General features: G+C 40.9%; 1 protein-coding gene across 1 annotated transcript; it reads right to left on the minus strand.

The window, feature by feature from the left end:
• Positions 1–51,598: 51,598 nt before the first annotated feature.
• Positions 51,599–120,672, minus strand: adamts18 (ADAM metallopeptidase with thrombospondin type 1 motif, 18). Its single transcript, XM_084541935.1, has 24 exons — positions 120,258–120,672; positions 119,841–119,922; positions 112,100–112,413; positions 89,349–89,622; positions 88,313–88,527; positions 87,486–87,569; positions 87,221–87,380; positions 86,565–86,670; positions 83,042–83,179; positions 82,799–82,952; positions 80,800–80,895; positions 79,996–80,144; positions 74,958–75,130; positions 73,518–73,648; positions 73,072–73,195; positions 72,566–72,810; positions 64,863–64,983; positions 64,107–64,233; positions 60,278–60,482; positions 57,231–57,425; positions 55,244–55,314; positions 54,898–55,063; positions 53,549–53,741; positions 51,599–52,693 (listed from the first exon to the last, which is right to left on the minus strand). Exons 1-24 carry the CDS (start codon positions 120,357–120,359, stop codon positions 52,578–52,580), a joined length of 3,741 nt encoding a protein of 1,246 aa, XP_084398061.1. The 5' UTR covers positions 120,360–120,672; the 3' UTR covers positions 51,599–52,577.
• Between the last annotated feature and the right edge of the window lie 5,353 nt (positions 120,673–126,025).

The following is a 126,025-nucleotide window of genomic DNA, read 5'->3' on the forward strand; positions in this document are numbered from 1 at the left end:
GAAACTGCTTTCACCATCAACACCTCGGTGTGTTTTGCCATTTTACACTTCACAGGACATGCAGCCAAAGGCCGGCCAGCCTTTTAATGGTTAATCAATAGAACCAAGAGAGCCCGGACTATGTGTCTTGATCTGGGGATTGAACCAAAATAATAAGCCAGCATCTATCTGCTGAGGCTGGCATGGAAAAGTCGATACTTTTATACGTTGGGTTCCAGATTGATGGCAGCTGACTATCAGTTAGGTGGTGGGCTTTTTTGGAAAAAACAAAGGAGAAAAGGAGACGTTAAGACGGATTTATAAAGAGTTCAGTGTCAACATCTGGAGTGTGATATGTTTCAGACAGATCATATCGTCACCCTGTTAAAATAATCGCCTAACTCATTTTTTCAAGTTTTTCAGGAAACACAAAAAACTTCACCAGAAGTCTCACACATTTGCCATAGGCCATCATCTTAAAGGGGTAAAATCACATGAACTGATCAACTGAGGATGTTGGCGATTTTACCATAGGTGGCCGGCGTCATGAGGAGATGATTTCGGCAAAAAAAAAACAATTTTGACAAAAAATGACTTAGGTGATTATTTTAACAGTGTGACGATATCACGCCAAAAAAAACAAAAAAAACAAAGTTGCCCTTTGAGAAGAGTTTCCTCTTGTTTTTGTATCTATAATACTGCAGATTTTATAGTTGTGCATGTGAGTGTGAATGGTTGTCTGTCTCTCTGTGTTAGCCCTGGGATAGACTGGAGACCTGTCCAGGGTGTACCCTGCCTCAAACCCGATGACAGCTGAAATAGGCTCCAGCGCCTTCTCACAAGCGGTTACAGAAGATGATGAAGATGATAATTACACAAAACAAAAAAAACTCAAAGTGATGCACCTTGTAATTTGCTCTATTCCAGAGTCAGGAAACACCACAGAGGCTCCATTAAGTGCAACAGATACTGGGCGCATCTTTGTTCGACCAGCTATCGCCATGCTACAGTGTGAGGCTGCTGCGTGAGGCTGCTGTCTCTTCTGATCTTTCCCAAGAGAAGGCCTTATCTCCTTGGGTTGATGTATATCTGGACACTTGCCATCTCATTGTCTATCAGAGTCATTCATCAACAATATGGATGACATGCTCTCTTGCAAAGGGCCTCTAAAGACATGTTCAAAGGCCAAGATTGTTGTTAAAGGCTTTTAATGCCCACTTATTCTTGAAAATGAGAAAAAGACTGAGGATTAGACTCACACCTTAGGAATTGTATATTGTTAATATGCCATTGTCTTTCATTTTCTTTCTTTGCAGCCTATGAGGGTAGCAGGAGATTTGAGCTGTGTTGCACACATTTTCAACATATGATGCAGCTGGATGAACAAAGGACAAAGCTAAAATAATCAATGCAAAGTAACATGAGAAAGTGGCTCTTGCATATCACTCAAAAACACAACTGAAGCACATGTGCATCCACATAAATACAACGTCCATATATGTGGATGCACACACAAAAGAATGCAGCCAATGTGATACATACTGTACCAGTCCAGACGCACAGTTTTTTTGTTTTTTTTTACCAAAGCCATTGTTTCACATGCAGCTCAAGTTGTCCAATCAATAAGACCATGCACAACTCTTTGAAGCACATTATTAGGACTGCAAGATGCTGCTATCAGTTTTTGTATCCCTCAACTGATAGCGCTCTTCCTTCAAAGTCCAAACAAAGAGTCTTTGAGCCTTGGCTCTCTCTCTGGAGCAAAGAAACCAAGGCGGTACACTGCCATCTTGTGAGAGAAAGAAAGGGAGTCTAACAGGCAGTAGTGGCTGACTATTGCAAATAGCTGGCAGGGAAAGGTTGAACATTTTAGTCCTTTAGCATTTTCTCTGTCACTGTTAAGTTGCTCAAATGTACCCTCATTTATTGTCAATGTGAAACCACCTGAGCATGCAGTCAAGACAGGCCCTCTCACGCACAAAATGGAAAATCACACACACATCCAAAAGGTTCATTCACTTACGCACATAGACATGCTCACAGGTGAGTCCGAAATTCATTATCTGTGCACTATTTACCAGAATAGTGGGTTTAAGTCTGGATAAAAGGGCCCACTCTCAGCTCTTTTGATGTGCATTAGCATGCTAATAGCTTGCTCCCTTTGTTACCCTTCTCATCTGCGAAAATGTCAAGGCTAATCTGTGTGATTCCTAATGACAGCAGTGGGGTGATAAACATTGTGTGCAGTGTTTTTCCTGAAATCTGTCGGTCTGGCAGTGGAGTTGGAGTGCTTTGGAGGATAAGTGCTTATCAGATTTCCGACTGGCCCAAACGCTGGAAAAAGAGAGTAGCACTATGCCCTTTTGCAGATTTCTTTTTCTCCCTTAGTTTGTCTTTATTTTCTCCTCTTATTTCCCATGTACTGTACACACTCTAGACCTCCCCAGTACTTTATCTGATCACTTCAATCATTTTCACTATTTTCTCCCCAATATTTACTTCTCCGTACTCACTGTTATCTCGGTGGTGTAGTTTATTTCTGTCTGCTTTGAATGAGCAGTCACATCAACTCTAATAGTTGCAATCATTTCTAAACCAACTGAAATGACCAATCAAACGAAGAATTCAAAAGTTTTTTTTTGTCACATACCAGACAGTACTTGTAGTAGTGTGAAGCTGCAGTGAAGACACAACACAGCCCAAATGATAGAATGAACGGATCTTTTGAAATAATTGCTGTGTGCGTTGATACATGTCTTCGATTCCAATGAGTGGTTCTGACTATTTGTAATTACACAATATACGCTATGTAGGCATTCCAAATCCCAAATCCCTGAAATATGAGCTTTTGAAAAACAGAATCCAGACTGCATACATCAGAAGACACTGACTTTTATTTTTGCATTTTAGTCAAGTTACGGGATACGAAGTCTGACCAGACATTCATGCATTAACACAATAAGTAAGAGTGACAGTCATCTTTCAAAAATATCATATAAATGAGAAACTTGTCTGTGTCTGTAAGACAATATGTTTATTCTGGTTTCCACATATATATTCCATTATGCTATTGTATACTATAATTAGCTGTTTCCATGACAAATGCTTAAAACCGTGAAAGTAATGACGGTGGATGGATGAAATATGACATTATAATGACTGACGCATCTATATTTCCATCCCCATTTAAGCTGAAATAAAAACTCTCAAAAGACTAAATAGGTTCATTTCTATGCCAGGTTTCCAAAATAAGGTCTGACCTGACCATACCAGTATTACCTAGCAAAGGTCTGAAAGGTTAGGTTGATCTGCTACATAGTTGCATATCTTTGTTTTGTCGAGTATAAACATAACTTCTGTTTGAATATTACATGTTTTCAGGTGGAAATTTAAATAGCCAAGGGCTTAAGGAGTTAAAGGTAATGGAGGTCATTTTCTTGTTAACAGTCAATAATGGCTCCACAACTGTGAACTGTGTGGGTCATATGAACTACCTGGACACGGATGCTTGAGAGAATTTTTACAGTGAGTCTCATTGTTCATTACCAGGCCTTTGAGAGATTTTAAAAATTCGAGCAAAATTGTATTTTAATGCCCTATCTAAACTGTAAATTAGAGTTAATATTAGCAAAATAAAATGAAATATTAAACAGTAATGACACTGAATTCACTGTAAAAATTTTCATCTGCAACCCTACATTATTTTATGCAACAGAAGTTATCAGAACTAATTTTACAAGCAATTTAATCATAATTGTCCTAGGTGGACTTAAATCAAGCATACTCTGGAACTTCAAAAAGCGGGCAAGTTGTGTTTTAATAATAGGAAAAATCTCTCCTGGTAACGTGGCATCCAGGGTGGAAAGGATTAGCTGGAGACCTTTCTGTCCATTTGAACTTTCCTGGTGATGACCTGAATGGATGAATGAATTATACAGATGTAATTAAAACTATTAATTTGCAGGATGATGGAATCTTTGCTCCCCGCACAAAACCAGTCTAGGCAACATATAGACACACGGCCAGTGATTCCATGTTTTTTTAATCAGTTTAATATACTTTCACATACAGCAGTTCAGACTTTATGTTTATGTCACTTTGCAATCTTAAAAATAGCAATCTGATCAATGCTACAATCTCTGCACAGAGACATTCTAAACGTTACCTGGGGCTACAGGTAGCACATATGAGATGCAATCTAATAGTTTTTCCTTTTCTACTGTCAGCACCACGAACAGAATAATATGTAAATGGAAACAACTAAATTGTTGGTTTGGACTATGATGGAAAGCATAGCAGAGACTCAGCAATGTACAGACAGTTTGTCCCGCTCCATATGAGATGTTGCCTGTGACACCACATTTCAGGCATTTGTTGAAAACAGATTGTTACATAAGAAACATGACAAAACCAAAGTCAGTGAACGTCAACTGGCAGCTAGTGGGTCACATCTTGTCCTCCAGAGTTTTCCATCTGGCCAACAGAATATCACTGAATTCAAGAATATGTTCCTGTATTTATTTATTTATTATTTAAATCAAATGAAACAAACACTCTCTGAAAATCAGAGATGAGGATAAACTTGTTGCTCTCATTTAACATTTCTTTTATTGTTTCACATGCTCACTTTATCTAAAGTCGTTTTTCACAAATCTCCTTGCTTGGGCTTTTTTTCCACATAAAATAGCGCACAGTTGCGGTGTCTCAATAACAACCATCAACCATCAACAAGAGCATGGTAAGAGCAAGCGTGGCACATCAGCAAGTAGATACAAATGACAAATAAAAGTGACAGGCCTTAGTTATTAGAAATGAACTCTTTACATCAAATTAAAGTAGCCTGTGAACAAATAAATACAAATAAAGTAAAACCAAGAAAATCACAACACTGAAATACTCACTTTAGGCTAATGGGAGAACTTACATTTCCACTCCGACGCTATTTTTTTAACAGGGATAGGCAGCTGTCAGGCTTAAAGTATCGCAATCGCAAACGTCTAGTGGCTTGCTGCAGTACAGGTAATACAAGTTAACAAAGTAGACAAAGGCTACTTAGGATACAATATTTATTTTATTTTATTTTATGAGAGCATCTGGCCCTCACAGTGTTTGCCGAGGTAAATTCTGGCCCTTGACAAAATGTAGTTGATGACACCTGGTGAATATCATTTAAATATTTGTTGTAATTTCTGCTTACATTTTGAAATAATACAACTATACTGCCTCGAAATTTTGAAATAAAACTTTAATGAAAGGAGGATTGCTTCCTTGATGTTCTGACTTTATGGGCGAGTGTGTGCTATAGTGTGTGCTTGTTATTGGTATTTGTTGAAGTTGCATCCTGGGCCTTTATAGTCTGAGTGCATAAGTGCCATGCAAATTAATGCTCATAGCTGGAGGTGGAGTGGGACAACAGATGTGCATGTCCACGTGGGAGGTGAGACGATATGCAGTCTCTCTACACCCTGGAGGAATGTCTGGTGGTGTGAGGTGGTGTCAGGGTGGTGTGGGGAGGAGGGACATTATTCTGAAAACGGTCACTACGTCATGATTTCTTTCATCATGCATGGACAGACGTGCAACTGAGGAGGTGGGGGATAGAAATGAAGATAGTAGTGAGATGTGAAAACACATGACGAAGCACACATGGCTGCACATGTACATAAACAAGTTTCAGAGAGTGCTGCTGTTTGAGAGAGTGAACATGAGACAGGTAATTTGTTTGAGTCAATAAATGCGAGTTTTATCAGAAAAATGACTTTGTTCATCTCTTTTTCTCCCAGTGTAAACATTTCTTAATGCGTTTAATTCTGGCTTTAAGTTCTTCTCTACGTGTTCTGTGTCACAAGACACAAGATGTTTTAAAATGGAACTTTCTGAATACCATTACGGAATCCTTTGCCCTTACTGTGATTCAGCTAGGTTCAGAACAGTCACCACTGGCACAGATTCCTGAAGTTTGATCAACTCAGTTCTTGCACAATGCAATTAGTGCAAATTAAACAAGTGAGTTTAAGTGTTAGAATTACGATGTGGTTAGCATCATGTCTAATGTGTGACGGTGGTGGCCATGCAAATGGAAGGAGAAAGGTCAAACACACTGCAAAGGTCTGACATGTATGTCAGTGAACAGTTTGTTTTTTTATCTGTGTGCACTAAGAAGGACCACAGATTTTGGAATAGCATGGAAAGTACAATATTCTCAAAGTATCAAAAATCAAAAACCTCACTTTACTTTGTGGATAAGCCTAGTCTTCCATGCTCGAGTGCAGCAATTAATATGTGGAACATCACAGAAAAGATTTTGTTTCATCTTACCCACCCATTTAACACAAAGTTCTTTTTGAGATTTGGCATGTAGTCCTACAGACATTATCTGTTAGTTTCTGTTATTTGTTTAAATGGCTACTGAATTATTAAAGAGACTTCATTTCCTAAAAGGTATTATAGTTATAGGTTGGGGTTGGGGGGGGGGGGGGGGGGGGGGGGGTTGTGGAGTAGTGGCTAGAGGTGCAGCCTGGGACCGGGGGGCATCTAACCCCCAAATTGCTTCCCGGGCGCGGTCCTGAGAGGCTGCAGCCCACTGCTCCGACTGTTCTGTGTGTGGAGTATGCATGTCCTCCCTGTGTCTGCATGGGTTCTCTCTGGGTACTCCGGCTTCCTCCTACCATCCAAAGACATGCTTGTTAGGTTAATTGGTGATTCTAAATTGGCCATAGGTGTGAGTGTGAACGGTAGTCTGTCTCTCTGTGCTGGCCCTGCGATAGACTAGAGACCTGTCCAGGGTGTTATAGGGTGACACGGGAATCAATTGTCGCTCCCATCGCATCCTGAGCCCATAAAAATACTCCCGTCATATCCCGACCACGTGACTGCCCGCTCCTGCAAAATCCCGAAAGACTCCCAAATCCCGTCCCGCTCCCTATGTTGTGTAGTCGCTGAAGCTGATTGATTGACTTGTGAACAGGGCAGCTGCTTTGTCTTGCTCTGATAGGCTACCAATCAACAACAAACGTATTGTTGGTTGTAATTGGTTCTCTTTTATAAAACAAAATGCCTCACAATCTTGGGCGCACTCACCGCATTGCAGCGTTTAATTTAATCTCCGGCTCTGTTCCGCTTCCGCCCGCTCCCGTTGTTTATTTGCTCTATCCCGTCCCTATCACGTTACCAACAGTGAAATTGACTCCTGTATCGCGGGACTCCCGCGGAAGTCCCGAAAAAATTGTCACCCTCTACAGGGTGTACTCCACCTCTCGCCCAATGACAGCTGGGATAAGCTGAAACCCCCTTGCGACCCTCCAGAGGACAAATGGTTTCAGAAAATGAATGAATGAATGAATATCAGTCATGTTTATTGCCATGGAGCAATGATTGTTGATGGTATGTCATTGCCTTTGGTAAAGGATATCTGAATTCAATAGCCATTCTAGTTAATTATAGATTCTGCCTCAGTTGTGTGATAGCGTTCCTTACACCTTGTTCTCTATTTCAAAATCCAGTCAGGGAGTTCTTTTCCTCCTGGAGATAGACTGCTCTATGACTGCAGCTCATATGAGAGGACTACACTGCTCCGGGCCATGTGCACTAATACTGCGTGCTGAAGCAGCAGATGTCAGCCAAGAAAGGAGACACTTAAGCTGTCATGGCCTATCAAAACTGAACAGCCAGCAATGATGTATGATGATCGGCTGGTACTCATAATAACATACCCTGTGACATGACTGGGATTAAATCTTTTAAAGCCAAATGGGATTTCTTGTCAATAATCAATATATTTACTATATTCCTGACTTTCACTTGGACAAATATGAAAAACTGACAATGAAACTGGCTATTTCCACAAGTGGATTCCAAAGTATTACACATAACTGCACACCCACTTTGCGAGAGCTGTTTTGCATATGCATTCGCATTCAGATACGATGATGATGAAAGTATAATATGAATTAGTTAGTTTAGGAGTTTTCTTTGATGATCATTGGAATGGTTAATTGAGAAAAATTGGTTTTATGGTACAGTGATGTGTATGCACATAAGGATAAAAAGTCAGCATACAACTATAATGGAGATACAACAGAAGAAAGTATTGCTTTGATGTTCTTCTCAGTCTGTAACAAATAAGGTTAAAAAAGAAAAAAGTAACCCACCAAGTCAGATTACTACCAAGTAAACTGAATAAAAAATAAATAAATAAATATAAAAAAAAACATGTGATGAAGCTAAATTAAGTTGGGAGGGATTTTTTGTTCAGACCAAAGCTTGCAGTCAAGGAGTCAATACTGAATTCTGCACCAAAGTGCTTGAAGCAAACATGCAAATAGCTCAACAAGAATTATTGTTGTATAGACATTATAGAATAAAATATTTCATCTTTAACTTTAATGCAATTGGAATGGGATGCACACACTGACAGGTTCTTGCTCTGGGCTAATAAGTTAAATCATGAGGTCACTCATAAATGTTACTGTTATATTGTATGTGGAAGTGAGTAGCTCAATAAATGTCCTATTCTTCAATTCAATTCATTCATTCATTTTCTATACCAGGTTATTCCTGTTAAGGGTCGCAGGGGGTCTGCTGGAGCCTATCCCAGCTGTCATCGGGCGAGAGGCAGGGGTACATCGCAGGGCTAACACAGAGACAGACAACCATTCACACTCACACCAACGGCCAATTTAGAATCACCAGTTAACCTAATGAGCATGTCTTTGGATGGTGGGAGGAAGCCGGAGTACCCGGAGAGAACCCACGCAGACACAGAGAGAACATGCAAACTCCACACAGAAAGGCATGGATTCGAACCGGTGACCTTCTCGCTGTGAGGTATCAGTGCTTACCACCTCGCCACTGTGCCGCCCCAATTCAATTCAATTCAAATCAATTCAATTTTATTTATATAGCGTCAATAACAATACAAATCGTCTCAAGACGCTTTACAAAACCCTGCCTGAAACCCCCAGAGCAAGCCTGAAGGCGACGGTGGCAAGGAAAAACTCCTTTTTAACAGGAAGAAACCTTGAGCAGAACCCAGCTCATATGGAGGAACCCATCTGCCTAAGGCCAGCCGGGTACAGACAGAAAAGAGAGAAGAGAACAGCAAGATAAACATACATCTGTCATAGATACATGTATCTGACTAAAGTGTACATGTGGAATCTTATGATACAAACTGATGATGTTACATGACAGTTTGAAAATGTAAGAGGAATCACAGGCAGGTTGGAGAATTGTTCTTTCAGGTAGGAGTGGATAACTGCAGGATTCCATGAAGACTGGGCAGGCTGATGAGACCACGACAACAGATGAAGTATGGAGCTCCACAGGAAAAACACAACTCCAGGCCAGAGATACCCGGGGGGGGGGGGGGGAATGGCACAGAATTGCATGACTAGTAGTAGATAGGAAATTAGAGGGCAAGAGCTCTGTGCCAGAGAAAAGAAAGTGGAGGATGCGAGAGAGGAGACAGAAGAAAGAAGGAGGACTTGTGTTTGGTGCATCGTCCCCCAGCAGCCTAGGCCTATAGCAGCATAACTAAGGGATGGTTTAAGCCTGACCTTAAAAATAGAGAGGGTGTCTGCCTCCCGAATCCAAACTGGAAGCTGGTTCCACAGGAGAGGAGCCTGATAGCTGAAAGCTCTACCTCCCATTCTACTTTTTGAAATTCTAGGAACCACAAGTAGGCCTGCACTTTCAGACCGAAGTGATCTGTTGGGATGATATGGTACAATGAGGTCTTTAAGATATGATGGAGCTAGGCCTTTGAGGGCCTTATATGTAAGGAGGAGGATTTTAAATTCTATTCTAGACTTTAAAGGGAGCCAATGAAGAGAAGCTAAAACTGGAGTAATATGATCTCTCTTGCTAATTCCTGTCAGTGCTCTTGCTGCGGCATTTTGAATCAATTGGAGGCTTTTTAAAGAGCTATTTGGACAGCCAGACAGTAATGAATTACAGTAATCCAGTCTGGACGACACAGATGCATGAACTAGTTTTTCAGCATCACTCTGAGACAGGATGTTTCTAATTTTGACGATATTACGCAGGTGAAAGAAGGCAGTCCTGGTCACTTGCTTTATGTGACATTTAAAGGACATATCCTCGTCAAATATAACACCAAGGTTTTTCACAGTAGTACTGGAGGCCAAGGTAATGCCATCCAAAGAAACCACGTGATTAGATAATGAATCTCTGAGATGCTTAGGACCAAATACAATGACTTCTGTTTTGTCTGAGTTTAAGAGTAGGAAATTACAGGTCATCCAAGCCTTTATGTCTTTAAGGCATGCTTGGAGTTTAACCAGCTGATTAGTTTCATCTGGTTTCATGGATAAATATAGCTGGGTGTCATCTAATAGCAATGGAAGTCTATGCCATGTTTTCTAATAATCTTGCCTATTGGCAACATGTATAACGTGAAGAGTATTGGTCCTACCACAGAACCCTGAGGAACTCCGTAACTTACTTTTGTATAAGTAGAAGAATCATTGTTGACATGAACAAACTGGAATCTTTCAGACAGATAGGATTCAAACCAGTCTAATGCAGTTCCTTTAATCTTGATCTCACTTTCAAGTCTCTGTCGTAAAATATTATGATCAATAGTGTCAAATGCAGCACTAAGCTCTAGCAGAACAAGTATAGAGACAAGTCCACTGTCTGAAGCCATGAGGAGATCATTGGTAACTTTAACCAGAGCTGTTTCTGTACTGTGTTGAACTCTAAAACCTGACTGAAACTCTTCAAACAGAGCATTCCTGTTTAAGTGGTCACACAACTGATTAGCAACAACTTTTTCTAGAATTTTGGAAATAAAAGGAAGGTTGGAAATTGATCTATAGTTGGCTAAAACATCTGGATCTAGATAGGCTTTCTTGAGTAAGGGCTTAATTACAGCAATCTTAAAAGACTGAGGCACATATCCTGTTAATAAAGATAAATGTATCTGGTTCAATATGGAGGTGTTAATTAATGGAAAAACTTCTTTGAGCAATTTAGTTGGGATTCGATCTAGAAGACAAGTTGATGGTTTAGATGCTGTAATTGTTGAAGAGAGCTCAAGAAGATCTACTGGGGAGAAGGATTCCAGATATTGATTAGGTCTTACAGAAATGTCTAATGTCACTGTACTTACATCTTTGACAGCTGGAGGAAGGATGCCTTGAATGTTTTCTCTAATGCCGACAATTTTATTAGTAAAGAAGCTCATGAAGTCATTACTACTGAGGGCTAAAGGAATAGATGGCTCAACAGAGCTGTGGCTCTTTGTCAGCCTGGCTACAGTGCTGAAAAGAAATCTGGGGTTGTTCTTGTTTTCTTCTATTAATGATGAATAATATGCTGTTGTAATACTACTGAGAGCTTTGTTAAACTTGTTTGTTAAAGTTGTTAAACTATCTTTCCAGGCTATGCGAGCTTCTTCAGAATTAGTGGAATGCCAGATTCTGTCTAGCTTTCGGACTGCCTGTTTTGAACAGCGCAACTGTGAATTATACCAGGGAGCTAGCCTCCTCCTATTCTTCACATTACTTTTATTGAAAATTTGGCTATTTTGGCAGCACAGTGGCGTAGTTGTTAGCGTTGATGTCTCACAGCAAGAAGGTTCCAGATTCGAATCCATGGGCCAACTGGGCCTTTCTGTGTGGAGTTTGCATGTTCTCCCTGTCTCTGTGTGGGTTCTCTCCGGGTACTCCGGCTTCCTCCCACCATCCAAAGACATGCTCATTAGATGGCCGTAGGTGTGCATGTGAGTGTGAATGGTTGTCTGTCTCTCTGTGTTAGCCCTGCGATAGACTGGCGACCTGTCCAGGGTGTACTCCACCTCTCTCTCGATGACAGCTGGGATAAGCTTTTGGAACTGATGCAAGCTCACAATATCGGTTTGACTCAGTGAATCAATACACCACTAAAAAGTGCAAACCATATTATTGCTTTCATTCTTAATTGTAACAGACTGAATTTATTGCAAACGAACAAGAGGTGACCAGGCAAAATGTACTGGTAATATGTCATCCCATGATCACAATTAAACCCCTCACCCCACCCACAAGACTATAAGGTTCACTTTCATCTCTATACACGTCCAGGTTGGTGTGGTAGCAGACCCATTAAATCCCATTTAGTGCAGAAAGTATTTTTCTGCCTACATCAAAGAGGAAACTACCTTTATCTTTGACCTAGTTTTTTGCAAACAGCAACCCTCCAATTTGAGCCAGGCTTTATTTATATACTAAGGCAAGCTTTTGACCTGCAACAACGAGTTTGTTGCTCTAGAAAACTATTTTCTATTTCGTCATTTCTATTCTTCATCTGAAATCATTATGTTTGACATCTGTGTACATAGAAATCATGCAGTTTTCAGCTGCTAGAAAACGATTATATCCATCTGAAACAGGGACTTCAACTTTGTTATCCTTTAACATAAAACAAATCTCAAAGTCTTTTGGAATAAGCACTCTTTTGAGCCGCACTACATTTTTACAAGCACATGAGTGTTGTTAACACTTGACTTTTGGTGGGTTGCTCTTTTGGAAGAAAACGCTATGCTGTCAGAAGTATTATGATGTACATGTACAACAAGCTTTTCTGGAGGCAATCATGAATTACTTGAAGCAATACAGAAAACCAAGCACAGACAGGACTCAGTGATGTATTTTGCTGCTTGTGCCAGAGAGATACCATACAATCAGACCTCCAAATTAAGAATTCCTATAAGTACGTAAGCATCTGTGCTCACTCTGTGCTGCCTTTCACTCCAGGAGTTTTTAGCTCAGTTCATGAATAGAAAGCAGCTCATTTTGATGTGGCTCTTTCTTCTAAATGGCTCTCAAATCCAGCTCTTTACTTTTCCCCCCAGTGAATAAGAATCTATTTCTCTCCCTGTCTCTCTCTTTATCTATTTTTGTGTCTTCATCCCCCTCTCTCACACCCTGCTCTTAAAGTTGAAATGGAGTGTGTGTTTTTCACAGAGGAAGGGAGGTTATAACACACACACATGCACAGAGTAATGTGACAGGCTGTGTCATATAGTGGACAAGTGGTAGATGGGAGCTCGCCAACACACGATAAAGCCTGTCAATCTCTCACGCAACATTACTAGCCATCTGCCACCTTACATGTGGCCTGCTAACACACACACGCACACACCTGCAAACAAGAACACACACACAAAAGCAGTCTTAACCCCACATCACCTCAACGTGTTTTTCTTACCCTACAGGCCTCCCTGCACAAGACTTAAAGGTTTAAGAATGTTGTCTCCCAAACACGCACAGCTGACACTTTTCTTACAACATGTTCTTTTTTAGTCTACTTCACTTAAATTATCTTTCAAACCATGCATCACGCAATAAACAGGCACTGTGGAAACTAAAGTCTCCAATCTGTGAGGCCACTGGCATGAAACCCATGTTTGTGACTGAGCTTCACTCAAAGGTTGCTGAAAAAGAGTAGGCTTCCTCAGTCAGTCTTTATCATAATTAAAGGTTAAAAATTGCGAGCTCTCTTTCCCCTTCATTCTCTTCACCCTTTCTTTGCTCTTGCACTTTTATACCTTCCTCCTTCTGTGTTCAAAGACAGAAGCACACCCATTAACATTTAACTATATGCAGTTAATGATGCCGTCCTCCTGTAAGTTTAATCCTCTGCTTGTTTCATGGGTGGATCATGTTGCGACTGATCAGCAAGGCAATAGACAGAGAGGAGAGAACACACACACACTAAAACACACTGTTTTGACAAGGGTCTTATTAAACAGGCTCATGAAATTATATCTGAACCCTCCCAGTCCCGCTTTCATTTCCATCAGGTGTAAACAGCTCCTATTCAGTGAATCCTCACAAATGAGTAGGGTGGGAAGTGAGAGTGCAGTTTATGCCTACACTTAGTTTTAATTCATTAAGTTTGGGAATGCACTGTGAATGTCGTTCACTGCACTATAATTGTCCATGTAATTGGGACAAATAAAGTAGACCTGAATTGTGAACTGCACACATGCCAGAAGAGCAGAAATGGGGCTTCCTGTGGACAAATTAACATTCAGAGAAGAAAACAGATAAGAGGGGGGCAAAAACAGAGAAAAGGGAAAGGGAGGCGCTTATAAGTGTGTGTTTGTGACCAGGGTACATCTGGCATCTGATTATAGAAGAATTAACAAAAGACTGACTGACACCTGTCTGTAAAGAAGCCTACTGACCTCAGGCACTCCCCCCTTCAAGGGACCTGCCATGGAGCAGGAAGAACTTTACCGACCAGAGACCAACTTACCAATCAATATACAGATTCACAGCCCCCTCTTAACCAGAATGATACTGTAGAAACAGTCCTAAGGCTGCTGCTACGAAAGGAAAGTTAGCAGGCTCACCAGAAACACCACCTACTGCCTCTGTCTGACTATAACAATACTATGTCAAAGTCATACTGAGAATCTAACAGTAACGACAAAGAGCAGTCTTCTGCAGAAACTCCACTACATTTGAAGATTTTGGCCATAAAACATGGCATCTGACGAAAACCCTCAAGTGTGGGAATGCCAGACTCTATCACTAAAAATGAGAATTTACTGAAAAAGTATTGCTGAAATAAAAGCTATGGACTCAGAAAAAACTGCAATTATAAAAGTAATTATTTAAGTATATTTCAAGAATTTTCATGACTGGAGCCATGGAAGTTTATCTTATCTATTTATTATATGTATTTATATTGAGGTTATAACCACAATGGTTCAATCAAAAAATTCCTTTGGTGTCTTTGTATTTACTCTGGTGGTCCTGTGCCTTAAATAAGCAGGCATTTTGTGAAGCAATTCCGAAAACTTTCTCCTTACTTCCAAATTCTCAGTAAATTTGGGGACTGAGAAGTTATTTCTGTCTGAGCTTCAGGGTCTTTAACAGCAGTTGATATCTGCCGTCTTGTCAGCCTTTTGTCAAACCATTGTTTCCTTTGTTGCTACCAGTAATCCACATCAAAAAAGAAAGCCCTCCAAACATCCTGTCATTGCTCTGCTTGTCATACATGCCTTCAGAATCCGTTTTGTTCCTCAGTGTCGCTCATTTGTACCATCCGTTGCGTTGCAGAATTGGACACTTCAATCCATTAGGCTGTTTTCAAATCTAAAGTCTTCTGTTAGCTTTCGTCAAAGTGGTGCCATAAATTGAATATATTTGTCTGGCTCAAACAGAAGAGTGAAAAAATTGTCAACAAAATCTTTGAGAAAAGAGATCCCATAAAAATACCAATCAGTGCTCCTTATTGATTCTTCAAAGAGGAGAGGGCAGTGTTTGATGGGGCTGAAGACAGTGATTGTTGACAGAAAAGAGATTTGATGGGATAAGTGTGACTTGGGCCGCATTCGTTTGTTGTAACAAAGCAGGCACATAATTCAGATAGAAAGATAGATGCTCGGCAATGTGTTTGCTTTATCTGATATGTGTGTGTGTGCATTTCAACTTGATACTGACTGTGCATGCCTGCTGATTCTTGGTTTGACTGTCTGCTCTTAGCAGTCACTGTCAATGACGGAGTTCAACAGCAGTGTCTCTCTCTCCTGCAGATTCAGGGTGTCTGTTCTCCATTTCTCCCTATAATCTTTCCCTTCATTCTCATTCACTCCCTCATCTCTTCCCCAGCCTATGTTTCCCTCCAGAGGGTTTGTGACAGCTGTAAAACCTTGTATCAAGGTGTTGACCCACAATGCGGTGCCCTGTCCTCCCCCTTCTCCTCCTCTTTATCCCTCCCTCCCTGATTTTTCCCTTCGACATTTTGTTGAAGTGTCATCCCCTCCCCTCCCTCTCTTACCCCTGAGCTCCACTGGCCCGCTCTACCACTGCGACGTAGCTATCTGCAGCCGACGCTGTGGAGCTGATAACAGTCTCTTTTATCTGTCGCTTAGCAGCACAAAGGGACCTGGGCATTGATCAAATGCTAGCAGACTGATGGCTGCTCAACAGGCAGCTTTTTACATCGGTGACACTGCCTAGGGGACAGGGGGAGGATTCAACACTGACTGAAAATACAAGGCCTCAACTGACACCCTAATTCTATGCTAAGAGTAAACAGACAATTAGCTGTCTCTGCAATATGAGCACAGAATGAAATACACTGGCTGACCAAGCTGATGGAAACAACTGATGCACCAATGCCAGGAGGAGGAGGGAAATTGTACTAAAGCAGGAGCATGACTTTAAGTCAACTACAAAAGCACAATACCAGCACACACATTTTTATAGCTATTAAACTATCACTTGCTTTACTTCACCCTATAAACTAGGTCTGGGCGATAAAACGATAACGATATCTATCGCGATAGACACGTTATCAATATCAATAGAAAATACGTTCGATAGAATGTTCGATAATTTCACTTGAACTCCGTTAGAGAAAAATAGGAAGAAAACCCCGAGCCAGAACTGCAAGTCATTCTGGGGGATGTAGGCAGAGGAAGGGCTTTAGCCCCTCGACCTATCACGGCCCAGCTAAGCCAGGTCGGTGGCATCAACAACAACAACAACAAAAAAAAAAGAACGGTGTGGAGTGAAAGTATGAGTGTGACAGCGCGAGAGGAAATTGTTGATAAAAAAGGAAAGGTCACGTCACCAGTTTGGCAATATTTTGGTTATTTTAAGTCAGACAAGAGTCAGACCGATGTTGTCTGCAAACTTGGTGGCGAGTGAGCATATTAATTGGCTCTCGTCTCTCTCGATTAGTAGTGTAAGGCCGGGCATACACTGTAAGATATTTTAAATCCTTTGATTCAGCTCCATCTCAAACTGCACGACTAGATCGCTGAGTTCAAAAGTTCACAGCCTACGAATCATGTTCTCACACTATACGGCCTGATGCTCTGATGTGACTTGACTGCTAACACTGTACGTCCGTATACCACACGTCGGACTTTTGTATCCGGAACTGCAACGGCAAAAAGAAGTAGAAGAAGAAGAGGAACCCGGAAGTGGGAGACGCACATTGAAGTTGTTTTGACGTAACTTCAGGGATCGCACATGCTCTGTGCGAGATGTTGAGGCAAATCGGCTCAACTGAACAACAAAACATCAAAGCGATAAGAAATAACGGCCCACATAGCAGAGACATTTGGCCCAGATCTGGCTTGAAGTCGGCACAGGTGGCGTCCACTCGGCACTGGCATACGGCATGTGAACTGGACATGGCCCAGATGCGGCAAAGGCGGCACTGTCTTGACTCCAGCAGACAGATGTGGGCCACTTGTGGAGTGTAGTATTCGGCCCACATATCAAATTAGACCTCTGGGCCACATAATGTGAGGCCGGACTCTAGTTTTCGATATTTTTAAGTGAGTTGTTGTTTAACATCACAGATTTGATAAAAATAAATAAATAAAATATTCTTATCGGACTATAAGCCGCTACTTTTGTCACTTGCTTTGGACCCTGCGGCTTATACAACGGATATATGGATTTTTACAGCTAACGGTCACCAGGGGCGCACTATCATGGAAGCGCAAGAGCGAGACAGACAGTTCGCGCCAGGTAACGAGAGCAAAACAAACCAAGTGAGTCCAAATGCAGTACGAGAGCTGCTTTTAAGTTAAAGGCGATCGATCTGGCTGACTTTTCTGGTATAGTAGGCTGGTTATTTTGATACAGTAAACGGCCGTGTTACTGCACCTTTACTGCTGTGTTGGCTGTTTTCGAAAAAGATGCTGGTTATTTTGTTGAGCAGCCGGGTTACTGCACTTTTGCTGCCGTGTTACAGGCAAGCACTTTTAAAAACGAATTAAATTTAGCCATTTAACGTTATTGCCTCGTCAAGCGTTGTAAGCTTTGTTTTTTGTTATACTGCACTACTACGGTACTATGACTGCAGGAAGTGCGCTAGGAGCGCACCGTTGTATTATTTGTGCACTGCACGAATGCTGTTTGTAATGTCAAAGATGTGAAAGTTTGATCATTGATTGATTGAAAGATTTATTGTGTTTCTCAAATGTAAATAAATGGGATGGCGGCACAGTGGAAAGGTGGTTAGCACTGATGCCTCACAGCAAGAAGGTCACCGGTTCGAATCCATGGGTCGGCTGGCCTTTCTGTGTGGAGTTTGCATGTTCTCCCTGTGTCTGCGTGGGTTCTCTCCGGGTACTCCGGCTTCCTCCCACCATCCAAAGACATGCTACTTAGGTTAATTGGTGATTCTAAATTGGCCGTAGGTGTGCGCGTGAGTGTGAATGGTTGTCTGTCTCTGTGTTAGCCCTGCGATGGACTGGCGACCTGTCCAGGGTGTACCCCTGCCTCTCGCCCGATGACAGCTGGGATAGGCTCCAGCAGACCCCCGTGACCCTTAACAGGACTAAATGGGTATAGAAGATGAATGAATGAATGAAATAAATGGGACGCTTTGCGTTTCCAAACAGTCATTTCTGTCCCGACAATCCCCTCCGTGGTAGAAGAAACCCTTACGGTAGTTAAACATTAAAACACCAGCGGCTTATAGTCGGGTGCAGCTTATATATGGAACAATCTGTATTTTCCCCAAAATTTAGCTGGCTATTCAGGTGCGCCTTATAGTCCGGAAATTACGGTATCATCCTTAAAAATAGCGTTCTTGTCGAAACAGGACGGATATCACAATATCCAGTTGATCTGAAATTTTAAAGTTAAATCTTGCAACAGCGGACTTTCAACGGTCAGCCAGCTATCCACGTTTTCAAATTCATCAGCCACTCAACGTAGGCCACGTAAGTAACGGTCCAGGTGACTGACGCGAACGACGTCACTGTGGCCAGTACTGATTGCTGCCCATGCACTCCGGTGAGACGGACAACAAAGACGTGGTCAAAATGACAGACAACGAAAAAGTCTAACGCAACCTCTGATCAAGAGTTACATGGCAGCAGTGCCATACGACAAAACGTCAAAGCGATATAAAGAAATAACGGATGCAGTGGCGTATCATTTAGCGAAGGAAATGCCCCTGCTCAGCACAGTTGAGAAGTCTGGGTAGAATAGGTTAAAAAACGAATCAATAATTGATATTGATATGAAATACTTATATCGTGATACATTTTTCAGCCTATCGCCCAGCCCTGTAGGGTTCCTGATACTGTTTATAGTATACTATAAACAGTAGCATAATGACAGTGGTGCAGATACTTGTCATCCACAGCCCATATAGCAAGGGCAGCACAGTTGCAGAGAGCCTGTCTGGCTCATTTGCTTTACAGAATCACTCAAAGTGCCTAAGTCTGCAGCCCTCTGTACCCTACATTTTTAAAGAATAGGATGACACAGGGCCTTCCAAGGTTACTCACAGTTGCTGGCTGGGGCTCAGATTAGACTTAATGGGCTAAAGTATCTAGGCTATAACATACCTGGGCCAGTTGTCAGAGCACAATTACTGCTGGTAGCTCACTTGCAAACTAGTTAAAAATAGATTTCTGGGTAGGAGACCTCTGGCCCCTGAGAGGGGTTATTGCACCAGTGGGATAATGGAACATGACTGAAGATGAAATGAAGCTTTTCTGTTTGTTCTGTGGTAGTCAGAAAAGACATGTATTTATTATAACATTGTGTCTGTAGAAACTCAATGTCCTCACTGTTTCGTGTGTTTGGACTTGAAGCTTTAATAAACTCTCAGTTGCTACTGCACGAGCTGAGTGAATGCAAGAAGTTACCTGTGACGATATCACTAACACAGACTGTAAACACAACATGACTTCCTCAGTCTCTTAAAGGGATACTAAATAATTCCAACAACACTACATCCCTCCTTTTCTTTCAAATGAAATGTCCTTCCTTGGTTTTAGCTTTTTAGTTTGCTTTTTAGTTTGTGTTTCAGAAGTTTGAAGTGTGATCTGTGCCTTGTGATTTTGTGTTCATGTCTCTGTGCAGTGACCATTGTTCCTTTCACTGTGATGACTTTGTATGGGTTAGGGTTGAATGGTGTTACAAGTTTTCCTGTTTTCCTCTGTTGTATTAGGACAACATCACCCTCCTTGAGTTCAGAGTGTGATGCATTCCTCCTTTTGTCTGCATAATGTTTCATCCTGTCTTTTTTTAATCTGTCTGTTAGACGGAGAGCTTCATCATCGGGAGGATGAGAGATGGATGGTAGTTTTATTGCTATGGGTGAGATGAGGGGTTACACGGTAGTTCCTGAGGAACTTGTACAGCTCCTGTTTCCACGGCTTGCCTTCCAGCGCAGCTGTGTGTATTGCTTTGGTCAGAGTCCTGTTGAATCTTTCAACTTCAGTGTTGGCCTGTGCCCAGTAGGGGGTGATCTTTCTGTGGTGGAAACCGAGGTACCCTGCAAAATCTGAAAAGTCGTTGCTTGAAAATGGAGGGCCGTTATCGCTTTTCACCACTTCTGGTATGCCCACAGTTGAAAAGATTTTGTCCATGATAGGGATGAGTTTGCATGCTGATGTGGATTGAATAATCTCGACAAAGGGAAATCTTGAGTATTCATCCAGGATGACCAACAGGTAGTCACCTGAAGGGAAGGGTCCACAGAAGTCCACTGAAACAGTTTTCCAAGGTCCATGTGGGAGTTCTGACATTTGTAGTGGCTGATGCGCAGTTTTGGGTGTGGACGATTGACAAGGAAGGCAGCGGGATATCAATTCTTCGGCTTGTTTGTCTATTCCCGGAAACCAGACTTTCTCTCGGAACAGCTGCTTAGTTTTGACGATGCCTTGATGCCCTTCATGAGCAAGTGCAAGTGCTCTGGGTTGCAGGGTCTGAGGCATAACAAGTCTGTTGCCCCTGAGAACGAGGCTGCCTCCTTCCAGAGTTGTAAGCTCTTCTCTGATGTTGTAAAATGTTCTCAGGATTGACAGATCAAATTGTGTGACATTGTCATGCAGGCTGTTCCAGTTACCTGAGTGAATCACTTTGACAAGATGTTGTAGCAGTGGATCTCCTAAAGTCTCTCTCTTTACTTCTTCAAGAGTCATTGCTTTGGGTACTGCATGTGCTGCAATGAAGGAGACATGCATTTCTGTGTCAACATCATCTGTGATGCTGGGTGTGTGAAGTGTTTGTGGATGGCGAGACATGTAGTCTGCTGGGTTAAATTTTCAAGCTTTGTGGACCACTTTGAACTTGTAAGGTTGCAGTCTGAGGGCCCACCTTTCTATCCCTGCAGGAGGCTTGGACTTTGGGTTGTTGAAGATGAGCTCTAGCGGTTTGTGGTCCGTGATCATGGTGAATTCAGCTCCATATAGATACAGATGAAAGTGCTCGCAACTCCAAACGATAGCCAGCGCCTCTCGTTCCGTTTGGGAGTATCGCTGTTCTACTGGGGTCAGAGCCCTGCTTGCATAAGCTACAATGTATGTCTTGTTTTCCACTTTATCAGTCTGTGCCAGGATGGCACCAAGACCAACTGGACTCGCGTCCATGATGACATTTGTCTTTCTCTCAGGGTGAAAGTAGCTCATGACTGGATTACTGACCAGCCTGTCTTTCAGTTGGTTGAGGGCCTCTGTGTGTTCCGCTTTCCATGACCACTCTGTATCTTTCTTTGTGAGCTCGCATAGTGGCTGGGTAATTGAGGAAGAAGTCCGGGATGAAACGAGCACTGTAGTTGGCCATCCCCAGTAGGCTGCGGACTTCACTTGGATTCTGTGGGAGTGACATGTGTGTGATGGCTTGTATTTTCTTAGGGTCAGCTGAGATACCGTCCTTGGAGAAGACGTAGCCATAGAACTCCAGAGATGTTTTGTGGAACTCACATTTGTCCCTGTTGATTGTGAGATTGTTGTCGTGAAGTCGTTTGAAAACCTCTTCCAGGGAACGGTCATGCTCTGCAGGGGTGGTACCAAAATGATGATGTCATCACTGAAGTTCCTGACTCCCTGCATTCCGTGGAGCACATTTTGGATTGCGTGTTGGAAAACCTCTGCTGCGGAAGAAATTCCAAAGATGAGTCGTGTGTATCGTCTCAGTCCAATATGTGTTGAGAATGTAGTGATGTATCTGGATTCAGGTGCTAGTTCTAGTTGGTGATATCCTGCGTTGAGGTCCAGTTTTGAGAACATGGTCGCACCGTTGAGATCATGCACGATGTCATCCACAGTAGGTGATATGTGTCTCTCTCTTTGCACAGCTGTATTAGGCAGGTGCATGTCTATGCAGAGGCGTATTTTCTCTGGGTTTTTTGGTTTTGGTGATGCCACAATGGGTGACACCCATGGTGTTGGACCCTCTACTTTTTCAATAATGCCTTGGTCCTCCAAGCATTGTAGCTCCTCCTCTACTTTCTTCCTCATGTGAAAGGGAATGCGACGGTGGGGCTGGACAATTGGACGCACACTTTGGTCAATGTGCAGTTTGACTTGGAAGTTTTTCAGCTTCCCTATGCCTGAGGTGAGACTTGGATATTGCAGGAGCAGCTGGTCTGCTTTAGACAGGTTCTGTGGTATTGGCTGAATGCAGTGTACCACATGTATGAGTCCCAGTGCAGTTGCAGTGTCATGGCCCAGCAGTGAGCCATAGTTTCCTTCAACGATGTAGAATGCTGCCTGAGCTGCTCGTCCATTAGCAGAGACCGTTGTGATGGCTTTGCCATGAAGGGAGAGAGGAGTTTTTGCACCATAAGGATAAATTCTTTTGCTTGACTGTTCAAGTTTGAGTTTGGTTTTCAATATGCTGTAGGCTTTTCCATCCAGGAGGTTAGCTGATGCTTTTGTGGCATGGGCAAGGGGAGGAGGGTTGCGACAACGCCACCTGCGGTAGTTCCACCCGCAGGAAATCCTAAACTTCTAACTTTTAATTGTTCACTTCAGTAGGACACACAGGTTCGACAATACCACAGGGGCAAGAGACGGTTTCAAGTTAAGAAAATCCTTTATTAAACAATAAGTAATAACCAAAAATCCCACACACCAGTTACCCACAATAATACTAATAATAATCAGATAAAATTAGCACCAGGCATAAATAAAAGTCAAGGGAGAGGGCTGGGGCTTACCAGGCGGCAGGGATAAATCAAGGGTAGAAGGGTCCTTTACATAAAACACCTGTGCCACTGCACTCACACATCAAAAACAAAAAGGGATTCGTGAAGGGAACCACCACCAAGGACTGGACTGCTGCCTCTGGGCCACCGCACCTAACCAAAGACAAGAAACCAATTAAAACATGCCAGAAAGTGCTATACAGGACTGGTGCGGAGAAAAAAACAAATAAACACAAAAATACAGAATAACACTAAATAATGGAAAATAATCAATTTCATCAAACACGTGAAATTAATTAAAACAGTGGAATGTCCCTTAGACAAATCAGCCTTGTTATGACTGTAGCAATGCACTGAGGAGCCAGGCGGGCCAAGCCAAAGGTAGCTCCAATAACTTTTGGTCACGTTAACGGAGGGCAGACATAGTCATTGAAATATCACATGAACTGAGGTCGTGACAGCGAGCCGGAAACATCCACAAATTAGACAGTCCATGTTGATTTTGTTTTACCTTTTTGTCAGGATCAGAGAGACAGCAGCGGGCGTAGTGGTTGAATTTCCCACATGCTCGACACTGAACGCCTTTTGCTGGATATGCCGACTGACCACCCTGATGAGGAAACGTACCTCCACAATTCCTGCATTTCATCTTTGGCTGATTTCGCTGTTCCGCGTTCGCCGTTTGGGGCCCAGAGGTGATCCATCTTTTGTTTCTTGTGTTGGACATGGCTGCAATTTGTCCCGTTTCATGTTTGTTTTCCATGCCAGAGGCCTGAAGTTCTGAGGTTTCAAAAGCTCTGGCAAGATCCAAAAGTCCTTTAAGAGTCATGTCTGGGTCCCTCAGTGCTCTTTTCCTGAGACGTGATGATGTGCAGCTGAGTATTATCTGAGAATTTATTTCTTTGTCCACATTAGTGAATTCACAATTCTGAGCTAACTGTCTCAGTCTGGTATGAAATGCATCGACAGTTTCACCTGGGTTTTGTTTTGATTGTCGAAATATGTAGATTTCATATTCTACATTGTGACTTGGACTGAAGTACTCGGTGAGTAACTGTACTGCCTTATCAAAATCATCTGGTTGTCCTTTTTCAGGAAAAGTCTCAAAGATATCCTGCATTTGTTCTCCAGCATAGTACAGAAGCATAGCCCTTTTTCTTGCTCTATCAGTTATGGCAGCTGCAGTGAGAAATGTTTCAAATCTCTTCATCCACTTTTTCCATTTTGGGGAAAGGGAGGCTGGTTCTGCATTTACATCAAAGAGGGGGAATGAGGGTAATTCAGCCACACCAGCCATTGTTGTTGTAGTTTTTGTTTCTCTGTTTTATTTATTTATTTATTTTTCGGAGCGCTACTGTCCAGTTATGTCCATGTGCGTCTTGTTGCTAGTCTTTTGTTTTGTTTTTAGCATTAGCACATCTCTCGACTGTGGTGCTGAGTGATGCTAACTAACGGAGCTGTCAAGATGGGAGTTTAGTCCGTAAGATATCTTTGCTCCGGAGGTCTTTCTGGATTTATTTATGTATTTTCCACTCGGCCGTTTACTCACGAGTCCGTTAGCGACACTGTGGCTCTCCTGTGCTTCAGCAGGCAAAGCGGTCGTGTGCAGGAAGTAACTCCGTTGCGTGGATTCGTTCACAACGATTGCGCAGCATCCTCGTCGCCATTGTAGAAACTCAATGTCCTCACTGTTTCGTGTGTTTGGACTTGAAGCTTTAATAAACTCTCAGTGATATCGTCACAGGTAACTTCTTGCATTCACTAAGCTCGTGCAGTAGCAACTATTCAATTCAATTCAATTCAATTCAATTTTATTTATATAGCGTCAATAACAATACAAATCGTCTCAAGACGCTTTACAAAAACCCGGCCTGAAACCCCCAGAGCAAGCCTGAAGGCAACGGTGGCAAGGAAAAACTCCCTTTTAACAGGAAGAAACCTGGAGGGACCCATCTGCCTAAGGCCAGCCGGGTACAGACAGAAGAAAGAGAGAAGAGAAGAGAACAGCAAGATAAACATACATCTGTCATAGATACACATATCTGACTAAAGCGTACATGTGGAATCTTATGATACAAACTGATGATGTTACATGACAGTTTGAAAATGTAAGAGGAATCATAGGCAGGTTGGAGAAGTGTTCATTCAGGTAGGAGTGGAAAACTGCAGGATTCCATGAAGACTGGGCAGGCTGATGAGACCACGACAACAGATGTAGTATGGAGCGCCACAGGAAACGCACAACTCCAGGCCAGAGATGCTCACAAGAAGGGGGGGGACACACAGCAGTAAACATTCTACATAGTAATAGCACAGAATTGCATGACTAGTAGTATATAGGAAATTAGAAGGCAAGAGCTCTGTGCCAGAGAAAAGAAAGTGGAGGATGCACGAGAGGAGACAGAAGAAAGAAGGAGGACATGTGTTTGGTGCATCGTCCCCCAGCAGCCTAGGCCTATAGCAGCATAACTAAGGGATGGTTTAGTCCAGCCCTAACTATAAGCTTGATCAAAAAGGAAAGTCTTAAGCCTGACCTTAAAAATAGAGAGAGTGTCTGCCTCCCGAACCCAAACTGGGAGCTGGTTCCACAGGAGAGGAGCCTGATGGCTGAAAGCTCTGCCTCCTATTCTACTTTTTGAAATTCTAGGAACCACAAGTAGGCCTGCACTTTCAGACCGAAGTGATCTGTTGGGATGATATGGTACAATAAGGTCTTTAAGATACGATGGAGCTAGGCCTTTAAGGGCCTTGTATGTAAGGAGGAGGATTTTAAATTCTATTCTAGACTTTAAAGGGAGCCAGTGAAGAGAAGCTAAAACTGGAGTAATATGATCTCTCTTGCTAATTCCTGTCAGTGCTCTTGCTGTGGCATTTTGAATCAATTGGAGGCTTTTTAAAGAGCTATTTGGACAGCCAGACGAATTACAGTAATCCAGTCTGGACGACACAAATGCATGAACTAGTTTTTCAGCATCACTCTGAGACAGGATGTTCCTAATTTTGAAGATATTACGCATGTGAAAGAAGGCAGTCCTGGTCACTTGCTTTATGTGACATTTAAAGGACATATCCTCGTCAAATATAACACCAAGGTTTTTCACAGTAGTACTGGAGGCCAAGGTAATGCCACCCAAAGACACCACGTGATTAGATAATGAATCTCTGAGATGCTTAGGACCGAATACAATGACTTCTGTTTTGTCTGAGTTTAAGAGTAGGAAATTACAGGTCATCCAAACCTTTATGTCTTTAAGGCATGCTTGGAGTTTAACCAGCTGATTAGTTTCATCTGGTTTCATGGATAAATATAGCTGGGTGTCATCTGCATAGCAATGGAAGTTTATGCCATGTTTTCTAATAATCTTGCCTAATGGCAACATGTATAACGTGAAGAGTATTAACTAACACAGACTGTAAACACAACATGACTTCCTCAGTCTCTTAAAGGGATACTACCTAATTCTAACAACACTACAGTGTCTATGTGTCATATAAAGAAAATTGTATAAAAAAAATATATGAAATTCATGTTGGTTTTGTTGTGTTCTGCTATTTTGCATTAATATGGATAGTGTCATCAATCTTGCCCAAAATGGGTCAGACATGTGTAGTAAGCCAAAGTTGCCGGATGTGCTGGTCTGATGTAGCCTGGCTCCGCCTGCCTACGTACTTCCGCTCATTTACATTCCCTACAGTACTCCGTCTGGAATAGCTTGATCCGCTAACGTTTACTCCGGCCAACTGGTTGGCGGACCAATCAGCGAACAGAGGGCGGGTCTGAGAGCGATTACGTTTCAGTTGCGCGCCGAGTTTGAAATTTTTACACGAACGGAGACGGATATACTCGAAGCCATTCGCTCCGTTGTGGATATGCTTACTGGCATTACAGCACTTTTATTCCAATTTCGCGTCCTTAATTGCAATAGGGGATGGTAGAGTAGCGATTTGTTAACTTGTTGCGTTCTTGAAAGCGGAAGTACGAGGCAGCAGAGCCTGAAGGCTCTGGCGCATAACATACGTCATTACCAAACGTTAGTGATTGGTTAAAGGAACTCCGATGATTTTAAACCTCAAACCGTGCCCTCCCACCAGGAAATAAACGTTTGCCAATGGAGCTAGGCCAGACTCTCTGCGAAGTCAGAGAGTCTGGTATCCAGGCTAGGTCTGATGTACAAATAATATTAAGCTACATAGACTCAATGATGTGGTGTTAATATGTATGTTGATATGTATGTTCTTTGCAGCTCATGAAGAGATAACTGATTAACATGATTATGAACTCATACACATTATGGAGGTTACCGAAGGATAAGACAAATTGTAGATGGACTTACAAGTTGTTTATTGCTAGAGACCACTGGGAACTAGCCAGGGACGACAGTTGAATTTTGCATGCAATTCTTTTGTGCCAAAAACAAAAAATAAAAAAAATGAAGAAGGTTTCTTGTTGAAACCATAGGATTCACCTGGTGCTGCTTAGGTGATGTTTTTGAGGCACAATTCTGAAGTGAGTAATTTAAACTGATTCACACTGAATCAAATAAATAACCAACAACAGTGTATTAGAATGCTTAAAAATGTATAGCATGAAATAGGTATTAGGTTAGCCCTGCTCAATCATTTGCATAATATTTCAGTTCAATAAGTAACTGATGCATGTATGAACTTTAAATACCTAAATGATTAACATTTCCTTTACACCTGCAAGCCACGTCCATCACCAGAACATTGCCCAAGTTAAATAAAAATATCACTTCAAATTATTAAAACTGACTCTGACATCTTGATACCTTGTTATTATCTTGTCTAGATAATGTGTTTCACAGCGCTAACTATTATTAGAGGGTGTTGCCTGTGCGTTCATGTGTGTTACATCCTGTGAACACATATTAAAATCCTGTTAGACAATAGCACATTAGTCCCTTTTGGATTTACATGAAATTGTGAACTTTTATGCAACCACATGCCACTTCTCTGTACAGAGCTGGAGATGTGGGAGATCCCTGCAGCAGTCTCAGCTAAGAATGGAGATACATAATGACATATTAATTTTGTGCTGCTAACAACAGTTCATTTTTGCGTGAACTGCCAAAGCCTCAGCATCAGTGCTTTCAGAACAAAACAGAGGGTGTCAAACAGGAAAAACAGAGCGGCATTATCTTTAGACATCACTGTGACAGAGGCCACCTATGGATTGTTTTGAGGCGGATGCTCAAAAAGATTTGTGTCAGTATTCAATTATGGTGGAACAGTAATGCTTAATTTGCTTGTTTCTTGGTAAATCTTTCTGTGAACAAGGCAGCCAAGATTATTCTCTGACACTTCTCCTACATTTTGAAAAAAATCAATAGAATATTGTCTAAAGGAACACCGAAAACCCAACAGCAGATAGCTGATGTTTTAAGATATCAGTCTGCCACCCCCACCATGGTATATGACACTAAAATTGCAAGGCTGGATGCCACAAGGTTTATGTTTCATTTGTCATCTGGCCATGGGGCTTGCCGCATAATTGTCTGATTGGACAGTTGCACAAGGTGTGCATTTGCTTTTAATAAATGTTTTAATGCGTGTATTTCAATGTTGTGATTGCAACTTGTTATGCTATCCTCAAGAGGCCAACAAATGGCCAAAAAAATGGCAACAAACAATCAAAACATTCAGAACAACTTTTGTCCTTGTCACCTTAGATAGAAGTCACAGCTCTGTATGTAATGAAAAGAGTAGGGATCATTCAGCATAAAGGGTGAACTTCGCTCATTGTCTACCATGACACAATATCACCATCATTTGTGTGCCAGCATGTCTGAAGTGGACTGGGGGGGAAACAGATCAAAAGTATCACAGAATAAAAGTAACAGCAACCTTCTCAGAGCATATAAAAGTCTGATATGTGCAAATGTGTCAGTATTTGACAGCATACAGTACTAACCAGAACCAGGATTTGTAATACTGTTGTAGTATGACACTGGAATTAGCCAAACAAAAAGCCATTTTCACTCAAATTGTTTTGTTTTTATGTGTCATGAGACTTTTTGAGTATAAAATCAAATTAGGTTCTTTTTACCCATTGCTAATGCGCTGTAAAATATTTGTGTCGTGCATCAACAAAATTTGCTGTACTCAAACGTGGGAAAACAACAAATCTTGCAGAAATGTGAGTGTCTGATGTACAGCAAACCTGCAGGAAGAATGCATTACAGGTTAGGAAGTAATTTGTTGATGTCATGTTAAAATTATTTTACTATAAATTACTGAGCATGATTTGAAGCAGGAATATAAAGAAATGCATTATGTTGGTGAAGTAATCGTCAGACAAATGGAATGTACTCATTAAGACAATATAATACATTGTTACACTATAAAAGAATGTTATATAAACAATTTATACAGTTGCTTTATTTTTGACCCACTTTTCACCTATTATTATTATTATTATTATTATTTCTCTTTGTTTCATGAGTGACACAAAAACACAAGTCAGTATGTGTGACTGTATGTTGTACACCTATATACAATTAGCCATTCCACATATTTCTATCTTTGATGTATTGCCGTGCTTGTAGTAACACAGCAGCTGTTGTTTTTCTTGCTTTTTGCTGTCATCATGAGTGATGGTGATGATAATTCACACATGTATGCAGGCATTCACAGAACTACACAGTCACATGCTATACATGCTACATTAGCTTCTCTGACTTGGACTGAAACCTGTCAGTTTGCATTTAAGCAGGGGTCAGTAGTTTAAGGCTTAAAAAATGGTTTCAACTGATCTGCTATTGTCTTGACAACACTCCCTTTCACCCCAAATGCTCTTTCCTCTTCCCTCTGTCTCTTTTCAACATGCAGCGTATCCATCTACCTCTTGACGTCCTTTTCTTTCTCAAAAATGACAATGGTGCTCATTTTTCATGTCATCATTGATGCCGTTGTAAATCTAAGCTCTGAAAAGATTAGAAAAAACCTGTCTCAGCTGATGTATGAAACCTCCCCCACTATTGATACAAAATGCAAAAACCAATGTGGAAGGCAGTCTGGTGATATTTGTCAGAGTCTTGCAGTGGATACAATGTGCATGTAGCTTCCCAGTGAAAGAGAATTAGACCATCTCTGAGCCTCTGAGTTAGTTCACCAAATGGTTTTTTATTCAATGGGTATTAGCTGTATCAGGAAAATGCAAATTAAATACAAATGCTCATGCCACCATATTCCCCTTTAAAGAGATCACAAATTAAGTTATTTAGCTTCATACCCTGCTTGTATCGTGACCATTCACATTTGATGTAAGGTGGATGCTAATACAGCAAATAGTTTTTATGGATGCCTCCAACTCACTATTGAGCCTCTGTCTTTTCAGAAATGTAATGTAAAAATAACATAAGGAGATGCGTACCCACTTGCCTTCCTGAGTAGTCAGCTATCACTTCTAATTCCAGCATATTGCAGCCACTTCAGTCTGCTCCTGTTCTCAGGACACAAGTGGCTCTTGTGGGCTTTTTCATAGACATTCAAGCAGGGTTTTCTGTGTTTTCCATATCACACAGGTGCAGAGACAAAGAGCAATTATTTCAAGCTTGCAACCTTGCAAATAATAATAATAATAATAATAATAAAAAACATTTACAAGTGGGTTGTGTAAACAGGCTGTGTAATTCCCTGCCCTCCAAAATAAAGAATGTGGTTTAAACCATCAAGACACAAGTATAGGTTCAGCTGATGCCTTACTTCCAGACGCAATGTTCCTGAGTACCCATTTATCCATTGCACTTCTACTGCAACAACTTTCTCTGAGGTTTACATAACCTCCTCATTTTTCAGCAGTATTAATGCATAGCCCCCTCAATAAAATACAGATAATTTATCAATATGTTTGATTCTGCTTGTGGAAATATTCTGGACTCTGTTGCACCTCTGAAAGTTAGAAAATCCAGAGTGAAAAAAGAGCCATGGCTGAATAACAACTCCCGCACTTTCACTGAAAGTGAAAATAAGATAACATACAAGTTTTGTTTCAGATATTGAAAACCTGTCTGACAAGCTGTGCAATCTGTTTAAGATGTAAATATTTTGCCAATATCATTGCAACAATTCCCACAGTCCCAAAGTTGTGTTCCACACAATTAAGTTCTCAACCCATTTGCTGTTTGCCATTTGTGAAAACTTTTAAATAGTTTATTTAATCTTTTGCAACACCAGCCCTTTCCACCTCTTACGTAAATATTTGATAGTGCAGCTCCTTCAGTCTCTCACTGTCTTACAAATCGAACTGCACTAACGTGTTTTAAACAGGTTTTAAACAATAAATACTCCACCCAATTTGTTCACTCTCCACTGTTACACTAATGACACACAAACATTCTTGAAACTGGACCACCAGACTGGATGTGAAGCATCTGTGAACTGCCAGCATCAGGTCTCTCCACAGTTTTGGATTTTTCTGGTCCCTTTTTTACAGATGGGGTTTAAGAATAGGTTTTGGCTAGGCCACTCAAGGGCAGTGATAAAGAACGTTCTGTACTTTGGTATACGGACATGATGAAAGGGGACCATTTACCACAGTCTCAGGTCATGTGCACACCGGAGCAGCTGTCACTGAGCAATAGGCGGGGTACAATGCCTATAAAAAGTATTCATCCCCCTTGGAAGTTGTCCCCATTTGTTACTTTTATACATGAAATCATGGTCATGGCTTTTTTGACAAATATTTCACAGATAGTGAAATGGGGATAACCTGAGTGCAGTTGGTGTGTGTCAAGTGATTGTATTATAAAAACACCTGCGTCTGGGAGGTCCAGTCTCTGGTTCACCAGTATGCTAACTATAATTAAAACATTAAGAAAAACAAATACTCCAAGAACTTCGGAGAAAAGATCATTGAAAAGTATAAGTCAGGAGAGGGCTACAAAAACATTTCCAACTCACTGGACATCCCATTGGGTTCAGTTAAATCCATCATTAAGAAATGGAGGTATGGCTGTCCTCACAAACTGAGTGACCGGGCAAAAAGAAGACTGGCGAGGGAGGCCAACAAGACACCTACGACCACTCTGAAGGATTTAAAAGCTTCAGTGACTCAGATCTGAGAAACTGTACATATAACGACTGTTGCCTAGGTTCTTCACCAGTCGAAGCTGTATGGGAGAGTGGCAAAGAGGAAGCCACTGTTGAAAAAAGCTTGTATGGAATCTCACCTAGAGTTTGCCCAAAGGCTTGTGGGAGACTCCAAGGTCAATTGATTGGTATAAGGTTCTTTGGTCTGATGAGACGAAAATGTAGCTTTTTGGCCATCAGACTAGACGCTATGTTTGGCGAACACCAAATCATCACATCTCTGTTGTGAAGCATGGTGGTGGCAGCATCAAGCTATGGGGATGTTTCTCAGCAGAAGGCCCTGGACGTCTTTTAAAGGTAAACGGGAACATGAATGCAGAAAAATATCGCTAAATCCTGGAGTATAATCTGACTCTGTCTCCAAGAGAACTATGACTTGGGAGGAGATTTATTTTCGAGCAAGACAACAACTCCAAGCATACTGCAAAAGCTACATAGAAATGGTTCAGAGTCAACAAGGTGAATGTCCTGGAGTGTCCAAATCAAAGCCCAGATCTCAATCCAATCAGGAATTTGTGGCTTGACTTGAAAAGAGCTGTTCACACCCGATCCCAAAGCAGCCTGACAGAGCTTGAAATGTTTTGCAATGGAGAATGGACAACAATTGCAGTGTCCAGATGTGCCAGTCTGATTGAGACATATCCACACAGACTCAGTACTCTAACTGCAGCCAAAGGTGCATCTACTAAATACTGACCTGAAGGGGATGAATATTTATGTAATCATTTACTTAACTTTTACTTACTTAACTCTTATATTTTTTATTTGACTTTGCTTTGTAAAAAATCTGTTCACAGTTGAATATTATTTTATTTTCTGTGATCAACACTTTTTTGCAAATATTTGTCAAATGAGCCAAATTATATTAACCATGATTTCATGTATAAAAGCAACAAAAAGGTGAAACATCCAAGGGGGGGGTGAATTATTTTTTAGGCATTGTACATTTTGGACACATCACCAGTCTATCACAGGGCTAACACAATGGCTAAACTGTAAAATAAAATTACAAATGAAGAGGGAAATATATGTCAATTATTTTTTACAAGACTTTTAAAAACTGTAACAAAACAAGTCCTCAAAACAAAACTTTTTCACAGCTGCACTGTTGACTGTTTCTGCATTGAAAAACAACAACAACAACAAAAAAAACTTCCCTAGACTTGTAGGCAGAAGGATAAGAAAGTGACAAAATTACTGTGACACTTGTGGCTTTGCACCATTGTATCAGCTGAATGACTAATCTGCATCTGCCTGCTGATTTCAACAACGCTGTACTGCAGACAGCCCCAAACAGGGCTGGGTTGGGGGATGTCTTGCTTTGCAATCAGTCCCCAGCAGCACATGGAGAGCTGCTGTAATTAAGGAGCAGCTTCCCCCATGAATCCTATCCTTGAAGCAGGACTTTAATTCCTCACTAATTGAGGCCAACATGGGGAGGGCGGAGGGAGGAGCAATGTATTTGAGTCTCATGCAGGGTGGACCGACCACTGAGTTAGATGATTAGCTGAGGTGTAGCAAAGGTAACAAGGAAACAGAACCTCACCAGCACAGCCAGACACACCTGCCCACTTCTCCCTTCTCACAAAGGAAACCCAACCCAAATAGAAACAAACTTTCCCATCTAAGCTCCACTTTTACATACATGGAACGATCTGGGAATGAGCAGGCAGATTGATTTGCTTAATTTGGATATGTATCTATTGAAGATGCAATTTCAGTTGATAAAAATACATACAACTCCAGAGAGAACAAAGGCGAGGTGGGGGTATATTTAGATTCAAGATTCAAAGAGTTTATTGTTTTGTGCACAGTGTAGAAACATGTTTCAATGTACAATGAAATTCTTCTTTTGCCGTCCACAGTATAAAAAATGTTAATGCCTAACAATATAAAAAATGTTAGAAATAGAATATAAAAGATACATAGAATACAAAGTATAAAATAACTATTTAGAGTCTGCTATAAGCACTACAACCAATAATCCTGATAATTTGTAAAGGCAGGTTTGTTATTATGCTAATATGAGAGTTGCATGGATGTGTGTGAGAAAGGTTTTTGGTTTTATGCTAGTCCTATTCTCACCATTTAAGTTCACTGTAAACAAACTGCTGAAGGTTAGATAAGGCAGGGCGTCAAATGTCTAAATATACTGCATATATAAAATCTCTCCTGCTCCTAACAACCACAAATGTTTCAGCAGACTGAGATTTACTTGCAATTGTCACTGTTGTCTTAGAGAAAGCTATTATTATTGTTGTTGTTGTTGTTATTGTTATTGTTATTATTGCGCACACACAAGAAATCATTCATCCCTGCACACAAAAAGCACCTTACAAAAAGCACATACATGTACTGTTTACAGCTGTAAATTGCTTCTTCTTAAGCAGAGATTTCATTCCTCCCCCAGTGCACAGTTACTGTGCACCCCACAGCATGCATGTACAAATGGACAGTTTTGGTATTTTCTAACACCATTGTGTTAAAGCTTTCTGACAATATTGAAGCTTTTCTTGATTTGACACACCAGCCCCCCTACAAAGAGTACAGCTTAGAGTTCTTAAACACTGTGAGGCCGCAGTAGGACAAGACGAGGCGTCAGTATCAGTGTATCCTTATTCCCGGTTTCTGCATGCCACTTTAACCAGACTTAAGATTGAATTATATTTAATTATTTATAAATATAAACAAATCGGAGCTGTACAAGATTAACATTTTGTTACACTGCAGTGGCTGGTGGCTTTGTCCTTTCAGAAAAATTAAGATGATTCAAAAAATTCTCCATTTACTTCAAACAGCAGCATTTAAAATGAATCTCCCCCTGAAGTGCATGGTTTGTTATAGCAGAGGGCCTTTCACTTTCAAAACACAATCTGCTCTGTCTCATAAAGGCCTCAGTAAGATGAAAGTCTTCTTGAAGGTGAGCCTGACATGGAGGCTCTTTATCTGCGGTCTGTGCCACTCAATACAACAGAACATACAATAAGAGGTCAAGTAATGAGGAGGGCTCTGAGCCAGTGGTGGGAAGTACAGTCATTTTGTATGAGTATGCCGGAAACTAAAATGTGTGTCTGAAAATAATGTATCTGGTTTATGACCACTACTGTGTCCCTGTTTGAAGCACTAGCATCGCTTTGATTTATTGAGGTTTGTAACCTTGGCCAATTACCTACAAACACACTCCCTAGCTGTTTTTCCACGGTGAAGGAGAAAACCACACACACACACACAAACATGCACACACAGGTTTGTTGCTTGCCTTGCACAAAAAACTGATAGTTAATTGGAAACAGTTCTTAGCTTATTTTTTCTGTCTGATGACGTTTCCCCTTGATTAGTTGTAATTCAGTGCTGGAGAGCACTTCATTTACTTTAGGAAATCACTGGTGGTCTAAAAATCAAGCCTGACTTGTTTTTGCCTATTCATCTTTTTATCACCAAGGGGCAAAAATGAGGGATGGCCTCAGAGATTCAGCTGGCATTCTGGACCAAAAGGTCTGAAAAATTGATAGGTCTGGAATTTACATATCTGTTGTGCAGTTATATCCCCTGTGGCCAGCTTGAGCGCACAGTTCATCAATAAAATATGACTATCTGAGCAATGCTTGATGAAATAAAGTTTGGGAATATGTATATAGTGGTGGTGTGTTTAACTATGCGACAGAGTTCAGAAATGTCAGTGTTTTTGTTCGAGGGTACAAGGAAATCAAGTGAAGTTTATCTTCATACTTCTCTCACACCTAGGTGTGAGAGAAGTATGATATATTTTGCTGCTGTTGTTCTTTGTTTATGTCTATGTTATTTGCAATTTGCATTTCAAATGTGGAAGAAGCCACAAAGTACATAGCTATGGAATTATTAAGTGGGCACTCCCCTCTGGTGGTCAGATAAGGAACTGATAAATGTTATCTTGCACATACTATACATTTCACCTGGGGCTTTTTCTAGCACAGTAGCATATCATTTTATGTGTATGCATGTATTGTTAATCAATCTATATGTAGTGCGTGAGGCAGGGCACCTCTAAGGAGGAAGAGGAGGACGACAATTGGGTTCATTAATTCTCAGACAAACCCAACAGGGGCAAATCTGAACGTTACAAAGACACAAAAATTATCACAGTCCATTTTGCAGCAGCTGATGCTGTTTCCTCAAGGTCGCAAGGTTAACAGGCAGGCGGGCACTGCTGCAGCTGGTGCCAAGGATCCTAATCAATTCCTACATTTGAGGGCAAAATGATGAGAAACCAACTGCTCAAAGGAAGATAGATGAGAGAGTATTGCAGCAAACACACAGATCAATAATATGCATAGCCTCAAGGAGAAAATACGTTAAGTAAAAGCTTTTTACTCAATGGATTGGTGCAGTGATGCTCAGAAAAGCACCAAACAGAAAGGAAGAAATGCATGTATGAGAGAAAAAGAGAAATCATCGACTTTCAAGGCATTACAATATGTGCTAAGGGGGATTAAATAAAAGTCTTCTTAATGCTGGTTATTACATTGGTGCATTCATGTCATCAACATAGCCCAAAACAAAGGAGCAAGAGGACCTTATAATTTTGGTCAAGCAATCACAGGGAACAAGTACAACAAACATATGCATGGTTTTCAGTGCACAATACGGTCAAGCAGTCAGTGATTCTACATCGCGTTAAAGAAAACTGAGTTTTGATTTTGAATTGATTAGCATCATAGGTTTTCCAAATAAAAGTTTTAAAAGGGAATTTACTAAGACTGTGCATTCAATATTGCAGAATATAATGCTGTCTGCCAGTAAAGAAGTTTATTGGTAGACAGGACGTGACAGGACGGGAAATGGATGGAGGGATGAGAGGGAAAGGGTGATAGATGCACAGATAAATGATGGTCTTCAGGTGCAGAAAGGTAAACGCAGGGTGGGGCACATTTTAGGAAGTTGGCTCCTTGTCCCCTTGGTAATGAAAGATGGAAGAGGTAGAGAGGGATGGAGAGGGTGGCTGAAAACTGAGATAAACAGAGAGGAGGAAGGTTAAGGGCACTTTTATAGGTAAAGCACGGCAAATAGTATTACATGGGACGTGGTTTTCTTCCTGAACTTTAGGTATATCAGCTTCATTTGAATATACAAAAGCTTATTGTGATTCCCAGAAGATCCCCTCTGTAGACAGAAAATACACAACAGATGTGGGCATAAAGTGATTAGAATGTTCCAAAAGCCTAAGACTAAAATAAACCAATAAACTTATTGGTTTACAAAAGTATAAGTGTGGATAATAAGAGGGAGTGAAGTAAGAGTGATGGGACTTAGGAGGGAGGACCGTGGTGCTCAAAGGAGAGGGAGAAATGTTGCGAGGTAAGGTGAAGATGTAAAAGATGTAAAAGATGTAAAAGATGGATTGACAGTAGAAGAGGCTAATGAAAGATAGGCTGAAAGTATGTGATAGGCAAGGATTGGGGTCAAGGGTTCATCAGGGCTGAGTAGGTTTAGTTAGGTGTGAGCCAGATACCCACAGATCATTACCCTGCTCTTAAACCATGCAGCTTCACAGACACAAAGGCTTGGCTTGCTGTGGAGCTACCAGCTGTCTTGTGTGCTTTTAACCATGGAGATCTTTGAGAGGCAGGTCTCTTAACGTTGGGGGAGGCGTGTGGCAGCAACAAATGAGCCCCAGACTGTGATCCACCAAGGCCGTGATCCACCTGCTATCACTCTGCACCAAATACCAAGAGCTCCCCTGTGCAGGCAGCCACATCATCTGTGTCTGTGTCATACACACACACACCAAGATGAAACTCTGTTAAGATGTGATTAGTCTGATTGTCAGTTGTGAGGGGTTCTATGACGATTCACTGCACACCAAGAGCCCACAAATGATCAAAAATGATCTTAGCCGGCCTGCCTGAATGTCAGCTTGTGTAGCAATGTCTAACAGTCCTGACTCGCAGACCTTGAGAGCATGTTGAAAACAGGAAAGAGATAACTGCATTGATCAGCATGAGTAGGGAAGGTATTAAGTGAGACAGGCATATTTTGGAGTTGACAGGCCAGGGCACAATGCGAGGAGTCCGGAGCACATTGTGTATCATCTTTCCACAAAAGGTGAACTGATGCCCATATTTACCAATAGGCAAGCTTTCTCGTAGAGGCAGGTTGTTACAGCAGATATGCGATGAATTCAAAACAAGGCTACAGCCAATCTGTGAGGATGTGAGGATGTGAGGATGTAGAAAGCAGTGTTTCCCCTGTCATTGTATTAGGGGGATGCCCTGCCCAGAGTCCCAACCAAATGTGTGCACACGCACACTCACACCAGCTAACAGAGACCGAAAATTGTTGAATAAACAGAGAAGAAATGTTCTAAAGTTCAAATAAATTTTTAGTTGTTATATTGGCTGCTGTCATTAACAGTGTTGGGAGTAACGCGTTACAAAAGTAATGTAATTACTGTAATGTATTGCTTTTTGCTGTAACACGGTAATGTAAGGCATTCCAAAAAAATAAAAATTGGGTAATATTTTACTCGGTACAAAGGTCAGTAACGCGCGGTACGATGCATTTTCACCCGAAATGAATTGGTGTTTTGTTTTTATACTATCGCCAATAACACCGCGAGATCAGCAGAGGAGAAAAATTCAGCGCAAATTGTAAAACGTTTCTTCCTGTAGGGCTGAAGCAGGCTCGACGTCGGACAGTAGCCCGTTTATAGGGGTGCTCAAGCACCCCTAAACTTTGTCCCAGCACCCCTAAAAATAAGAGTTAAAAAAATGGTTGTTTTATTTTAAAAGGGTTTGTCTATGATAAGATGACAAAAAATAGCACAATCGAAGAAAGTATGTGGTTTAAAAATAATATTTTAACGAGGAAATGCAGTACCCCCCTCAGTGGTATGTTCCACCCCTCTCGTTTACCCCTCCCTCCTCCACGCACGCGGCGCGCAAACACCTTAGGTTTTGGTGTGTTCTATTTGTCTTGTATTTTTTTTTTGTATTTATTTTCAAATCATTACAACAACACTTGAATAAGAAACAAACAACAACAACAATGAAACAAAGCGACAGACATTCCAAGACATGGTAAGTGCATAGTAGAAATGAGAAGTCAAATATTATCAAGCCCTTTAGACCAGTAAAATACAATACATAAGATAAATAAATTAAAAAAAAAAAAAAAAAAAAAAAAAAAAAAAAAACTCATGACAGAAGAAATAAATTATAAAAAGAATCTTAAAGTAAAATTAAGGCAGACAAGTTACTTTATGTATTTTAAATAAAATTCCATGGCTGATATACATTTTTTGTTGTATTCAACATATAACAAGGACTCAAAGTATTTTTTTTAATTCGACTAAAAAATAGGGAAATGATGGGGTGGTTTTTGTCATTTTAGCTTTATGAATATGAAATTTACCCAATAATATAAAGAGATTAATAATGTAAAATTTATTATTGTGAGAAGAGTAACCAAAAATAATGTTTTTTTCATTAAGGTAATAAGTAACTGTAGTTTTAGCCAAAAGAAAATTTTCTATATCTTTCCAGAAAGTGATACAGAATGGGCACTTGTAAAACAGATGGATAATACTCTCTTTGTCTCCTCCACAAAAGGTACAACAGTCATCAATGTCAGAAAACCTGGATACGTATACGTTATTAGGATAGATATTATGTAAGATTTTAAGATGCAATTCTCTAACTTTATTAGAAATTAAAAATTTGAATGGGACGAGCCATGCTCTATTCCAGTTAATATCAGTGAAGATGGAGTTCCAATAAGTTTTTCCATGTGGAGTTATTTTCCTTTTGCTATAAAAGCATTTTCTAATATGTTTATTGGTGCATTTGTAACTAATGAATTGGATACCTTCTAAGTAAAGTGTTTGTTGAAAGTTAACAACCTCATGTGAATTATTACATCCTTTCATTAGTTCTTTTAAACCATTGGAGATAGAGCCAACTACAAATCTATATTCCTTAGGTTTGATGGGAACTCTTTTTTGTTGGAGAAACATTTCGTATGACATTATGTGACCTTCATTTGTAAAAAGATCTTTCAAAAGTATCAAATTTTTTTCAATCCAGTTTTGACAATAGAGTGACTTGTTTCCTTTAGTAATATATTGATTATTCCAAATTATTGTTTTGTGTGGAGAGAAATTATGTGAGTAACATAGTTTCCATGCTAATAAAGCCTGCTGATAAAATTTTGATAGGTTAAGGGGAAGTTTGGATACACTATAATCACATGTTAACAGAAAATGTAGACCTCCTACTTCTTTAAATATGTTATGAGGAATAAAATACCATATTGAGTCAGGAGCTTTCAAACATTCTTTCACCCATTTCAGTTTGAATGTATAATTTAAATCTTTAAAGTCCAAAAGTTCCAAGCCACCCTCTTCTTTGGATCCAGACAAAATTTCCTTCCTCAGGCGATGATGTTTATTCTTCCATACAAAGTTGATGAAAATGTTGTTTATGTCTTTGCAGGTTGAGTCCAGGACAGTGAGAGAGAGAGCAGGATAGACAAAACGAGAAACTCCTTCAGCTTTGGTTAATAAAATCCTTCCTATGATGGAAAGGTCTCTTTGTAGCCACATATTTAAGATAGATTTAGTTTTCTGTAATTTTGAAAAAAAGTTGAGAAACTGTCTTTCCTTCGGGTCCTTACAGACATGAATTCCAAGATATTTTACACAGTTTTTAACAGGAATGTTATGCAGAATTTTGTCCTTAGTTTGAAATAGGCACAAAATTTCACATTTAGATTTGTTTAGTTTTAGGCCCGATGCAGCTGAGAATAAGTCTACAAGAGAAATGGCATGTTCAATCTGTTGTTTATCTTTTAAAAATAAAGCCGTGTCATCCGCTAATTGAGTTATTTTTATCTCTTTTCCAAAAATAGATAGACCTTTAAGAGCAGGATCATGGAGAATGTGTAATGACAGTAATTCCACAACGATTAAAAATAAAAAAGGAGAAATGGGACAACCTTGGCGAACAGATCTCATAACAGGGAATCTCTGTGTAGCATATGGGTATAACAAAACACCACTGTCAATATTCTTATAAAACATTTTGACTGTTGAAACTAAATTTGGCCCAAAACCAAAAAGTTGGAGCGCTTTATACAAGAAATTGTGTTCTACAGTATCGAATGCCTTATAAAAATCAAGAAAAACTACAAGGGCTTCAGATTCAAGATAGTTAGAATAATCTAGAAGGTCAAGAATAAGTCTGATGTTAGAGCTTATATGACGGTTGGCCATGAAACCAGTTTGTGTTTCACCTATAATTTCATTTAGACCTTTTTTTAAGCGTTTGGCAAAAATTAGAGAGAAAATCTTATAATCACAGTTTAAAAGGGTGATGGGTCTCCAGTTTTCAATTAATAAGTGATCTTTCCCTGGTTTTGGGATCAGAGTTATCAAGCCCTGTTTCATAGTAGTTGACATTTCTTTCTTATCTAGACATTCATAAAATAATTCTATTAAAGGGTTTTCAATTAAGTTCCAAAAATGGAGATAAAATTCAACAGGAATTCCATCTATGCCAGGCGATTTTCCTTTATTCATTGATTTAATAGCCTCTAAGATTTCTAGTTTTGTAATAGGTTCCTCACAATCTTTTTGAAATTGCTCAGAGATAGAAGGAGTGAAAGGTTGGATTAAGTTACAAAATATCTCGCAATCATCAATTTGAAAATTAGATTTGTAAATATTACTATAAAAGGAGTTGACATATTTTGAGATGTCTGAAGGATTGTTAATTATGTTATCATTGATCTTAAGAGATACAATATTATTTCTTTTGCGGTTACGGTTCTCTAAAGCAAAAAAATAACTAGAATTCCTTTCTCCTTGCTCCAGCCATTTTGCTCTAGATCTTATAAATGCGCCCTTAGCCATATCAATGTATAAGTTGTCTATGTCTTCTCTTAATCTTTTCAGTTTAATTTGTTCGTCCTCTGATAAGGAAGTTTTTTGTAGTAAGAAATGTAGATCATTCATGATACTGATTTCTTTAGCCAGATTATTTTTCTTAATATCTTTGGCACGACTTATTGCTAACTCCCTAATTTTAAATTTAAAGTATTCCCACTTTTGAGTGGGATTAGAATCATTATTATCAAAGATCTGTTTTGCAGTTAGGTTCACTAAATTGCAGAATAAATCATCTTTGAGCAAATTAGTATTGAATTTCCAGTAACCCCGTAAATTATTATTTTTTTGTTTAGTTCCATTTAGATGGATAGTAATTAAATTGTGATCCGACAGGGGGGCGTATTCATGAGAGGTTTCTGAAACAAAGTGGGTACTAGAAGGAGATATAAACCATAAGTCAATTCTTGATTGCAACGATCTGCTAACATTGCTCCAAGTAAATTCTTTTTTGTCAGGATTTAAGAAGCGCCAGATATCAACAACAGAGAGTCTTTCGGAAATAAAGGTTGTACATTTAAATTTTGAGTTTTGAGTTGTTCTTGCAGGTATTCTATCTATGAGATCATTTGGTGCATCATTAAAATCACCACCGATTATAATGTGTGCTTCCTTGTATTTGTTTTTAAGATTAACTAGTATATCACAAAGTTGTGTAAACATAGTTTTTGCTTGAGCTGGGTTATTGTGGCTATATAAATTACACACTAGGAAGTAGGAGTTATTTAATTTGAGTATCAAGATTAACCATCTGCCCTCATCTGATTTAAAAGATTCAATTATGTCACCATTGAATTTATTAAGAAGGATGGCGACACCTGCAGACTGTTGGGAGAAGTGGCAAAAGTAGCTTTGATCACCCCATTGAGATTTCCAGAATTTAACATCACTGTCAACTGAATGAGTCTCTTGTAAGAATATTAAATCAGCATTTTTTCGTTTACAAAAAATAAAAATAGATTTCCTTTTGGTCATATCACGAATGCCATTAACATTAAGAGATATTATTTTCAAAGAATTAAAGTGGTCTGCCATGGAAGAAAAAGGGAGAATAAAGAGATGAATTGGATGTCTGTGAATAACCTATGAAGTAACAAAGCTCTGAGCTGAGACTGTCAGAGAATTATACTTTTACGTAAAAGCACTGAACGAGTATTAAACGCTGAGTGTTAAGTACCTTGACAAAGAAATCATAATATATAGTATATACTACAGAAGTGAGTATGGAGCCCAGTTTGCATAAACATGTAAAAAGGAACACTTAAGACATGGGCTACTTCTTAATAGTCAGTGGAACATATAAAACAACAATGCCCTGACTTACGCAGTGTATCTAACACCATCAATAATGGCTACAGGACCCTGCCATTTAGTCTTTTTTCCTTCGGTGCGTGCTTGTTGGACGAGAGGCCAAAGCTTGTTTCTGCTTTGCTTTTCTTGATAGGTGAGATCTTCCGCCATCCGAAGCTTTTTTTCTTTCATGACATTTGCCGTGAGGGATGCTTTCCAAACCTTGTATCTGAAGGTGCGCATAGTGAACTGTATGATGACAGGGCGCATGCTTTGATTCTCCCGTGGTCTTCCGATCCTGTGTACTGTATCCACCATGAATCCAAGCTTGCTTCTTTCCTCTGGGATTATCTGGTTGATGATCTCCAGCACCTCTTTTCTTACATCCTCGTTTGGTTTTTCAGGCAGATTAAGAAGACGGAGATTCCATCTCCTGCTGTACCTTTCCGCATCGTCCTGCTTCTCCTGCATGGTGGAGAGTTGGTTTTTGAGTGACAGCACAGAGTCACCCGTTTCTTTGTACTGCATTTCCAGGCTTTTCATGTTTTCTTTCACCGTCGCTATCTCCGCGGTGTTATTTAAAACCATCTTTTCGAAGTTGGAGAAGCGGTCATTCAGACTGTTGATGGCTTTTAGTATGTCCGAATTGGAGACCGGTTCTTCTTCCGTTTGTGGGCAGAGTTTTTTGGAGCAGGGGCTACGGAGAGGAGAGGGTGGCAAAGGAGTGCATAACCCCTCGTAAGCATGGTCGGTAATATTGTCCAGTAATGTTCCCTTTTTCTGGTTTCTTGCGTCTCGTTTGCTTGCCATTTCAGTATAGGTTGCCAAAGCTAGTTAAGCTAGCAAGCAGCCCAACGTCACGCTCCGCAAAAAGTTCTGGAAGTAAGTAGGAAGTTTGAATGAGCCTACCTTTAAAGTTCACAACACAAGAAACATTCCCCACTTCTCAAACAATGGATAGGTGAATCTCAAAAGTTCATTTTAAGTGTTCGGTACTTCGAAGTGGTAAGGAGCTCAACAAAACGCGTCTGACCAGGCCGCCATCTTGTCGCGACCTCTCGCCTGCAGTCAGATCTTGCAGTTGCTCTCCAACCTCTATTTGTCTTGTAAGCTCAACTTGCAACTCGGGAGTGACGTCACATCCGTGTCGGAAAACAAGTTACAGCGGGTTTTTGCGTTCTGTTTTGTACACAACACGACAGGTCGGAGAAAAGATGTTTATAGTGTTTATCTCGTTTACAGTGCAACCACGGCGGATTTCACATGTTCACTACATATTACACAAACATATTTCACAGTTTGATATCTGAATATTCCGTTTTGATTAACGTTAACGATAGGCTAGTGCGCCGCTTTCTGCTCAAGACTCGGCATTGTTGTCATAGCAACATGGAGCGTCTCTAGCCAATTTAAACTGCACAAGCTACAAAATAACTTATTAAGCGGTATTTAGCTGTAGCGACATGCCTATTAGGTAACCGTACACTGCTATGTGTACGACTTCTACATTTGGTTACAACAAAGACAAAAGTGCTTAAAATAGTAGAAAACCACAATGTTTACTACGTGTGACGCTCGTGGTAGCCATCTTGGAAACTGAACTCGGGGTCCTCTGAGCCTCGACGAGTTGACGACTTGTATATACGACCTCAGGGGGCGTTCTATTTGCAACTTCCGGTTCGTAACTCGGGAAAACGACTCGGAAAACGAGTTTGGTGGACAAATAGAACGCCCCAAAATGGGGCTGACCACCTGAGGGGCGTGGCTCCTATAAATTACCAAACGATCTATTTACTTTATCATTCAGCACCAACACATTCCAGTCATTAGCAACAGTCTTGCTGAAGTAATGCTGAGGGTTGATACGGCTCCCTGTGCTAAGAATAATTGAAATTCAGCTCAGCAGTAAAATTTCTGCCCCACTGAGAGGTAGACATCTGGGTTGTAGGAACATAGATATGTATTGAACAAATCTCCTCGCCGCTTTTAAAACCACAGCCACATCGTGAAAGCATGTAAAATGTGCATGCCCATCCAAATTACACAAACATGCAGTCAGTAACACACCATCCCTGGCAGCATGATGCTCAGTGACCATATTATATTTTGTATGTTAGACAGACTGACAGATACTTAATTTATCCCGTGGGAAAATCAATGTCCAGTAGCTTCACCACATAGACACAGATATGAAAGATATTTAAGTTAAATAATATGAATACCGGTAGTTGACTTCCAGTTGAGTGAACGCAGGTGCGACTAGCTGCCGCTGCTCTCCGGAGGCAGTCAGTTTTCACTGCACTCATTCCCGACTTAATAGATATTCACCAATGTGATCTAGATGGAATCTGTCCCGTTTTTTTGTAAATCAGTTCTTCTGTGTGTGCCTGGATTACCTGTACTCGCCGCTTTCTGGCCTCACGTTTGACTGCTACCAGGAAGCCTCTGTTGGATTATCCTGGCGACTGTGGCTTAATAAACTGTTTTTGCAGTCTGTGCTTGCATGGATTGTCTTGTCTTTCATACTCCATCCATCGACAGCAATAATCCAATACTCCTCCTCCTGCAACTACGTATCCACTTATCTGAGCCTCCGCCGGCACTACAAGTCCACCTGGATATCACTTGCCACTCCTGTCGGAAAAATATCCACCATGGGTCCCGTCGGAGCTTCCACTTCGACAACTCCAAACCAATAAAATCTTTTTCGTCTGCAACTTGATTCCCTCAAGAAAGGCTTGTTGGGAAGTTGACCGCTGATCAACCTTGGTCTACCCAACGTCTGCTCACTTATGAACAAGGGTCATCTTATTCAGGAGAATGACCATAAGATTGACTTTTTGTGTGTTACTGAAACGTGGCAACGTGTCTTTCCTCAAATGAATTAATCTACTGTCTGAATAAATAATCTGTCATCCATGCTTCTAGGAGAGGAGGAGGTCTCGCGATAATCTACTGTGAGAAGTGGAAAGTCTTGTCTGTCGTGTATGAAACCACCATAGCGTAACTAACAGGACTTACTCCCACTATAGTTGCTATTGTCTATCGTCCACCTAAGCTAAATAATGACTTCATAAATTAATTTGTCACATTTATCACACATATAAGTTCTCTTTCCCCCCCAACATCATACTATTGGGGGATTTTATAGACAATGCCACTAATATACTCACAAGAGACTTTACATCTTCTTTGGATAGCTTTGGACTGCAGCAATATGTGGCAGAATGGATGGGAAAGAGTTGCCTGACAACGCCACCTGGGGAATTGCACCCCAGGAAATACACTACTCAGTACCCGGTCATACAGATTCGTTACACTCAGTTATATAGAGGATGGAAGACGGACTTCCAAATATAACAAAGATTAAAATTTAAAATTTATGAGGTTTAAAGGAACACAAAGATGCCAAAGAATCACAGCCTGAGTGTCAAAATAATAAACCACAGATAATTATGGTAGACAATAAACAATTGGCAGGAACAGGGCTGAGACTTAGCTTGGTGGACAGACTAAAGCAAACAAAACTCAAACCAAAAAAACCCCTACAAACCAAACCACCCCGTGCCACGCCAAATTAAGGGAAGTGAGAGGGGAACCATCACCGGGGAACTCAATTCAGCAGCTCCTATTCTAGAAAAGAAAGAAACAAAATTACAACCCTGCTTGTGGTGGGACACTCAGGCAGATTGCACAGTTAAGACATGGGGCCCATACTAAAACACACACAGCACTCACACACCAACAGAAAAGAATTAACCTAATAACTAATTGAACGATTGAAACAAATACAAATATACAAAGAAAACAAAGTAACAAGATAATAATGAAACTAAACAACTTAACACCAAAACGCAGCTGTGGGCGGGGGCCAGGAATAGTAATAAACCTATTAGCTAAAAGCAAACCCAATAGCTGGATATTAACCCAAATAAATGAAAGAAAATATTTAACCAAATTACCTGCACAGAACTAAACCAAATGAGCAACAAAAGAAAATATTTGACCCAAACGAATAAAGCAAATAAGCAACAAGAAAGAAATTAATCAAACTGACAGGAGTTGTGGTGGGATGGAGAACCCGAAGCTGTGTGGACACACGCCGGAATTACTGTGCAGTTAATCGGGTCATGTAGAACGCTGGCAGCAGCAGTAGAAGATGCTTACACCCATCTCAAACTTGCCATTTCTATCAAAACTAGTCGTAAAAACAGTGGCAACTCTGATCTATTCAATTCAGTTCAATTTTATTTATATAGCGTCAATAACAATACAAATCGTCTCAAGACGCTTTAAAAAACCCCAAAGCAAGCCTGCATACTCCCTTTTAACAGGAAGAAACCTTGAGCAGAACCTAGCTCATATGGAGGGACCCATCTGCCTAAGGTCGGGTAAAGACAGAAAAGAGAGAGAAGAGAACACCAGGAGAAACGAGATAAACATCTGTCATAGATACATATATCTGACTAAAGTGTACATGTGGACTCTTATGATACAAACTGATGATGTTACATGACAGTTTGAAAATGTAAGAGGAATCACAGGCAGGTTGTAGAATTGTTCATTCAGGTAAGAGTGGATAACTGCAGGAGGTCTATATGTTTGAACAATTCCAGTCTGGTTTTCGCCCATCCCACAGCACAGAAACAGCTCTTATAAAAATATCTAATGACATCCTCATGGCAGCTGACTCTAGACTTTTAAGTATTCTGATTTTCCTTGACCTAAGTGCAGCCTTTAACACCATCTCACAGAACATCCTCCTTGAATGGCTTGCCTCCGTTGGCATCACCGGCACCTGTCTCAAATGGTTCACATCATATCTCTCCCACCACAGTGAATTTGTCCAGCTTAAACACTTCAGATCCCACTCCTCACCTGTCACCAGAGGAGTCCTCCAGGGCTCCGTCCTGGGTCCACTACTGTTCATCATTTACCTTCTTCCACTTGGCAATATCTTTCCGCCTGTCTAATAGAAATTAAATCCGGGTTCTCTTGCAACTTCCTACAAATGACAGCAGTAAAAAGAGGTCCAAAGTTAACAGTTTTTCATTAAACATTGATAACTCCACTGTACTTCCCTTCCCTCAGGTTAAGTGTCATCCTCATCAGCACTCTTTCTCTGGAAACCCACATCAACAACGTGACTCGGTCCGCTTACTTCCACCTCTGCAACATCAATTGACTTTGCCCATCCTTATCACAGAACATTACTGCCATTCTTGTCCACACCCTCATCACCTCACGCATCGACTATGGCAACTCTCTTCAACTGGTGCAAAACACTGCAGCCCGCATCATCACCCGAACTCCCTCCATGGACCAAGAGCCTACAACATAACACTGGTACTTAAGGGGTGTGACACTGTAAATAAACAACTTAACACATTATGTCCATGTTTTATACAGCAAGATCATGGCAATACTTACGCTAACCAATGTTAAGCTACTTTTATTATTATTCACAACAAGGTGGTAAACAGCTTTTTAGTATCTAGATTACTCACTGGCAAGGTGCCACACTGCATCTCCAACATGGTATTAAGCTCGGCAAATATTTTTATCATATTGTTTTGTATTTGTCTTTTGGCACGTTCAATGGACTTTCCCAGGGCTTCTCTAGCCAGCTGATGGGAGAGCTCCAGCCGTTCCCTGAGCTGTAGGACATGGTGTGGAATGGTGTTGATGTTGTCATTGCCAGGTGGCAAACCACCGACCAAGTCAGTCTGCACACCCACTTAGAGGTAAGCTTTCCAGCCACTGTCAATGCTTGTTCATCTGTTACTGGAAAAGCCTCCACCCACTTGCTAAAATAGTCTTGTACTACTAGTATGTAATAGTTGTACCTTTCTGTGGTTGTACCAACCGCAATCCTCTCCATAGGGGTATCAACTAGCACAGTGCCCATGGCAGCTTGAGGTGTTTTCCTAGGCACACCACAGAGTGACATGGTCTTTCGTGTTGTACCAATAGTATCTGGTCTGAAGTCGTGTGAGGGTCCTTTCCACCCGAAAATGTCCACCCACAGGACCATCATGCATCTGCTCTATTTAAGAATCATGGTACACATGGGGCAACAGAATCTGGGGATGGAACTCTTTCCATTCCGAGCAGTAAAACTTCCTTACCAGAGCTCCACCTTTTTGGTAAAGTCTTTTCCACTGTGCCCAATAAGCTTTGGTGGCAGGACTGCAGTGCGCTATGTCGGCCTAGGGTGGCCGACCTCTTCACTCCTCCATCCATTTTCTTAATGGTGCAATGTCTGTATCAGCCATTTGTGTGTCAACCAGCTGTTCTCGTGTCCAACCACAGAAAAGGTTGGTGTTGGGCTGTTCACTCACTCGGTAGACGTTCGGATGGGACAGAGCATGTTTGCAGCCATTGTCACAGGAAGAGCTCACCACCCCCACTGGCCATGACTCTGGCATGAGGGTCAGGCAGCTCCCACCAGGATGACCGGCCCCATCTACCCCCACTGGAGTGTGCTGTGTGTGAGTAATTTCAGTTGCATTGTCAGGTAGGTTGCACTGCACCATCTTATGCTGAGGTTGGTCACTGAAACTAGGCGTTATCCTCACGCACAGTCATTTCCTCTCTTTGCCCGCCGGAAATTTCTTCAAAGGCGATCCCGGATGAGCCCCCAGTGTTACCTGCACCAGTCTAGTCTAACACGCTAATGTCTGGACACCTCTTGAGAAGGAGGAGGACTGAAGTGGAATACCGGTCACAACACAAACTTCAATTAGCATTCTTTTTCAGATGACAGGAACGGCGGCCGTAAAACAACTTCTGGTGCTGTAGCCCTGAACCTATCTAGACACTGCTTCACCTGCAGAGTTGTCCTTGCAGATACGCTTTTCCGTGGTACTTTCTCTTTCGCACAATATACTGTACCTCAAACGTCACGTATACACTTAGGTTGCAATGGAGTGACGTCATGTCATCATTGGTCAGACTGGGCAGGGGTCCAGCATAGTTTTGGCAAACTTACACACCGATTCCATTAAGTTTAGTGACCTCCGATTGGTGTAACCGGGTGTCATTACTGCCGATGTGAATAACAATTTTACCATATTTAGCCTTAGCTTTAGCCAGCAGTTTAAGATAAGATTCAGTGTCGCCTGCTCTGGCCCTTTAAATGCATTTAACTATGATCGCGGGATTCTCTAGCTTCACGTTCCGCAAAATAGAGTTGCCAGTTAGCAGAGTTGGTTTCTCAGCGGGTGTGACGCGAAGTAGAGACAATCGGTTCGAAACGTAAAGGGGATGGTGGTGATCCATGGGCAGAGTAGTACTATGTTTCCTTTGTACCGTCACCCATCTGCCCTGGCAGCTCCTGAGCAGCCGGGAGACAGCTAACAGGACAGCTACTCTTAGTCAGTCCGCACTGGCTGCTGGGCCTTGATTAGCTCCTGGTCTGTTTTCCATGGGACACACAGCAGTTAACATGCTATACAGTAATAGCACAAAATTGCATGACTAGTAGTAGATAAGAAGTTACAGGATAAGCGCTCGGTGCCAGAGAATAGAAAGTGGAGGATGCGAGAGAGAAGAGAGAAGAGGACATGTGCCCAGTGCGTTGTCCCCCAGCAGCCTAGGCCTATTGCAGCATAACTAAGGGATGGTTCAGGCCAGCCCTGATTATAAGCTTGATCAAAAAGGAAAGTCTTAAGTCTGACCTTAAAAGTAGAGAGGGTGTCTGCCTCCCGAACCCAATATACAATATACATACAGACACATTTGCTATTTTGTGAGTTGATCAATATGCTTCACATGCCACATCTCTACATTTGGATCAGACATCTGTGGAGAAAACACCTACACCATTCTCTCTCAACAATCAAAACCTCTCACTATCTAGACTGCACCCACGCTCATCCAGCAATCATCCTCTTCTGTCCCTCTCAACCCTCTGCTTCTCTCTGTTAGGTTTACAGGGAACCTTGCTCATTATTCACCTCATTCTGGCAGTAACAGAAAGAATGCTAAGAAAAAGTAGGAGAATACATGATCATGTTATTTACCATAACAATACAAGAGAGATAAATATGACCATTTACAACAAATAAGATGTTTGACATACACATAAAGTCATGTTTTTGTAGCGTTAACATGAATGGGATGTACAGGAAAACTGTATCCCTGTACTGGACTCAGCAGTAGCATTCAAGCGGATAATGTGGCAAGGAGAAGTGCAGATCACTGATTACTAATGCCTCAGATAAAATCTCATCACATGGATCCAAGAATGACTGGACAGAACACAGAATGGATATGTCACAGATCCACCAAACATTTGAAAAAATGAAAAATTACAAACGATAATATCATAATAATTTATATAAAGGCATATAAAACCATATGCCTTTAAATATACAACAAAGAAGGAAGCTAAAAATACAATTGTCCTCCTGTTCTCCTGAAGGCTTTCTAGTTTCAGAAGTTTTTAAAGAAAACATAAACATTACATCAAAAAATCTTGAGATGTGATTACTTCTATCGTTTCAGTTCCAATGTGGTCAGCAACACCCCTTTATACACTAGTCAAGTACTCCAGGAAGAAAGCAAACATCATTGACTGCGTTTACATGGTCTTTAGTATCCCGATTTTGAGGCTTATCCCGGCTTTGAGCATATTCGGGATATGGTGTTTACATGGAACACAGAGAAACCCGGTTATTCATATCCCCGTATACATGATAAATAACAGTAACCCGTTTTCCGATCACTGTATCCTATCTGCGCATGCGTGTTTCACGTCTTTTTCAATGTTTTCCAACGCGACCTAACTTGTTCAACGGAGCGAGGTGGAAAACCAGCGTCACGTAGCTTTTCCGCAACAGATTTGAATACATCGGCATTTCGGTGTTTTCTGCCATCTAAACACGTCGTTATGTTTAGTTCTTTTATTACTTTAAGGGAAAATTCTGTCTCTTCGTCGCTCCAAAAGTGAGAAGTTCTCGTTGCCGCCATGTTGTTTGTATATCTAGTGCGTCACTTGGCGTCACTCGTGCCTGCGCAGACAGTGGGCAGCCGTCAGAAATCGGGATAAGGTGTATACATGCTCCAGTATCCCGGCTTCTATCGGAGTACTCCAGGTAGCAAAACCGGGTTTCTTGAAATCGGGAAATGAGCATATCCCGATTTCTGAATTCGGGATATGGTGTTTACATGGACAAACACAAAAACAGGATACTTCAAAAACCCGATCAAAATCGGGATACTAAAGACCATGTAAACATGGTCATTGAGAGCAGTTCAGTGTGTAGCCAGCAATCTCCCCTGAATGGCCTCTGTGGCAGCATCTCCTGCAGAGGCTGGATGACGCAGACTCAGAGATGGCGGAGTCCTATGGCGTCTTGCTTGAGCAGGACTTGCAGCACTGCCGTCCATAGAACTTGTGGTTACAAACGCCGTGCTGGGGAACCAAGTGACACCAGCTAAAGTGGTCCACACAGTGATCATCTGTACAGAACACGAGAAATAAGGGATAGTTCAAACCATGTAACTCCAGAATATTGAGTATTATTGGTTCAGCGATCAGTGAAATATTCCAAAAAGCCATCTCATTTTGCATTTTTAAAATGGGTGTTTGGCCTGACCAAAATTCAAAGATGTTTAACTTAAGATTACATAAAATAAATAGATAGAAAAAAAGTAGAAAGAAATAATAATAATAATAATAAAATGACCTGGACTACTAGTGTAGTGTAGTGTACTTCTGTGGTTGAAACTGAGTGATCATTGTAGCTATATTTATGCACACGGTAATGCTGTGAACTAATTTCTAATGTAGGCATTCTAAGCATGTGTTGCTAATGCTAACATACTGTTTACCATGTATAATGTTTACAACCTTTGTTCAGTATGTTGCATTTTGTAGCATGCTAATGAAGGGAGCAGTTTTGTAGGTTACCATGCTTACAATAAATATTTGGAAATTAGCAAAGTACAGCAGTGTTTGGATATAAGATGTTACCACTCTGAATTTGATGATGATGGTGAAAACATTAGGGCTGTCTGAACCAAATTTCAATCCAATTTCATGACAAGAAGATAGTCAATTTCATGCTATGGAGAGGAAGTAGAGAAAGTCGTGCTTTGCTGACCAAAAACACAGGCATCCCTAAAGCTATATTGTCATCTAAGGTAAAAATCAGGTGGCTGGACATGTCACCAAATATGCAAACATGTTGTTTGTACTTGAATTCGTTGTTTTTGGTCTACGGAAGAATTTATGAATTTGAGCATGAATTCCAGCACTGTACTTTCAATACATGAAGCTGGATAAATCTGTCTTTTTCCCTCTGAGCACTTTACCTTCTGATGTTGGTCCAGTAGCCTGGCCCCCAGGGTGTTGTGCTGGAGCTGGAGGAGCAGCTGGGCAAAAGTGTGTGTTGCATGCCCTGGATGTCACAGGTCTCTGATGGGGCAGGCAACCATCTGCTGGGCGACCTTGTCGAAGACACTGGATGGACCGAGTCTGAACTCCTCCACCGCAGGACACAGAGCACTGAGACAGAGGCAGGAGAAAAACGGCACAGAGACAAAAGGAAATGCATGATGAGAAAGAGAGAAACAAGATGAAGCACAGGGATACAAACAGAAGAAGGAGATGAAATTTTGAAGCCAGTGGAGTAAAAGCAGCCATCATAAAGGGAGAGGAAAGGATGGAGGAAAAGTGGAGAAACAAAGAGCAGATCAAGAAAACAAACATCCTAACCAGCATGTACCCGCCCTCCAGCGAGCTGTCAGGAAATATTTTGAAAACATACAAGGATGACAAGCTTGAGATCCAACAGAATAAGGTTGCCCTTAAGACTTTTTGCATAATAGATGATGTAACAAAACAGACTACACAACCTTTCCTCAAAAGGCTCTGAAAGAGTGTGGAGCTTTTGGATTTCATCTGAAGCTCACATAGCTACTGTTCCACTGCTGGTAGAGAACTATAACACATATGTGAACCTGCACCACCTACACAGTACAGTCTGTCTACAGTATAACATATAATAAAACAGGGGAGTCACCCACAATCTCATGTCTGAAACTGATCAGTTATGGCCCAGATATAATGTCTGGTGATTAACAACGACTTTCAGTTGATTTCTTATACCACCTTAACAGAGCAGGTGACCCAAGTCTGGTGATGTGTTCAGTCCAAGTCAGACTAATTAATATAAGTGGACACAGGGCAACTGCGCAGCCCATAGAGGCCTCTCAGTGTTTGTCATTGCCCAGCTGAGTGTTGAAGTCAGTTTCTCCAAACGGAATGGAAACCCACGTCAAAGACCCCATTCATGCTAAAATTGACCTGAATCTGGTGGTGAGCAGAGGAATACTGGCTGATGTAAGTTGACCCATTCTGGTAGACCCATCCTGGTAGACCATGACTTTGATTAGTCTGAAAGGGATTTAAATTGAGATGGGGTGCTTTTGCTAGCCACTAATGTCAGTAAGACAAAATCCCTACATCCCATTACTTCTTGACCTCATTTTCAAAAAAGTGGCAGGAAAATACTCTTTTGGTAGTGTGGGTTAAACACATCACAGTTGTAATCATAGTGTGGAGAAAAGCTAAAAACTGGAAGGCATATAGCTGGAACGCACATGCAGTGCTAAAAGTCTCCCATGTAGACAGTTCTGTATCAGAGCATGGGCTAGCGTACCTGCTGCCAGGGAGATGAGTACCAGCCTAAGACCGAAGCACTGGAAGTTGTTCTGCCAGGGACTACCTGATGGAGCTCTGGGCACAGACCTCGATGGCAGCCTTGCTGAAGATCCACCAAAGGTTTGGCCATGTTCCTGCACCTCCGTATGGGGAACTCCACATACCTGTGCAGGGTGAGAACAGATTGTCTGCTCAAAATGACTGTTCCTACAGCTTCACATTTTGAAATCACTGGAATTCTGACTCAGAGGACAGTGCACTGATGACACAGTGGGGTCTGAAGTATCTGTGCAGATCAATTAAAAATATGAACAATGTCTTGGTGTGTAGTTAAAGGCACATACCCTCCCTGCGAGTCTCTCTCCCCACAGCGAAGCTCTCTCTTCTGGAAGCCTGAGCCACAAGACCTGGAGCACTGAAAGAGAGTGCAGGCTACTAGAATGTGTACCGTGATATCTTTGAGTTAATATACAGTGTGCAGTAGGGGCTGTTTTTCATTCCATATTAAGAAACATAATATGTAGCACTGCTTCTTTCACTCAAACCACTGCACATTATATTAATGAGGATTAATAGGAATTTATGTAAAAAAAAAATCACTAATTTTAGCACAATCTGAAATGAAATATGTGCTGATTCATAAAACATTCTCATTTTGATATTGACTGATATTGTGATAAAACAAAAACGTCCCAGAAGATGAGTTGTTCTCTAAAGAACTTCTGAGAAGAGGAGACTCGGTTAAATAATTAGGGTAGGCACTTGGAAGGGTTAAAAGCAGAGAACAAATTCTTTGCGTGTGTGTACATATGTACATGGTGAATAAAGTGCATTTAATTTTAATTTGCTACTATGGAGTTGGACAACTGTACCAAAATGACTTATAAGGATTCATGCTGAAGAGGGATAATGAGCACAAACACAGAAAACTTGAAGAAATACTTGACAATGTCAGGTTTTTCACTTATGGAGTACATGCAGCTTAAGTACTTTATTTAACATGCATGTACATATTATCATTTTGTACTGTTTAGTGTGAAAAATTAAAATGTGTTACTGAGGTGTTTTAGACTGTAGGGTCCACGCCATCATCTATATGCATGTTCACTCTGAGTCGCATTTTCATAATCAATTCAATTCAGTTCAATTCAATTTTATTTATATAGCGTCAGTAACAATACAAATTGTCACGAGAGGCTTTACAAAACCCGGCCTGAAACCCTCAGAGCAAGCCTGAAGGCGACGGTGGCAAGGAAAAAGAAACCTTGAGCAGAACCCAGCTCATATGGAGAGACACATCTGCCTAAGGCCAGCCAGGTAGAGACAGAAGAAAGAGAGAAGAGAACAGCAAGATAAACATACATCTGTCATAGATACACATATCTGACTAAAGCGAACATGTAGAATCTGATGAGACAAATATAACATACAGCTGATGATGTTACATGACAGTTTGAGAATGTAAGAGGAATCATAGGCAGGTTGGAGAATTGTTCATTCAGGTAGGAGTGGATAACTGCAGGAGGCCGTGAAGACTAGGCAGGTTGATGAGACCATAACAACAGATGTAGTATGGAGCTCCACAGGAACAATTCAATGTTCTGCTGGGAAACTTTTGGACCTGGCATGTGGATGTTACTTAGACATGTACCACCCACCTAGACCAGACCAGGCACCCCCATCCCATAGCAATGACACTCCTTGATGGCAGCAGCCATGCCCCAGGATGCAGTCTGACACAGGCACACACACACAAACAGCTTAGGAACAACTCAAAAAACCTGAAAAACAGCACAGGGTGTTGACCTGGCCTCCAAATTCCTCCAATTTCAAGTATCTATGGGATGCACTGGAACAAGTCTAATTGACAGACGCCCCTCCCCTCAACCCATAGGACCCAAAGGCACCCAGTAACAATATTCTGTTGCCAGACACCACAGGACACCCTCAGAAGGCCCATGTCCAGTCTCTGATGAGTCACAACTGTTTTGAAGGCACACGGGAGACCTACACAATATTGTGAAAGTGGTCATAATCTTATACCTGATCATTGTATACTATACATTGTGCTATACAAACTTTTGTGCCCTGATATTTGATTATACGGCTGTTATTAGTAATCACTTCTATTATGATTTGTCATGCATTTGTTCATTTTTTTTTAAATTATAATTGATTATGCTGATTATGCAAAATAATTATTGATTATTGTGACAGTGTATGTGATACTACTAAACAAAAAAAATAGAAATACAAGTGTGTTGGGTTAGGGGTTTGTTAGATTTTACTTAAGTTCCACTTCCTCAAGTTTCATGTCTGCTTTTTGCTTACCTCACCCCAGGAAGTGGGGATCCACTGCAGCCTCTCGTTCTTGGGGCAGCGCCGAAGGACACATATCTCCTGGGCTTTGGGTCTGCGGTGCTGTCTGCACATGCTGTCAGGCACCACCACGGCCTTTGCCCCTGGATCAGTGCTGCGGCAGAACATGCTCCGCTTTCTCACTCCACGGCCACAGGACTTGGAGCACTGAATGTGGACAAAGTAAATAAAAGAAGATATTGTGGACCAAATGTCAAAAACACATGATTTTTAGAATATTAATCATATACAAAGTAAAAGTGGAATGACCGTGCACAGATTAAATCATCTTGTGTTTTAACCTTCAGCTTCCGTCACATTTAAGATATTAGACCATATTAACACTGGTTAAATCCTTGGCATAGACACTACAAATGCATTCATAACTCACCACATATTCAACAAGCAAACAGAAAGCCATTGGTTTGATGGCAGCACATTATGACCTATCATTAAATACAATAAACCAATGACTCTGGGATCAATGTGACCTCAACACATCAAAGTCTCCACTAACAGCAGACAGTGTTGCTGTAAACTCCACATGAACTGCACAGACATGCAAAGCAAATTGTCAAACTGCTCTGCTAGGACTGACGACCACCACTGTCTGGGTGTCGCATTCATTTGTTAGACAATATACCCAACTACACATAGCTCAGTTGTTGCCCTTTTTAGGGACATTGGCCATGTCTTTGTGTGCTTCTAATGTTACGAACCACTAGAAGCACACAACACACATGCCCTTTTGAATAATGACTGAAGGAAAGCTGAATGTCTGGACTGTCCAGGTCATGCCAGCTAATCATTTCACAATGTTTGACAAACTATCAGATCTGCTGCCAGGCTATTCATATTCTGAACAGGAATATGAGCAAAGAAAAGCTCAGTCTAATGTGTGAAACCTTTAATGTCAGAGCTGGTTAACAGCAGAATGATCTTTTTCCATGTCACGAATGAATCAGCCAAAAGGAAGCAGTTAAAAAACAGAACATTATCAATTGTGGTCATTTTTGTGTGGCTGTTTCGTTACTCATGTGTGTATTTGATTACTAAATGCATGTACAGTTCATTCCCTAGAGATGGCAGAGATGCTAAAAGTGTAAGCATTTGTTTTATGTTTGGAATGAAAATATTTGAATAAATTCACTGTAATAACTGAATACTGTATTTCACATGTCCAACAGGGGGCAGCAGAACATTTGTTTTAGCTTGAGTGAAACTCTGCTTGCATGGCAAACTCACTGTGAGTGTGTATGTCTTGTAGGCATAATTTCTGTCATGCAGATCTGTAAAGACACTGTGTTTTAAACTCAGCTAGGTGATGCTCTCCCTACAGTTTACTCAATAAATGCACAATTACAGAAATCCCACACAACCCTGACAGAAAAAAACAACAATGATTTAATAATAGACACATAAAGAGCGGGGTCAGAATCAAACAAGCACTAAGCACTAAGGCGGCAGTGGGAAGAAAAAAACTCAATTTTTTGAGAAAGTAACCTTGAGTAGGACCATGGACCATGTGCTTGTGGTCAGCCGGACAGAGACAGAAAAAGAGAAAGGAGAGAGGAGAGGATGAGAAGGGAGCATCAGGAGGAATGAGGCAAACATAAATATGTCATACATGCATACATCTGACTAAAGCATATATGTAGAATATAATTGTGATAAGAGTACAAGATATAACTGATGCATGTTACATTGCATTCTGTGCTTTAATGCGCATGAACAAATTTTTTTACAGAACCAGCCAGATTTCTCTGTTTAGTAGGAAAGTAGGAAGAAGGAAATCTTTAGACTAATGCTGGACTAAGACTACACAAATCTTATGACAGTTCATCCCCACACTCATTCCTCTCAAAGCACTCTGTGCCAAGGTTCAGCCCATATGGTCACTATCTAACATGTTTGATATTTAGGATTTAAAATCTGGATCATCAGATCAGTGATCAGTAGTTCCACAGTAGCTAATGAGAGAAACAAGTCTACAAGGACACAGCTATTGGTGCTGTGATACAAGAAGAAACATTCTAGACCTGATTTCAGAACTGTGTAGGATTTAAACTCCCATAGTTTTAGCCCAGTTTAAGAGTCTACAGCCATGCTGGAATCTATGGGAGTGTATGCAGTGATTGCTTTCAGCCTACTGTGAAATGTCTGCATGCTAAACTGCTACCGATAACAATGTTTAAATTCCGATGTTCAACAGCCAGGTATAGATATACAATGTTTATAATATCAGGTTAGCATGTTAGCATCTTGACTTTTGTTAAGTGGTAACAATCACGAAATTTAACCAATGGGAATGTCATTAACATCACTGACATTCCCATTAGTTAAACCTTGTAGGTATTTAATTTTGAAATTAACTATTGACAAAAGGAAATTTGAATCTACTGATGGCACTAGGGGCAGCACAGTGGCATGGTGGTTAGCACTGATGCCTTCACTGCATGTTCCGGGTTCAAATCCAGGCCGACTGGAGCCTTTCTGTGTGGAGTTTGCATGTTCTCCCTGTGTCTGCGTGGGTTCTCTCCGAATCCAGCTTCCTCCCACTGTCCAAAGACATGCTCATTAGGTTCATTGGTGATTCTGAAGTGGCCGTAGGTGTGCATGTGAGTGTGAATGGTTGTCTGTCTATCTGTGTTAGCCCTGCGAAAGACAGGCGACCTGTCCAGGGTTGTACCCCGTCTTCTGCCTGATGACAGCTGGGATATGCTCCAGCCCTCCCGCGACCCTTCACAGGACAAGCGGTTACAGAAGATGAATGAATGAATGATGGTAGATGAACTACCTAAACTGGTTATCACATGAAGAACACCAATAATGTTACTGATGTCATAGAAATCAATGTGACGGTTTTAGTGAAAACCACAAATGTCAAACTCAGGGTATTATTATGTAAATATTTCATGGATTTCATTACATTCCATCCTTGAACAAAGTAGATATAAGATGTTTCCTACTCCAAAAGTCATGCTGTTACAGTGAATTTTGAATGCTGCCATTAAACCCACCTGTGACCAGGACCCAGTGCTCCATTCTGGTGGGCAGGATTGGGTGTGGCATGGCTGGACTTGGGCAGGAGAGATGACGGGGCAAAGGGAGTGTGCCACCACCTCTTCCCTCTGGTAGGTTACCTTCCTCAGGCAGCGCAGCGTTCTGGTCTGTTGACCACCTCCGCATGATCGACTGCAGGTCCCCCAGTCTCCTGCTGCCCAACTGTGGATGTAAAGTGATGGTAAACTATAATGTATCTGTAGCCTAAACTCTGCCTTTATCATCAGGAAACCAACCACATGGCTGGATTCCAATCATATTAGATATAAAACTTTCCACAACAGCTTTTCCAAGTTTCTATGGCCAGCTGCAAAATACAAAATAGATTAAGGCTGAAGACAGATGTGTACTTGAATTCCTCATGTTTACTTTATGCTTTGCAATTCCTCCTTCCGCTTTTTATTTCTCTTCTCACTTGTCCTATTTGTCATCTGCATTTTTAAACCAAGTTTTTTGCTGTTTTATGGTATTCTTTGACTTGTCTTTGAAATTCTACTTTGTCACTGATGAAAGGTCTACTGCTACTTTTAAAATAGCTCCTGTCTTGGCATCAGGGCAAAAGAGTGGTTTGACAATCACAGGCTTAGAAGAGGGAGAGGGAGAGGGAGAGATGGGCAGATGGCTACGTCCACTTCTGCTACCGCAAAGACCATTCCTCCACACCGCCAACCTGCTTCATAAGAAAAAAAAAAGTTTTCGTTCCCCTTCCAACGCAATGGACAAATTAAGCTGCAAGACTATACTGCAATTTGGAAAAGGGAAAGATGTGAACCACTAGGACCTGAAAGCAGCTTGGGATTTTTTGGCTTGAGGATTGTTTGCTTTTTTTCTCCCTCTGTAGTCCCTGGCTTATAAATAACAATATATCATTGGAGAAAAGTGGCCAAAGTGCCACTCTGCTTCACTGCAAACCACCACTGACCTAGCTGTAATTTGTATCTCAAAAAGGTTTTTAATAGCTAACATACTTTGAGGTAGGAGAGTGCACTGCTGCAGAGGAAGTTCTGAGTCACGCAGTACTTGTACGCCAACAGACCAGGTACTACCAATTAATGAATATATGTTTTTACCCTAATAATGAGTTTGATTAGAGGCCAGTTGTGCTTCTGCATAATTATATAGTATGACCACCTTAGTTTAAAATGTTGCTGGAACAATTTCAACCAGGACTTCTAGCAAATTGTGATATTTTTAATGCAAGTGTTTGTTTCCTCATTTCATGATATTTACATTCTTTTCATTCTCTATTATGAAAAGAAAATGGGAATTTACTTTCCCGTTTGGCTTTTCTTCGCTTTCCCTGAGCATGTGATCACCAGATAACTGCTGTAAAATAGACTTGCACTTTATTGTAAATACAAGTAAGTAACTTTATAAACATGTCTTGTTCTCCCTGTGTTTGCGTCAGTTCTCTCCGAGTACTCCGGCTTCTTCCCACTGTCCAAAGACATGCTCGTTAGGTTCATTGTTGATTCTAAATTGAGTGTGAATGGTTGTCTGGAGCTTCACTGGATACTGACTGGATATTTGTTTTTTTCATACTTTTAAGGCATGTCTTTTCTGGCACAGTTACAACATGCTTTACTTTGAATTGTCTACATATGCAGCTGTTGCACACAGAGAAAAATTTCCAATTCCAAGTTAAAAGCATATACAAATAACTTCAAACGGTAAAGATGGAACAGCTGCAGAGAATACAGAGTGCATGTCTCCATAACTGCAAGTTGGCCTGGATGACGGACCTTTTAAAATTCTCATTGTATCCTTGTTTTATGTTCAGAGCACAATGACACAGTTGAAATTAACACAGTACAGCATTATGTGTAGAAAAGACGTGAGTCTAAAGCAAAAGGAGTAGATGAGAGGGAAATTGGGTGTATATGTGTGTGCGGGAGCATATGAATGTGTATTTGTGTGGCCCTGCATGGCTAGACTGTTCGGGCCCCCACGGGAATCCCGCTGTCTCTGCACAATAAAACATGGATAGGCCTGTCAGCACCCGAGATTCATGCTGCAGAGATAAACAGGCACTTTTACATTCTCTTCCTGTCGGACACACACACCCAGTGGACATGCATCCCACCTCATTGTCAGCTTTCCTTTTCTCTGCTGGGCTCTTGAATGTGTGCCCATACATCTTGGAGGTCTTAATGCAGTCATTAAAGCTTGCATGCTGCTCACTCAACTGAAGTTTCTTCCTGTGCAGCTCCCATAAACTGACTTGTACAGAACCGACAGAGAAAAAGTCTCAGCTACTGTACAACGTCCATGGCTGTCAAGTTGCTTTCTTTCATTGAATGGACAATCACACTGGTATTATTTATCTGTACTATTCCACTTTCTTCACTCAAACAGAGAGGGTGGGTTGTGACACGCCACAAAACTGTTTAATACCTTTCGCCAAGATAAGAGAAACGGTATGCCCGGGATTAGGTGCAGGAAATGTGCTCACGGGTGGTGGGAAACTTGGTGAGGAACACTGGCTGTATGTTGGAGTTATAATTGATAGCTGTTTGGTTTGTTCAGCCCATGAAACGGGAGAAAGTTCAGTCCGAAGTTGTTGTAGCATGGCAAATGGTGAACAAATTGACATCCTTAACATCAGACACGAGCTTAAGATCATTTCTTCACCACACAGTTTAGAACTGAACACATCATATCAGCAAAAATGTGTTAGCATGGTGCATGTGTGTGTGTGTGTGTGTGTCTTTGAACCAAAGACACGGTTCACTGCCTGCTCTTTGGGGCAGTGCTGTAAATCAGGTCCACTCCAGTTCCCTCAGCCAAAGGCCTACATATTGTAGGAGAGAGGTCATTTATTCAGCGGTGTTTCAACTTGTTACTCCATTGCACTTTCACCTGGTTTTGTAAGATAAAACATGGCCATGATATTGCAACTGAGAAATTCAGGTAGCTCTGGGCTGAGAATATACTGTATGAGAGGGGTAGTGCACAGAAAAAAATATATATATCTTCGTGTTATTTAACAGCCCAGAACCTATGTGATGGCCTTATTTTCTGACTCTAATGTTAAAGAATGGACTTTGAAACAAGAGTCCTTGACGGGTCGGCTGACTGTGGCTCAGTAGGTACAGTGGGTAGCCCATGAACAGGAGGGTTAGCAGTTTGATCACTGGAACAAGTATGAGCAAGACACTGAATCCCCAGTTGCTCCCAGTGCAAAAATTTCAATGGCACGCGATCTACCCACACTACCTTCGCAATCGACGTAATGAGCACCCGTGGCTTAGACTATATAATAGAAAAGTATATGATAGAAATATAAAAATCTAAATCTATATAAAATCAAGACGATATACCATTTCACAGTACTTGCAAACAATGCAGTATTAATACAGGCTCATCCATTGCTTAATATTCACCTAGCAAAGACAGTTCAGATCAAATGAAATGGTCTCCTGAATGCAGAAACACTGCAGAGCAATAATTAAAGACTCATTCAAAAAGCAGGGAGATGTAGCACGCTTTGATGTATTTTCTCAAAAAAGGAAAATGGAGAAAAAATGGGAAAAATTAGAGAGTGGGCAGAGAAGAGGAGAGGAGAAGAATACAGGGTTAACAGAACGGTTGCTTGCCACAGCAAATGGACCACAGGCAATCTCTAGACTGCGCAACCACAGTGTGTGTGTGTGTGTGTCTGCGTCTGTACACCTATAATAGAATCTGTGACTGAGGCTCCTGAAAATTTGGAAACATAAAGATGCATGCCACGTATCCCACAGGAGACCATCCACAAAGAAATGCTCTGACCACAGCAACACTTACTATGCAGGGCAGGACTGTGTGTTGCAGAGATGGGAGCCCAGCATTGGCCTAGTGTTGGGATTACACATGGTGGAGTTAACCTGAACCTTCTGGTCCTGCAGGCAGATAGCCTTGGTCGAGATACGACCTAACAGAGAGACAGGAAGATAGAAAGAGTGAGTTTATGTAGATATTGCAAGGATCTTCTGAAAAGACCAGTTTTGTCATAGCCATAGCTGCTGCATCCCATCTGGCTGTGGCATCCTCTTGAGACAAGGTGAGTGGTCCTACAAGAACAACAGTCAGAACATAGAGAACACACATAGCCATCCTTTGACAACTGAGCAGAAAAGTAGCTGTGAGTCTTTTAGGACCGACAGTGTCCAAATTTCTCAGATAATAGTAGAAGAGAGCTGTAGACATTATAAAAACCCATCCACACACAAACATTCAGAGAGAAAAATGAAACAGATACAGACACACACACAATACACGTTTTATTATGTGTACACATTTCTACCCCTCTTACATTGTTATTAACTGTTTCTTTTTAGTGGCAGTTGCCAAGCTTTTATTCTCCCATGGCACACAGTTTATTGGGGAAGATTTACTAGATTCTGTGTAGTAGCTGAAATCAAACAATGACAATCTTCATCCTAAAATCCTAAAATGTTTGCATGGACAATCACAATTTAGCAAAAGGATCACACACAGAGAAATCTTCTTGTACTATCGATCATCGTGTACAGTCCAACATCCAAATGTGATCAGTCTCACCTCCGGCACAGGGAGCAGAGCAGTCGGAGCGGACCACACCCCAGTTGTAGTCGGGTTTTCTCTCAGTGCGAGGCAGAGTGTACTCCCACACCACACCCAGGTTTTTTCCCTGCAGAAGGATCTGTCAGGAAAAAAAGTATCAGTTAGAAATGTATGAGCTGTGTAACTGTAGCTTATCTTCATTAAAGTCTGAAAACAAATTTAAATCAGATTTTCTAAACTTTACTCCTCACTTTACATTATGCATTCTTCCTTTTGGCATCATTAGTAGGAAACACTGCAATAAATTTTCATTGCTGTGCAGATAACACCCAGCTATATTTATCCATGAAACCAGATGATACTAATCCAAACATGCCTTAAAGACATTAAGGTGATTCATTATCTGATCATATCGTTTATCTGGATGGCATTACCTTGGCCTCCAGTATTACTGTGAGAAACCTTGGCGTTATATTTGACCATTATATGTCCTTTATTTCGCACATAAAGTGACCAGGACTGCCTTTTTTCACATGCATTATATCATCAGAATTAGGACCATCCTAAAACCAGTTCATGCATTTGTATATTCCAGGCTTGATTAATCTCTCTAGCTGTCTAAATAGCTCTTTAAAAAGCCTCCAATGTATTCAAAATTCTGCACCAAGAGCATTGAGGGGATTAGCATGAGAGATCATGCTCAGGGTTTTCCTTCTGTCAAAAGGGATTTTTTCCTTGCCATTGTCGCCTTCATCCTGGCTCTGGGGGTTTCAGGCTGGGTTTCAGACCGGGTTTTGTAAATCTCAATGAGACAATTTGTGTTGTTATTGAAGCTACATAAATAAAATTTAATTTAGTTAAATTGAAAACTGAACATCCAGTTGGAGTCATCCCTAGAACTGGTCAAGGTAGGCATAACAGCAAATCTGCACATTTGATTTTTTTCCATCACCAGATGAATATGTTGATTGATGTAAACTCAACTAACTGATAGAATCACCATGCCTGTACAAACAAAATGGTGAGAAGGCAGAAGGAAATTTATTTTTCTGTGAGTGACTCACTGCACTAGACTCAAAAGACCAATGACAACATGGTGGCCTAACTCAGCCATTTCCTTGAGTTGCTGGATCTACTACCCACTAACAAGGCTCTGGAAACGTTAAAGAGCACTTTTTACCACATCCTTTCTACCAACTGGTGATTTTGAGTCACCTTTTCCTGTACGGAAGATTTATTTGGACATTCAAGTCAAGCAGAGACTAACAAATAAGAAGCATCATTAAACTAAAAGATATCATTACAACAACTCTTTGATGGCGAGATTTGTTTCACGTACATGTATTATTTGTATTAGTTTGTCATTTTAAACTATTTAATTTCCCGACCAAGAAGACCAAACCCTTCCTAAAACTCGCTCACAGTTCCATGTATAAAGATGGCCCAGTGCCAGACAGCTATGGTTATCTGTAGAGAAGCAGGAAGCTGCATAAGTACATATAGTATATGCAGACGTGTGAACAATTGAAAGGACAAATCAATGTACTGCAACATGAAGGCATTAGCAAAGACTTGTACAGGTGAATTCACGTGCAATAACACGTCAAAATGAAGGAGATGCACACAAGGGATCGGAAAGGCACAGGGGCAATGGGAAGTTAGTTACTGTGGTTTGGTCTTATAATTTGGTTCACTGACTACCAGGGGCTGGAACCCACTGTTCGAGGAAGCTGTTAACCTAAACTTTTACTCTTTAACTCAGTCAAATGTGAACATGCAGATATTAATATGGGAGTTTACATTCATTATCTGCAATGGCCATCCCAAATAAACATCAACTAGATGATCTCTACCAGTCATAAAGGGGTCCATGCCATGGCGAAATCGTCCCCGAGCGGGACGTAGAGGCATAAGCCACCAGTAGCGCCCCCCTATAGACCGTATTGCACCAAACTTGGTGGGCTTGTATGGAGTCATCCACAGATTATTATTGTCAAATTTCAAGCAGTTTATTGTGGTGGTTTGTGAGATATAAACATGTAGTCATAGTAGCACCTCCTACGGCCTGAATTTCACGAAACTGGCATGATTGTACGCAAGCATATTATAATGGCGGTCGCTAAGTTTCATAAGGATTGGGTGAATACTTCCAAAGTTATAGGCCTTAAAGTCATATAAAATATTTGCGTGTCATGTATAGCGCCCCCTGTAGATGTAATGTCACGCAACTTGATAGGTGTCTACACAATACGTTACAGATTATGTATGCCAAATTTCATAAAGTTAGCTATTGCAGTTTTTGAGATATTGAAATGTTGCTATTGTAGCGCCTCCTAGAGACCAAAGGTCACAAAAGTTGGGGTGCTTGTACAGAATCATATTATTATCAATGATATGAAGTTTGATTAAGTTTGGGCATATACTTCACAAAATATTAGCTTTGGAGTTATAATGCGCCACGCCGTAAAAATGAATTAGCCATTAACTTTGTAATCAATAACCCTGCTAAAGTTCTTTTGAGAACTTCTCATTATCTTTGTCCATAAATGATACGTGCCAAGTTTGGTGAGAATTGGATGAACGGGCTAGGAGGAGTTGAGTTTGCTTTGAAGTGCAATTTCAAAGTGCGGGAAAAAAATGGGCAGAAATGGGCGTGGCCTAGTCCATTTGAACCAGGGCTATATAACGAATCAGAGGGAAAACGAATTTTGTTTCTAGATCACATGGTTCTCGAGATATGAACCAAAACGTAAATGGCATTATTATAGCGCCACCTAACTGTAGGCATGTGTATTGACATCTTGGAAAAGTGAAGCTTGCGTGCCATAACCTGCTGTGCATAGACTGCACTGAAAGTTTTAATTGTAAAGCAAGGGAAGTGCAGACACAAGTTTTGCTTTGATTTTGTTCACCACTATCACCAAAGGTCAAACCTTAAAGCAGGATAATAATACATTGTCCTTTGTAGGGAATGTTTGCAAAGCTAATTAGATTAATGCGGTAATTTTGGTTATAGTTATTAAGTTAATTATTAATCAGTATCAAATTGACAATTTAGTAAATATTATGACACTGATTTGATGAATTGGCAATATTTTCCTTCTCATAATGGTGGTGCCCCGAGGTGATCTAATGTCCTTAGATCCAATTATTTAATAAAAAATAATTATTTTTGATTCATGACAGCCAAACCCCAATATTTAGTGCCCTTAGTACACAGGCCCAACAACTGCTATTGTGGACACATTTCTTGCAGCATCACCAGTGGAAGTATGTGAAATTGGTGGCAGGATCTGAGAGTAGTCAAATACTAGACAGGGAAAAGCCTAAAGATTAAAGCGAACACTGTGTGGATGTTCGCTTGTAATTCCCTTGAGTTGCCATATATACACACACACACGTTACCAGTCAAAAGTTTTAGAACACCACACTTTTTCTAGTTTTTTACTGAATATTATTCAGTTTAGTGTCTCATTGCACTATGAAATGAAAGCATAGAACAAATAAGCAATTTGAGTTGAAAAAGAAATCATGGAATCAATTTATAGACTAAAATGTAACTTTTGACTCATCAAAGTAGCCACCTTTGGCAGATATAACAGCTGAACACACTCGTGGTATTCTTTCTTCAATAGAAATCAAATATTCTTCAGAAAGTTCTTCCCAAGTCTGTTGCACTTGTAGGTTGCTTGGCTTTCACTCTTCTGTCCAGTTCTTCCCAAACCAGCTCGATGGGGTTTAAGTCTGGAGACTGTGCTGGCCACTCCATGTTTTCAAGCTTACCATCTTGTTCTTTTTTCCTGAGGTAGTTCTGGCATAGCTTGGACTTGTATTTTGGGTCATTATCTTGCTGTAGGATGAACCTCTGACCAACTAGGTGCATACCAGAGGGTATTGCATGGCGCTGCAGAATGCTGTGGTAGCCGTTTTGGTTCAGGGTGACCCTCACTCTGTACAAGTCACCGACCCTGGATCCAGCAAAACAGCCCCAGACCATCACACTTCCTCCTCTATGTTTGACAGTTGATGTCACACACTGTGGAACCATCCTCTCGCCTACTTGACGGCGTACAAAGATCCTGCATGATGAACCGAAGATTTGAAATTTTGATTCATCAGTCCATAATACCTTCTTCCAGTCTTCAGTAGTCCAATGGCGGTGTTTCATGGCCCAGGCGAGCCTCTTTGTCTTATTCTGACGTCTTAGCAATGGCTTTCTTGCTGCAACTCGTCCTGTCAAACCTGCAGCTCGAAGTCTTCTCTTCACAGTTGAAACTTTGAAAAAAAAATGTAGGTCTTTCCTACAGGGAAATTGCAAAGAAAGTCAAGGTGTCAGTGAGTACAGTTTTCTTCACCATCAAAAGGCACTCAGAAACTGGGGGAAACTCTGACAGGAAGAGGTCTGGCAGACCCAAAGCCACAACTGAATCAGAGGACTGATCTCAGAACTTTCTGAGAGTTAACAGCTGGCGGGATAGGCGGCTGACAGGGCAACAGCTTCAAGCACAGCTTAATAGTGGTCATAGTAAGCAAGTCTTGGTTTCAACTGTGAAGAGAAGACTTCAAGCTGCAGGTTGGACAGAACTGGACAGAAGAGTGAAAGAATATTTGATTTCTATTGTCAAATTAGAAAGAATGCCATGAGTGTGTTCAGCTGTTATATCTGCCAAAGGTGGCTACTTTGATGAGTCAAAAGTTTAGAATACATTTTGGTCTATAAATTGATTCCATGATTTCTTTTTCAACTCAAATTGCTTATTTGTTCTATGCTTTCATTTCAGAGTGCAATGAGACACTAAACTGAATAACTGGAAAAAGTGTGGTGTTCTAAAACTTTTGACCGGTAGTGTATATATATGTATATATACCAGCATTAGCACTGTCTTGCAGGGAAGACTCTTTCAAACAGTAAATTCAAACATATCCCAACATGCCTCCTCTCCGGTATTTCAGTCTGGGACAACTGCAGCCTCTGACAGACAAGTAAACCAGTAAAACAAAAGAAAATATCCTACCTAATAATACCGCAACCCAAAATCCCAGCCTCTTGAAATCAGTCACAATAGCAATGATGACTTCATGCTTGTTCCCATTGGCATTGGTCGTGTGAAATCTTTTGTAGACAAAGGAAACTAAAATCAAAAGCAAAACATCACCTTGATTTTGTCATAAGACATAAAAATCTACAAAAGATTAACAGCCAGGCAATAAAGGAGGCTTTTCTGAACTGACAACACAATCCGGTAACTTTGACTGAAAATAAGTTTTGATGAACCTTTTGAGAAGCTTTTAAAATATCCTGTAAAGTAAGGAACTAAGAATTTCAAACGAAAGTATTTGAGTACACTGTGTGTGATTCTGTGTTAATTATTGATGCAGTCATAGTGATGTGTAAGGTGCAGAGTGTGGTTAAGTTATTATTTCCTCAATCACTGGTGTCTTTATTTACATATAGTATCAGAGATTACGATGCGTATGGAAATTTGGAGTCCAATCCAGGGTCGGATTTATAATCCAAGTTTTGTGCAGGTATAACTACGTCAGGACATCAACAAATAATAAAACAGCACTGTTTTCTGACATCAGCAGCTGACAGGATGAGATAGGATCTGGAGACACACTTGGAGATGGATGTTAATGCCAGGTCTGAACACACGTACCTAAAGCTGGCAACTTGCAATCGGGTAGCCCAGATCAGATCTTAATGCGAGGTCTGAACAGGCTCATATTGGATTTTGTGATATTTACATTCACAGTATTTTTCATTTTCATTTACATTTTTCCACAGATGTTGTAGTCACATGGCAGGATGAAGCAAATTATCCTCTAAACTGCCAAGAAATGCTTAAAAGTAAAATTGATTGTTTTTAAAATATGTAAGGATTGTACAAAAATACAGATCGGCTTCTGAATGACTTTTGTGATATGGCTATAAATTTCTTTAAATGGTGTGACTGATGTCAGTACATCTTCTAACAGTGCAACAGCAGAACACAGTTCTCACAGCCCAGCAACCACACCACTCATCAAGTCTGCAGAGATAATGATGACTAACTATGTAGCAGATGCAAATTTCAGTCTCACAATGCTTTGCCCTTGACTGGCATGAACTTGGATTGCCACAACACAAGAATGTCATTTTAGGGGGGATCAATCCCCTTCTGCATACACTGAAATTTCCGGAAGCAGCCATATATCATGTCTGTGCCCCCTCTCCCTGTGCCAGTTACATAGAATGTGTGAAAAAGACCTACACTACACTTTCATTTGGCTCCTTTCTTTTTCAGTGCACTGACCTTAACTTCTCACATCCAAAGAGTTAAATTGCAGAATTCTTAATCTTTTAATCTCACCCCCTCCGAGCTCTTTCGATCCTTCTTTCTCCATCAACCTCTTTCTCCTTCTTGTAATTACAGAACATACTTATGGAGATTATGCTTGTGTCATCTGCAGATCAGCTGCATGCTACCACTGAGTACTCTGCTGGACAGATGTATGACTGGGACACAGACGGAAGAGGAGTATGAGGAGGCTTAGTAAAGTCCTTTCTTTAAAGGATAGCCTCAGCTTATTACAAGATAGGTCTTATTTGTGTAGTTTTTGCCATTGTTTCTTTTCGTTTATGGAAACACTATGTTCAGCCAAATTAATCTGGGGACGCAAAACCTAGTCATCACACAGACAATTTCTGCCAGTTAACACCATTAGCAGACTACAAAAATCATATGATTCTCTCAGAATATCTGTAAAATGCCGTTGTGTCCCTCTCTTCCTCATTCTTCCTCATTTTTCAAAGAGAGATGACTGAGCATAAAATATTACTTTTTAGTACAATAAATTAATTCTGTGCTTCAGAGAAGCGAGCCAGCCTGGGTAAACAGGACTGACACGTAGAAGGGCAAAGAAATTGATTGACACTTAAACTGGGAAGAATGGCAACCGAGCAGAGCTGCCTACTCAACTGATATCATCTGCATAGGTTTTGCATCATTCAATTTGCAGCAAGATTTCACATCTTCCTTTGAAAAGATGGGAAAAGGAACATGTTGCATGTAAACTGACTGTTGCAATGCCTTGCAAAATAATGACAAATTATTGAAAAGTTGCAAATAATAAAATGATTACATCTATGCATGTCAGTCTGCATCACTACAAGTAAGAAGTAGACGGACAACAATGTGATGTTCAAATGCCAACTACAACATTAACTTTACATAACTGCCCACATAGCCTTTTCTGAAATAGCTCTGAAAATATTTCCTGACGACCAAGCCAGTGACCAGCCACGCACTTTGGAAATATCACACAGGTTTCAGAGACAGAACATATACTCAGTGAAGCTACCCTTGGAACTTTTGGCTTTGATAAAATCTTTGGTTTGACATGCACTTTTTTTGTCATTTACTTTTTTTTAATCCTTTTATTCAGTTGCAAAGGACAGAAATCTCCTTGCAGAAACCTCTAATTGACTAAAGCCTACTCCATCACCCACCTATCCCAGCACCAATCCTGACGTAACCAAGCACCCAAAACAATAAATCCCTCATTGAAGATAATTTCAGACAGCTACAAATCCCTTGTTCTCCATATCACTCTAACTTCTTTTTTTCATCTAAACCTCATCATGTCCAGGGATTAAAAAAAGATCTGCAGCAGTTCTGCCAAGAACTCTGTCACTGCCAATCGCTATAAATGAACATCATCCAGCAGCAGCGGCTTACTTCAAACACCAGTGTCTCATTAGTAGGTCCAGCAGCATACAGGCTCTCAGGCTTGTTGAAAGAGCGCTGGTAGTCGAACACAGTCCCACCAAAGTGGAACTTCCCTGGCCAGTCCACAGTCCAATCTCCGGTTAGATAGTACTTCCTCTTCAGGGAACGGGCGGCTAGGTAGCTGGTGGAGACTTCCATTTCCTGAATACGAATGCTTCGAGCACCAGCTGGAACTGTCACCATGGAGTAATACTCTGAGGAAAAAAGAGAGGGAAAGATAGTCAAAGCTAAACATGATAATGTATTTTTATGTTTTATCCCACTACTACATGTTTTACAATGCACTTGACCTTTTCTCTGCTGAGTCAGTCCATTATGAAGTTGGATTAAAAACATGTCCCTGTCTGTGATTTTGTGCCTTTGTTTGTTTATGTAAGTGTCAATTTGCCTTGCAGAAATGCTTAGTGTATGTCATCTAACATGTTCCGTCACACTATTAACAATGACAAGCTTACCATTAGCACGGTGTTGAAGGGTGTACTGGCCCTTGAAGAACTTGCAAGTAGAATTGTCTCCCTTACAGATTCCACAGGCATCAATAGAAGCCTGGGATCCCAGAATCTGGTCACAGCCCACTGACTAAACACACACACACACAAACACCCAAACATGTTTAAACACCATTAACACGGTGCCATTTCAGTGGCTGGAAAGTGCATGTACAGATTCAACATTCTTCTCTGATTTAAAAAAAATAATAATAATAATAATTCAATTAAAAACACTTGGTGTGTGGTGACTGAACCCCAAAATAAAGTTTTCTATTCAAGAGAGGTTTGCATCTTTCTGATGATGGTCAAGGAATATGGTCAAGCCAAGCACAGAAAGTTTTTGCTGAAAAATGAGAATGTTCACAAACAAAGTTTCATTGCAAAGTACAATGAATCCCTAGCCAAAGTACCTCGCACACTCCATCAACACAGACATCTCCTTTATGGTCAGAGCAGGAGGTGCCGTCTTTGACCTTACTGGACATAGCGAAGAAGAAGTCAAAGTCCTCTGCAATGCAGTACAACTTACAAATGTCTTCATCTGCACAGAGAAAGACAAATTATACAGAGTAATAGTCGTATCAATAGCAAAGGTAGTAACACTGAAATGTGTGTATTGTTGATTTACTATCGTTGTTCAGTAACAGAGGTTACTGTGCTGCTGTTACACATACACCGATTAGGCATAACATTATGAACACCTGCCTAATATTGTGCAGGTGCCTCCAAAACAGTTTTGACTCATCAGAGAATCGACATGGTCCTTCTGAGTGTGTCCTGTGGTGTCTGACAGAATGTTGTTAGAGGGGGCTTTTGAGTCCTATGGGTTGAGGGGAGGGGCTTCTGTGGATCAGGCTTGTTCCAGTGCATCCCACAGATACTTGTGCATGTTTTTTTTAATTGTCCCTGAATCGTTTTTGTGTGTGTCCCTGTGTCGTGCTGCATCCTGCTGGGGATGGCTGCTGCCATCAAGAAGTTGCTGTAGGGTGGTGGGGCTTGTTCTGGTCTATTCAACTGGTACAAGTAACATACACACGAATGCCAGGTCCAAATGTGCCCCAGCAGAAAATGGCATTGTTACAACATGGTCAATATTATTTATGTTTTCTGTCAGTGGTTTTAATGTTGTGACTGATCCGCATACAGTATGTAATGCTGCTGAGTCTGAACTGTAAAAAAGGAGCATTCATGTGGGGCTACAGATTTATTATGTAGTTTAGATCAGTTACCACAGACAAGTCTCTACAGCCATCTTTGATTAAAATAAATGACAAAGGTGGACTGGCCCAAGGTCCCAGAAGGCAGTTCAGAATCTGTTCTTCTTTATACCACCCTCCATTCATCAACAGCTTAAACAGGCCTGGGACAGCAGCCAACCACACAGCTCTCCTTCACTGTACTCTCTCTCCATGTAACTAAGCTGGCCCTCAGGCTTCCTTTTTAAATCTATCCCCACTGTGTCAAAGGGTGCAGGTTGCTGCATGTCTACAATGCACATTACACACAGATGATGATAGTTTCCTCCAGCTTTTGGTCCTAATCATTGCTGCAGTAAATAGAGGCTGGCATTACAGAAAGACTTTATAAAAGAGCTTTGGACTAACAGAGTACAATGGTGTGCAGACTTTAAAAGATCAGCAAATTCAGACAAGAAAAAGCTGGCCCATCGTATTCTGCATTTCTCTGTGTTATGTGTCAAGAATATAATCAATCACTGTATGTCTTCATAATAATCAAGACGTACTGTGTATTAAAGTTGAAAAAAACCTCAGGGGCAGTTATGCATAAATAAACCATAGGACTCAACAGAACTTGTACTTGCTGGGTTTTGAATCTATTGCCTCTCTTACCGTCTACTTTGGTGTAAGGCTTCCATTTATAGTACCAGCCCCTGAAGGGCTTGCTGTTGTACTCAGCACACTGTTGGGCACGGTAGTCCACGGCATTGAGAAGGCATGGTCGAGTGTTACACAGCTGGTTGAGACGACTGGAGCCCGAGCAAAATCTACCATTGCTTTGAGGTCTGGGTTGAAGACAAGACAAGACAGTAAATAATGACAGGATGGACAAAGGAGGTAGATGTGCTACATCTCAGCAGCACTCCTGACAACATATCAGAAAAACTAGTAGTAAATGAATCCTAAAATGGATGGAACCATGGAACTATCTTTTCTAATACCATTGACAAAAATGGGAGCTTAGAAATTGGCCTGAAGTTAGACAGAACAGAGGGGTCTAGATTGTTCTTCCTGATGAGGGTCTGTGCTACAGCATGTTTGAAAACAGCTGGAACACAGAATGGTCGGAAATACATATGTCACAAATCTCACTGACAGATAAATTCAGGCCAAAGGATAGCACAAGGTCCAGTGTGTGTACTTTTTCATGTGTGGGGCCAGTGACTGACTGAGTGAGGTTAAAAGAGTCAATGAGATTTAGAAAATGTTTGACCAGGGGTCTGGATTCACAGCATACATGAATACACGAATCACCAGCAATTAAGAACAGCATGTAAGATGTTAATTATTTGATATTACAGTACATTATATAATAGAGTCAGGTTGGGTTCCCCCACATCCAGTCTTAAAGGTAAACTTTACAAGGCAAACTTCCTGTGCATCTCACCATGCGGAGTCTGCTAGGTATGGGTTCTCCATGATATAATCATTAAACTGAACAAAAATGCTTTTTGTTTTTGTTTTAAACAACAAAAGCTTATTCCATAAAAAGCTACAACACAGAATCTGTCGGCCTATAGTTAAGACAGTGTGACAAGTGTAATTTAATGAATTAATAATTAATTCACGCATGAAGTTTTGTTGCAAGAAGCATTAAAGAAAACCTCAACAAAAACCTGTAGGTTAAAGTCATGCTGAATCAACACTTCTTCAATTATAAGGATAGACAAGAATGTAAACAGAAATGGAGTTCTAATATGCCACCAAGATGATAAAATAAATCATCATTTGACAAGCCTTGAGATTCAAGAAAAAAAACATACTATGCAAACACTATGCCCAGTAACAGGAAATAAAATGGAACTCCTGTGGGTCAGAGGTCACAATGTCTAGTCTTCTTTTTGAGCTCCCTCCCTGTCCCTCTCAGGACTTCCTACTCTGCATTTCAAACACAAGCAAATACATACATTTTGCTGCTGTGTTGTGGGATTAAACCCTGTTACACACCTTTACAAGTCAGTACAGGGGGACTCAACTAAAGCGTCTCTCTAAGCACCATCACCCCCTCATCATGCACCCTGTTAAATTGAGTGTTTGACAAATTGTGCTCTCTAAAAAAAAACCAGGTCAAAATCAGGTTTGTTGGTAAGGATTAGGCTGACTCTGTTTGATCTGGCAGGTGGTCTACGGGGAATGGAGGAGCAAGGAGGGATGGAGGTTAGGGGGGAAGATCCATGTTCCGCTTTAGAGCAACTTCTGAAAGGAAAGGCAGCTCTCACAGAAGGTTTGTTACTAGGCTGAACAGAAGAGATACTCAAGATACTGAGAAAAAGATGCTTGCCTCATAAAATGGACCAATTTGTGAAGAATCTAATAATTTCAAAACTGAACCTGCTGACTGAAGATTTTGTAGGAGAGTGGAGGTGAAAATGTACTCCAAACAGCATGAATTGAACATGATGCACACACAGATTTTGCACTCTATTTTAGTATGCAGGGACTTAAGAAGCCTAAAAAAATATGTTGGGATTACAGGAGGAAAACACAGACAGTTTGTTTAAGTGGTGAAGATGACATTAGAGAAAGGAAATGAGATTCAGGGTAATCCTTCTTGTTCTGCTCAGATTAAGAGTGGATGGGCCTGGTCAAAATAATCTCAGAGATTACTGGGGACACAGACATTCTGAATGTCATAAATCAGGGACTACATGTACAGGGGTACAGGGGTTGGTATAAGGTCTAAATATGGGTGTAGAAATGTAGGTTTGAAAAAATTAAGCATAATTTATAGTAGCGTGGTACGACAGCGGCATAGGTATGGTGTAGCTCCGGACCATACGCTAGACCCTATGCAGTAAAGTGATGTACACCTCCCCAGAAATGTAACTATGTGGCGACGTGACCATAATAGCTGTGATTGGTTTAAAATGCATTTCATTGTTCATGTGACTCAGCGGCTGGACAAGCACAGAAAGCCCTCCTTTGTTCAGGCTCCTACACACCATCCACTCAGACATCTTCTCTATGTTCTGTGCTGCAGTGATTTCAGTTAAACTAACTGTTGATCCACCTCTGTTATCTTCAACTCCAACATGAGCCGCGGAGTTCCCCTCGCCATTGTGCAAAGTACAGAGTGAAACTCAACATACCTGGCCAGTCGACACTTCAGATTCAGACAGAAAACTTAATTTGTCTGCGGGGGACAATTTAAGGCAATGTTGTTTATTGTTCTGCTTTCAAAAACAAAACAATACACAATATGTACAAATTACAGAACAATACGGAGACACCAGTGCATGGATATAGATGCTTTTGACGGTGTAACCCCATGTGTCGCCAACGTGCCACAGTACTATGTATTTGCTTTAAGATCCACCAATCTGATTTCACTGTCTTCATTTGGGAGTCCAAGGGACTTTGACAACTAGTTGTGATGCTGTTTATACTTATATACATGATCAGGGGCGTAGCACCAAATTCGGGGCCCTCAGTGGGCCCCTATCCATGCCAGTGCACGAGGCGCACAAGCAAAAAAAAATTCATTGGCCCTCTCCCTACTCGGGCCCTGGGTAGTCAGGTCTCTTTTTCCCCCACTACCACGCCCATGTATATGATATTGATCATCATTCTATCCTCTTTCTGTCCCGCTGACCACTTTATTCACAGTAAAGCAGCATCAGTCCATTTTTTCAGCACTTGCTGCTACAAAGCTTTCTGTAGTGCCACAACAATGATAAATGAAGTTAACAGATAACCAGCTTTAAAAGCTAGCAGTCGTGGTGCATAAGTGTATCATATGAGCGCTGGCCTGCCTCTAAAAAACATCTTTGATCCTTCACAGGGATTAGGAGACAAGCTGGCTGCGACGGACAGAACAGCCACATCAGTGTCTGCCCTGCTGTTAAGTAAGCAGTTATGACGAAAGTGGCGCATAGAGGATGATGTAGTTGAGATGGGTGAATATCTGAACGGACTCCTTAATGGAGTTTATGTGTCTGACAAAATAGGATAATGAGAAAAAAGACTACATTTTCAAAATAAAATGCATGACTGGTAACAGCTGAAAATTTACATTTGAAATAGATGTGAAAAATCCCAGCTGAGGTGGCTGTCAAAACAAAAATCGAAGTGCAATTAAAAAGTAAATACATTTTGACTGAAATGTGGTATTAGTGCTAAATGAAAAGAACACAGGGGCTTTCTTTCCAGGGTTCTGTTGCTTTAAGAGAAGTACAGTTTTAATAATAGGTCGATGCATTCACATAAGAATACTAAAATAGGTAACACTTCTCCTGCTGGGCACAGCAGGCAGCTCCAGAGAATAATATTTAGTAACTTCCAACCATCATGGATGCACTGTTCATTGCAACAACAACTTCAGCAAGCAATTGCCCTTAAGGTGCACCAATGAGTTGTTCTTATTATTGCGTTCTTTCTGTGCCATGTGTCCACACTTAGCACTGCCTAACTACACGTTGTGGTGTTGCAGACCACAATAGCCGTGAACGGTCCAAAATTCATTTCAGTGTCGGCTTGTCTCGGGTGACAGACAAGCACATGCAATTGTCCCACCTTCTGCCTTCTACACAGCATCTACTCAGAAGTCTTCACTCTTTTCTGTGTTGCAGTCATGGTTGATCAACATTTATTAGCACCAACTCCAACATGAGCCACTATCTGTCAATACAATACCATTTCTTTCCATTTTTTTCTCCCAATACGTTTTAGTATTCATTTTAAGATTTTAGTGTTTCCTTGTAAATCACTAAATGGTCTGGCTCCTACATGTCTCTGTGATTTCCAATAACACTGCGTGCCATTGAGGTTACTCAGGTCTTCTGACCACTGTCATTTGGTGGTCCTTAGAACAAGGCTGAATCACAGGAGAGATCACGCTTTCTCATACAGCCCCCCAAACACAGAGAGACACACAACCATTCATGCTGCAATTCTTAAATAAAATCTTCAAGCAGTGTATCGGCATGAAAACCTCAAAGAATTGGGACCTGCATCAGAGTCTGAGCCTGATACTGGTGTCCATGTCACCAGATGCAATGCCAGCTAAATTCTCTAGTTGGGTGAGGCCTGGTGAGGCAGGGAAAATCTAGACAGGTAGATAGACAGACAACCACTGAGGGATTCTAGAATTTTTTTTAAAGAATCTATGACTTGCACATAGCTAATTTGCTAACCACGACATATGCACCGTGGGATCTGGGTCTGCAGAATTACGTAGAATTACATTTGTTTGAGTGAGCAGAAATAGGCGGCATTTTCTGACTGACTTAGCAGCTTTCAGAGGAAAAAACATTCTATTAGGAGGTTTTCCTTGCTTGGAGCAAGGGGAGAGATAGAACACCTGTCTGGACTGTCAGCATGATGGATGAGAGAAGTTATCAGCGCATGTTTATGTGTGTGTGTGCCCTGAATGTGTGTATATCTATGCTGACAGCCACCTGGTAGAGAGGGCTTTCAGGTGTGCAGAAACAAAGGTTTTTGGGACATACATTTTGAGCTATCAAGAATTACTTTCTGGCCTAAACTGCAACTCACATTTTTTACTGTAGAAGCAGTGGTGCTTCTACACGAATAACTTCGGTCCATGAATCACTTTGTCATCAGTCTGGCTTGCTAATCGTATCTAAGGCATTAAAATGGATGAGATGAATCAGATTAGAAGACTATGCATGTACAGTATGTATGTGTATACCTTGGGCTGGTGCAGGAGCGCTCCCTGTACATGATCCCTACTCCACAGGTTCTGGAGCAGTCAGACCACTGGGACCAGGCTGACCACTGGCCATGGACCGCCCTGGGACCATGCTCCCCATATTTAACACACTGACCCTTCCGGCACCACTTAGAATAAAGAAAGAAGGAAATAAAAGAGTAGAAGACAACAGAAATAGCTCTATTATCAGTACTTTAGCATTGGTCTGGGCATGTTGCCTAAATTTCCTGGTTTGGACGCATGCCCAGCACCACACCTGGACAATAAGATTCTCTAACTACAGTCAAAAGACACACCTACACATACACAAACACACACATAACCACAGTGCACCACATTCGATCCAGTTCAGAGTCAGTAATGTCGTTGTGGATCGTCGATCCAACTCTACACTGATCACTATCTCGCTCTCTTTCGTAATATCATTTTTCCATGTCTGAAAAGAAGGTGTAGTCCAGATGGAAAATCTATATTTCTACAACTGCTTGTGCAGGTGTACATACATGCATGGACAGCACAGATGGATTCTTTATCGAGTATTTATTGATATTAGTAACTCCCCTTTTTTCAAGTAAATGTCCACTGTCTACTTTGAACTGTCTTCTCTTTTTAATGTGCAGAGATTAACTTTGGCTCTGAATAGCAATAATACTTAAATGCTTGTTCCATATATGTCCACTCATCATTCTTTAAAAATCTATAGGCAGTGTCTAAATAGTGGATCAGTGAGTAAGTTTGCCAGGCAGAATCTATCTTTCACAGGACCAAATGACCTTTGCTCACCATGTCTGGACCACAGTCCGTTCCTTCTGCAGCAGGCATGAACTTGGTCTCACACCGGTGCCCTGTGCGGTGACACCACAGTGACTTGCAGATGTCCTGTCAAACAAAACACAGAATGAAAAATACATCCAGAATAATGTTTTCTACTATCATCATTTGGCACCTTTTGGCATCATGTTCCTCCCCTCTTTCCTTCTCCTTGACCCTACAACAGCAGTCTCTTTCCAGGACCACCATCATGCTGGTTGATAAGCCCCCACTGCCTCCGATAGGCTTCTCCACAAAGCCTCTGTGTCAAATCGAATCACTGTGCTTTTTTAATGAAACGGGCTATAATTGTATGTGTCATCTCACCCAACAATACAGAGACAGAGCGAGCGAGTGAGCACAGAGGGAGAGCCGGGGTCGAGAGACAGGCGGCAGAGTCTGGCAACCAGCCCAATTGCAACTGGCCACGAGAGAGGCACCAGAAAGGAAGAAGGGGAAGAGCTGGAGAAACAGCTATTGTGTGTGTGTGGGTGTGCGTGTTTGAGGAGTATTTCTCTTCATTGAGATCTACTTTTCTGACATTGAGCAGCTGGCTGACCACTGTACATGGGCCTCTCACAGACAAGAAGAAAGGTTAAAGAAGTGTTAACCCAAAAACCACAGTTAATCACCATGTAGGTTAATTTAGCACATAGGTCTAAGAAATGCAGATGTAATATTTGATGTTCTGTTAGGGAAACATTGGAGGGGCCTGAAGGAGTTGTAAATAGTGCACCATGGGAGCAAATCTTATATATATATATATATATATATATATACGTTTTGGCAAAGTACATTTTCCAGCAGCTCTGCAATAAGAAAGCTTTTAGTATTGTAAACATCATTTACATGTGAATTCACACCCTGAATGCACCTGCAAAGGGTAAGTGGGCGGGGGTAGGGGGGTGTTCATATGGAATGCATTTTAATGGTGGGTCGAATCTGGGGGTTTTGCCGGTTTTTCCATCTGTGGGACTAGACACTGCAACCTACGCATGCAGACTATGCCGGTGCTTGCCATGTATACTTGTGCGCTCATCAATCTGGTTCACTCTGTAAAAACGCCACCCAAACACTAATTGGCACTTTTTTGCCAGTGCCATTCATTTTTGTTTCTACTTCCTGCTTCACTTTCTACTTCCTCTGTCACATTTAACAATGGCAACGGAAAGTTTCGCTGAAGTTTCAGCGAAATTTCACCAAAGACAAGTCGTACAAAGCCTTATATTTTCAAACCTCTTCAGTCGATCTTTCTTCGGTGCCTTCCATTTCAATTGATCCAAAACAATCAATTCGAAGCAGCCAGAAATACTAAAGTGGAAATACACTACTACAAAGTGGACCAATCACAGCTGTTGCGGTCTGCGTTACTGTGACTCGTAGTTACATTTACGTTACATCTAGAAAAAAAAGGAATTTCAATAAATCGTAGTGGTCAAATAAACATAACAAAGTAAACATAACAAAATAGTTTATGGCTAGAATAGATTTTTTATTTTTCTGAGGAAAGTAATGGTATTCTCAACAGCAACAGCTGCCTAGTAGTGATGTTCTCACAGCTTTTGGCCAGTGTTACTACTTGAATGGCAAGCACTATGTCGTAATCACAAGCACACAAATTCCATTTGAAAACACCATGTTCCGGTCTGGACCAAAATGGTACATTAAATTTCAGTACAGTACAGTACAGTACATAAGAACAGTACAGCACATTTTAAAGGATAGGTCCATTCTAAAGGATAGATCAATTTTATTTCAGTTTATTTTATTCCCTATTTATATTGCTATTGTAGTGAAATTACTCATGCTAACTTTGCACTCCCACTTTTTGTTGTAGAGATGTGGTTATATGAAGTTAACAAACCCATGTGCAAACTGTGGTGACTTGCGCAAACTAACCCTAACTCTTTGTGTGGTGTTTTTAAACCAAACAAAAGAATGATCAGCAAAATGTATATGGTAAATATCCTACCTTGACAAAATCAAGGCTGCAAAGTTTGGCCTTGGAGCCAAACTGCCATTTACACTGTGTGTCTGCGTCGTACAGCTGTCCAGGAAGCTGTTCAGGATACTTGTACTGACCGATCTTCCTGGGCTCATCCACAAGACAGGATGCCTGCGCTGTTCTGGTGAACATAGAACACCAACCATGTCAGTCAGCTAGTAAACTCTAACAACTGACTGAGAAATTTAACACTCTGTGTGTTAGGCCTACCCAAGGAAGCGGCTAAGGTACTGTCGACTGCAGGTGGACCAGGAGAAAACCCCGTTGTTACCAGCCAGAGTTGGGGACATAATACTACCCTCTGTCTTGCGGCATGGGTTCCCCTCCCCATCATGGATCATTCCAAAACTAAAGTAGAAATATCAAAGATATCAAGGACAAGAACTAGAGGTGTAACAGTAGTCATACGGCGAATACGTCTGAGTGAGTAGCCTATTAACAAAAATAAATAAAAAAAGTTTAGTCCTCACTTAAATCCAGGTGGCGGTAATGAGCCTAAAAGCTTCCAGCTAACGTCATTAGCCTACTGTTCTGAAGATTGTATGACAGCCTCATGTCCGAAGACTTGCGTGGATTTCCTTCTAAAACGTGGCGCACGCTCAGATTTTGAAGCATTTAGAAGAATTTTTCCTTTGTACATTCCAATCGAGTGTACCAGACCCCTCCCTGTCCACGCCCCTTTTAAATATGCAACTCCCTGTCCACACCCCTTTTAAATATGCAAATTATATTTAAATTGACCCTGCACCTGAGGTTCCCCTCCATGCTAATAATAATTAGCTTATTATTTCGGAACGTGTGCTATAGACAAGGATATTGGGAGCTGTTTTATTGATGGCTGTTGTTGTTTTTCATTTATTCCAGAACCACACTCAACCACACACACCCCAACACTCCACATCAGTAAGTGTACACAAGTGTTTACACTGGATTAAAGCGCCATAAAAGGATCAGGTTTCCTGCTTCATCCTTCTTTATTCAAGTCTTATACAGGGCGTTCTAACAGACGCATACTTCGCATTTACAAACCAGAGAAACCAGCCTAAAATTGTTAAGCCTCCATCACATATGGTCTTTTGAGATGGATTTCATAATTATGAAGTGAGAATGCTGCACCATTCACAAGAGAGTCACCCCCCTGCCAGAGGAGAGGGCACCAGGCCCCCACCATCACAACCCCCCATGCTGCATCCACCACCTGGAACATGTCATCCACAGCCAGGAGACCAGGACAGCTAGCCAATACCTCTACCCCCCTCTCAGGTTGCACCGCCGCCTCCACCAAGGTAGCTGTACCACCCGCCCGCAGTACAGGACAGGAATATCCAACAAAGGTTCAAAAAAGGCAACTGGACTTGTAGAGTTTTTTGAGAAGACGTTTCACCACTCATCCGAGTAGCTTCTTCAGTTCTAGGGGACTGGTGGGAAGTTTTGAGGCTGTCCCAACAACTTACCTGTTGTTGAGGGGGGACTGTTTTTTGTCCCCCTCCTCTTCCCTATGAATGGTGCTCTAACGACCCTTGTCCGTCAGAGGCTCCAGTGTCAAGGTGTGAATGAGACTGAAACGTCTTGGGGACAGAAGTTAAAACTGTATTGTAAATAGATGGCAGATTAAATCTCAGTCCACCTCCTCTGTTTAGTGAAGGTTTTTCCAGTCTGACATAGATGGCTTCCTTTACTCCTCTTTCAAACCATCAGTCTTCTCTGGCTAAGATTTGGACGTTGTTATCTTCAAAGGAGTGTCCTTTGTCCTTCAGGTGTAGGTGGACCGTCGGAATGAGAAACGATGGGGCTTGCTTTTTAAATGCCTCACGACAAGAGCAGTCCATATTGAAGTGCTGTCCAGTGTTAGCACAGACTCCTTCCTCATGGCATTGAGGAGGTTCATATCCCGCCTCGGTAAACCAGCAGAGTTGCTCTCGGACCAGGGCACCAATTTCAGCGGTGGAGATAGGGAATTACAAGATGCTTTCCAAACCCTCCATCCTTCTCTAACGCCTTTACCTAGCGCTCCCCACTTTGGAGGCTCCTGGGAGCGGTAAATCAGGTCTATCAAGGCTGCTCTAACTGCTACCCTGGGGTCACAAGTCATCAGTGGAGAAGTGCTGACCATTGTCCTGGACCCGGTCACCTCCAATCTGTTGCTGATGGGGCGGACTGACCCTTCCCTACCTCAGGCAGTTTATCACGACTCAGATCTGCTCAGCCAGCGTCAGTGGAGGGCCTGTCTGATCGCTTCTGGGTGCGGTTCTTGCGCCACTACCTGCCCACACTGCAAACCCGATCCAAGTGGCAGTCGGATACATCCCCTCTTCAGCTGGACATGAGTCAGTCAAAAGTGAAAGTGATCATTCTCTGATCTATGACCGTCGATCCTCAACTGCCGAGAGCATTGTGGCCTGTTGGGAAAATCAAGAAGGTGTTCCCTGGGGCCGATGGTCTGATTCGCACAGTGGAGGTTAAAGTGAAGGACTGCACCTATGTCCGACCTGTGAGCCGTCTCATCAGACTCCCAGCTGTACCAAAAGGAAATGAACAATGATAGACTGAATACTGCAAATTTGCTGGAGCAAATTTGGGGGCGGCTGTTCTGAAGATTGTATGACAGAGCAGGTGATTAAAGGGGATCCAGCCACTAGGGGCGCTGCCAAATTCCATCAGGCAAAGTGCGCTGATTATGAGAGAGAGAGTAAGAGAGACGTTTGTATAGGGAGCTACTTGGTATCGGTTGATGGTTTAAACGGCCAATTTATGTTATATTTATGCCACTGACCACTTTCTTTGTTGTCAGTTAAATATTTGATATTACGTATTCCTTCTGTATATGATATTTCATATATTTCCATGCTTGCTATAGACAAGCATATTGGCAGCTGTTTTATTAATGGCTGTTGTTTTTCATTTATTCCAGAACCACACACAGGATCACCGGTTTCCTGCTTCATCGTTCTTTAATCAAGTCTTGGGGGAAACTTATACAGGGCATTCTAACAGAAGCACACTTCGCGATTACAAACCAGAGAAACCAGCCTAAAATTGTTAAGCCTCCATCACACCTACAGAAAAAGAAAAACGGGCGAAGAAGAAAAGTAGTGTGGGAATTGGTTTCCCGGTGCAACATAACAGCAATGGGACGCGAGTGGTGGACTGGATAAAGACTGTCTGCTGACTATGTTTGGCGGAGGTGCGGTATGTCGCTGAAACACATCAAACATGCTAACGCACATAAGACACACTCGTGTCTCAAGAGATTTTCAGTTTTGGTACTATTTGAAATATTTGTTTGACTTGTTTGACAATATTGCTAATGTGAGAGTGTTTACATTTTACTGTGTAATACAACATTGAAAATGTTAGTTTCTTATAATGTAGTTACCAAAGTTGCCAGTTGCTACCTGACTACCTCAGTTTATCCCTACTAGAAATTGTGCTTTTACTTTTCCTCTGTATGAACAAAATGAATGAACGGTATGAGAACTCTCCTAATGCATTTGTTTTATTCTATTTTTTACTTTTATAACAGGGTGTGGTTTTTATTTTTTTCAGTCTGTTCAAAATAAATGAAAAAAGTTAGTCTCACACATGTGTGAGTTTTTGTTGCTTTTTTCCCCGTTGTACCGAACTCTTACTGAACCATGACCCCCTCCACCCCCACCCCACCCACCGAGGTATGTACTGAACTGTGACTTGTGTGTACCATTACACCCCTACTCATGGCTGATACTGAACATACTTGTGTCCTGATTCGTGAGCGATGGTGAAAGCCAAGCCGAGTCCTGTATCCTCATTGATGGTACAACTCCTGTACTTACTGCACATGCCACTAATCGGAGCAAAACCTGCAAAGATGATGGTATGGTAAGGAGGGAGGTATTATGTTAGTAACATAAAAAACTTGCAATGCCAAAACTCAAATATCATAAAAACCATGTGTCTCCTTTTCCTCTCTTTCTGAGTAGTTTCCAGCACATTCACTATTCTGACAGATATAACAGGCAACAAACATCTGTCACCTATGCCCCAGATTGTTCTTAGATTTTGATAGTTGATCACCTGAGAGAACTATCACTAAAGATGGCCTTAATAAACTTAATAAGCCAGATGTTAAACGTGAACAACACTAGTTTAGTTTCGTAGTGACTTTGCTATTGTCAGTGGCTGCATACATACCTTTTCCACCCAAGAAAAGTAAAATACCCACAGAGAAATCGGACATGCTTAATTTTTTATACCACATTTTTTATACCACAACACCTGCATTATTACTGTTAAATGCAAGCGGTTCAAGATTTTACAACTGTAGACAGCTCCCAGGTCTCACAGAACCTTGTTGTTGTACTCCAAACTCTGAAAGTTCCGCTTGTTATGCTGAGCTGAGCACTATCTTACCCAGGGTGTCACAGGGCTCGTTCTTCCAGGAACAAATGTCCAGCCCGGTGAGAAGAACAGCATGATCATGTCGTTTACCACCTTTCCCCACAATACCTGACTGCCACTGACAGAAACTGTTGAGGGACTGGTCAGCGTGGTGATTTATAGTCAACCCCAGCTAGAAGTGAAGGGAGGAAGATGAGTGATGAATGATTGAATCAGTGTCCTGTTAAAACCAACATAACTAAGTGAGGTTCTGCAGTGTTAGTCTGAATCCACTCACCGGGTCCTGTTCCAGCAGCAGCAAGCTAACCACTACAATGTTGATGTCCGTCCCAATGGTTCCATCTTTAAAAAGACTAGAGACCTGTAAAGGATTTGAAAGCAGTTGGTGATGTATAACCTTTTCTTGAACATCTTTTCAACAGCAAGGGTTAGGGCTAGGGTTAGGGTTACTCTAACCCTAACCCATGTAGACAGAAAACATGGTAAATTACATTGGACATATTAAATATTTGTAACAGGTGTTGTCACAAATGTAAATATTGTTATCAGATTGTCCTATACGCATCTTCTCTAAGGACAAATACAAAATACATCTCAATCATGCTTTGGTTGCAGGCACTGCTCTTGTAAGCTTACAGGTAGACCAGCAGAAGAAGCTCTATTTCTGGAATGGTGTCAGTTTTATGCACTTTTATTTTGCATGACTTTCAACAGATCGTAATAATACGATGCAAGGGTCTTGTGAGGGATTAATCTTTGCTACCAAAAGTAATTGGTCAAATAAAAACATGTAAGGTGCATCAGGAAATGGAGATGTGCTGAGTGTACAGAATGGAGAAAGGTTGCATTTAAATGCTTATAAACTCAACTTTTCATTTGCAAGAGAATGAATGTGCTGTATTTTCTTTCAAACATTACATCCCTTCAGCCACTGCTTTGCTCATATGACACTTGCCTGGCAGGTTGTAGTGATTTGTTGAGATTCTCTCATGTTAAATAAGTGAACAAGAGAAATAGAGCAATTTGAATTCTTAGAATTATGACTGTTTCATAGTTTTGTTGCACCTCCTCCTTTCCTCCTTTCCTCGTTGTTCTCACCCTCACCATATTCATGACGGTGAGGACATAGGTGGTGACATTCTCCCTGCTGTGTTTCTCCACCATTTTCCTGTCTGCCACCACCAGGGTCTCCACATTCAGACCCCCCACCCTGTTGGTGATGATGGGAGATCTTTTTGCCCTCCCTGGCCCTTCAACCTCAGGTACAGCATACTCATCAGGCCTGATGAAACTGTCCTCTGCGAGAGGCTTGGGAGCGTCTAAGAGGAATAAAAAGTAAAGGCAATAAAGGAAGGGAGGAGAGACGAGAATTCTCTCTTTGCCGAGAGAGAGAGAGTTTGACAGTGAGGGTCACATCAATGGGGTAAAGGGACAGGCTCTGGTGTTGAAAGCACAGGAAATTCATTGTGCATGCATCTTCCTCTCACCACTACAAAAAAGATCAAATTAGCAACAGTGTTGAATAACCTCAGGTTGCTGTTGCTTAATTACAATGGTCACGATTGATAATGATACATCATGCAGTGAAATAATATTTAATACAGACAAGATACATCATAATAAATAAACATGTACAGTGCAGTCCAAAAAAGACCACTTTTTTAAACTCAAAAAACAAAGAAAAAGTTCAGTCTATGATCTACTTCCATTTCACCAAAACAAAATTCATTTGGTCACATTTTACAAACTTCATTACATACAGTATATAATATGAATCTACATGGTTGGAAACAATAGTCCATACAGAATTTTCCATTTCCATTCCATAATGATTTAATTATTTATTTGCATTTTAAGTTTTAACACTGTATTATTATTATTATTACTGCTACTACTACTATTACTAATAATAATAATGATAATAATACTTTTGTATTTACCTTGCTAACCAAGGGCAAACACAGACATGCCACTGATGCGTGGAATACCATACAAGGATGGTGCACTGTAAAGGCTAGAAAGACTAGTCTTGTCTGATTTATGTCACACACTGCCATCATGTGAAAAACTGTATGACTGTAAGGTACGAGGACACATAAGTATCAGCTGGATATTAGGAATATATGGTTCCCTTACATACATTGCTTGTGACGTCCACAGAAGTGTTGTCTCTGCCGTTTCCAGTGATGGAAATTATGATGAAGATGATGATGGTGAATGTAAGGGTTGTCAGGTCTGGAAGAACTGGTGCCAGATGGGTTGCTGGGTCTTCTGTGGACAATGTTCTCTGCTGAGCGTTTATAGACTACATGCGGGTGATGACCATCAGGAGCAGTGTAGTTGTGCTCTTCAGCCAGATGTTGGGGGAGTGGGGCTATTAAATACTCATCCTGAGACACACGGATCAAACCAGACTGGAAAACACACAGACATTGGATAGACAATGACTAAAAATGGGATTACTCACAAAATCTAAAGATTAACAGGAGCTATTGTTTTTATTCATGATAAATATTTGAGAGCTTGTCACATGGAACTACCACTGTTTTGTAAAGAAATGGAATTTTCCATTTCCAAAGATTTTAACACAAACTAAAAGGAGATTACTCTGGATCAGGGCTATAATGTAAATAATAATTTACTCAAAGTAGACAAAATTGCAGCTCTTCTTGTTGACATAATTAATATTAGTTCCAATTCTTGAAAAAGGTTTCACAGCCTGTGTTTGTGATTTTGGCCCCTAGACACAGCATGAACCAGATCACCCTGGCTGCCACAAAAGCAGGCCATTTCAGTGTTTTGGTTTGCTGTTTTAGTTGAGTGACCTTAATTGCCCTCAGTAATGAGACATATACACAAAATAGCTGTGTAGTCAGCCAAACACACACAGAATTGATCAAAAACACATATACACACACAAACACCCACTGGTCCAGTGGCCTCTGACCTTTTCCTGTGCGTACATGTGTCACCTATCCCTCTAACAATGCATGTGCATGTGTGACAGGACCGTGCTCTCGATGAACTATTCCCTCCACACTAGTAGGTGGCAAAATAAACAGACCTAGTACAAAAGGGAAGCCATGGTGAGGCTCTTGTTGACAAAACAGTGCATGGATATATGGCGGATATATGCCATTGTCAGTCCCATCCATCCATCCATACATCCATTAGCTGGCATCATCTGACTATGAACCATCTACTCCTCCCATAAACTTTCTACATTTCAATGGGAAGTTTTACAGAAAAGCTGTCAAATGTCATTGTTTCGACTGCATGTAAGGTCCACGTGGTGCAGCTGTGTGGAGTTTTGTTCTGCTTTGTCAATCATTTAAGTAACAACATTACACTCCCTAAAAGAAAACCTTGAGCTAGATACTTCCCAACAACCTGTTCCAGAAGCATTGCACTGGGAGTACATTGTGAGAAGACTGGGGCTGCGAAGCGAGAAGCCCCAAGCTGGTGATCACAGAGCTCTAAAGTACATCTGCACTCCTGCTCAATAGATAATCATGTGAGCACAATGTGTGGCAAATGGAGAAAATTGTGAGAGGGCCCTCGGCATCTAACTTATTTAGTAGAATAACATTCCACACTCTGAGTTTTTACAGTTTGCTCATATTGCAATGACAGAGCAGAATATGGTTGAATTTTTGTCTTTTAACTTCCAGAAGATAAATTTATCAACACAGTGTAGTGTCATAAAAATGGCAGGATTGCTGACCTGCAGCCAGACCATCTACAACCTCTGTATTAGTGATAGCATACATAACAACCCTCTTCTTGTGCAACTCATTAGGATCACAATGTGTCAACTGCCTGAGGTCTTACAGCCCTTGTTTGGCCTCACTAAGTGTCTTTGAACGACCTACTGACACAACCTGAGCATGTCTGGGGAACACAGCAGAGGAGGGCACACACAAAAGAGAAACTAATGGTGCTGGCTGAGTCTTTTGTCAGTCAGAGGACTTAGGCATGGTCCCACTCGTTATCCCATGTAGACACAGCAGGGAACAGGACTACTCCCACATAGGGCACAACGATTAATTGCATTTGCGATAATATCGCGATATGATAAAACACGATTTTCTAACTGCAACTTGCGCAATTACAAGGTGGTCACATGACGCGAGCGACGCGGATGATAAGCTTCTGACCTGGACGATGTCTCTGAGCAGCGCGCGCACCCGCGACGGTCGGCTTGTTTACCTGTAATCTGCTACTGCTAGTTTTTTGCAACATGGCTGAATATTTGTCCGACTCTGAGGTTGTGGACGAACCATAGCAGTAGCAAATAACTGGTAAACAAGCCGACCGTAGCGGGTGCGCGAGCCGCTCAGAGATGACATCATCCAGGTCAGAAGAGATCATCCAGGGTCTGTAAGTCAATCTACAGACCCCGGATGATGTTAACACGTAACTCATGACTCAACAGGGAATAGCACTGGCGTATCATAACAAATTATTGGCAGAATTAACGAGTTTCGCTGCAGATAATGCGTTATTTAGAGGCTGCATTTCGATGCCCTGACCACTCTCGCTATATGGATATATGCTGATCAAATTATTTCCTGAACAAGTGCAAATGAAACAAAAGTGATATTGGTGAGTAAACGATGATATTTTATGCTAGAAATAAGGTCCAGGTTGTAAAAAACAGTAGTTTCCCTTTAAATGCACAGTGACAAAGCCACAGATGTTTCTGTAATGAGCAGTTAAATAAAAATGTCATTTATTTCAAGTCATACATCTTTTAATTTAATTCTAACAAATAGGCCCAGCCTATGGGAAAGAACATTTTACACTAAATGTCTATAATATTGCATTGGTCATATTTAAATCATTATGTTTTGTTGGGAAAAAAAGAGGATAAAATAAAAAAATAAATAAAAAAATTGCATATTAAATCGCAATCGCAATATTGGGGGAAAAAATTTGCAATTAGATTATTTTAACAAATCGTTCAGCCCTACTCCCTCACCAACCCATAGACAAATATCTTCCTTCAAAGTGCTGTTAATTGCTCTCTAACTGGGTTACAGTGCAGCTCTCCCACTGATTTAGAAAATACAGTGCTGCAAATGAGGTGAGAGTGTGTAATGGTAATATTCCTTAGTCCTCAGTAATTGATCAAGGAGCTGGAAGGGTGGAGGTGACAGAGTCGAACTATAGTGGGGTAATCACGTGCAGTATTGAGCATAATTACAATCTTCCAAACTGCCACACAGGAATGCAAAAACCTGCATTCCTTTTCTCTAGGGAGAAAATGATTGTGTTGCATAACTCCTCACAGCAGGCCATGAAGGTGTGAATGTCAGCTCATGGCTCAGTTTTGGCACAATCCAATCATCTGATGTGCAGCTTAACCATATGCCCAACTTCCCAAACAACATAACCATGACGACTATCACCAAAGACCCCTCACACGTCCTCCACTCAGCATTCCAGTGGCTCCCCTCTGGACGACGGCTCCGCTGCCCCGTCTGCAGAACTCAGAGGAGAAACGCCTCCTTCGTCCCCAAAGCCATCCTCCTCCTCAACTATACACTCTCTCTCTCTGACTCTTCTCTAGCTCACACACAACCAGGCCTGGAGTGGCTAATCGGGAGGACCAGGACAATTCCCGGTGGGCTGGTCTGACTTTCGGGCCACGAGGGCCGGTGTTCAATTATTATTTTTATTTATTTATTTATTTTGGGTCGGTGTTCAGTCATGGCACTGAGTGGGTATCACGTGTATGCTGTTACCGCTGTCGCTGGGCCGTCTCCACTTGCAGCTCTTTTTCTTTTTTTGCAGACGCAGCCTGACGTAACACGTACGTGCACACCGCACACTGTCAGTGATGTTTGGAGCCTGGCTCTAGCCCCAGAAGTGCAAGGGTGTTTGCAAAATGGAAAATAAAAAGAGCAAGGGTGGCGCAGAAAAAACGAGAATTAAAAAGAGAAAAGCACTGGAGACAGATGCAGCCAAATGTGCAACAATCAGCAGCTTTTTCAATAAAACGTGCTCGCGGTCTGAAACGACCAATGAAGACGATGAAACGGGTAAGACAAGATGTTGAACAAAATGCTACTTTACCTGCGCCATTCAAGTTAATTAATTAGCCTATCAAGTCAATGAATTGCGTGGCGTTGTAACATACAGCCTGTCTAACCTAACGTTACATAATTTGGATAATAGTATGACACGGCGCCACATAACTGGCCACAAACTTTGTTTTGTAGGCTACATGTTGTATTTGTGAAATCTAAGTTCTGATTATAATGTTATTACAGAGTGCAACCCTTTTTTTATTTTTTCAAATTTAATATTTAATTTTTTTTTAATTCTTTTTTTAATTTGTTGAAAAGGATGTTGTGTTGCAAAGAATAATGGTGGAGATGTGCACTCATGTTGAAATAAATCCACATTGTGAAGCAACCATTACTTCCACTGAATTGGAATTATTTTAGAAAACATACACGGAATTACAAGGCTTTAGAGAACAGTGCGCTATTGTAGGCTTAACATGTAAAGTTATAATTACATTATTTTAATATAATAGGTTGTGATCTAAAGTGGGCCAGTCTGAGGCATGAAACTCCAGGGCTGAAAATGAGTCCCACTCCGGCCCTGCACACAACCATAGTACAATCAACCTCCCCTTGCCCCCGACCCCCATACTCACATACCGGAGACTCTTGGTTGTTTTTATTTATCACCCATTCTACCTCAGCTATAACTTGTAAATATATAATCCCTGTAACTACTGTTTACTGTTTACATTTGCACTTTAGTCACTTTACTTATACAGTCTGTTTACATTATCCATGGACATTTTGGATAGTCATAACATTTATGGCATGGTAACTTGTATATACTTTGTATTTTGTATCTTGTCCTATTTCTGTTTTTTTGCTCCTTAAAATGTCTGTACTTGCACGTTAAGCTGCTCACTTGTGCCTTAAATTGCCCCCCGGGGACAAATAAAGTTTTCTGAATCTGAATCTGACTTGATGCAGCAATTGGAGAAGAAGAAACAGCCAACGTTTTTACAGTTTCATACGCATCTGTTACTATTACACTTTCCATTTGCAACATCTACAGTATAAATGGTTATGACTTTCAGTGTATATGACGGACTACTTTTTGCATGTATTGTCCAAATCTACCCACAGGTGTGAAAATGGACAAAGCTCCAATTCCTACACTGATTAGGTATAACATTAGGACCACCTTCCTAATATTGTGTAGGTCTCCCTTGTGCCAGCTTCTACAACAAATGAATCAGAATCAGAATCAGAATACTTTATTAATCCTTCAAGGAAATCGTTTTGTTGCTGCTGCTCCCATAAAAGTGGTAACACATACCATATGTACCTTTTCTATAATATTTTCCTAAAATATTTCATTTGAGTTTGGGTTTCTATGTGCTTACTGAATTTCCTTTTTATGTCAAACAATGCTATATTATAATGCTAACTTTGACATAAACTTCTATTCTAGCCAGCAAAGCCTGGAAAATTCATAAAGCAAACTAAACTTACAGTTGCTACATGCCATTAACTCAAAAATATAGTTGTAACTTCTTATCAGCCTGATAATACCAAGTCTACTGTATTACCAGGCTGGTGCTGCATTACAGCACCTCAGTCAGTTTACAGCAGAGGTGACAATAGCAGGTTAATTTTGATATACACCTATTAGGCATAACATTATGAACACTGATAGGTGACGTGAATAACATTGACCATCTTGCGACAGTTCAATGTTCTGCTGGGAAACATTTGGACCTGGCATTCATTGGTGTGGATGTTTCTTGGATGTGTACCACCCACCTAGACCAGAACAGACACCCCCAATCCAAAGCTATGATACTCAGCAGCCATCCCCAACAGGATGCAGCCTGACACAGACATACAAACAAAAATGTTTCAAAAATAACTCAACAAACAAGAAAAACAATATCCGCAACCTCGTGCATGGTTTATGCGCCAAATTGATGGAGTATCTACAGCAACAGCCCAGACCCTATGCAGACATGTAACTATGTGTCGCGTAGACCAAAAGAGCTGTGATTGTTCCCCTTGGTAGTACCGTATTTCCGCTTTAGTAGTTCTGGCTGCTTCTCCATTTCCACAATTTTTAAACTGATTGTTTTGGATCAATAAAGATGGAACTGAGTGGGTTCAGAGATACGAACATTATAACTCGTCTTCAGTGAAAGTTTAAGTTGCCATTGTTGAAAGTGAAGCAGGAAGTAGAAACAAAATTAACCTGACTGGCAGAAAAGACACAGTGTCGACTAGCGTCTGACTGACAAGCACACAAGTATAAATGGCTCTCACCGGCGAAGGCTATGTGTGCAGGTTACACCATTAATGTCCCGCAGAGGCATAAACCGCACTTCATAAGGCCCATGTCCATTTGTGTTTTGGAGGCACAAGGGAGACCTACACAATATCAGGCAGGTGGTCATAATGTTACGGCCCACCTGCCTAATATTGTGTTATCTGTGTATGGAAGTTGCAGCATCCACTTCAACACCTCAAAATGGCCATTAGTCTTGTCTGAGACAGACCTTGCACATACTAAAAAGGGCATAAAAGTATACACACACTTCTTTTTTTTCTCTATTCTATTCTCCTTTTAACACACAGCATCCCAAACCCATGCTGAGAAGCTGACCCCCCTCTCTTGCTGGCATTTAACAGTGGGCACACATCACTGTCAGCATCCAGACCACCAGGGAAAAGTTTGTGGCCACTCTCCTCTTGTAGCGCCAAGCTCTATGCTCCTCAGTGGCCTGGCCCAGGCCCAGTTGAACTCAAAAAGCATAAGCAAAAAGTCAAAAAGCATATTATAGTGGGGAGATGTTCCAATTTGTTGGCCTTTACGGAAAATCGACAACTGGAAATCTGCAATTTAAGTGTATTTTAACAGCCTAAGGGATTTGGAGCACTGTGACAAACATGCACACATCGCGTGTTGTCTCCATTCCCAGCCCTAGGGATGAGTAATCATATATAGTCTGTGCTCCATAAAACATCTAAAAGGATTAAAAATCTACATATGTTGAACATTCTAACAGAGCAGGTGGGTTTTGGCTAAATGCTTCCCATTTCTATATATGATTTCCGTATCACTTTTAAGAATATTATTTCAAAATCTTACACAGAGGATTTGGAGTAGCGCTAACCTAATCATCAATGATACCTAAAATGTAGGATTATTTAAAAACAAATAATCATAGAACTTAAATTAGGTTTAGGCTTAGATGCCAGCAACAGTTTTGCTAGAGATGATGGGCCCGTTCAGACCTTGCATTGAGATCCAATCTGGACAATCCATTCACAAGTGACCAGCTTTACGTACATGTGTTCAGTTTCATACTCTTTATGCAAGTAAACCCAACATCATCTGGGGCACAATAGAATATTTTAACTGCTGATGTCAATAGTAGATCTCTACCACTTCTCCAGAACTGAGAACAGCGCTGTTTTATGTGTATCATGACTTTGGCACACATTAAATTATTATTTATTGATCTCCGCCCTGACGGTAATTTCCGGTAATGAAGGTAAATAAAGACAATCCCTCAATTGGGGAAATACTTAACCACACACAGCTCCTTATACAACATGATTGCATCACTAACACAGAATCACACATGTGTACTCATATTAAATACTTTCATTTATACATTCTTCCTTAGATTTATTTATTTATTCGTTAACAGCTACAAGAACACAATATTTTAAAAGGCTTCCATGACCAAAGAACAAACATCACTAATGGTGCTTTTTCCTTTTCAGGTGATAATTTGTAATAACGGCCGTATGTTTTTTTTTGTTTTTTTTCCCGAATGAATGAGGCAAAAGCACGCCTGTTGAGTATAGACAGTCTTTAATGCAACTCAGAACGCATGTCATTGGATCACCCAGATTGTATCTTACAGTTTTTTCTGAATGCTTAAGCGCTAATCGTGATTCTTGTAGCACAATTTCTAAAACTATTAATACGTATAGCAAAACCACTCACTGAGTTTGCAAAACTAAAAGCACAAACACTGCTTTGCACTCAGTTTGCAATTTTGTAACACACACTTTGCAAAACTGTAGGCACAATTCACTGCACAACACTCTTTTTGCGGAACTTTAAACACAACTCACTGCTTACACTCAATTACCAAATTTCCAACACACTCATAGCAAAATTATACACATGTATGGCTATCATTAACACTATTTTGCCAACTGTCTGGCACACTTTCACATGTGAAAACTGTTTTAGATAATTAGTTCACTTTGCAATCAGCCTAAGCACTATAAATAAGCCACAGGTAAGCTGTCTGTGTGGAGTACAATGGAAGGAGCAAGAAGAGGGCTGAGGAGGGGAATGAGGAAGGGTAAGAAGAGCAAGAAATTGAATAACTGATGACATCAGAGCTACAATAGTGGACCATGTCATCAACCATGGGATGACCCTGAGGGAAGCTGGCCAACGGGTTCAGCCTAATTTGAGCCGCTACACTGTGGCAAGCATCATTAGGACATTTCGAAATGAGAATCGGTAAGTACTTTGTAGCACTGCCATATTCTAATGAGAAACACAACAGTACCATACATGCAGAAATACTGAAATTGTTACTTTACAGAATTGCTAGACGTCCAGATGTTGGGGGCAGAGGAAGAATGTTCACTCCAGAGCAAGAGACCCATAAAGTGAACATGGTGATTGCCAATAATGCAATAAAACTGCGCGAAATACAGCAGCGCATAACTGATAATGAAAACATCTTCCAAAATATACACAGTGTAAGCATTTCTGCACTAAGTCGTGTACTTGCGCGCCACAGAATAAGAATGAAGCAAATTTACAGAGTTCCTTTCGAGAGAAACACAGAACGTGCAAAGCAACTGCGATATGACTATGTGCAGGTAAGCTATAGTGTCATTGGTTCTGAATTTGGAAGTGCATACTGTAGTGCTGTGCATGGGCCTGATGTGTTGCATTTGTTTTGTCTTGTCCAGAGAGTGATGGAACTAGAAGCAGATGCTATTGGACATGAGCTACTTTTTGTAGACGAGGCCGGTTTTAACCTCAGTAAAACCAGGAGACGTGGCAGGAACATTATTGGACACCGTGCCATCATCAATGTCCCAGGACAACGTGGTGGTAACATAACCATGTGTGCAGCTATAAGCCAAAATGGTGTTGTTCACCATCATGCAACCATAGGCCCATACAACACTGCACACATTATTGCATTCCTGGACACCTTACATGACATGCTCACTGTTCAGAGACCAGAGCATACCCGATATGTCATCATATGGGACAATGTTAGTTTCCATAGGGCTGCTTTGGTCCGCAACTGGTTTACAGACCACCCATCCTTCATGGCACTCAACCTCCCTCTATACTCTCCATTCTTAAATCCCATCGAAGAGTTCTTCTCTGCCTGGCGCTGGAAAGTGTACGACCGTCATCCTCATCAACATGTAGCCCTTTTACAGGCAATGGAGGAGGCATGTGGAGATATTGACCAGGCATCATGTCAGGCCTGGATACGGCATTCAAGGAGATATTTTCCCCGGTGCCTTGGACTGGAGGATATCGCATGCGATGTGGACGAAATTTTGTGGCCGGACCCAGAAAGACGACATGATGCAGGCTGATTGTCTTTTTTTTCTTTTTTTTTGTGAAATCACTATTTTGTGTTTTGACTTTGTCTTGGTTTTGATGAGTGTGAATAAACACCAATACTTGAAGTTTGGATCCTTGTATGTTTACATGACACTATGACAAAAGTATGACCTCAAATTGACATCTATACACAGAGAAAGCAAAAGCCAGATGTGTTTTGTATTCATACCATCAGTGTGTAGTTGGCACATTGTGTGCTTAGTATATGATGGCTTGTGTTTACTGTTTGACACGAAAACACCATTTTTACGAAGGTGTGAAGAGTTAATCTAGCTGTGTTCGCTTTTGCAAGAGAACTACAATGTTGTGATAATTTGGTGAAAGGTTTTCTTATTTGTGTGTAGAGTTTTGCAAAAATAGCCAATAGTTACAAAAAATGTGCTTAAGCAATCAGAAAAAACTGTAATACAAAGTCTGCACAGGCCCAGTGTCACATTTTCCCAACAGGTAATTACGGTGGCCCTGAAGTGCAAATCACAACGGCAAAAGCGAAAACACAACGGCAAAAGCGAAAACACAACGGCAAAAGCGAAAACACAACGGCAAATCAGAAAACACAACGGCAAAAGCGAAAACACAACGGCAAAAGCGAAAACACAACGGCAAAAGGGAAAACACAACGGCAAATCAGAAAACACAACGGCAAAAGCGAAAACACAACGGCAAAAGCGAAAACACAACGGCAAAAGCGAAAACACAACGGCAAATCAGAAAACACAACGGCAAAAGCGAAAACACAACGGCAAAAGCGAAAACACAACGGCAAAAGCGAAAACACAACGGCAAATCAGAAAACACAACGGCAAAAGCGAAAACACAACGGCAAAAGCGAAAACACAACGGCAAATCAGAAAACACAACGGCAAATCAGAAAACACAACGGCAAATCAGAAAACACAACATGCATTTCGTCTACAACTTAATGCATACCAGCTGAACATGAGCTCATATCACACATACTATACACCATACCATCTTCTCCTACATAGCATATTTTCTTAGGCCTCCCAAACTATCACTCCCAACTTCAAGTCTGCTGGTCCTGACACTAATATAAACACTTAACCATCTGGCCATCCGCCAGAATCCTACAAGAATGTTTTTCTTTTAGAAGTCAATATACCTCACTACCCTTTCCGTTTTGGTTAATGTCGTTGTGTTTTCTCTTTTGCCGTTGTGTTTTCTGATTTGCCGTTGTGTTTTCGCTTTTGCCGTTGTGTTTTCGCTTTTGCCGTTGTGTTTTCTGATTTGCCGTTGTGTTTTCGCTTTTGCCGTTGTGTTTTCTGATTTGCCGTTGTGTTTTCTGATTTGCCGTTGTGTTTTCGCTTTTGCCGTTGTGTTTTCTGATTTGCCGTTGTGTTTTCGCTTTTGCCGTTGTGTTTTCGCTTTTGCCGTTGTGTTTTCTGATTTGCCGTTGTGTTTTCGCTTTTGCCGTTGTGTTTTCTGATTTGCCGTTGTGTTTTCTGATTTGCCGTTGTGTTTTCGCTTTTGCCGTTGTGTTTTCGCTTTTGCCGTTGTGTTTTCTGATTTGCCGTTGTGTTTTCGCTTTTGCCGTTGTGTTTTCTGATTTGCCGTTGTGTTTTCTGATTTGCCGTTGTGTTTTCGCTTTTGCCGTTGTGTTTTCTGATTTGCCGTTGTGTTTTCGCTTTTGCCGTTGTGTTTTCGCTTTTGCCGTTGTGTTTTCTGATTTGCCGTTGTGTTTTCGCTTTTGCCGTTGTGTTTTCTGATTTGCCGTTGTGTTTTCTGATTTGCCGTTGTGTTTTCGCTTTTGCCGTTGTGTTTTCGCTTTTGCCGTTGTGTTTTCTGATTTGCCGTTGTGTTTTCTGATTTGCCGTTGTGTTTTCTGATTTGCCGTTGTGTTTTCGCTTTTGCCGTTGTGTTTTCGCTTTTGCCGTTGTGTTTTCGCTTTTGCCGTTGTGATTTGCACTTCAGGGCCACCGTAGGTAATGGACGTCAGCCTTTCATATATTCACATCATGATGTGTTCTGCAACCACACAATACATCCAGCATTAATAACAAACAGAGGAGACACCTTTTTTCACACCACAAGGAGCCAAACACCTGGTCTAGACAGAGTTCATAGGTTGATCATGCCTCTTTCAAGAGTCACTGGTGGTTGCCACAACACACAACACAGCACACCGTATATGTGTAAACACACAATGTGACCAATGAACTAGCACCAGCTGAAAAAAATGCCACAATGTCACAGAGAGAGAGAGAGAGAGAGAGAGACCAAAATTTCAGTTTTATTAACTGATGAGTGGTTTGTCAAATCTGTACAGATGCCAATCAATTCAAGCTATGTAAAGAGTTCATTTTTAACAAGCAGACATTCAATACCATTTTAAGATTTTTTGGTAAATGTTTAGACCAGTGTTTTTTAAGCTTTTTTAAGCCAAAGTACATTTTTTTCATTGAAAAACATCACAAGGCACAACACCAACCGAAAATGTTAAAAAAAATAACAAAAATAGTCCGCATTCTTGTGTTGAAGTGAAGGGTGTTTCGTTTGGAGATGGCGTTGAAGCTTACTTGGGACCATAGCACTGTTGGATAACTTTTCACCACACACCAAGCACAACGGAGTTGATGTCGTTGCATCCCCGGTGAAAGTAAATCCAACCCTCCATGTCTGACCATGCAATCTCGTTATATGATACTTGTATAATATAATGACAAATAAAGGCTCTTTATCTTTATCTCTTTAAATGAAATATAGCTTTTGCTGTATTGCCTCGCGCAAGAGACTTTGCTCGAGGTCACCGTCTTTGCTTTCTTTTGACATCCACTCATACTCGGGCCTTCATCTGGGTCCGAATTTGGTCCAGGGCACCTGTCACATCCACGCATCACTAATTCTCTTGTCTCAAAGTACAAGGTAATTAGCTACCTGCTGCCACCTATAGGTACACAGATATATATACACAGACACATGACAATGGCATATTATTTGCAGATAATAATTAATTTGTTTTCAAAAAATGTTTTCAGACCAATTAGGTGAAATTCGATAATTTCCGACGGCACACCTGATGATCTCTCACGGTTGAAAAACACTGGTTTAGACAGACGTGGCATGATGTGTCAACTTTGGATCTAGAAAGCTCTATTGTTACCTAGAAAACAGCAATGTTATTATTCAAAAAGTAAAAAAAAAAACGAATTTGTCAGTTACAACTGCAGTGTAAAATAAAACTATTTTCTCAGAACTGTAGGGACTTGGATCACCTGGTTGTATTTTCAAAAATGCCTATTTGTCTGTCTACTGTGTATAGTCAATGATACATTTATTATCTGCAAAAAGTTTCTGGTTAGATTCTGAGGATTCTTGCGGGGACCAGCACCAGCTTCAATGTGCACGACCTAGATCTCACCCAGTCACCCCAGAGAGAACACTATCATGGGAAAGGAAAAGGAGGACAGGGGGGCTGTAAATCATTTCTGTTCACGAGTGGTAAGAAGCTCTGAACTTGCACTACATAGTAAAAACCTGCCAGAGTTCAGGCTGACACCGACCAACCCCCAACACCAGGCAGAGAGAATTGGGGTCAACCAGCAAAGTGACCTCAAATGAAAAAGTCTCAAAAGAAGAAAGAGAAACTACCCCCACCCCCATCCACTTCTCTTACAAATCAAATAGCATTACATCTGAAATGACATCCTTTCATCTATCATGCCAAAGAGACAGACAACTTCATTAAGAAACATGGTGATTCTCTCATTAAATATGGTGCCTCCTAGGAACTTAGAGACAGTGATTAAAACCGGCAAATAACACCATGTTCAATTACTGAGGATATACAGTAATCCCATATTGCTTGTCATCCATTCAGACTGCTTTGCTCTTAATACAGTCTCCCCCCGCTCACTCCTCATTAAAACAGCTGATCCCACTTCCATCTGTTTAAAAAGGGGCTGCCTCTGCTTTGGCCCTATAGTTTTAAGCAGGGTAAGATCCAAACCCCTATTTCAGACACTTTTTTCCCTCTTTTCTTCTCTTTCTTCATCTCTGTTGAATGGAGACAAAGAAATTGTGAATGAGGAAGCCTTCTTTTTATCTCCCCTTCTCTTTCTCTCGCTCAATTTCTTCTCCGAAGCCCTTTGACATTAAAACAGTCAATTTCTCCAACTCTCTAGGGAGACCACCAGGCCTCTGTGAGAGCTTCAACACCAACACTTCCTTTCTCTTTCTAGCGCTGCTCTCCCAGCCAAGCTCAGCTCGCCATCTTTGCCATTCTCCCTCTTGTGTTTTTCTCATCTTCTTGTCTTTTTTTCTGATGTCCTCCTCTCAAGCACTGTCTTTAATCCCAACTTAATTGCTTACTTTCATCTGTAGGTGCGCAGAGCTGTCTTGGATGGCTTTCCTCATTTCTATGTTCAAATATTCTTGGCAGAAGACTAGATGAAAACCATGAGTTAACTGCTTTCATTGTTCTAAGTCTCACAGCAGTCTAATGCACACAGAATGTTTCTCCAGAGCAAATGTTGCTTGTCTATTTGAGATATAAAAAGCAAGAGTCCGAATGACCACCATCCAACCATCGATTGCCCTGGGGTGCCCCTTGGGATAAGAAGAAAAAAAAAAAAAACATTGGCAAATACTCAGGAGGAGTACCGGACCATTCAAATGCAATCACAATCCAATCACTTTGTGTCCTTGCATCTTTTTTAAGAGAGGGTCAGTGGTGTTTTATTGTGAGTGGGACAAAGGGACACATGATGACTGAAAGACAAGTGGAAACATTTTGAGACAATGTTAGTCTAATTTCTGTGTAACTATGAGCTATGGTTATCTTGTGTATGCACGCTTAGCCATATTCTGACAGGTTGTAAGGTTAGTCTTTCCCAAGGACATTACACCTGGCGTCACAACCAGGTTCTGAAATGTTTAGCAGCTGCAATTGAGGAAAATCGAGTGAATGTAAATTCCATGGCTGCTAACAGAGAGAATAGACGCATTAAGTTTGTACGGGAGGGAGAAAAGGCTAGACTAGCAGACATCAGGCATAACACGGGACAGCTAAGAGTAGAAGAAGCCTGGGAGATGAGGGCGGATTTAAATGGACAGCTGGTTATTCCAACCGAGGTAGCTAGCACCCGGCTACGGCCAGATCTGCTGTTGTGGTCTGAGCCAGCGAAAGTAGTCTATTTCATAGAACTGACTGTCCCGTGGGAAAATAGAGTTGAGGAGGCTAACGAACGTAAGAGAGCCAAGTATGCAGAGTTAGCAGCAGACGCAGAGCAGAATGGCTGGAGAGCTTTTGTCCGCCCGGTAGAAGTGGGATGCCGTGGATTTGTAGCAAAATCTGCGATTGCCCTTCTGAGCGAGCTGGGCATACGGGGAAAAAGCCAAAGAACTGCGGTTTGTAACATGTCTCGGGCAGCACAGAGAGCGAGTGAGTGGCTCTGGACACGTAGGAAGCATGTTAGCTGGGGAGCCAGCTAAAGGTAAGGGTGGCTGCGTGACTTTAGTGTGTTTTCAAATCATTATAGATGTGGTCGATTGGTTCGTGTTTCAGCCCGCATCAACGGGGCGAATCACGGTAGATTTGTTTGTTTGTTTCGTGTTTCAGCCCGCATTAACACGGCGAATCACGGTAGATTTGTTTGTTTGTTTCGTGGTTCAGTCCGCATCAACGGGGCGAACCACGGTAGATTTGTTTGTGTCGTGATTCATAAAAGACTAGGCTAATTATTGAAATATTAGTTATTGTCTAATATTAATGGTGAGGAAAATGGGGTTTTGCAGTGGCAGCGTGGAGGGGGGTGACTCCAGGACGCTGGAATTCACTGTTAAGCCTTCTTGAGGTGTCGTGGGCCGAACTTAACGAAACATCGGTGAAGGGAGGTGCCCACTTGAAAACCCCAATGACATGCTGCATACTGCTGTTGTTTAGGCCAGGTTCCTGATGTCTTCATGTTGCTTGGTAGCTATGGTTAGCTGCTAAGCGGGCCATACAAGCCAGCAGCGTTAGGTTAGCTCATATTTCACAAGGTTCGAATTATCCTCTGCTGCTCTGTGGGCCTACAAGCCAGCAGCATTTATTTAGTTTATTTAGATTGTAGGCTAAGCTAGCCAGCAGTATTTGGTTAGCTTATATTTCACAAGGTTTGAGTTAGCGTCTGCTGCTGAGCGGGCCATACAAGCCAGCAGCATTTACTTAGTTCATTTAGATTGTAGGTTAAGCGTCATATCACATGACTGTAGGTTTGTTAGAGTTTCTCAGTTGGACAGGGCCTCTAAATGTGTTTTGCCTGAGATTTTGGCACAAAGGATTGTAACATCTAATCCTGTGTATTAATGAATCTTATGTTGCATTTCCAAATGATTAACTAGTTAAACAATGAAACATCCATTCAAATTGGAATTTCTACATTTCTGTTTATGGTTAAACAAACACGATGATAGTATGTACGTATGTTGCTTTGTAGAAGTCGGTAAGGTTTTTCATTTTGGAAGATAAGCTGCTTCAAGTCTTTAAGGGTCCTATGTGTAGGGTTTCTTTGTGTTGTGAGGTTGACTAACTGACTACCCCTCTCTCTCCCTACTCTTTCTAAGCATGTACGAGACCAAATGGTGGTTTGCACTTCAACGTAAAAATTGAAAAGGCCCTCTAGAGCAGTGGATCGCAGGGGGTGCGCACAACTTTGTCTGCTCTGAGGTTGTGAGATTACCAAAATTAAATTTGTGCACATTAAATTTATAAAATTAAAAATAAAATAAAAAACACACCCAACTGGATAATCAAAACTACACCGATCAACAAGCGGTCGAGCGATCTTCAATGTACGTTCTGCAATGAACGAGCACACACGTATTTTCAAGTCACAAACAGGATCGGTCATTGTCGCCGGTGCGTCAGCTGTGGATGTTGCTCTCGGCAAACGACTTGTGTGTTGAATGCGCGAATAGCTGTTTTGTGACCAGGGTCTCCTTCGTAACACCGTAGAACTTTTTTTTGCCGCTAGTAGCATAAATTAGCTTCTTCGAGCACAACACACAAAAACAAGCACCTGGCTCTCTTAATTTCTGCCACCCTTGCCGTCTCTGCCCCTTTCTTCTATCCACGCCCAGCGCCATCTATTTTTAAGTCATTTATCAGTTCGGACGTCTTCCCCTGGCTTCATGAATTTATTCTCCATCTTTCGACTACTGCGTTGTGTCTGCTGCATTCAAGACTACTCGGAAGTAACCGATAAGTCAGCGTTCAAGCTACAGGTTAACTCGGAGCAGAAAAAATAAGTTTGGGATATTGTCACTATTTGCTGAACACAAAACATATGCAGCAGCAATTTATGCTTATTTTGGAAAAAGACGATATGCATGTAATTTCCGACCTGTTATTTCCGAGTTTGACGCTGTTCAATTAATTTTTCACAACTCAGAGCTCGTTTTATCCCCAAGTCATGAACGCAGTATCAACTGCAGCTGGCTCTCAATTAAGATTTTCCAGGACCCGCCCCCACCCTACTTATGATTGGCTAGTAATATTAGTTTAGTTAGGAGCGAAAGCTGGTTTCCTCTCATTCCATTGGTCAGCGAACTCAACTGACTCGAACCTGACAATAACCCAAATCAACAAGTTTTTATTTTTTTTTGTTTTTTTTTCATCGCAGTCAAGCGCCTCACGCCAGAGATCCGGCACGGTGCCGGAATACTTTAAGCCCTGGATTTATCTTAACAATGAATCATTATCTTTCTGTTGTAATGAGGTAGGCCTATTCTTTTCTCTGGTAGGCCTATTCTGGTCAGAAATTAAACTGTGTGTGTGTGTGTGTGTGTAGGTGTGTGTGTGTGTGTTTATGTGTGATACACCTGATGACACAAAAAGAAGAAATTTATCTATATACATTGTAAAACAAGGAGAATGAGAGCAAAAACCTACAACTGTTGTTTATTTTTGCAAATAAAAGTTTGTAATTAATCACTTTATTCTTTTAGTGCGTGTATGCGGGTAGGGGTTTGGGGGGCCTGGCTTGTCTTGGACACAGGCAAGGGGGGCTTCAAGGAAAAAAAGGTTGGGAACCACTGCTCTCGAGAGTAGGGATGGGCGATGGATTAAAAAATTTATCCTGATAATTTCTGGTATTTATCACGGTAACGATAGAAATGACAATAAATAAACACCGATTCAGCATAATCTGCATCGGCAAGTTTTAGCTGAGTTGTTTTTTTACCGGACTCTTTGGACGAAGTCGACGCTGCTTCTGCATCCTTGCGCATTTTCTGGCTTTCTTCATATTCTGGTTTGTGCTTGTGTTTAAGATGGTGGAACAAATTAGTGGTGTTACTGTCCTTTTTATGCACTATTTGTTTGCAAACCTTGCATGTTGTAATTTGCTGCTCCACATCAGACTTTTTAACCCCTTCATGCCTAGTGTCGCGAATTCGCGACGCACTGTTTCTGTTCAGACTGCAGCCGAAATAACGCATGTAATACTCCAATGTCGGTTTGTGCACATTCAAAAAATTCCTAGGAACCTTTTGCAAGCACTAGTTTCTTGTAAGACCGGCCGGAGTGGTAAGCAAAAATACAAATATTTAATTTCTTTATATAATTGAAAAATCAATTCAGGTGTTAAGGGGTTAAAACCAAACCAGTTCCAGATAATGGAGGTGGAGCCTCGTTTAGGAATGAGCTCCTCGCTGCCCGGCGTATCTGCTCCGCCTTCCACCATTGTCAATTTGTCAGTATTCCACACGTGTTGGGCTGCGAGTGTGTTGCACACATATATACGTCATCAATGGGAATTTATCGTTTTTATCGCGGGAAGACATATTCTTACTGTGGGGAATGTTTTTAACAATATATCGTAAACGATGAAATATCGCACATCCCTACAAGAGAGTCAGTGATTGGTTTGTCCGTTTTGAGCTAGTGTAAAACCATGGAGGCCCAAAGAGGACTCACTCCCTTTGTAGATATGTTGTAAGAACACACAACAATTCATTGTTACAGATGATTATACACTCACAAAAATGTAATTAAAATCCTACACACTAGTCCTTGTCACATTTGTGACCTTTGTAACCTATGTCAAACACCGATCAGGCATAAGATTATGACCACCTACTTAATATTGTGTAGGTCTCCCTTTTGAGTGTTGGGACCTGAACCTGGTGGTGAGCTATGGAAGCTCACCATGCATAACAAAGTTAACCACATATTTTCTCTTTGTCTTGGAAACAAAGAGAAGCACTGGAAACCTCAAGTCCCAGAATCCTCCAGGTGTGAAAACTGACCCAGCAGTTCACTGGCTGACAGTGGCATGTGACCTCTGAGGTCATCAGGTCATATAAAATGCGCTGTTTGGCCTGTATTCTCCCTCCTATACTTGTACCCTCTTCTCCTCCACTCCACACCTCCACGTGGAGACCCCCAGCTGCTCGGCTGCAGCTGGGTGCCAGGTAGTCTGCTAACAAAGAGCAACAACTCCAGGCCTGTTCTCCTTACAGCAGCGAAGCGAGATCCTGCTTGAGGAATCTGCACCAGCTCTTTTAGCCAACAAACAGAAGGTTTGCAGGCTAAACCCCCAAACAACAGGAGCCACACGGCTAGTTAGCATCGAGCTGCTAACAAGCCACTTCAAAGGACTCAACGAGCGGCCAGTTTCCCTCTAACGTCTGCCATCAGGAATACACAGCAAGGACTTCAACTTTTCCCAGCTCGGCCCTTCCATCAGGAACCGCCAGCTAAAGGAGCAACACACCAGAAATTGACTTTCCACCAAATCTGGTAGTATGACCTGGGCCTAGTCAAGCTAAGCTAAGCATAGAACTAGAAACTGTGATTCGATATGATATTTGTTTTACTGAGTTGTTGTGATCATAAGGTTATAGTATAGTAATTTGATGTTAGTTTAGATTATGCAACACACAGACTCTTGCATGCTAACTAACCACCCTTCCTCTAACCTGGCACCTCATAAAACCCTTATCACATTCCACATATTTACTAGCCAGCACATGGCACATGAGTGTCCCTACTCAACAGCCATCTTGTTTCCTTTGTGTTCAAGGCCTCAAGGCCCCAGCGGCCATCTTGACACACCCACAACCAGCGGCTATCTTGACACACCCACAACCAGCGGCCATTTTGACACACACACACCTGTATAAAGTACACTGAAGTTAGATTGTATGTTTACTTTTATTCTTGTTAATAAATGTCTTTTAAACATACCTGTCTGTTTAATATTGCACAAGAGTGAATATTGCCAACCTCTACATTGTCAAGAACTCCAAATTCCTTCAACTTTAACTAGTTGTTAACGTGGTAATTTTGGTTATAGTTATTAAGTTAATAATTAATCAGAAATCCAAATTGACAATTTAGTAAATTTTATGAGATTGATTTGATTAACTGGCTATATTTTCCCTTCCTAGAAGGGTGGTGCCCCGAGGTGATCTAGTAATTCAGATCCAATTATTTAATAATAAATAATTATTTTTGATAATTATTAATTATTCATGATAGCCAAACCCCAATATTGAGTGCCTTAGTACCCAGGCCCAACATGAGTCAATTCAATTGTGCCTTCAGTTCTGACTCATCAGAGAATGGACATGGGCCTTCTGAGGGTGTCCAGTGGTGTCTGGCAACAGAATGTTGTTAGTGGGGGCCTTTGGGTCCTAATATATAGCCTGCGTATCATTGAGCATTTTAAGCTCAATAAATTCAGATAATACTTGACCGGAATTTCAAACATTTGTCCGGTAAATTGAAAACCTGCCGGTCACGCTGTCCGGTGCTAATTTTTTCTAGCGGAAACATTGAACTAGATCCAGCATCCGCAGATATGTGCTTGCAAAAGGAACCAACTGTTTTAGAGCACACAGTGAGATCTCTGGGTACTCATCTCTTGCTCCAAACCAGAATTCCTCCACTGGCACTCAGAATGTAATCGCTGATGCACTTTGTCGCTTGTGCAGTCACGTCATCGCAGCCGTCAATCAAGATGCGCCAGCTCGGATATTTTATATGCTGCATTTTATTTGAACTCAATTTATATTCATGAAAAGTGAAAGAATACAACTGTTTAAGATTGGATGTGGTGTTTTTAATTATAATTTTAAAAAGAATAATAATTAGTTGAAAAAAAATTTTTATCAGTATTTTTTTTTTATCAATTACTAGACATAAGGGGAGGGGCCTCTATGGATTAGACTTGAAATTGGAGGAATTTGGAGGCCAGGTCAACACCTTGTGCTGTTTATCTTTATTTAGTTATTCCTAAACCGAAGTAATAAGTAAAGGTATAAGCACTGCCAGTGATAGGTGACTGCCATCACAGGTCACTGCTCCACTCTTGCTTCACCTCCCATGCATGATATGCTGTAGTGTTTGTCCTTCTTTATTTGCAGTTAACAGTCATATACAATTCAGTACATCTAAAAAGTGGGGCTGAACGATTTGGGAAAATAATCTAATTGGGATCTTTTCCCCCAATATTGCGATTGCGATTTAATATGCGATTTTTTATTTATTTTTTATTTTATCCTCTTTTTTTCCCAACAAAACATGATGAATGATTTAAATATGAACAACACAATATTAGATACATTCAGTGTAAAATGTTCTTTCCCATAGGCTGGGCCTATTTGTTAGAATTAAATTAAAAGATGTAAGACTTGAAATAAATGACATTTTTATTTAACTGCTCATAACAGAAACATCTGTGGCTTTGCCACTGTGCATTTAAAGGGAAACTACTGCTTTTTACAACCTGGACCTTATTTCTAGCATAAAATATCATCGTTTACTCACCAATATCACTTTTGTTTCATTTGCACTTGTTCAGGAGATAATTAGATCCGCGAATATCCATATAGCGGGAGTGGTCAGGGCATCGAAACGCAGCCTCTAAATAACGCATTATCTGCAGCGAAACTCGTTCATTCCGCCAATACTTTGTTATGATACGCTAGTGCTCTTCCCCGTTGAGTCCGGAGTAGATTGTAGATTGACCTACAGACCCCGGATGATGTCTTCTGACCTCTGAGCGGCGCGTGCTCCCGCTACGGTTGGCTTGCAAAAAACTAGCAGTAGCAAATTACAGGTAAACAAGCCAACCGTCGCGGGTGCGCGAGCCGCTCAGAGACATCATCCAGGTCAGAAGCTTATCATCCGCGTCGCTCGCGTCACGTGACCACCTTGTAGTTGCGCAAGTTGCGGTTAGAAAATCGCGTTTTATCATATCGCGATATTATCGCAAATGCAATTAATCGTTCAGCCCTACTAAAAAGCTTCCCTTTTTTAACCTGAGAAAACAGATGTCCCCCTAACTCCTTGGAAAAATAAAATGTTTGCTCAAACTAAACTAAAAGAACAACAATGTGACAAAATCTCTAAATGAATGTAAGTTCTATAGACACATCTACAGGGCTACAGCTATGGCTAAATCTGTCCTGATTCCAGTTGTCACTATCTGAAAGGAAGCAACAGTGTTGACTTAGTTCTTCTACTATTCCACAAAAGGGATTAACATGGAAAATATGATGTTGAAACCTTTCCACAAGGCAATACAACTTATTCTCCATTCAGTCACAGTTAGTACTGTGAACAGATGAACTACTGGGTCCCTGAATTGGTGACCAAGTCATTTCCTGACTTTAGCTTTGCTGGCTCTGCAATTAACTGAATTATGGTCTATCTTTGTGTGCTGTAATGTCAGCAGTATAACGTTTCTCTCCTTTTCTATTCTCCTTTTTTTATTCTTTCCTCTTATTTCCACTCCTCCCACTGCTAAGAGAAGTGCCAGACAAAGCACCAGATACTGATGCTTACACTCATGGGTAATGATGTCATGCTCCAGTCACCTATAATATTACCAAAGCCTGAGTTGTGGGAACAATGCATAAAAACTGTAAGGTCATTACAGGACAGGAGGATTTTAGAACATAAAGGCGCAGAGTTCAAGGCATGGGTGAAATATAAAATCTGCTGTGTGACAGCTTCACATTTCCAAAATCTCCACTAAACATTTCAGAAACAGAGAAAACAGTATTCCTGTTAGGGTTTTGAGTCAATGGTTTGGAAATGTTTCATCAACCCAAGGGTTGGTACTTTTTCTCAAACCACGTAGAAACCATTTAATCCACTTTAGGAGATAACTGTGTAATCATTTTGGGTAAAATATGAAATGAGTACAGAGTGTTTTACAAAAGCTCTTCCAAAACTTACTGGCAGACACTTACCAGTCCAGAGCATGTCGATATGGCTGCTGAGGAGGCCGACAGGTTACGGATAAATCCCTGATACAGGCAGTTGTGTAACAATGGGTCACCCATTACCGTAGCAATGCCATCTGAGCTGACAATCTGCACTGTGAATCCCGGACCGAGCACTGAAGATGGATGCAGGTCTAGGTGAATATCCTGCCCAAAGGCAGAGAGCCGGTAGTGCAGGAAAGGCGACAGGGACCTCTTGCTCCGATGGTTTGGCCTGCCCACATTGTGGGTCAGGTATGCTCCCTCAGAGTCTACCTCCACCGGGATTACAAACTCATAATCTGAGGAGAAGAGGGGTGGAAAAGTCACATCAGAAAGTTCCAGTGTTTAGTACTTTGTTGTGCAAAAATACTTCCTGACATAATCTATCATCTCCTTCTGCTTTTGTTAGTTATTTCCAACATTTTCCAGAATGTATTTGCTCAAGTCAGGGTTAGATCATTTACATTTAACTCTTGTCGAGACACAGTATATGAGCAACACAAATAGACTTTCATTGTTTGTTCTCTTTTGTTAACTGAAAGGCATTTCTGTATCTTCTGCACTTTAAGCATTTCCACTGTGTAGCTCTGGGAGAATTGCTATGCTCCCAACTCCCGTTTCTACGGTGGCCGAGAGAGCTCAATGCATCGCAACTTCAGAAAACACATGCAAATAGACTTACAACACCAGCAAATACAAAAACGCGCTGCAAGTACAGAAATGCGCTGCAAATTCACACAGCGGAAATGTTTCCAGAGGACCCTAAAAAGCGATGGACCTCGTTTGCTCAAACCCCGATCCTCCAAGGAGTTAATGACTAGGTACTTCTCGGCAGTGTTTGAGGTTTTGGTCCATTTTGATTATTTTAAATACAAATAATACCTGGCTGCTTTGCTGCAACTCCCACCAGAACATCTCAGAAATGTGTCCTTCACTTTATTTGGTAAGTGAATTTCGAGGATTATTTATATGTTAAGTGTCTGTGCCCAACATAGCTAGCCTGTTAGCAGAAGTCAATCAGATAATTAGCCGGCTAATGAATTAGCCTTCCGGTGTGTTAGCGGGAGGCTAGCGGGAGGCTAGCGGGAGCTTGTCACAGTCAACAAATAGGCACTGAAGTTAAAACATAATATTGAAGTTTTAGAATTTAGAGGGATGATATTTTTAAATAAAGCGCATCTGTGTGAAGTTGGAAAATATTATTCCACCACGTAAAGTAGGAAACGTTTCTTGTTGATGTTACTTTTTCCATACGATCAATGTTACAACAACGTTAATAACAAACTTGGTTTTGTTTGATATAAAGTGTTGAGCGGTGTTCTGTTACAATAAAATATTAATATAGTAATATAATATGTTGACTTTTCCTTAAATAAATGATGCCCTGTTGCACAGTGGTAAGAGTTATATTAAGTATAACTATTTACATGTCTGTTTGTGAAACGTGATCCAGTTTTTCTAAATGTAAGATGGCTATTCAAACTATTGTTTGTGCCCAACATAGCTAGCCTGTTAGCCTATTCAAACTATTGTCTGAATGACAGTAATAATTTTTGTTATTAATAATTAAATTATTACAATTAATGATCAATTATTATGATTTGCTTGTACTTTCAGTTGACAGTGATATTTCAATGTAAAATGTAACATTTACCGTCAACACAAAAGACCTGAGGAGTCTAAATACGAAGAGAATTTATTGAAATGTGACCTACAACTTCTGACTGTAACAGAACTTAAATACGAGACATTAAACACAAAGTTTGTACAAACAAGGTTTGTACAAGTCTCAGTGGGCTTAAGGGTGGGGTTATAGGAATGAGGAGGAGCAGAGGTGGAAGTGGGTGCATGTCCTGTAAGATAAAATCATCTTGTAACAAACAATACACCCTTCATTCATATCCAAAATACAGTGTCAACGTAGCTAACAGCAGTTTAATTCCCCTGCAGATTTAGATTCAAAATCATAAATATGCGCTCTATTTGCTCTCGTATCTTTAATAGAAGCAGTTATGTCAATAATTAGCTTACGGTAGGAACTATATATAATAATAATAATACAGCAACCATCGAATGTAACAAAGCTTATTAAGAACCACTTAATAAAAGTATAATCAAGTGATCCAAATAAACTACTCTGCTCAACTAAAGATCTAAATTTAGTTTCACTATTTTGTTTAACTAACGTATTTTTAGATAGTAATAAATGTTTTGCTGTTGTGGAGAACTAGCCTACGCTCTGCAACAGTTTAAACTGAACACAAGTTACGACAATACCATTTTTTTAAAACATTAAACGGATTTGTGTAGCATAATTACAAATTATCATATAGGGTGTGGTATAGTTTAGGTTAACTTCAAGTAACGTGAGGTGGTACTACTAGCATCATAGTAGGAGCAAGTAGCGAGGACACCGCGTTAGCCAGCTGCCAGCACGATGGGTTTGTTTTGAGCAATCCATGGCTTTGAGCAAACAAGGTCCATCGATTTTTACAGTCCTCAGGAAACATTTCCGTTGTGTGAGCTTTTGAGTTTGCTGCGCGTTTTTGTACTTGCAGCGCGTTTTTGTGTTTGCTGGTGTTGTGAGTTTTTTGTGTTTGGAATGCGTTTTGTGTTTGCTGGTGTTGTGAGTCTATTTGCACGTGTTTTCTTAAGTTGCAGTGTGTTGAGCTCTCTCGGCCACTGTACGTTTCCCTCACTAAATCAATGTATGTAAATCATCTTCACAGTTTCTGTAGGACAAAGCAATGAAAGGGAATCCTTATTGAGCTCTGCACTCAACGGGCATGCTATAACAGGACCTGCAACAGTGATGACAATAGGGCTGGGCGTTATGGCTGAAAAATGTATCACGGTATAAGTGTTTCATATCAGTCGATATCGATAATTATTGATTCGTTTTTTTTAACCTATTCTACCCAGACTTCTCAACTGTGCTGAGCGGGAGCATGTCCTTCGCTAAATGATATGCCACTGCATCCGTTATTTCTTTATATCACTTTGATGTTTTGTCGTATGGCACTGCTGCCGTGTACTTCTTGATCAGAGGTTGCCCTGGACTTTTTCGTCGTCTGTCATTTTGACTGACAGGGTCATAAAAATCCTGTCATAACCCATTTTTACTTTTCAGGTTTACTTTTCATGTTATCGGTGTTTTTTTTAAATGATAGCAATGACATATTCAATAGCATTTAATTTTCATTCATTTTTAATTAATATTCAGTAGCGGTGGAAAAAAAGATTCAGCTCATATAACCTCAAGAAGACTCAAGAATCATGAATCTAGAGTCTATTTAACCGGCTCAGTTGAGTCCTACCACGTTTGATTGATATATAATCAATAAACTGCACCATTCAAACATCTTCTATCTCACTCAGCAGAGAAACAAAACGTACTCTACAATAAGAATCCGTGTATCATTCGTTCTTTCCATTTTCAAGTGGCAATCAAAAATCAGAAAATGAAAAAGTGACTGATCCTTTTGTTATTTGTTTTTCATTCTAACACAAATAACGAAAAAATGCCTGGTTTTTCATATTTCAATTTTAGGCGCAGATCAAAAATACGAAATGGAAAAATGGGACACAGGACTGAATTTAATTTAAATATTTAATTGGTCGGGTTTACGTGACCCGGAAGTTTTGTAAAGAACAAACATACGTTAGCTTGCTAGCCGCCCTAGCATATAGTATAGTCAGCAGAGCTGCCAACTCTCACGCTTTCGCCGTGTGACACACGGTTTTGTATGGGGCCATTATTGTAGCAAAACTATCTACAAATGTGTATTTCAATCCGTGTGTGTGTAACTACATTTGCAAATGTGTAAAAAAAATCTGTGTGTGTAACTGGATTTGCAAATGTGTAAAAAACATCTGTGTCTATAACTAGATTTGCAAAAGTGTAAAAAAAATCTGCGAATGCGTACATCGATCTGTATGCGTAGATAAACCTGTAAATGTGTGATCTGTAAATATCTGGCCTCTCCATTGGATGTGTTCTTACACGTGACTTTTGCTACACTTCTGCCGCGGCAGATCCGCAAATGCGCGCAGCGATTTGCAAATGCATGTGGAGATTTGTCTGTGTGCCTCCGTAGCTATACAGCTACATACCACCAGTGGGCGCTAGGCTAGCACCCAATGATATCAACTACTGGCTACCTGGGTTGGCTGGTACCACAGACTGTATGGCTGGGACGAACAGTGGTCCCGATCCCGATGCAATGGAGGCTAGATGGCGTGCTGTAACTACATAACAGGGCTCTCAAATGAGACACACACATTCAATAAGTTCACACGCCACACTTCTCACGCTGAGAAGTGATAAAATTCGCCGCACATTATTAACATAGACTGTTTAAAATTAGTAATCTACGAATGGATGAGGCGAAAGCAGACTCCTCTGCTTGAATCAGCGACCTATCAGCAAATCGATGGGACAAAATAGTATTTCTGGTGGCCAGGTGAAATAGTAAATGCATGCACACGTCAAAGAAGAGCTGGAAGTGGAAGCCCAGGAGGATGAACTTATTTTAATGCGTGAGAGCCCTGTTATGTAGTTACAGCACGCCATCCAGCCTCCATTGCATCGGGATCGGGACCACTGTTCGTCCCAGCCATACAGTCTGTGGTACCAGCCAACCCAGGTAGCCAGTAATTGATATCATTGGGTGCTAGCCTAGCGCCCACTGGTGGTATGTAGCTGTATAGCTACGGAGGCACACAGACAAATCTCCACATGCATTTGCAAATCGCTGCGCGCATTTGCGGATCTGCCGCGGCAGAAGTGTAGCAAAAGTCACGTGTAAGAACACATCCAATGGAGAGGCCAGATATTTACAGATCACACATTTACAGGTTTATCTACGCATACAGATCGATGTACGCATTCGCAGATTTTTTTTACACTTTTGCAAATCTAGTTATAGACACAGATGTTTTTTACACATTTGCAAATGTAGTTACACACACACAGATTGAAATACACATTTGTAGATAGTTTTGCTACAATAATGGCCCCATAGTTTTGCCTGTTTTCACACGCACTCACGCCAAACATCCAATTTCTCACGCAAAAAAAAAAAAAGAAAAAATCCGATCTTGGTCCGAGACTCTTCCGGTCCTTTTCAAACTCCACGACGGTAGATGGCGCTGATGAGCGCCCCTGAACATTTGCGCTGCGCTACACCTGCAGTGCACCCCTTTACTATCTATGCCTGCACCCCGAAGTAGACAGAAGAAGAGATACAGAGAGACTGCCAAGACAGCAGGAGAAACCAGAAACTACCGTAAGTTCCGGACTATAAGGCGCACCTGAATATAAGCCGCACCAGCTAAATTTTGGAGAAACTACAGATTGTGCCATATATAAACCGCACCCGACTATTAGTAAGAGTTTCTTCTACCACGGAGGGGATTGTCGGGACAGAAATGACTGTTTGGAAACGCAAAGCGTCCCATTTATTTACATTTGACAAACATAAATCTTTCGATCAATCAAACAAAAAATCAATCGATCAAACTTTCACATCTTTGACATTACAAACAGCATTCGTGCAGTGCACAAATAACACAACGGTGCGCTCCTAGCGCACTTCCTGCAGTCGAGGCAATAACGTTAAATGGCTAAATTTAATTCGTTTTTAAAAGTGCTTGCCTGTAACACGGCAGCAAATGTGCAGTAACCCGGCTGCTCAACAAAATAACCAGCATCTTTTTCTTAAACAGCCAACACAGCAGTAAAGGTGCAGTAACACGGCCGTTTACTGTATCAAAATAACCAGCCTACTATACCAGAAAAGTCAGTTCTTAATCCTCGTGTCATCCTCTATGACATGATAGTGCGCCCCTGGTGACCGTTAGCTGTAAGAATCCATCCGCTGTTGTATGAGCCGCAGGGTCCAAAGCAAGTGACAAAAGTAGCGGCTTATAGTCCGGAATTTACGGTACTTTGAGAAGTCTGATAAAGAAGAGAATCTGAGCTGAGACTAGGCCAGAACCATGCACACAGAATAGACAAGGACTTTACCCAGCTTCTGATCTGCATCTGATACTGATTATGCCTCATTTTAGCTATTTTTGTAATGCATTCATCTGTTTTGCTTGAAAAAGTTGTACTGTTTAAGCACTTTATTTGTTGCACTTTATTTGTCTCTGATGGACCATGTGGTGGGAGACTTTGAAGAATAATGTCCCTCCCTAACTAATCTTGTGTTGTTTTTGACTGAACATAAATCATTAATGCTCTTAAGAATACAATTATTCACAACATAGGTTAGGTTTTAGTTAAGAATCAGTTTAATGCCATTTTAATTAAAATATCAATCAACCTACCTAGGTCAAATCTTAAACACTGATCTATGAATAAGGCTTTATTGTCATTTAGTTTTCTGGTTGAATGTTCAGCTCAAGTCTACAGACTAAGACCTACAAGTCATGATGCCGAACATGAATCAGAATAAGTTCAGGTATTGCACATCTTTAGCAGACCGCCCAAAAATGCACTAGAATGCTGGAAACCACATCTACTTAATCCAAAATCTCCTGGGGGTGGACCTTCAGCTATGTCTGCTTCACAGAATGTAACCAATATTGTCCATCTTCAGTGGGCTGCCCCTATCAACAGCTTTGGACCTCCCCACAAACCACCAGAATGCAGGGTACAACATGGGTACAACATCAAATTAATTCCAATTATCTTATATCTGAGCCACCAATTTGTGTGACTGCGTTCACGGCATAATTTTGGTCACCCACGACAAAATCTCACTCCAAGGTTTTTTGAAAAGTTGGCAGGTATGAGTCAGTGTAGCTGCCACGATCGATCGATCTGGATCTGGACTAGCACTTGCACTTTTTAAAGCACGAGCATCACCTGACGCATGGTACGGCTGATGGAGCTCTCTCAGGGTTCTTCCAACCCGACCTTCTCCCGCATGCAGCCCCAGTGTAGACAGATAGCCGGTCATGAACTTCCGGCGTCAGGTGATGCTCGTGCTTTAAAAATTGCAGATTAAGCAGATAATGATAACCACGTGGATACCTCACACGTGGGACTAAATTAACAGCTGAGAAACAGACAAACAACATTAAATATTCTCCTGAGATTGTTATCGTGAGAAAGCAAATGTTTTGACAACAGCGGCCCCTACTGATAGACAGGCTTATATGAATGAGGATAACTGTCATTGTCAATCAAACCTTAACAGTTATCATTTTAATGATAGAATCTATGGCAATACAACTGTGTTATGTTGTGCTCGATTTTACAGGTTCAACTGTAAACGTACACATTTGCGGTTATTTGCGATCGTGGCGGCTAGCAAGGTATACGCTCATTACAAGAGTTCCGGGTCAGTAAACACGATCAATTAAATATTAAAATCAAATTCAGTCCTGTGTCCCATTTTTCCATTTCGTATTTTTTATCTGAGCCTAAAATTGAAATATGAAAAACCAGGCATTTTTTCGTTTTTTTGTGTTAGATTAAAAAACAAATAACCAGTCACTTTTTCATATTTTGATTTTTGATTGCCGTTTGAAAATGGAAAGAACGAATGATACACGGACTCATAAGCAGGAGACGTGACATTCCACAATGAATTTGTAATATAACTGAACCAATCACTGCCATGCAACGCATTTTATTCCAATTCTTTCTATCTACAAACATGGCACACTGCCAGCTGGAAGAAAAAGCCATAGATATCAAAAGACGAGCACTCACCATGATTTAATCCGTGGCTGTTGCTGGAAGAATAGCCACTTGAATCAGTGTGGGAGGCATGGGAATAGGAAATGTGCAATGACTGCAAAAATAAGCAACAACAAAAAAATCATGAATGGACAGGTGGCAACAGGCTGCGAGCTTTTCAAGTGGTAGAAGCCAAGACAGAGTGATAAATGCAGTTTCTCTGTTGAAACATGAGTTGCACCTGAGCTTAATTTGGAATCACTTTTCACCACAATGATTAACTGTTAAACCACTCTGAAAAGAGACAAATGCTTGTTTGATTTTGTCACAAATCACATGTGTTGATTATATATATATATATATATATATAGAGAGAGAGAGAGAGATAGATAGATAGATAGATAGATAGATAGATAGATAGATAGATAGATCTCATTAAGTGAAACATGCCTTGATAATATTCCAGGACAAGAGGGTGAAAAGCATCTTGATTGAGGTGCAACCAACCAGCGGGAGGGGTAAAGTCCATATCAGAAAAAAAAGGCAATCCATGGTGATGGCATGCAGGCTTATTCCCCGTTACCTCCTAAAAGAGTAAAGTAATAATAGCCTGCGAAGGCGAATAATGCAATTGGCACGCATTGTTAAATGATCCTTTTCCTGCTTCAGGTGAAGTCGGTAAGTTGCAGCGACCGCTGGTGCGCAAATACGCGTCTCGTACTCATGAGAGCGTGTGTGTGTGTGAGAGAGAGAGAGAGATAGAGGGGGCAGCAGCAGGTGGTGGTATTCGGAATCACCGGGAGGAGTGCTGACTGAGCACTCAGCCCGGTCTGCAGGATGAAGCGCAAGTCAGCGGCCGGCAGCCAATCAGAGTGCAGCATCTTTTAACACGCGGAGACAAGATGGAAGAAAAAGATTCTCCTCTTGGTAGGACAGGACTTTTGCTGCCTTTAGAGCTTTAGAGGTCTCTCTGAAATATGAGTTGGAAATAACAAATTAGGCACATAAATATTTAAGCTAAAAAATAAAAATTAACAACAAGAACTCCACATAATACAGAGAACACACAAGTAAGCAGGTACTGGCATTTTGTGTTTAACTTAAGACTTCTGTTGTCCAATCAATTCTAATGACTCTGCAGGCAGAAGACAAGACAGAAAAAAACAACAGCTGTTACAATACAATATTCTACACTTCTATTCTACCCCTCAAATGATCAGAGCGTGGAACTGTAATTGGATCATAAGTGGTCACTCCAGCCACACGTGCAGGCGCATTGAAAGTGGTAGTTGTCCACTTGTGATCAGATCACCCAGTTCCAGGTCTGATCATGGCCTGAGCCTCTCCAAGGCAGGTCATAAATATGTACAAATGCCTTTACCAGGTCGTAGCTTGAAACCAATGGCTTTTTTTTCACACACATTTGGTACCAGTCAATGCACAACTCTGTCTCAGAGGTTATTTGAACACTGCTTGAGGCTCATGGTTTTATCTTTCTTGCATGAAATGATCCTTAAACTTAGCAGGTGTCCTTGAAATATGTCAGACCATATTAGACACAGCTGACTCTGCAAACTGTCAGCAAAAATGTTTTATCTTGAGATTATAACATTATGCTTTTATTGTATTCTACTAACATACAAAATGTTGAATAAAGCCTATGTCAAAACAAGAACAGGACAAGTGAGGACAAATGCTCAGGGTGTACTGTTAAACTGTTAAATTTATCATAATTGTCGTGTACAACACTTGTGTACACAATTGTGTGATCCTGCAGTGGCCCTTTACATTCCAGGGCCTGCAAAAACACCTGCTGAAGTGAACAACCAGCAGCCTGCACAGATATCACACTCTGCTGAGCATCCCACTTCTGACAAGCTTTTCACTGAACACCACACAGCTGGTTAAGAAGGCTTAACGGCGACTGTACTTCCTGAGGAGGCTGAGGAAGTTCCTCAGCAACTTCTACAGCTGCATTGTTCAGAGCATCTTGACCAGCTGCATCACCGTGTGGTTTGGCAGCACTACTACCATGGACCTCAAATGCCTGCAGAAAGTGGTGAAGACATGGATGTTTTTGCGCTTTATATTCTACTTCTAAGATTTTATATTGTTAGACATTTAGGTGGACGGTAAAAGAAGAATTTTATTGTACGGGGAAATATGTTTCTATACTGTGCACAAGACAATAAACTTGAATCTTTGAATCTTGAATCTTGAATAAGACGTCTTCCCACTTTTAAGCTTTCCTGGGCTCAATGTATGAATAAAACCTCACCTCAATAAACCTGTAACATTCTCATGGCCTATAACATCATGCTTTCATCGCATTGTACTAACATACAAAAATAAAAAAAATAAAGCCTGTGTCAAAACAAGATGAAAGCAGCTCTAAGTTTGACATAATTCTCCCTGCTTGGAGAAGTGTTGACAAGTCTTCAACCAAAATATTTAAGCATTTCAAAGTGATTGCACAATTCTCTTTTGTAGCCAACGCAAAAGGCAATGTACAGAACTCCTGATATGTCACAATGCTTGTCTGGACTGTTTTTGAGTTACTTCAAAGTCTAGCATTCCTCATGATCACACACTGACAGTTGAAATACTCAGCAGATACTGCAGGAGGAAGAGACAACGTTACACTTTATGTGATGATTTTATTATTAAGGCAAATCTCCGACAGTATACATATGCTGGCTGTAAGCACAGGTGTTGCTGCTTTGGCTGGGTGTGAGAAGAGGAGCCAGAATAACATCTGAAAAACACTAGCAAAATTTTTATCTTTGTATGATAAGAACTGTTAATTAGTGATCTAAGAATAACTGGCAGCATACAGTTGAAACCAGATGTTTACATACACTGTGTTAAAAGACACATAAACATTTTTTTCCTCACTGTCTGAAGTTAAATCAGACTAAACCTCTCCTGTTTTAGGTCAGTTAGGATTACTAAAATTATTTCTATTTGCTAAATGCCACAATAATGAGAGAGAGAATTTCTTAGAGAATTTTTTATTACTTTCTTCAAAGTCAGAAGTTTACATACACAAAGATTACTATGTCTTCAAACAATGAAGGAAAGCCCTGATGATGATGTCATGGCTTTGGAAGCTTCTGATAGGTTAACAGACAACATTTGAGTTAATTGGAGGCACACCTGTGGATGTATTTTAAGGCTACACCTCAAACACACTGCTTCCTTGTTTGACATCATGGGAAAATCAAAAGAAATCAAGATATCAGGAAGAGAATTGTGGAGCTCCACAAGTCTGGTTCATCCTTGGGTACAATTTCCAGATGCTTGAAGGTGCCACGTTCATCTGTTCATACGCAAGTATAGACACCATGGGAATGTCCACCCATCATACCGCTCAGGAAGGAGACGGGTTCTATGCCCCAGAGATGAACGTGTTTTGATCCGAAAAGTGCAAATCTACCCCAGAACAAAAGCTAAAGACCTTGTCAAGATGATGGCTGAAGATGGTAAGAGAGTGTCATTCTCCACAGTGAAACGAGTCCTGTGGACTGAAAGGCCACTCAGCGAGGAAGAAGCCATTACTCCAAAAGCAACATAAAAAAGCCAGATTACAGTTTGCAAATGCACACAGGGACAAAGACCTTAATTTTTGGAGACATGTCCTGTGATCTGATGGAACTAAAGTGGCCATAATGACCGTCATTACATTTGGAGGAGAACACTATCCCAACTATGAAGTATGGGGGTGGTAGCATTATGTTGTGGGGCTGTTTTGCCGCAGGAGGAACTGGTGCACTTCAAAAAATAGACGGCATCATGAGGAAAGAACATTATGTGGAAATATTGAAGCAACATCTCAAGACATCAGCCAGGAAGTTAAAGCTTGGGAGCAAATGTGTCTTCCAAATGGACAATGACCCTAAGCATACTGCCAAAGTAGTTACAAAGTGGCTTAAGGACAACAAAATCAATGTTTTGGAGTGGCCATCACAAAGCCCTGATCTCAATCCCATAGAAAATTTGTGGGCAGATCTGAAAAGGCGTGTGTGAGCGAGGCGGCCTACAACCCTGACTCAGTTACACAAGTTCTGTCAGGAGGAATGGACCAAAACTCCAGCAGACTATTGCGAGAAGCTTGTGTAACAATACCCAAAACGTTTGACCCAAGTCATACAATTTAGCACGATGTAGCAGCAAGACGAAGTCTCACTCAATTTGGGTAGAAAGTGCTAACTTCAAACTGTATACCAGTTTTTAAATTGTGTTGATAGGCCAAGTAAAACTGGACTTATTAAAACTAATTGACGGCATGCTTTTTCCTGAATATTGTCATCATGTTTTGTGCGCGTTTAGTGCAGGAAGATACGGCGAAAAGAAAAACACTAGCAAGCGGAGAGCACTAGACTACTTCAGGTGATTGAAAGCAAAAAAAAAAACAAAAAAAACATGACCCGCTCTTTCCTATTGGTGGAAAAATGCATCACATCAGCCAATCAGAATATTATATGGTAATGGTTGCTAAGGAAGAGTGAATTTTGTGGGAGTGACGCTATATACAATCTATGGAGAGATGATGGTGAGAGAGAGAGAGAAGCGAGTTTTGAGATTTGAGACATTTGTGACCATACTTACCTTATTTATTAGACATTACTTATTGTGACGCCTCATAGTTTTGCAAATGGTTGTAAATAGTTGTGCAAAAATGCCTGATGCATTTCCTGCATTTCAATGTAAATAGTTGTAAATAACTTTGTTGTTTGCTAAATTTTTATATAAGCTTTCGAAATTTAGTTTAGATTTGCATTCTAAGTTATAGCAAAATGGTTCGTTAAATATGTTTATGGTTTTCACAGTGAAAAATCTAGGTTTTTCCTACTCGTATTTTATGTTTTTAGCGTGGTTTTAGGTCCACTGTGTTAATACAGTATATCAGAATGAAAAAATAACTGTAAAATCACACATGTGAGGTTGTGCTGAAAAGAATGATACCCAACAAGGCAAGGTAAACTGTTTTTAAGATGAAATATAAAGGTAAAACCAAAAGTAGTAAAAAACAGCCAATTATACTATAGACATCAGAGGGTTAAAGGCAATGCTACCAAATAATAAGGAAATGTATGTAAACTTCTGACTTTGAAGAAAGTAATAAAAAATTCTCTAATAAATTATCTCTCTCATTATTGTGGCATATAGCAAATAGAAATAATTTTGGTAATCCTAACTGACCTAAAACAGGAGAGGTTTAGTCTGATTTAACTTCAGACAGTGAGGAAAACATTATTATGTGTCTTTTAACACAGTGTATTAAAACATCTGGTTTCAACTGTATGCTAGCATAATCAGTTGCACACATGAAATAGAACCTGTTAAATTTTCAGATTTGATGCAACAGAAACTGAATATGCTATGGTTGGCGACCTGGTATGGTAATGGTAAATGGTAAATGGCCTTGTTTTTATATAGCGCTTTTCTACCTATTGGTACTCAAAGCACTTCACAGTCACAGACACATCTACCCATTCGCTCACTCAAGCACTCACACATTCACACACCAGTGCCACGCACTGGGAGCAACTGGGGGTTCAGTGTCTTGCTCAAGGACACTTCAGCATGTGGCACATTCCAGGGATCGAACTGCTAACCCTCTGGTTCGTGGACAACCCGCTCTACCTACTGAGCCACAGCCATATCTTAACAGGTACAATGAATCCTCAAGTATGAGTGTAGCACTGGCTAAAAAAATAGATGCATTCTGATTGTAATCAGACGCATGGAAACATACATTTTGTGGCCCACGCTGTAACCTCAGGAATATGTCAGCTTTTTCTCTCCTTTTGATTGAGTTTGCTTGTTTTGCCTGTCATGTGGCACTGCTTTTTCCAGAGTGGGTTCATGAATGTATAACTCCAGAAGTAGGCACTCCTCTTCTTTGCTTTCTTTTCCTCTCTGTCTGTATCTGATCCTCATTTCAGACTTTGTAATTTCCCTTCTGCTTGTATCTGTGGGACTTTTGGGGGTAAATTTTGGCTTGTTTGTGCTTCCAGGATTATTTTTAGCAGTGCTAGCGGTTGCCCCAGTGGCAGGCATCTGTTTGCCTCTCACTCACGTTTTGTCTTCTCACCCTGAGTGATCTTTTTTTCATGGATGGAAATAGACAGAATATGGGGATCCACAAACTGGACACGTGATAAATTTAAATATAAAATACCAAATAGGTAGAAATTGTGTACAGATGCAGTCTA

Source organism: Chelon labrosus, assembly GCF_963514085.1.
Source record: "Chelon labrosus genome assembly, chromosome: 3".
In the NCBI taxonomy this organism is placed as follows: Eukaryota; Metazoa; Chordata; class Actinopteri; order Mugiliformes; family Mugilidae; genus Chelon; species Chelon labrosus.

Bases quoted from the DNA above. Each gene is read 5' to 3' on its own strand.
- adamts18 (XM_084541935.1), bottom strand. From the start codon at position 120,359: ATGGATTGCCTTTTTTTTCTGATATGGACTTTACCCCTCCCGCTGGTT. The intron at 82,953-83,041 runs GTAGGCCTAACA...TATGTTCACCAG, and splicing joins TACCTTAGCCGCTTCCTTGG to AACAGCGCAGGCATCCTGTC. The intron at 75,131-79,995 runs GTATACACATAC...TCTTCAACCCAG, and splicing joins CGCTCCTGCACCAGCCCAAG to ACCTCAAAGCAATGGTAGAT.